At 38.5% G+C, this 141,449-nt stretch overlaps 12 protein-coding genes and 2 long non-coding RNA genes across 19 annotated transcripts; 6 read left to right on the top strand and 8 right to left on the bottom strand.

The window, feature by feature from the left end:
• Positions 1-473: 473 nt before the first annotated feature.
• On the bottom strand, positions 474-1,675 carry LOC139198197 (uncharacterized). The gene is made up of 3 exons (XR_011583470.1): positions 1,551-1,675; positions 1,223-1,360; positions 474-605 (listed from the first exon to the last, which is right to left on the bottom strand). It is a non-coding gene; the product is annotated as an uncharacterized lncRNA (long non-coding RNA).
• A 13,285-nt stretch (positions 1,676-14,960) lies between these two features.
• LOC103410743 (sulfite exporter TauE/SafE family protein 3-like) lies at positions 14,961-19,424 on the top strand. 2 transcript variants are annotated; one of them, XM_029106964.2, is made up of 12 exons: positions 14,961-15,707; positions 16,496-16,655; positions 17,082-17,282; positions 17,365-17,429; positions 17,634-17,661; positions 17,827-17,906; positions 17,988-18,074; positions 18,180-18,230; positions 18,328-18,549; positions 18,692-18,785; positions 18,926-19,066; positions 19,161-19,424. In XM_029106964.2, exons 1-12 carry the CDS (start codon positions 15,492-15,494, stop codon positions 19,244-19,246), a joined length of 1,431 nt encoding a protein of 476 aa, XP_028962797.2. In that variant the 5' UTR covers positions 14,961-15,491; the 3' UTR covers positions 19,247-19,424. The 2 variants fall into 2 exon arrangements, with proteins under 2 accessions (XP_028962797.2, XP_070682890.1); XM_070826789.1 differs by having other exon boundaries at positions 14,989-15,707; positions 18,926-19,003.
• A 2,007-nt stretch (positions 19,425-21,431) lies between these two features.
• Positions 21,432-24,417, top strand: LOC103441180 (uncharacterized). The gene is made up of 6 exons (XM_008379884.4): positions 21,432-21,829; positions 22,625-22,752; positions 22,897-23,000; positions 23,125-23,212; positions 23,632-23,693; positions 23,925-24,417. Exons 1-6 carry the CDS (start codon positions 21,717-21,719, stop codon positions 24,075-24,077), a joined length of 648 nt encoding a protein of 215 aa, XP_008378106.1. The 5' UTR covers positions 21,432-21,716; the 3' UTR covers positions 24,078-24,417.
• A 1,099-nt stretch (positions 24,418-25,516) lies between these two features.
• LOC103441181 (la protein 1) lies at positions 25,517-28,692 on the top strand. The gene is made up of 10 exons (XM_008379886.4): positions 25,517-25,928; positions 26,016-26,094; positions 26,207-26,356; positions 26,491-26,633; positions 26,771-26,919; positions 27,226-27,324; positions 27,406-27,793; positions 27,960-28,107; positions 28,227-28,308; positions 28,411-28,692. The coding sequence occupies exons 1-10, from the start codon at positions 25,878-25,880 to the stop codon at positions 28,499-28,501; spliced, it is 1,380 nt and encodes a 459-aa protein (XP_008378108.3). The 5' UTR covers positions 25,517-25,877; the 3' UTR covers positions 28,502-28,692.
• A 5,452-nt stretch (positions 28,693-34,144) lies between these two features.
• On the top strand, positions 34,145-37,051 carry LOC103430266 (transcription factor MYB3R-1-like). Of its 2 annotated transcripts, none has more exons than XM_070826791.1 (9): positions 34,145-34,363; positions 34,821-34,999; positions 35,332-35,386; positions 35,599-35,656; positions 35,790-35,884; positions 36,024-36,127; positions 36,221-36,349; positions 36,462-36,571; positions 36,695-37,051. In XM_070826791.1, exons 1-8 carry the CDS (start codon positions 34,199-34,201, stop codon positions 36,565-36,567), a joined length of 891 nt encoding a protein of 296 aa, XP_070682892.1. In that variant the 5' UTR covers positions 34,145-34,198; the 3' UTR covers positions 36,568-36,571; positions 36,695-37,051. The 2 variants fall into 2 exon arrangements, with proteins under 2 accessions (XP_070682892.1, XP_070682891.1); XM_070826790.1 differs by having other exon boundaries at positions 36,457-36,571.
• Positions 37,052-53,620: 16,569 nt separating this feature from the next.
• On the top strand, positions 53,621-59,887 carry LOC103441179 (transcription factor MYB3R-1). 2 transcript variants are annotated; one of them, XM_008379883.4, is made up of 12 exons: positions 53,621-53,837; positions 54,688-54,898; positions 55,312-55,366; positions 55,663-55,720; positions 55,933-56,027; positions 56,165-56,268; positions 56,378-56,506; positions 56,658-58,392; positions 58,565-58,890; positions 59,013-59,127; positions 59,221-59,457; positions 59,571-59,887. In XM_008379883.4, exons 2-12 carry the CDS (start codon positions 54,822-54,824, stop codon positions 59,700-59,702), a joined length of 3,063 nt encoding a protein of 1,020 aa, XP_008378105.3. In that variant the 5' UTR covers positions 53,621-53,837; positions 54,688-54,821; the 3' UTR covers positions 59,703-59,887. The 2 variants fall into 2 exon arrangements, with proteins under 2 accessions (XP_008378105.3, XP_028962795.2); XM_029106962.2 differs by having other exon boundaries at positions 53,644-53,837; positions 56,658-58,365.
• A 2,640-nt stretch (positions 59,888-62,527) lies between these two features.
• Positions 62,528-66,012, bottom strand: LOC103441178 (aspartate aminotransferase, cytoplasmic). Its single transcript, XM_008379882.4, is given in 13 exon segments — positions 62,528-62,772; positions 62,992-63,112; positions 63,319-63,413; positions 63,563-63,684; positions 63,831-63,968; positions 64,076-64,239; positions 64,432-64,552; positions 64,641-64,740; positions 64,857-64,940; positions 65,063-65,124; positions 65,377-65,448; positions 65,765-65,958; positions 65,961-66,012. Coding segments are annotated over 13 exon segments (1,395 nt in total). The 5' UTR covers positions 65,998-66,012; the 3' UTR covers positions 62,528-62,687.
• Positions 66,013-68,957: 2,945 nt separating this feature from the next.
• Positions 68,958-72,616, bottom strand: LOC103410741 (aspartate aminotransferase, cytoplasmic-like). Its single transcript, XM_008349409.4, has 12 exons — positions 72,241-72,616; positions 71,943-72,014; positions 71,570-71,631; positions 71,404-71,487; positions 71,192-71,291; positions 70,985-71,108; positions 70,598-70,761; positions 70,315-70,452; positions 69,989-70,110; positions 69,807-69,901; positions 69,535-69,655; positions 68,958-69,250 (listed from the first exon to the last, which is right to left on the bottom strand). Exons 1-12 carry the CDS (start codon positions 72,307-72,309, stop codon positions 69,166-69,168), a joined length of 1,236 nt encoding a protein of 411 aa, XP_008347631.3. The 5' UTR covers positions 72,310-72,616; the 3' UTR covers positions 68,958-69,165.
• Positions 72,617-74,446: 1,830 nt separating this feature from the next.
• LOC108173804 (tetraspanin-19-like) lies at positions 74,447-76,368 on the bottom strand. Of its 3 annotated transcripts, none has more exons than XM_029106958.2 (5): positions 75,901-76,368; positions 75,566-75,665; positions 75,180-75,260; positions 74,987-75,091; positions 74,447-74,840 (listed from the first exon to the last, which is right to left on the bottom strand). In XM_029106958.2, the coding sequence occupies exons 1-5, from the start codon at positions 76,062-76,064 to the stop codon at positions 74,577-74,579; spliced, it is 714 nt and encodes a 237-aa protein (XP_028962791.2). In that variant the 5' UTR covers positions 76,065-76,368; the 3' UTR covers positions 74,447-74,576. The 3 variants fall into 3 exon arrangements, with proteins under 3 accessions (XP_028962791.2, XP_028962793.2, XP_028962792.2); XM_029106960.2 differs by having other exon boundaries at positions 75,566-75,645; positions 75,901-76,344; XM_029106959.2 differs by having other exon boundaries at positions 75,180-75,232; positions 75,554-75,645; positions 75,901-76,292.
• A 2,116-nt stretch (positions 76,369-78,484) lies between these two features.
• LOC103441176 (uncharacterized) lies at positions 78,485-82,583 on the bottom strand. Its single transcript, XM_008379880.4, has 7 exons — positions 81,160-82,583; positions 80,736-81,067; positions 80,295-80,634; positions 79,612-79,760; positions 79,432-79,525; positions 78,844-78,915; positions 78,485-78,747 (listed from the first exon to the last, which is right to left on the bottom strand). Exons 1-7 carry the CDS (start codon positions 81,718-81,720, stop codon positions 78,703-78,705), a joined length of 1,593 nt encoding a protein of 530 aa, XP_008378102.3. The 5' UTR covers positions 81,721-82,583; the 3' UTR covers positions 78,485-78,702.
• Positions 82,584-82,746: 163 nt separating this feature from the next.
• On the bottom strand, positions 82,747-87,827 carry LOC103421157 (uncharacterized). The gene is made up of 3 exons (XM_070826728.1): positions 87,215-87,827; positions 84,195-84,275; positions 82,747-83,512 (listed from the first exon to the last, which is right to left on the bottom strand). The coding sequence occupies exons 1-3, from the start codon at positions 87,585-87,587 to the stop codon at positions 83,145-83,147; spliced, it is 822 nt and encodes a 273-aa protein (XP_070682829.1). The 5' UTR covers positions 87,588-87,827; the 3' UTR covers positions 82,747-83,144.
• Positions 87,828-89,494: 1,667 nt separating this feature from the next.
• LOC139198403 (probable metal-nicotianamine transporter YSL7) lies at positions 89,495-91,822 on the bottom strand. Its single transcript, XM_070827079.1, has 5 exons — positions 91,532-91,822; positions 90,547-91,217; positions 90,317-90,450; positions 89,888-89,939; positions 89,495-89,801 (listed from the first exon to the last, which is right to left on the bottom strand). The coding sequence occupies exons 2-5, from the start codon at positions 90,642-90,644 to the stop codon at positions 89,657-89,659; spliced, it is 429 nt and encodes a 142-aa protein (XP_070683180.1). The 5' UTR covers positions 90,645-91,217; positions 91,532-91,822; the 3' UTR covers positions 89,495-89,656.
• A 13,879-nt stretch (positions 91,823-105,701) lies between these two features.
• LOC139198255 (uncharacterized) lies at positions 105,702-107,743 on the bottom strand. The gene is made up of 3 exons (XR_011583614.1): positions 107,471-107,743; positions 106,481-106,514; positions 105,702-105,892 (listed from the first exon to the last, which is right to left on the bottom strand). It is a non-coding gene; the product is annotated as an uncharacterized lncRNA (long non-coding RNA).
• A 15,733-nt stretch (positions 107,744-123,476) lies between these two features.
• LOC103441175 (TOM1-like protein 9) lies at positions 123,477-130,081 on the top strand. The gene is made up of 10 exons (XM_070826784.1): positions 123,477-123,907; positions 124,720-124,798; positions 125,510-125,608; positions 125,709-125,822; positions 126,050-126,210; positions 126,916-126,991; positions 127,279-127,364; positions 128,166-128,357; positions 128,460-128,956; positions 129,128-130,081. The coding sequence occupies exons 1-10, from the start codon at positions 123,807-123,809 to the stop codon at positions 129,835-129,837; spliced, it is 2,115 nt and encodes a 704-aa protein (XP_070682885.1). The 5' UTR covers positions 123,477-123,806; the 3' UTR covers positions 129,838-130,081.
• Positions 130,082-141,449: the final 11,368 nt, after the last annotated feature.

The raw sequence follows: 141,449 nt of genomic DNA, 5'->3' as shown, positions 1-141,449 counted from the left end.
TTCTATAGCTCAATATCCAATCCAACCGGAGTCACCACTGTGACCTGTACGGCACTACTCTGCACATAAATCGGAACTACCTAAAGTAATCTGTACGATAAGAATGGTGTAAGAATACGCTCTAGTGCTTCTCTCATCAATCATCTGTGCACATAATCTAAGGTCACCTACTAGTCGGAACCACCTCTAGTGGTCTGTACGACTAGCATGTCGGAACCCTCTATCGGTCTGTACGACATGCACCTACTTGGATCTAAGGTGAGTGTGCGGTGCGGTAAATAATATAAGCACTAACACCAGGGGTGTAGGTTATGAGCTCTCAACGCAATTCACATTATAATAAATCGTATGAATAACATAAACCTCATCTGATACTCACTTGTGCGCCTACAACACCAATTCACACATATATATATGCATCAAATATCAATTCACATAATTCACAATATGCATGCATGGCATTTTAAAACATACTTTCATTTAAACTCAATTTCTGGGAAAAATATCAATAGTATATAGGTATAAACAAAAATACTGCCCACTCACCTGGAGTTCGCCCAACAACTCCCTAGCACCACACATCAAGGCGTCATGACGATTGGCGCCTAGAACAATAATCAAATCCAACTTCAGAAATCATATCGATACAATATATAACTTATATAAAACACGTCACTACGTAGTTCGACCCGGAAGATCTGCAACACAAATTTCAAATCCATAACTTCCAGAGGTCCACAATATACCTCTAGGACATCATCCTAAAATTTCATTACCATCCAACGGTCGGATCTCCGTCAATTTCCAAAACCAAATGACGGTTAACATTCTATTTTATGAACTTACAACTCCAATTCCAAAAGATCCGTAACTCGGATTCCCAATCCGTAACTCGGATTCCCAATCCGTAAGTTCCTATAATCCTCTAATATTACGTATTACAACGTATCAAAGTGTGGTGACGATCCAACGGTCGGATCGTCAATTCACATTTTCACCTAACCACGAATCGAAACGAACTTAGGTTCAATTACTCAATTTACGTCCATCAATTATCAAAACTGAACCTAGAACCTTAAACACATGCTTAGAATGACATTGGCGGGCCATTGGCCACACAACGCCGCACGGGCCGCCCCGGCTCGCCGGAAAATCCAACTATTTCCAAAAATTCTCAAAAAATACAGAATTGAAGACTCAATGAGTAGAGTAAACTTTATACCTGAGGCCAAGGCCAATTTGGCCTGGAAACACTTCAATTTCACCAAAATCCGTGAAGAACCCTAGAAATGGGTGTTTTCAATTCGACCTCCAAAACCACTCCGATGCTCCAACTAATGCTTGGGCTTTGTTCCAGGTCCTAAGGGAATGCTAATAGTGTTAGTAATTGAAAGAAAACGTTTCAAGATTTGAAGAATTTGTACACTAAGCCACCGCACACACCGTACGGTTTCAACCAATTTCAAGGCCAAATTCCTTGATTTTTGGGGTGTAATAGGAAGAGGGAAGATCATAGAGGGTTTTCCAAGTGATGGTTTGAAGTAACTCACCGGAAAAGTGAAGAAATTTCGACGGAAATGGGTCGAAAACCCACCGGGTCGCGCGGGTCATGGGTTAAAAACCAATTTCTGTTCTTCTTCCTCTGCTTCTCGCCCTCTCTCCTTTCCTCCTTTCCTCCTTTCCCCTTCTCTGATTGGCCAGAATCTTCTCTCTCTTCTCCTCATTCGCCCAGCTTCTCTCTTTTCTCTCCTGGAGTTATCTTCTTCTTCCTTCTGGTTAGGCAGTTTTTGCCCAATCCTCATTCTTCTTCTTTCTTCACCAGTCACGCACACACACTTACACACATAAAACCTTCTTTCTCTCATCCCAACCATCCATTTAATTCTTCATTAAATCTGGGCCGTCCATTATCATAAAAAAAATTTCCAGATTTTACTAAATTATAATTCCTAAAATGCCCAAATTTCAAACGTTAATAAATTATTCGATATAACTCCAAATCATGCATCGTCTGCGCCCACGCGTCCGTAGCAACGAGTACTATGAGGATATGTCAAGAAAACAAATCTTATATGGCACGACACAACGATTAACCTCGAATAATGCGCGTGCCTCAAGGGGCATTTTTGTAAAATCCTTTATTAAAACTTTTAAAACTCTTAAAATCAGGGACGGGCTATCACAATTGAAATGTGGTGTAAAGGTGGAAGATGAGGGTTAGGTATTTATAGAAAAAAAATAACATTTTTAAAAATTTTCTATATTTTTTTTAAAATTTTCTGTATTTTTTAATAAATTTTATGTATTTTTTTTTATAATTTTTAATAAATTTTAATATAGTTAATTAATCTGGACCGTTGGATTTGAAAAATATTCAAATCCAAGAGCCAGGGAGTTGCCATGTGGCCAACGGTCATATTTCTGACCGTTGGGCCTTTTTATTTTATTTTTTTTTTTTTTTGTGAAAAAAAACTTGGACCGTTGATCTGTAATCGAACGGTCCATTTTAAAAGTTAAATTTAAATTTTTTTTAACGTTGGAAATCCAACGGTCTACAAAAAATAGCCGTTGGAAATCCAACGGCTATGAGCATGTCGCGTCACTCATGGGGCTCCGGAGCACAAGTGGGCTGATAGCCCTCTGCAACCTTGTCGGCTACTCACCCTGGGTGCGAGTGTCGTGCATGCGCCAGCCAAATAGGCCGGCTCTTGGGTCTGTCAAAATTGGGCTGGTCTGTTGCTTGGCATGGGCTGAGTGCCAGGCAACTTTGTGGGCTGGAGCAAATTGACTGAGGACCAGTTTGTTTTTTAGACTGAGGGCTGGGACATTTTTTCTTCGGTGGACTTGCTCTAATATCTATCCAAAAACAAAACTGCATCTGCAGTTAATTTTTTTTTTTAAAGCTATTTTCTGGACCAGTTGATAATTCGTTGTAAACGTGAGGTTGCTGGGGTCTGTGTGATTCTGTGATACATGTGAATTCCGAAACCCTACGACAATTCCTGGTGTCGTTTTTCTCTTGGCAGCCTTTTAATGTCGATATACTGGAATCTGTATATTCGATGGTTACTGCTAAATTATTTTCAGGGAACAGCAAGCTACCTGCCTCTGTGTAAGACATGCAGTGCCATCCAGTCCAGTTGGAATTTTATCAAATCCAGAAGAGAGACAAAAAAAAATGAAAGCAAATCTGACTCCCAAAAGCAAATATTATAAAAAAATGGTACAGTTCGTCAGCCACAATATATGCATGGATGATCCAGATTTAGCAGTGCTTTAATTTAAAAATACAGTTAGTCGCTGGTGCGTACAATGCATTGATGATTAAGATTTGTCTGTTCGTTCATGGACGAAAGACTTTAGCATTGTTCTAACATTATAAAGAATGTTACACTTTACATACCACACCTACAATGCATGTCCATTCAACTCATGGGCGACTGACATTTACATTGATCTAACATTATAGACATCAATAAAGCAGATTCAGAATATACATGATTGTATTTGCTGGCCCAGAATCCAGATATACAGCTTAGCTTTTTAAGATGGAGATGGACCCATGAGAAAAAGGTTGAGACGATCGCATGCCAATTGGATGAGGGTCTGAAAGCACATGTAGCATAACAAAAGGGGCGCCATGGAAGTAGTCAAGTTGAAATGATTATTCCCACAGTTCCCACCTGCGTCAAATTATAAAACTCAAAATCAAAGGAGTACTTGCGGATAGGGAAGGAAACCCTAATGCATGTAGGGAGTTAAATAGGCTTTGCTAAATATAGTTATGGGAGTTATTTATGAATATGTGAACGAGTGAGAATTGTTGATCACTTCCTTGGAATTCGAAGATATACATTAACTTTCGGTTTTCGGCTCATGCTAGCGTTTCTCAAGGAATAAATATTGATGCTTGGTTTGGAGGGTTTAATGTAGACAATCTAATTATGCAGTTGAATGCGACCTGAAAATAGCATATTTCTTTTATTATAATTTAGTCACGGTTGCAAGTGAGAGTTTGCCACCTCTTTTGATATAATACTGCCACTTAGTTGAGAATACATTGAAGATGGATAAAGTTCAAGTTTAATTTCAAATATTTCTTCCATTTAGTATTATGTTTTAGTGGTATTCCTCTTTACTTGTAAGTGAAAGGTCTTAGGTTTCATCTCGCTAAAGACGAATTTAAACCATATTATTGCTAGACAATTGTGAGGCTAAACCCATAATATAGGTAATATTGATTGTTAAAAAAAAAAACTGTTGAAAAACCTTCATAAAGTTACGAATTCTTACCCCATGAATTGCCAACTTAACCTTTAGTTTCAGATATAATACTGCCCAATCTTTGCCTACATGGATGTGAAATCCGCTTCATGTAGATTGGAGGGAAGAATACGAGCATAGAAAATAATGCCAAATTAGTATTTGATGATATAGGTGGTAATTTGACATTTTGTACAAAAAATTTCTCCAATCGATATGTTAAATGAAAATGTCAGGTCTAGTTGTTAAAATAATCAATATTATAATATGGACAACCACTCAAATAATATTCAACAACATTTATAGCGTGTTTACGAACCAGTAATCGGAATCAAAATGTAAAATTGGATTCCGATTACGGGATAATACTTTCATTTACTAAACTTGGGAAAATAAACAAATAGGTGCGCCCACACAAAATTAGGAATCCAATTCCTCATTTGAAGTAATTGGACTCCTTAATTGGAAGTGGTATTCCAAGAGTATGGAGGAATCATGATCAATTTTTCTTACCCATTATGCCCTTAGATATTTACTATAATTTCTTTTTGCTAGGTTGTACTTCTTGAATTTCATGTCTTTTTTAATAAACATAAGAATTAAACAAATAAGAAATAATTAATGTTTATAGGCCAATTACTATTATGCTGTGTTTGGATGAAGAAATGTAATATTACTAAAGAATTTTAAAATGATGGAAATTGAAATGATGGAATTTTATTTTCTAGAATTTGTGAATTTTCTTGTTTGGTTAACCTATTTACATGTGTTGATGCACAAAATCAGTGAGGACTTTGGTACAACAGAAAGTGTCAAGTTTGTGACCTTCGCTAGATTGCTCAAGTCACTAGTGTGGATAAGTATGTAAATGGATAGAGACAAGGAAGTAAATACAGGATGTATGTGGTTCACCTAGATTGGCTACGTCTACGGAGTAGAGAAGTTCTCATTAATTGTGAAGGGTTAACACAAGTACATATGTTCAAGATCTCCTTTAGTGAGTACTAGTGAATGATTTAGTACAAATGACATTAGGAAATATTGTGGGAGAATTATCTCCTTTTATAGAAGAGAGTTTCTAGCTTTGTTCTGACATTGGCACGTGTCGTGTTATGATTGGCTTCTGATATTGGCACGTGTCGCGCTATGATTGGCTTTTGATGTCGACACGTGTCGCGCTGTTATTATCATCCTGGTTGGAGGGAAACTCTTCTGGGTCCTTGATGGTATAACATTGACCGGTGCTCGGTAGTTTCGGGATTTGTCAAGTATGGTACAAATAGTGCTCCCCTAAGTTCCCGAGTGAGGGAAGCTCCTCGGTTAGGGACTTGCAAGATCCAAGCCGCTGAGTAATCACGAAACTTCTAAGTACCGAAGTGTGATATCGTTTTCACTTGCCTGATCTGTCTCATAGGTAGATGTGGCATCTTCTCTGGAAGTACTTTTCCTCCATCCAGGGTAGAGATGCACAAGGTAATGTATCAATTTCACTTGAAGCTTACTTGTAGTTTCAGGCTTGGTCAAGCGTGATACAAACCATGTAGGAGGATTCCCCCCAAGTCGCCGAGCTAGGAGATCTGTCGAAAGAGGTGACAGACAAGGTAAGCAATCAGAGTTCCAAGCACTCAGTCCCATATCAGAAGTTTGATTTCGAGTTCCGGCTGATTGTTCTCATTCTCCCTATCTTGCAAGCAGTAAGAAGGATAAAGAGAAGAAAAAGGAGAAAAGATGATATGAGATACTTTTGCCTTTGAAGAAGTAACTTTCCACAAGCTTATTCTTGAACTCGGCTGGAGGGTTTTCTGGTTTCCTCTAGAGTATAAGGCCGGCTCAAGAATATGAGGGTCAAAACAAGGCCATCAAATCTAAAGTACGTTTGACCCTGATGATATGGGATACTTTTGTTGTTGACAAAGTAGTGGATGTGGCATGGCGAGGCTGTGCTCTTTGGCGACGGTGTCATCGAAAGGTTGTTGAAGCTTCTCGAGCTATTCGGATAGGGCAACGATGTCGAGCTTAGATTTGACTTAGACTCCTCCATCTGGATTATGCGGTTATGTAGAGAGGACGTCGTGCTATAGTGATATGTTTCATCTCATCGTTGAGCCTTCTGCTTCAATCTTTTGCATCGTAGAAGTGGTGGGCAACCTTTGCCTTTGAATGGTCCTTTAGAGTACTACTTCTCAGCGACTCATCCATGCTTGGCAGCTTTAGTGTAAAGAGCCAATATTGTATCAACTATTCTGAGGTATTTGCCGAAAGAACTCGCGACCTTGACAATAGTTGAAGATAAGTACTCAAGAGCAATGCTAGGTGAGCAACCGAGTAAAAGTTTCTGGCAATTAGTTCCAGATCGGAAGTTTGATTTCAGGTTCCGACTGATTGCTTTCTTTCTCCTTGTTTTGTAGGTAAGAGCAAGGGCAAAAGAAAAGATAGGGAAAATGTATGATATGGGATACTCTTGCTTTTAACCCTGATGATATGAGATACTCTTGCTCTGATGTAGCTTGTTTGCAGAGGTATTATCGGGGGAAAAAGAAGCTGAGTATTTCGAGAGACTCTGCTGAAAGTGCCCTCTTGGATGTGAAGAAAAGTTGAACATTTTTTATTTATTTGCAGGTCTGCCTGGCTGTGGAGGATGAAGGTTGACATATATAGGAATTGTCCCAACAACAAGTAGTAATGTTGTTCCTTTACCCTTCTTGGTCATAGCAATGTAGTAGGAGCTGCAAGATTCACGTGTTTTAACTTTGTTAGAGCACTTTGAAAAAATGGTCTGTGGTATCTGGAAAGCTGATGTTGCATGTGAAGATTGCAGACAAGCTTTATCCAAGGAAATCTGGCTCTCGAAGTTCGGAGAGCGGTCCCTCTTCGGTTTTCGAACAAGCAATCATGTTGGCGATCTGGTTCTCAAGATTAGGAGAACGATGCCTCTTCGATTTTTGAGAAAGCAATCATGTTGGGAGTTTGGCTTTCGAGATTTGGAGAGCGGTGCCTTTTTTATTTTTGAGAAAGTAATCTTGTTGGGAGTCTGGCTCTCGAGATTCGAAAAGCGGTGCCTCTTCGATTTTTTGAGCAAGTAATCTTGTTGGGAGTCTAGCTCTCGATATTCGGAAAGCGGTGCCTCTTCGATTTTTTGAGCAAGTAATCTTGTTGGGAGTCTAGCTCTCGATATTCGGAAAGCGGTGTCTCTTCGATTTTTGAGCAAGTAATCCTGGTGGGAGTGTTTTCTCGAATGTGAGTAAAGGTTGGGCATTTTTGCCAGTCTGCCTTGCCACAGAGCACGGAGATTGACACACATAGGGACTTTCCAGTTATCAAGCAGTGGTGTTGTTCCTTTACCCTTGTGGGTAATAGTAGGATAATTGGACCTTCAAAATTTATATGTCTAAACTTTGTCAGAGATCTTTGTCAAAGTTATCTATGGTACCTGAGGTGCTGATGTTGCGTGTGAAGATTGTCGACAGATTTTACTCATGACAATTCGTTTCTCGAAGTCCGGAGAGTGGTGCCTCTTCGATTTTTGAACCAACAGCCATGTTGCCCTTTCTTTTATAAAGGCACCAATTGTGTGCAAGAAGTACTTTCAGAGAGTTATTGCTTGTAGGAATTTTCCCCCTATTTTTATACTTCAGAGATTTATTGGACCTCATTTCTCCTTCATCATTTCTGAAAATGTCTGGCCCATTCGACCGTCGTTTTGACTTGAACTTTGGTGAAGAGGCAGCCATGCCTCTTCAAAACAACATATGGCGCCCATTCTTCTTATCCCCTACTGGTCCTCTTACTGTTAGAGACTCTGTGATGAAGAATGATATGACTGCTGCGGTGGTGGCTAGAAACCTTCTTACTCCCAAAGATAACAGACTACTTTCCAAATGGTCTGAGGAGTTGGCTATTAAGGATTCTTTGCTCTCAGTGTTCAGTGTGTAGCTTATGTGTTTAATATGGCCCAACGCCTATTTGCTCGAACCCACCAAGTTGAATCATTGGCGGCTGAAGTGATAAGTCTCAAATAGGAAATCAAAGAGCTCAAGCATGAGAATAAACAGTTGCACAGGCTCATATATAACTATGCTACAAACATAAAGATGAAGCTTGACCAGCTGCAGGAATATGATGGTCAGATTTTACTTAATCATCAGAGGTTTGTGGGTTTGTTCTAAAGGCATTTATTGCCTTCTTCTTCTAAGGTTGTACCGTGTAATAAAGCTCCAAATGATCAACCTTCGGTGCCTCCTCCTTCTGGGGTTCTGCCCAGTACCGAAGCTCCGAATGATCACCCTCTGGTGCCTCCTCGTTCTGGGGCTCTGCTGACTGCTGAGACTTCTCCTGAGCAACCTTTATGAAGGCTCTATCTTCTTTGTTTATTTTGATTCATGTATATGTACATATTTGTAACTTATCGAAGGTATCAATAAATAAGCTTTACTTTATTTCAACGTATTGTGTTAAATACACCAAGGTCTCATTCACTAAGTTCTTTGAATTTTTTTCTTTTGTTGAAGCTTGTATGTTGAAGCTTTGTGAGTGAAGCATGTGGGTTGAGGTAATGCTCCCCTAATTTCCCGAATGAGAAAAATTTCTCGGTGGGAGAATGATCTTCTTTTATAGAAGAGAGTTTCTAGCTTTGATCTGATATTGACACGTGTCGTGTTGTGATTGGCTTCTGATGTTGACACATGTGCTATGATTGGCTTCTGATGTCGACACGTGTCGCGCTGTGATTGTCCTCCTAGTTGGAGGGAAACTTTTTTAGGTCCTTGACGATATAACGTTGACTGGTGCTCGGTAGTTTCGGGATTGGTCAAGTATGGTACAAACAACATGGAATTTTAAAATGACGGAATTTGTTTTTTTTTTTAACTCTCAATCATAGAAATTGGGAAATGACATATATTTACATGGAATTTAAACTTGGGAATTAGAGGTCCCAAATTCCAAGGTTTTTTTTTCACACGGAAATTCTAAATTTCTATGCTTATGAATCCAAACAAGAGAATTGGTACATGTCAATTTATAAATTTTGACTTTTATCCAAATTCTAAGTTTATTTCCTTCATCTAAACATAGTGGGTTTTATTGTGTTCCACAAATATACTATTGATACAATTAATATGAATAAAAGATTATCCAATTGATTAGCATATAAATATGTTATTTAGAACAAGTGTATTTTGGTAATCATATTCATTTCTATTCTGATTCAGGTGAGTTCGTAAACAACTTATATGAACTCAATTCCCTTCTTACTCCTATTCCATAACATTCAAGTAAAAGTTTGAACAAGAATCTAATTCAAACTCCTATTCATTCCAACTCCCCCATGATTCAATTCCTCCTCAATTCAATTCCTCATATTTTGATTATGGGTTACGTAAACGAGCCATTAATCACTGGCGGATCCAGGAAAAAATATTCAGAGGGTCACATGTAAAAATTCACAAATATTTCTTAGACATATAACCTTAAAAATTAAACTATGTTTCCATCATTCGTAATTTATACAACAAATAATAGTACAAGTTACAATTATCCTTCATTATAAATGAAAGAAAAAACATTGCTCTCGATATAAACCAATATGCTATCACTCAACCATTGATCTTCCATTCGATAACGCAATGGACTTTTCACAATATTCATAAAGAAAATTGTTATCTCATTGAAGGCTGAAGTAGTAGCAACAAGTACAAGCAAAGCCAATGTAATTAACAAATACACATGATTATAAACTCATAAAAACCAACTCCTCACACAAAACTCAACTCATTCAATAATCTAAATAAAAACTTTCATCAATTTATCAACACAAATTGAAATGGAGCTACAAAACATAAAGTCAAGCAACTAAAAAAACACAGGGTATATTATTTGTTGAAATATAATTACAAAAAGGATATATTATTATTCTTTCTACATAAAAAAAAAAAAAAAAGAGAGAGTAATTGCACTCATTGTGCTGATAGGATTCTAGACTCAACATATTATGCCAAGTATCAAAATAATACAAGTCGACGTCGTTCACAAAATATAAAAATAGGGTTTCAGGTTGTCCTATTCGAATCGCACAAGGCCTCATACTCTGCAAGATTGCAGCCCAATAACTGACTGCGATATGTAATACAAGGGAAATCTTTTCCGAATTTCAGACTTTGGATTCTGTTTTGGCTGATAAATTGCCAATTTTGTCAAATGTGTGAAGGACAATTCCAACCTTCAAAAGGGCAACATCCAAGTTATCAATAGAGATTCACAAGATTTCATAGGGTTAGCTGACCTTCCTTGCCCCTTAATGCATCCGCCCCTGCCATTAATATGCAAGCAAACAATGAATTGAAGCCTTGAACTCGTGTTGTCACTTTTGAGAGTAGCTGCAATGTATGCTTTTTCACGTCATGCCACATTAGAATTGACGTTTTGAAAAAAAAAAAAATTATAAGTGTCTTTTCTTAAACAATTTTTATGAAATATAAATAGATTGTTTGACATTTTCTTTGAAGATGTTCTAGTCATTCACAACCTTAAAGTTGATTTTGTCAATGAACTATTACTCCAAACTAATTAGGATGCAATCCTTAAAAGGACATGACATATTAACATCAGTGAAAGAAAAAAAAAATTAATTTAATGAATAAAGCATATTATAATATAAATATTCAAAATGCTTGTTACATCCCACATCGCCCAGGAGAGTGGATCATGTAAGCCTTATATGTATATTCTCATCTCTACCTAGCGCGAGGCCTTTTAGGACCTCATTGGCTTTGGGTTCATCGGAACTCCGAAGTTAAGCAAGTTCGCGCGAGAGCAATCCCATGATGGGTGACCCACTGGGAAGTTCTCGTGTGAGTTCCCAAAAACAAAACCGTGAGGGCATGCTCGGGGCCCAAAGCGGATAGTGCTATGATGGAGTCGAGTCCGGGATGTGGTGGGGGCCCGAGCCGGGATGTGACAATTTGGTATCAGAGCCAATCCTTGGGCGGAAGTGTGCCGACGAGGGCGTCGGGGCCCTAAGGGGGGTGGATTGTTACATCCCATATCGCCCAGGGGAGTGGATTCTGTAAGCCTTATATGTATATTCTCATCTCTATCTAACACAAGGTATTTTGGAAGCTCACTGGTTTCAGGTCCATCGGAACTCCGAAGTTAAGCGAGTTTGTGCGAGAGCAATCCCATGATGGGTGACCTACTGGAAAGTTCTCGTGTGAGTTCCCATAAACAAAACCGTGAAGGCATGCTCGAGACCCAAAGCGGAAAATATCGTGCTACAGTGGAGTCGAGCCCGGTATGTGGTGGGGCCCGGGGCAAGATCTGACAATGCTACTCTTGCAACATAATTGTACTATCTCTCTAGTAGAAATGAAACACATATGTGTTGATAAACCCTATATCTTCTAAACAAATGATACAAATATGTGATAAGTATAACATAAGAGTAATATCGCATCCATCATGCATGTGGATATATTAGATTGATCTCGTGGTGAATATTAATTTGTAGGAAAAATAACTATGAAATTTTTTAAATATAAAAGAATGATAAAAAATTTATATTTAAGACTTGTCACGTGATGAATTTTGAGTGGATTATAATGCCAACATCCAGTGACAAATTAAGTTCCACACAATTTTTTCTTATGAATGTGAGTGATGTAATAATTTGACATAAAATATAACAAGGGATCTCCTCATCCGCTGATAGAGCTAGGATTACGTCATCGCTCTAAGAAGTAGGTAAATAAGCTAGCTAGCACCTTTTTTAGGAAAATGATCCTCATCGGATCTTTTTTCTAGGGATTTTAGGGATCATGTGATCGTGATCGTTCATCATACAACGTGTGGTCAGAAATCATTTCAAATTTTAAATTTTAAAATTAAATATAAATAGTACATAACGAAAACTGACAGCATAATGTACGATGAATGGTTACGAGCACGAATCTCTAAAATCCGTAGGAAAAGAATCCGACAAAGATATTTTCCCCTTTTTTATTATAGCATTTTGGACAGCAGGCTACTGTGGATGCAAATTTGTTCCTCCTTGTTCTTAGACAAAATTGCGCCTACAAAACAAATAACACATTTGGTCAAGGTCAAAAGCCTCACGTGCCACGATGAATGAGGGGGGGGGCTTTGGTCGAAGAACCTCCAATGCCAAAATTAGAATTTTGAAGGAAAAGTGTTTGGAGAATTTAGAGAATTTAGCAAGAGTGTAAAACTTAGATTTTGGTGAAAATGAGGGTGTTTATATAAGGGTGTGGCCGGCTCCTTTGGGAGGAGATGAACCGGCCACTTGAATGGTTTTTTTGGTGAGATTCATGATTTGTAACTAATTAATAAATTAATTGAATAATAAATCAATTAATTAGTTAATTAATATAATTTGAAATGAAAGATTTGAGGGTTACCTTGTAGAGAATATTTGATGAGGATTGATGAATTAGGTTTTAAATAAATAACTATTTTGGACACTTTTGACTTGATTGAGGGATGGTTGTCCACTGCTCGTGCGTAGAAGTTCCGATATTCCCCAAGAGTAATTTTATAATTTTTATCCTAGAATCCACATATCACCTTTATATTCTTCTCGATTATTTTTTACTCTACAGCTACTACTTCAAATCAATTCCCACAGCCATGTCAACAAAGCATTATAAATTTATGTGGGTCATGTGTCGTAAGAATGAAGTGGAATAATGTCACGTGCCTATAAAGTTTTGTGCAGTCTTTTTTTTTTTTGAACGAAGTTTTGTGCAGTCTTTGTAGTACTTTATTTAATTAGTTACGGTTGAGTAGTATCATCAAGCGGACAATTATAAAGCGTGGCTTGGTATTCATAAATGAAACTGGAGTCCGTTTTCTATATCACTATTCCTTTTTAATGCATTTTTACGCATCATCATTTAGCATAGTGTATGTTCATCACCATATTTATCATTGTTATATGAGTTTGAATTTTGAAATTTATTTCTATCCACTACACAAATCTCGAAATTCAAACTCATTTAACGATGATAAATAGAGTGATGAGCATACACCACACTAAATGGTGGTAAGCACAAATACTCCCATTCTTTTTAGGATTTTTATTGCAAATGATTTTGAAATTGACTCACACTATCAAAATGATTATTAAAATTGAAAATCGATAATATAATCCCTGAAAATAAGTGTTGTCTTCCACCACAATTTTGTTGGGTGGGGTTGGAGCGGTACGATACGGGATTGGAGGGGTGTTTTTGACGACTGGGGTGTGGCAATATCCAAGCGTCACTTCTATGCCGCTCCTGGAGTTGTTTGCCGTGAGACACGGACTGCAATTGGCCTAGCAGCAAGGGTTGCATCAAGTCATGGTGGAGAGTGGTTCCATGAAGGCCATTGCAACACTTTATTCGGACTCGTCGATAATAGGTTTGATTGCGGATGATATGTTGTAGAAAAGGTATAAAATATCGATGATATCGGAAATATCGGTAGTTCAAAAACACGAAAATTTCGATGGAAATATCGGGATATTATCGATATCGATAAAAATTGAATAAAAATCATGGAAATTGTAAGAAAAACTTGGAAATTTTTATTGAAACTTTGCAGGATGTTTATTTAGTTAATTATCTATTAGTTTATCACAAAAAATTGGAAGGAAATGCATTGCATGATAGATATAACTGATTTAAGTTGATTATATAGCGAGCTGACAAACATTGTGAGTGTAGAAAATATGTAGTAATTAATGAAAGAAATTTAAACACACCATAATCATTTATATATAATGAATTAGTACAATATTTTACACTTTATACATTGCATGGTAAGATACATGAGTGACTTAGCAAGGTCTAAAATATCGATGATATCGGAAATATCGGTAGTCCAAAAAAATATCGGTAGTCCAAAAACACGGAAATTTCGATGAAAATATCAGGATATTATGGATATTTTAGACCATGGTTGTAGATGGCATCCTCCTTCTATCCTCATTCAGCCTCCTCCAAGACATATGTAGCTCTTCATGAGTTGATTTTAATCAATATAACGCTTTCCTTTAAAAAAATTAATAATTAAATAAGAAACTTGTCAACCTAGAGACCCAGTCTCTCAATCAACTCTAATCCTAACCCACACTACTCTACCTCCATTATGATAGCCTTTGCCGTCTCTTATCTGAAAAGAAAAAAACACCAAGAAAAAAAAAATCTTAAAACACTCATCTTTTCACCCTTCACCAAATTGGACCAAGATCGAGACCACCTTTGTGACGGCTTGGATTGGGGACGACTTTTGTGACATCATCGTCAACATTTAGAGAGCTTGCTAGGTGCTCACCAAAATAGCAGGTTAATCAATAAAAATAGTAGGTTTATAAATTATATGACGTGTTACCAATATAAATAGCAGGTTAATCAATAAAAAAATTTCTAAGAACTTGTTTGGATATGCTTTTAAAATAAATAAAAGTGTTTTTAGTGAAAATGTTTTTGGAGCCAATATTTAGTAAAAATACAAGTAAATTCTAGAAAATCATTAAAGTGTTTCTTAGAAGAAGCATAAAGAAAGTTCTTTTAGAACCCAAAAATATTTTCTCTAAAAACGTTTTCAGTCATTTTAAAAGCACATCCAAACGAACCCTAATTCTTTAACAACATGCCAAACAATTATCCCACGTGTAGAGATCAGAGATTCATGTGCATAAAACAAGAAGAAAGTTCAAGCAAGCAAATTACATCTCTCTCGCGTTTCTATCTTCTTCTTCCTCATCACATTTTCCTTATTTGATTTTTGTTTTTCTTGTATGGAATGGAACTCTCTCGTCTCCGACTCCGTTACTGAATCCAAACAAGAAGCAAACACCTTTCACACATATCTGTCGTTCACCCACCAAACCCCATTTCGTCATCTCTCCTATATTAAGCCTTCATCCTTCACCACCCACTTCCACTGCAATCCAAAACCAGACAAAATCTAGAGAGAGAAAGCTTGAGACATAGATCGACAGTCGAGAGAGGGAGAGAGAGAGAGCGCTTTTCTTGTCCTTCCTATTTTTTTCTCTCTCTTTCCATTTCTAGCAGAAATAATCCATTGGGTTTTGACCCTTTGACCTATAAAGCTCTTCATTTCTCTCCCATTTTCCCAACCCACCTCTCTGAATCTATCATACGAAAAACCCACTTTTTCCTTTAGCTTTCTCGGCAACCAAACAGAAGAAAGGTGGTGGCTTTATTGATATGGCGGCGTTTGGAGCGAAATGGCAGGGTTTGAGATCCGTGGCAATGGTGATGTTTCACTTTGCGGCGGCTTTTGTGTTTGTTTCGGCGGAGAGAGGCCTGAGGCATGAAGGTTCGAGGTTCAACGGAACAGAGGGATCCGAATCTAATTACCTTCTCAAAGCTGTGAATTTCTTATGGCAATCCGAAAAATCGGGATATCATCATGTTTGGCCGGTAAACCCCACAAAACCTGTTTAACTCTATCTTTTGGTTGAATTTTCTGTTTAATCTTGAAGTATACTTTACTTTCCAGCTGAAAATGGTTTCTGACAATAAAACCAGCTTTTTTATAATAAAAAAACGCTTCCTGACAATCAAAAAGCACTTTTTAATAAGTTTTTCTTATTTATTTTTTTTGGACAAGCAGTTTTGAATAAGTTTGAGTAGTGAAACTTAAAACATTTTGGTCATGAAGCACTTTTTAAGAAACGCTTCGAGCAGTTTTCAAGAATCACTGGCTTGTAATAAATTTTGAAAAGGAACTTTAACGAAAAGCATCCGGTAATGTTCACTTTAACGAAAAACTATATTTTTACACTAAAAAGTCAATCATGGTACTATTCATTTTACCCTTTATTTTGTCTTTATCATTCAAAATCAAAGTTTTCAAGTCCTTTTCATTAGTTTTCCTATTTTTAAATGCGTTTAGAACTTCTAACAAAAATTCTTATGGCCAGAAGTACTTTTTAGAAAATGTCAGTTCAAATGGGCCGTAAGAATCTAAGATTACCCCTGATCCTGTTCCTTGTAAATAGATGTGGTAGATTGGTATAAGCCTGAATGCATGCATATCAACAAATACACATCATGTGGATAAATCATAAATATGTGTTAGTTGGGATTTTAAGGCAAAGCGGTGTTAAATTGGATACTTATTGCTAATTCCTCTGTTTTTATATGCTCGTAGAAAACTAACTATAAGAGGGTTGTAAATAATGGATTTTGTGAATTTTGGTTTATAGGAAATGAAATTTGGGTGGCAAATTATTGTGGGTTCTATTGTTGGATTCTGTGGAGCTGCTTTCGGGAGTGTAGGCGGTGTTGGTGGTGGTGGCATTTTCGTTCCTATGCTTAGCCTAATCATCGGGTTTGATCCGAAGTCAGCAACAGCTATATCGAAATGTAAGAAAAGCTCTTCTGGTGTTTTTGATAGGAAAGAAACTATGTATTGTTGAAATGGTAGTTATATAATACAGTGTATGTTGAACTGCTTCAGAAGCAACGCTAGCGGTATCATTGTTCAAATGTGCTGGCTGTGTGAACTGAATCAAGGTTTTTCTCATACTACTTGACTTTTTTTTTTTTTTTTTTTTTTTATCACAGATCACTGTCAACTGATTTTAGTTCCTCGGTGTGACACCTGAAGTTCTTACGCTGTGTTAATTTGTCGTGGTAGTTTTAGTGGATAGGCTTTTAAGTCCTTTTCATGGTTGAGACCTATAAAATTGTTTTCTCAAACTACATTGATTTTTACATGGTGATTTCACTGTTATATTGAATTACTGACTGGAAGTTACATCATCGTGGATTCATTTTGCTTCGTTTCAGGTATGATCATGGGTGCAGCTGGCTCAACTGTCTACTATAATCTTAAGCTAAGGCATCCGACAATAAATATGCCCATTATTGACTATGATTTGGCTGTACTCATCCAACCGATGCTCATGCTGGGCATTAGTATCGGAGTGGCTTTCAACGTGATCTTTGCTGATTGGATGGTCACAGTTTTGCTGATTGTTCTCTTTATTGGTAATGGACCAATCATTACTTAGGTTCCACTTTCTTGGCCTTACGCTTGAATACTTCAAATGCTTACTATTGTCGTTTTCAGGTACATCAACAAAGGCGTTCTTCAAGGGTGTTGAAACATGGAAAAAGGAAACCATTATGAAGAAGGTAATGCTAAATTTCTGACTGTTATTACGATAATTCAAAGATCACGATAGATCATGTCACCTTAGTACGTATTATCTACCTCCATAGTTATATATGCCAATAAACAAGACTTCAATTTAAATTTAGGGTTTTAAGTTGTTCTGAAATGCATATATTGCACTACTAAATGTTTTGCTAACCGTTGCTTTTTTTTCTGGATTTTAGGAGGCCGCTAGGCATTTGGAGTCAGCTGGTGAGTTTGTTCTACTGTTGCTCAAATGTTCTATAAAACATTAGAATTTTTTACTCGTAGTTGATTCCTACAATATTAGCCGACCCCACTTAGTGGGAAAAGGCTTTGTTGTTGTTGTTGTAGTTGATTCCTACAATTATGCCATATATTTTCTTGTTTGGTCAGCTGCTGGTGAGAATGTGGCATACAAGCCTCTCCCAAGCGGCCCAGCGAATGAGCAGCAAAAGGAAACCAAGGAGCAGGAGGTGAGTGCACGCACAGTACTTGCACAGACACTGTTATAATTTTGATGGAGTTTCGAAGCTAAATCTTGATGACCATTTCAGGTCTCGGTTATTGAGAATGTTTGCTGGAAGGAGCTTGGACTTCTGGTTTTCGTCTGGGTTGCATTTCTTGCACTGCAAATTGCCAAGGTTTCCATCTCTTTACCTAGTCTATCAGAAATTTTTTATTGCAAATTCCTTTGATTATACGACATTGTGGAGCTAACGGGTGATTACCATCTGACTTTTCCACAGCAACACACAACTACTTGTTCTCCAGCATATTGGGTAGTGAATTTGTTACAGGTACTATGGTGTGAATGTATTTGTTTCTCTGCATGTTACCTGTAAAAATTCAATACCTGAACGGTCAGGAACGAGTCACTGTTTCCATGTTCTGCAGATCCCAGTTTCCCTTGGTGTATCTATGTACGAGGCAGTGAGCCTTTACCAGGGACGGAGAGTAATAGCATCTAAGGGAGAGGAAGGGACAGATTGGAAAGTGCACCAGCTGGTTATCTACTGTCTCTTTGGTGTAATTGCAGGAATCGTAGGTGGGTTGCTTGGATTAGGTGGAGGATTTATCATGGGACCGCTGTTTTTGGAGCTTGGAATCCCCCCGCAGGTGAGTTTTGTGATTTTCCTTGACATGAACATGATCTTGAATAATGACACAGAATCTTTTTAACCGAGAGTTATTAAACAAAATAAAAGGCCATCATCAACGGTTTAGTTTGTTCTAAAACTTCTTGGTGATTACGTTGCAGGTCTCCAGTGCCACAGCCACATTTGCAATGACATTCTCGTCATCCATGTCCGTTGTAGAATACTACCTTCTAAAACGTTTTCCAGTTCCTTACGGTGAGTTTTATCAAAGCAACGCCAAGGATAGTTCGCTACAAAATTGTCATTCTTTATCCAGTTGTAGACAGATGGAGCTAGTAGTTCACAGTTCGTCTAAATTTGTATATTAACGCACATACATTCCAATCTTTCTGCAGCTGTCTACTTGACCGCGGTTGCCACTGTTGCAGCGTTGGTAGGACAGCACATTGTGAGAAGGCTGATTATACTATTCGGTAGGGCATCTCTGATCATATTCATTCTAGCCTTTACCATATTTGTCAGTGCAATCTCACTAGGTGAGTTTTTTTTCGTCGACAAACTTCACTTCAAGTTGAGTTAACACCCTGAATTCTGAGAGGTATTTGTTCTCTTTTGTTTTTGTTTTTTCAGGTGGAGTTGGGATATCGAACATGATCGGGAAGATTAACCGGAACGAATACATGGGTTTCGAAAACCTTTGCAAGTATGATGTATAAAATGTCTTCTTTTAAAGGGGAAAAAATTGCTAGGGTTCTCATAGATGAACTCTGTACTGTGTTCTGCTACTACTAGGTTCTGTTTTTTGTCAAAGTTTTTGTACTTACTAGGTCAAATTTGTGTTTTGCCCCAAAATTGTGGGTCAGTAATGTGTGAGCTAGTTACTACTTTTCTCTACTTTGTTAGATAGTTTTTTTTTTTTTAATTTTATACAACCGACATTGGGGAGGAAGAAGTTAAACCATCGAACACAGAACCTCGAATACATAGACAATTGCCTGCTGGTAGTTTATTTGAGCTACAAGGTTATTGTTTATGGTGAGAATCTTTTTATTTCTATACAACCGGTATTGCGAAGTGAGGAATCAAACCAACCTCGAGTACATACACAACTGCCTGCTCTTTGTTCACTTGAGCCACAAGATTCTTGCTTTGGATGAGAATCTTTTCATTTTTATACAACCGGTATTGCAGAGGGAGGAATCGAACCATCGAACACAAAACCTCGAACACATACACAACTGTTTGCTCTTAATTACTTAAGCTACGAGATTCTTGCTTCTGGTGGAATCTTTTGCACGTACGTAGTTGCCAATAAGATTGATTAGAAAATACGCAGCCTTTTTTGGACAGCTTGGGATAACATCATAACACTCAATCCTTGTCAGCAGCCAATCAGAGTGATAAGAACTAATATTACACTCCAAGGGTATATGATTGATTAATTAATCATATATCCTAACTCAAGAGAAACATCATATAATCATTTTAGTTGCATAAATTGAATGTTTCAACGTTATGAATTTGTAATTTGCTATCAAAGCTCTTCTACTATACATTGACGCATATTATTATACGACACTACGTTTTACGCGACTTAGATTTATCATCTAAATTTTTTTGATTTCATATCTAACTGGTTTGTTTGTTTTTTTTTTTCTTCTTCCGATTGTTGAGGTGGGGTTTGAAAAAATGAGGGGGAGAGGAGTGGTTGGCCACAATGGTGCTTGATTTTCACTAGTCATTCTCACATATCTAGTCATTAAATTCAACTATGTATGTCATACTCCTTTGGGATTTGGCTACAACACTTTTGAGTTCATTTAGAAATGCTTTTAAAATGATTGGAATCGCTTTTAGAGAATATGTTTTTGGATTTGAGTGCTCCAGGATTTACTTGCGTTTTTTACTAAGGATTTGTTTAAAAGATATTTTCACCAAAAATGATTTTAGTCATTTTAAAAACATTTCCAAACTAATTCCTTAGTACTTAGTATTACCATCATCTAACGGTTAGATGTAGTCTAGAATTTTCACAATTAGACATTGCAAAATAAGCCACTTTAATTTTGCGACTTTCTTTCAATACAACAAAACTGCCAAACTTGCAAGGTCTGCCAAATTAATTACGAAATTGCAAGTTGGGGATATATGGGAGGCAGATTGTCCGCCCTCTTGTTTGGATGCTCTTTCCATCTTTTCTTATTTGTGATGTCACGGTTAAGCCACATCAATATTTTATATTCTTATTACTTTTTGTCTTATTATATCTATAAAAAAAATATAAAATGTTGATGTAGCTTAACCTGACCGCACAAAATAGGACGGGATAAGAAGGGCACCCAAACAAGAGGGCAAACAATCTGCCTCCGAATGTATGACTCGCGAGGGATTCTTGAATTGAACCTCGAAAGTTATGTCAATTACACCTTGTAGTTCAGGGAGCTTACCTTGTAGCTCAGGGAGCTTGTAACCTAAATTCCATCTTATTTTTGTGAATGACGATTTCGATACCAATATTTTATGCTGATATATAATGTGGTTCAATTAATCCGCACCTTTTTAGCATAAAATATCATTGCATATATAAAAAAAAAAATATCTCTACACTAGAGATCCGATCTGAGATCCCCCAAAATTGCTTGATGCTTGTACATAATGTGGTTCAATTAATCCTCACCTTTAGCGTAAAATATCATTGCATATATAAAAAATATATATAAATATATTTATCTCTACAGAAGAGATTTGATCCGAGATTCCCCAAAGTTGCTTGAGGAAGACTTTTCAGTGTGCCTAGAATACGAGCACATATGTCATATATCATAATACAAATGGAGGAGCGTTTAAAATTAAAAATTCTCTATTTATATGTTAACATAAGATGCACCGTCTTAGATTTTGGACACACTAATAATCTCTCAGTACGTTGAAGTCAAAAAGGATTTGGTTCGATTCCCTAGTCCAAGCGACACGTCGTCAAACGTTCGTGGAAATTGCCACGTTTTGCCAAATTTTCAAACCCAGGCCCAAACCTGAAAAACAAAAATTAAAACAAAAAAAAATAAAAAGACGTTCCAGTGGCCAAAATTTCCAATTGGAAAGGTGGAAGGTGGAACTCGGAAGCCCTAGCTCGTCCTCAAAGTTTGTCACTTTCTTCTGCGGCGATCGAATTCCAAAGGGCGAAACATGGTGTTCTACTTCAAAGCTCGATCGGACGTCGGCGATTTCACCATTTTCATGGGCCTCGACAAGTTCGAGAACGAGGAGCTCATCAAATATGGCTTCCCCGAAGACATTTGGTAACTCCCTCCCCCAATTCTCTGTCACCAATTTTTCGGATTATCAATCCAATTCGCAATTTGTCCCAACTTTTCATTAGAAAGATAAAAAATTTGCAATTACATTTCTTGTCAAGTTTTGGAATTTTCTGGTCAAGAATCAAGAATTAACTCGAATTTGGGGATTAGATTGGGGGGGGGGGTGGGATTACAATTTCCTCACAAATGAAGAAGCAGATTATGTAGCTTGAATGTTTGGAGCTTGCTTAATGTAATCAGTGACAGAATCAAGATGATCGTTCTTTCCGGTATAAATAGTATATCTGTTCCTTCTACCAGGAGGGGGGAGGGGTGGCGATGATTGAGATTGTTTGTGCAGTTCACGTAACCGTTGACCGATCACGTAATCGTTGACCGTTCACGTAATCTTTGATCGCTTGCCAATTGATACTGAGCAGCTTAACGACTGAATTGATCCTCTTTCACATTGTTTCAGCTTTGTGATTCCGTGTTTCCTTAACTGCATAAGCACTTTGAATGCGGCTGCTTATTATGTTGTTGAGGCACTTATATATAAGGATGAATTTTTTTTTTTTTCGTACTGCCATGTAATTGTTAATGTTTAAGAAATGCATGTTTAGCGGTTTTCGAGTAATTGCTTGTTTAGTTTGGACCATGCTTGCACATTATTCTGCTTTTGATTGTCTGGACTTGTTATTAGTAACTCAACAACAATGAAAGAAAAGACTTGTTATTAGTAGGAAATTTGTGCTATGCAAGCTTAAAGATTTTCCTGATGGGATTTTCACGTTACAGGTTCCACGTGGATAAAATGTCGTCTGCCCATGTTTATGTTAGATTGCACAAAGGACAGACCATTGACAATATAAGTGAAGGATTACTGGAGGATTGCGCTCAACTTGTCAAAGCAAATTCCATCCAAGGCATTATCTAAACAGATTCTTATGTTTAGAGTAATTTGGTTCCACTTTTTAATTTCATCTACGTCTCTTAAAAGGGTTTCATATTTCTGGTCTTATTTAGGATACTGCAGTGGTGCCGTGTTCTAATGATGTATTATTTTGCAGGCAACAAGGTGAACAATGTTGATGTTGTTTACACTCCCTGGTCCAATTTGAAGAAAACTGCCTCCATGGATGTTGGTCAAGTTGGTTTCTACAATTCAAAGATGGTGAGGTTCTACAATATATACATATTATTTTGCGGAATCAAGCCATGCCATGTAGTTTGTATTTTCATTGGGTTCAACATGTACGGAGATACTGATCATTGTCTAACTTTGACACTTTGTTAAGGTTCGAACTGTGAGAGTGGAGAAACGGATCAACGAGGTAGTTAATAGATTGAACAGGACAAAAGTGGAAAGGAAGCCTGATTTGAAAGGTAAAGTTTTAGTCTCAGCTTCATTTTAGTTTGTCTACAATAAAAATGTCGTACCCAGTGCACAAGGCTCCCGCTTTACGTAAGGTCTGGGAGAGGTGAATGTCGGCTAGCCTTACCCCCATTTATGGAGAGGCTGCTCCCAAGTCTCGAACCCGAGACCTACCGCTCATGAGCGAAGGCACTTGCCATCGCACCAAGTACGACCTCTTTAGTTTGTCTACAATATGGCTCTAAAAATCTAATCTTGAAAAGCAGTACTCATATTGCTCTTTATGGAGGAAAGTTGACACTTGGTCTACTATTTCTTATGTATCTTTTGTATTTATGGATATAGTAAGTGATAGTGGACTTCAAATGCTATCCTTATCTATTTCTGGTGCAATGGAGTGATAGCTAACGTGCAAAAAATGTAACTGCAGCTGAGCGAGAAGCGGTTAATGCAGCAGAAAGAGCTGAGAGAAAGCAGTTCCTGAGGGACAAGGTAAGTTCCACCTCCTGTCTTGGCCAATATTTTTGCTCTTGACTTGCACTTAGCTGAACGGGTTTTGGATTTTGTAATGGTTAACTGAATCTTGAACTTAGTAAGAGTACTAGAACTTGTTTTTGATCAACTCATATTGCATCTAGGCTGTATCTTGCATTGTTGTAATGTAATATATCATATTCTTGTGTTGAACAAAACAATTTAATTTTTAATGAAACTATTTTGCAGAAACGACGCGAGGAGATGGAAAGACTTGAGAAGGAGAGACAGTTAGAACTAAGGAGCTACAAAGGTTTGATGAATTCTGAAAATATGACATCTAACAAACAAATTGCATCAGCAAACAAGTCATTGCAGGAACTGGAAGAGGACTTCATGTAATGATATCATTGTCTACAGGTTGGGCAAGATGGCTGCTATGTGCTGCCCAGGAAGAAAAGAGTTTTTCATTCAGTTTGTGAGTTAGTCCTAAAATTTGCATCCGTTCATGAAATATAAAATGTCCTAAACCTTTTATTTCGTTGACGACGATAAGAAAAAGAGAAAAAGCAAAAAACGGAGGGAGAAAACAAATTGGGTTTATGGGTGAGGGTTGGGTCGGGGAGTATCTCTTTCTTGTTACTGCATGTTGTCTGTGTATCATAATGGTGATACACAAAAATTAAACTTCATTCAAGATGATGAATGATTTACTTGCAAAAGGATTTACATCATTTTAAAACCCTTATTTAGTTATTTATATTTGCAGTTTGTGAATGATTTACTACCAAGCACACACACGCACGCGCACACGCACGCGCACACAGAGGAAAAAGAGAGAGGGGAAGGGAGTTAACAAAATAATATTGCTAGCTTAAGAGAGTAAAATGAATGACAGGGAACCCTAATATTTGTATGCTTGTGTTTGTATCTGTACATGCAAGTTATTTAGTGCAAATGTATGTCGTGTTTGTGTGCAGCTGGATTTATGCGAATCTTATTCGGATGTTCTTAATTGATTCCCCGTTTCTGGGATTATCTGTAAACATGTGGTCCATACCGCTCCATCCCGAATTTAGTACCAATTGATTCAATGTTTGAGGAGCATTTATATTCAAATTGTTAGACCTCCTTGGATTGATTTGGAATTTACGATGGTGATGATAAACTCTTGATTTCGTTTGTAGAAATGTTTCAAGGCATAAGCTTTAGCGGAACTAACTGTGGAGCTAAACCAAGACTTTTAACACCATTGACAAACAAGAGATTCAATTTTAGGGGTAGAGATGAATTCTTGTGTTGGAAGATGAATTCGTTTTCGACTCGGTTTTGGTCTGATTAGGTGAGTAAGAAAAAGACCAAGTGCTTATAATGTTGAAGCAAATTTCCCAACAGATTCGGGTTGAATGCGTTTAGGGTTCAAATCCAATGAAACTTAGTCCTGCATAGCATAGAAATGTAGTCGACATCGACTTACAAGTTACAACCATATACAAATGTGGACGATGGGAGAGGGAAGGTTGCTTTGTTCTTGCTGCGTGAACTCAAACGTATTTATAGAGATGAATTTTGTCACAACTATCGGGCGGTCCAGCATTCAAAATTCAAATACATGCATCATTTAAACTTTAAACTAATTTTTATCGATTTTCATTGTCAAGGATCAAAGCAAAAGATTATACCAATTTCGAAATTATTTTAAGATAAAAGCCCAAAAAAAAAAGGAAGATTTTAACGTGTGAGAGATTAATACGCCAGAAAAAAGGAAGATTTTAACGTGGGAGAGGTTAATGCGAGGACGTGCTGAACATTTAGCACGGTGTTCGTCACCTCACGTACTCACGTGTGATCTTCAAGCATTTGATCGGAGCAGAATCTAAAGCTTAACTGCAGTACAGCAGGGGATTAGATGCCCATCTCTCTCTCCAGCCTTTGACCCTGGTGGGTCCCAACTCTCCTATATGCTTACGTGGCAGAAAACTGGAGCATCTCGGAGCAGAGAACTGGGCGACAAACAAGCCATAAGTAAAGCCCACTTAAAAACTACTTAAACCGAAAAACAAACTGAAGAAGCCCAAACGACGCTGAAAGTATCCCCCTCCAAAACCCTAGAATCCCTCTCTGTCTCCTCTTTTCCCTCTCGCTGTTCGGGAGCGAAACCACAGTTTCACAGTCATTCTCTCTTTCTCTCTCCTCTTAACAATGGCGACGCCTTCTTTGGACGAAGAAACCTCGAAGAAAGTGATCCGCCAGGTTCGGTGTTCAAACGCTCCCAAATTTTGATCGATTTTATTCGAGTTTATCAAATTTCAGAATGTTATTTTTTTTTGTAATTTTCAGGTCGAGTTTTACTTCAGCGACAGCAATCTTCCGAGGGACGATTTTCTCAGTAAAACGATTGGCGAAAGCGAAGATGGACGTATCCTTTATCAAATTTATGTTTTTCAAGTCTTAAGTAAATTAATTTTTTGTAATTTTTGTTTAAGGTTTGGATTTCTGGGTTTTGAATTGACCTTGAATTTGACCGTTAGTGGTTAGCTTGGCTCTGATATGCTCGTTTAGTCGGATGAGAAATCATCTCAGTTTGGGGGATGTGAAGCCGGACAGTGTCCCCGAAGCTACCATAAAGGCCGTTGCCGAAACGCTTCGACTATCTGCCACTCTAAAACTTTCGGAAGACGGTGAGCTCCCTGTTCGTAATCACTAGAATGCAAGTAGGAGAGTAAATTTTTAACTGAAATGCTGCTTTTTGTTAACAAAATTTGTTTCTGTTCGATGACGAATAAATCGTATTATGTGTTTTTATGTGTTTTAGGGACAAAGGTTGGTAGGGCTAATGAAATGCTGAAGCCGGAGGAGGTGATAGAGCAGGTTGACATAAGAACAGTAGCTGCTTCGCCTTTTGCGTTTGATGTGAAGCTTGAAGATGTCGAAACTTTTTTTAGACAATTTGCCAAGGTATTGGTTGCTGCACCATCATTAAGTGGCATTGAATTACTGTTGCTTACTATCTTTTCGTATTTCAGTATTTTGTAAAAAGATTTGCGCTTTCTATTAATGTTGCATTTGTAAGAATTTGTTCTCAATTGCTTCAGGTTAACAGCGTGAGGCTGCCTCGCCATGTTGCTGACAAAAAGCTACTCTGTGGCACTGCTTTGGTTGAGTTTTCAACTGAGGAAGAAGCCAATAAGATTTTGGAGCAACCTTTGGAATGTGCAGGTGTTAAGTTAGAACTGAAGCCGAAGTAAGTTTCACTTCTTGCATACCTTTGTCATACAGAAAATCTGTTTTTTTTTTTTTTTTTTTTTTTTTTTTGTCAATTTTGTTTAATTAGGTTTTGACAATACAAAAAGGCATTGGCAGGTAATTGAAATAAAACAAATCTGGTTCTTTTATAATGTAATTTTCTCCTCTGTCAACTTGTTTTCGTTTGATACGAAATGCAGCTTAACAAATAATTTTTTTTGTATTTGTTATGATTCTGTATTTTTTGTTCTTACGAGTCCTTGTTTGTATATCTGCATGTTCTAATAGAGTATGTGTGATTCAGGAGGGATTTTGATGCCGATAGAGAAAGAGAGGTAAAGGAATATGAGGCCCGACCTGGTACAAGTACAAAGGGCAAGAATAACCCAAAAGCTGAAGCTGAGTAAGTGGATACACTTATTTGATTTCCATATTTTTCTTCTTTGGGTGTTTAACCTGATTAACTTCTCTTATGATGTTACAGCTACCCTAAAGGCTTGATTGTTGCATTCACTTTAAAGAGCTTGTCCGGCAAAGGTCCTGCAGTGGTTAGTGGTACACCTGACAATGCTAATGGTAGTTCAAATGGTACTAGTGAAGAAACAGAAAATAAGGCGTCAGAAGATGTTAAAGTAGCTAATGAAGATGTAGAAGTTTCTGGGGAGGATGCTAAGGATAAGGAAAATTCTGATGAGAAAAATAGTTTGGATGACGTGAAGGAAACTGGAGATGGGGAAAAGTCTTCAGAAGGTTCCGTTCCAAAGGGTGGAGAGAAGGAAGAAAGATTGAATGCTGCCGCATACAAAGATAACATGGATGTTGTTTTGCGTGAGGATTTGAAGGCTGTCTTTGAAAAGTTTGGCACCGTAAAGGTATCACAATTATTCTCATACTTTATGGCTTGGATTTCTCTATGCAGTGCGTTATTAATTACAGTACTCTTTAACAATTTGTAGGTAGATTCTTTGCCTTCATCATGGTTGAGTGTATTCTGGTGATTTGTTCTGACATTTTCACACCCGTTTCTGTCATGTGAAGTACATTGATTTCAAGATCGGAGAAGAATCAGGATACATTCGGTTTGAAGAACCTGAAGCAGCTCAGAAAGCACGTGCAGCTGCAGTCTTTACCGAGCAAGGAGGTCTGGCTGTGAAGAATTTCATCGCTACTTTGGAACCAGTCAGTGGTAAGCAGCAACTTTCACCTTTATTTCATTTGTAGTGGTTATATCCTGGAGCTTGATGCGTCATGAATACTAGTTTCCTCCTCTTGTATTGAATGTTGTTCTGCTTGCCAATCTTTCAGGTGAGGCGGAAAAGGAGTACTGGAGCCTCTTCCGTGGCAACCAAGAAAAATTCCGCGATAGTAAGAACCACCGTGGAGGAAGGTTAGTTTTAAATTCTACACACCCCTATCAGCGCCATAGTTTTCTCCCCGGATCATGAGTTCCCATTTCTTATGTTTTGCGATTTATGTTTGTGCTTACCAGGGGAGGCAAGCACCATCGAGGTGGGTGGAAAGGCCGCTCAAGAGACAATGATAAATCCGGTGGTCGCCCCAGTAAAGTCCGCAAATTTTGATCTACACGAGAGCCATCCCCTCGATCATGTTTTCGGATCAATATTCTGCAATACGTTTTCGACAGAGGCTGGTCTCTCTTAGCTATAAAAAAGCTTGGTAATTTTTGCTTCGTTTCAAACAGTAATATTGTTGTTCTAGTACTTGTCCGTGTAACACGAATAATATAATTTTATAGTTTATTTTCCTCTAACCTTTCTTGATTTCTCAATAAACTAATAATTACCCATATTTGAAGGTCTGGCTAGTTTTATGGATGGCCTTGAAATTCTCAGAAAATCTTATTAGTGAATCTGGTGAATTATTAAAAAAAAATTAGGGCCTGTTGGGTATCACGTAGAGTACCAAATTGGTCCTAAAGGATTTTTGAGTTTTGTTTTCGACCTTCCCCATGTTATAATTTAGGGAGTTTTAACGAAAAGTCCGCGGTACTGTTTATTTTAACGAAAAATCACATTTTTACACACAAAAAATCAAACCTAGTACTATTCACTTTACCCTTTATTTTGTCTTTATCGTTAAAACTTAAAGTTTTCAAGCATTTTTCATTAGTTTTCCTTATAATTTATATGCATTCATATCAAATTTTGGGTTCATAAGAAATATTCAAGCCAAATTAAAAATTATTCGAGGATTATAAGGGTATTAAGGGCTAGTTTGGTATTGTGATGTTTTTTAAAAAAAATTGATTCTACTATGAGAATAAAAAGTTGTAAAATAAAGTTGTTAAGTGTTTGGTAAACATATTTTTTGTAAAAGTACTTTTAATTAAAAAAAAAAAACAATGTCGGAGTGTTTGATGAACTTTTAAATAAATTGCTTCGAATATGTTAAATAACTAAAAATGATATAGTATTTAATATAATATAATAATTGTCAAAGTTAATAATGTAGTGGTAAAGATTGTAATTTTGTATGTGGGAGCATACTTGTCATTTAAAAAGTTCAATAAATAAGCATTGACTACTATGCTTTGAAAAAAAAAAAAAAAAAAACCATGGTAGGTTCTGCTTCTATTTTTCTATGCTTTTCTATTTTCATTGATAGTGGTTAAATTTTTATTTTTTATTATTTTTTGGTTTTGTTTTACCAAATACATTTAATGTTCTAGATTATATAATAAGTTTTTTTTTTCTTTAAAGCACCACAATCTCAAACCAACCCTAAGTTAATGAGTCATACAATGAAGTTTTGAAAGAGAGTAATTGAGCATAGACTCAACGGCGGAGCCACTAACAAGGCTAGGGTGGGCTCTAGCATAGGGCGAGTTTTAGTTGTTTAAAGTTAAAAATACTGATAATTTAGATTATTTTACTATTTTTAATTGTTAAAGCCCACCCAATAAGTAAAAGTTCTGAACAAAAAGACTGATTTTAAAAAAAAGTAAGAGTTAATAAATATTAAATAAATTATTTACTTTAATCAATATCAAAATTTATTATTATTAAATTTCAAATTGCACACGCACACTGACACACGTCCCATTAAGTCATTTTATTTGATTAGTTTCTAGGGTCCTAGGGAGTAGTATAGTGATTAGATTAGGTTTTCTAGGATAGCCATCCGGTTTTAAAAAAGTACATTTATTATTTTATTATTTTAGGTTTCTTAGGAGTTGTACTAATTTATTATTATATTTCGACTTTTAGGGTTTCTGTCACTTTCAGAAAAGCTTTCGTCCCATCTGTGTCGTCTCTACACGAACCAGGATCCTCTCCTGAGCAATTCCCTAGGGATCCCGCAATCTTGTCCATTCATTTTATATCGTGCGGTCAGTTTTCGTTAGGTACTATTCATATTTGAATTTTAAAATTTAAATTTTAAATGATTTCTAACCGCACGATATACGATGAACGGACAAGATTGCAGGATCCCTAGGATCCCTAGGGAATTGCTCAGGAGAGGATCTTGGTTCGTCTCTACACTGCAATTCACAGAAACCAAGCATACATTACAAGTGAGAAAACTGATTGATTTTTCTTATCAGGTAAGTTTTTAACCACTTTATTCTTATGTCTTGATGATTTTATTTGTTTATTTCTTTAATTTTAAGAATTCGTACTTTAAAATTTCGATTTCAAGTTTAATTTTTTTTTTCTGATAGTCTAATAGATTTCTTAGAAATATAATTTATTATATAAACTTGCATTATTGTTGTTCAATTTGTTAGGTTAACCTTCAATGAAGAGATTAAGAACTATTGATTCATTTTTCAAAAAAAGAGATGATGGTGATAAATTAGAGAGTGATATACCTTCTGCATCTAATGATAACGCACCAATATCAACTAAGCAGCCTCATGATTCTCACCAGACATCTAATATAATTGAACCTCAAGAAAAAGTTTTTGATGATGCTTCTTTGGAATTGGAACGAGACCCGGGGAAACGGATTCAAATACATGAGCATCATATTAATCAACAAGATGAAGTTCGACGTGCTTATATCAAAGTTGGGCCTTACCAACCGAAATTTCTTGAGTATCCTAGGTCTCGGTTTGGATCACAATATTGTCGATTTCAGTATTCTTGGTTTTCACAATTTCCATGGTTAGAATATTCTCTGACAACAGATAGAGTATATTGTTTCCCATGCTTTCTTTTTGGGATTGGTCCAGCAAGTCGTCCGACACTAACTGTTGATGGGTTTAACAATTGGAAAAGAGTTAACGACGGAAAGAATTGTATATTTCTTTCTCATATTGGAGGTCCATCTTCATTACATAATACTTGTGTTTCACGTGTGGAGGAATTGATGAATCCATCTCAGCATGTTGACAAGGTTATTAATCGACAATCAAAAGAAGAAATTTTGAAGAATCGGTTGCGACTCAAGGCTACAATTGAGTGTATTCGATGACTTACATTTCAAGCATGTCCTTTTAAAGGACATGATGAATCAATGGGTTCGAAAAATCGTGGGAATTTTATTGAATTGGTAAAGCATACAGCCAAGTTTAATGATAAGGTGGCTGCAGTTGTTTTAGAAAATGCACCAAAAAATGCCAAATATTCCTCACCCATGATCCAAAAGGAGGTTTTGAACATTCTCGCCAACATAGTACGAAGAAAAATTCATGAAGAAGTCGGGGATGGTGTTTTTTGTATTCTTGTTGATGAAGCACATGATATTGCTCATAGAGAGCAAATGGCCATTATTTTAAGATTTGTTGATAATGATGGTTTTCTACGAGAACGGTTTTTAGATATTGTGTGGGTTGAAGACACTACTGCAACAACAGTTCACAGGGAGATAAAAAAAAAGTCTTTGCTTTCCATGAGTTGCCTATAAACAAGTTACGAGGTCAAGGCTACGATGGTGCGAGTAATATGCGAGGTCAGTGAAAAGGGCTACAATCTTTATTTATTAAAGAGTGTTCATCTGCTTATTACGTGCATTGTTTTGCTCATCAACTGCAATTGGCATTAGTTGCAGCATCAAAAGAAGTAGATGTTATCTGGTTATTCTTTTCAACATTAGGTTCAATTGTAAATGTTATTACTACTTATCCAAAGCGTCATACTCAGCTGCAGGTTGCACACAGTGAACATTGAAGGGTTGGTGGGTGCTGGTGAACTCTAGACGGGAAGAGGAGCTAATCAAATCGGTACTATACATCGACCTGGAGCTACTCGTTGGGGTTCTCATTATGATTCAGTGTGTGACTTGATACATATGTACGACGCGTCTTGTACAGTACTTGAGAACATAAAGAATGATAGATCTGCTACAAACTCTTTGCATGGGGAAGCTACTGGTGCTTATAATGCAATCAGATCTTTTGAATTTATTTTCATCTTGCATCTATTGCAGGAGATCATGGGAATCACTGATATCCTTTGTCGTGAACTGCAAAATAAGTCACAAGACATTCTGAATGCTATGAATCTAGTCACTACTACAAAAGATGTCCTCTAGAAGTTGCGATTGGATGGTTGGGCTACCTTTATTGATAAAGTGAGTTTATTCTGCAAAAAACATGACGTTGATATGCTCGATATGAATGCTCAATACAAAGTAGGAACTGGCCATTCTTGTCAGCAAACATATCATATTACATTTGAGCATCATTATCACATTGATATCTTCAATAATGCAATAGATTTTCAGTTGGCAGAGCTAAATAGCAGGTTTAGTGAGGAGGCAACGGAACTTCTTATTCTCAGTTCAGCTTTAGAACCAAGAGAAGCTTTTAAGGCGTTCAACATTGATCACATTTGCAAGCTTGCAGAGAAATTTTATTCTATGGATTTCACATAAAAAGAGCTACATACGTTGAGATGTGAGTTGAAAATCTATGAATCAGACGTATCGCCTCATCCTGTCTTTCAAAAAATGTCTACTACTTCGGAATTATGTCGGGGATTTGTTGAAACAAAGAGGTCCAAAAGGTACTATTTGATTGATAGGTAAATTCGACTTCTATTAACTCTTCCCGTTTCTACAGCAACTACTGAACGAGCTTTTTCAGCAATGAATCTTATTAAAACAAGACGTCGCAACAAGATGGAAAGTGAATTTCTAGCAGATTCAATGGTTGTGTACATTGAAAAAGAGCTTGCCGAAAAGATTGATTCAGAAGAAATAACCAAGGATTTCAATTCCATTAAGGATCGAAGGGCACAACTTGAATAAGTACTTTTTCTTTTATCTGTTAAGTTGTTATGACAAGATTGATGATGTATGTTTCTTTCTACTATAAGTTGCAACTTCAAATGTTTTCTTTGTTAAATCTAGTTGAAACTTGTTTTATTCTAAATTTCTTACTTTAAATTATTGCTTTCAAGTTTGTCATTGTGTAACTTTATGTAAGTAACAAAAAAATTTAACTATTTGACCTCCTAGTAATAATTTTAGTTTAGCCCACCCACCAAATAATTCCTGGCTCCGCTATTGCATAGACTAAGACAAAAGATATGAGTCTCAGACAATCAATTCAGATTCATGTTAGGGCATTTGAATATGGAGGAAATCTTATCTCTTTTTGTAATTAAATGAATTTAATGCAGATTATTAAAAGGAAAATTAATGAAAATAATTTGAAAAGTTTTAGTTTTAATAAAAACCCATGTTATAAGTTTTGTTTAATGATTAGTACAAGACTCATATTAAAGTAGTCCAACTAAAAATGGCCTAACTATAATAAATTATGATTTATCGATTTTACCCCTAACTTTTTTAGGTTGAGTTCCAGATTTTCGTCGTTAATGGAGTTCATTGTTGTTTTGCAGACCTTCTTTTTCTTTGAAACAAAAATATAGATCCTCATGCTATTTAATTTATATTTTGTATTATTTCGTTGAAACGTGATCATCGTTATTATTTATAAAGTATTCGAGGTACTTTTTTCAATTTTTCTTTGTTAGTGGAGTTCATTGTTTGTTTTTTCAAAAAATAAATTTGAGATCTACATGTTATTCAATAATAACGACAGATCACTGTTTTTGGACTGTAAAAATAAATTTGAAAACTTTGAGTTTTAACGATAACGACAAAATAAAAGATAAAATAAATAGTACCAAGATTAACTTTTTAATGTAAACCTGCTCGACATTTAAATCTGCACCGTTGGTTTTTCGTTATTACAAAGTCCGGCATCCATTCATACATTTAAACTTGCTCGACCTTTAAATCTGCACCGCTGGTTCTATCAAACCTGCTCGACCTTTAAACCCCACCGTTCGATCTATCCCCACTTCATGTTTGAATACGGACCTGTCTCTCTCTCTCTGCACTGTTCTGCAGATCTCTTTTCAAATCTTCCATTTCTTCGTTTCGATCTTCAAATTTGCTCTGTTGCAATCGCTTCGTCGATTCTTCGTCTCCGTGAAATCTCTGTTCTTCGCTCTTCCAAGCTCAGTTGGGTCAGTGCTTTAGGGTTTTCATTTCACTAAATTTGAAATTTTCTTATTTTGATTGAATTGCTTAATTGAGGCTTTCCCGGTTCAGAAATTGAACCTTTGTGTGTGTATTGGGTTTGTTTGAATTTAATTGCTTGATAATTTCTAAGTATGTGAGGACTTAATCTCCTGGGTTTTGACCAAAAAATTTCATTGATTTTCAGCTAAATTTGAGTTTGATACAATCAATTTACAAATTTCATCAATCCCCTTTTTCAGTTTGAAATCGAGGACTCATTTTTTGAAGTTGTAGTGGATAGAATTTGGTGAATGTTTTGTTTTTGTATGCCAGCTTTGATTAATTTTGGAATTAACTTGCCTGAAACCACAATTGAGTTTGGATTAACAATTATTCATTTCTTAATATGTTTTCGTCGTTGATTTAGTGCTTAATGTATCGTAATTTCTTGTGTTTTTGCAGGTTGCAGGTCTTGTGTTCAACAAGGTTGGTCCTACCATTGCTTTGGGTGATTATAATGCTTACGAGTCCAAATACTGGAGGGTGTCGTTGTGTAGGAATCCGGTTATGCAGCTTGACTTGAATTCTACTCCTTCAGAAGAGCTCTGTGACAGTATTCAGAATGTTCAAGTTCTTCATGGGTAATTCAATTCTATTGAAAATTTGCTTCATTGAACAGCTTAATAATAATAATTAAGATCGTGGTTATTGCTGTCAACTTACTGGATCATCTTCAATTAAATCGAAGAAGGATAATGAACAACAAGGATCTGTTCAGTGCGTTCTCGAAACTGTTAACTGAAGTGCATATGTTCATTGGTTCTTAGCGGTTGGCCCTTGTTAATTCAATATCTTCCATGTTTAGGAATCTCTCTCTCATTTTCCTTTTGTTTTATTATGGTAAAATTTTCATTAACCGAGAATTAGTTTTACCACTCAATTTTTGTCTAATATTTAAGCAACTCTTTTGTAGGAGGACTAGCGGGCCTATAAGGCGTTCTACGAAAGGACAGTGGACACCTGAAGAGGTAAATTCTCTTTAATACAACACACTATCAAACAAGGTGCTTAAGTTTATGGTTTGGTGCATATAAACACCTGATGTGAAAAGTTGCTGTTGAATTCACTGCATTTTTGTTTTAATACATTTTCTTAGTTATATAAATATTTCTCATTCGTTCGTTATCCCTCTTTCTTTATGGAATATGTGGCGTGCATCATTTATTCTTTGTGAATTCAGGATGAGATCTTGCGGAGGGCAGTTGAGCGTTTTAAAGGAAAGAATTGGAAAAAAATAGGTATAATTCTGTTACTGATGTGTCCATCTTTATTGCCATGTCATGAGACTGTTCATTTTTATCTCAGTTGATGCTACATTTTAATCTTTATACTTTCAGCGCATTGTTTAATTGCATACTTGGCCATTTGTAGCGGAGTGTTTCAATGGTCGGACTGATACGCAATGCCTACATAGATGGCAGAAAGTCTTGAATCCAAGAATGGTCAAAGGTCCATGGTCTAAAGAGGTATTGCACTACTTGCATCTGATTTTTGTGTTCATTCCCTTGCCTAATTTTGTTTCTTGAGATTTTTTTTGTCGGTTCAACACATTTTTCTTTTTATATGAAATGTTTCCTTTCTATTTGTTTCTCCACAATTGATTAGGAGGATGATATTATTATTGAGTGGGTGGAAAAATATGGCCCAAAAGATTGGTGCAGTATTGCACAGCATTTACCTGGACGTATTGGTAAGCAGTGTCGGGAAAGGTATGATAACAGGATCTTTTGTGGATGACTATATTAGTACAATCCTGATCTAGTATTTCTTTCTTTTTCTTACCGTGTTTGAACTACTTTTAGGTGGCATAATCATCTTAATCCTGCCATAAAGAAAGACGCATGGACACAGGCCGAGGAGTTTGCTCTGATTCGTGCTCATCAAATTTACGGGAACCAATGGGCAGAGATAACGAGATTCTTGCCTGGAAGGTATGCCGATATTTTGCATTGCTACTACTGGTGTGCCAGGGCTTTCTTCCTTTTACTCTCGTGCACCTGCAACAGTTTTGATATATCTATGCTTGCATGGTGAACAGGACAGACAATGCCATAAAAAATCACTGGAACAATTCTCTGAAGAAGAAGTTGGATTCTGTGAAGATGAAGTACTATCCATACTTGAAGTTGGGGCAAGGAATTCCTCGTGAATTGGTATGCTCCGTTTTTTTTTTTCGTAATTTTTTTGGTGTAGGGTTTTCAATCAGTTCATTGAGCAGTTTGTTTTCTTATCATTGTAACGGAATCAGCTGATCATCGTGGGAGTTTTTTTTGAAGGTGGAGAGTCACGCTCTCGACTTTTGTGTCCTGCCGGAGAAGAAGGATACAGAAAATGTAAAATCTTCCTCTAGTGCCAAAAAGCTTCTCAAGTCCGACATCTTAATTGTTGAAGGGGTGCAGATAAACAGGCTTTGAGAAGGTTGTCCTAGTTCTTGTTTTTGAGCCTCACGAGACCGATGATAATTCCGGTGGTCGCCGGAATTTGGAGCTTCACAAGAGTCATCGAGTCATCGGCACGAACCTGTTTTGGGATCAAAAATTTGTGCAATACTCTAGAGATTATATTAGGGATTATTAGCACAATTGCTTGTTGATTGTCTCTCTTAGCTACAAAATAAGCTTGTTATTTGTTTATTTATTTATTTTTGCTTCGTTTTAAATAGTAATATAACATCTAAATTACATATTAATAGAATTTCATGTGTCAAGCAAAAACTATGAAATTACTATTACACCTTTTCATACATAACAGAAAGAAAATATTAGAGAACAAAATTATGGGCATAAAAGTAATTTTACATATAGTTTTTGCATTTTTTAAAACTTTCTCACCCACACATAACCGTAGTTTTATTCTTCCACTTCTCACTTTTCCTTTTTTAATTTTAATTCCAATTTCTTTTCTTAAATTGTCATATATTACAGTAATTCATTAATATAATTCAAGTTTTATTATCCTTTCCTTTTTTTTTTACCAATATTTGAAGATGTGTCTAGTTTTATGGATGGAGTTAAACTATCAAAAAATCATGAAAGTGAGTGGTAAATTATTCAAACTATGCTTTGTCTAACTTCTCTCTAGTGAGAGCCTTTCTCACTGACTTTGTAAGTGACTCCGTGTTCGATTTTCTGCGTCGTCGCTGACTCTTGCCATGGCAAGACCGGTGGCAGTCCCTTGATTTCCCTTTATCTTGTTCTTTTTCTTTCTCCGGTGGTATTTTGTAATAACCCCAGCCCCGTTTCCTTCTAGATCTTCCCACAATCTCATCTTCATGGTACTTTGTTTGACTCTGTTTTCATCATCCTGAGCCTCAAATCTGGTTCACCCGTTTCATCCATCTCATTCGGTCATTTCCCCTATACCAACATCATCACTTGGCTCCATTTTCTTTCCACCAATCCTAATTTCGATTCCACCAGTTTTCACCATGATTTATCGCTGTTCCATGGGAAGGTGTGTAGAGTTTTGGCTTGGGTGTTCGCACCACCACCTTTGTTGACCCCTGTTGGTTCTTCCCATTGTTCGCCCTTGTTGGCGCTGTCGCTTGTGGGATCTCTTTTCTCGCGAGCTTCCTTTGTTCTATGGTGGCCATCGTTTTGGTGGTTTGTGTAGGATGGAGCGACTGTTTTCTTCCTCAACTCTGGGACTCGAGATGGTGTGATGGCAGGTCCTTGTGGCAGAGATGGCTTCGAATTATTGGGAAGTGTCGACGGCAGGAGGAGCAGCTACAATAGCTGTGATTTAGGGTTTCTTTTGTTGTGTGATGTCTTTGTGCTGGGTCCCAAGGCTTTCTTTGGGCTTTGTTTGTGTGTTTTAGGGTCCATTTTTTTATTTTGTTCTTTGTGTGTATTTGGACCCTTCTTGTGTTTTGTTTCTTTGTGGGTAATATATTTCCCTTTCTCCCAAAAATAAAAAATAAAAAATTCAAACTATTAGGAATTTGGTAATTTTGATGCCTTGTTACTCAATCTGGTGATTGCCGACACCAATTTGGTATGTGATGACTTTTTAAAATGATCATTTAATAATGTATGTAACACGTCTTGCATTTTTGAATCAATCAAACGTACATTTGCAATATCATTTCCTCCTAATAATATCTTCACCAAAATAACCACTCCTACTTTAAACGAACGATCTGTTTTTTATTGGCAGGATTTGGACTCCCAAAATTCCCTCCCAAACATAGATTCTTCCTCTTGCTCATTGGTCAAGGTAAATTATTTACTAATGAGCAAAGAATCAAAAGAAACTTAACTGTAGATTCCTCTTGCAACGCTTGCTCTTGGCCTTTGGAGACCATCATGCATATTATAAGGGAATGTTGTAGAGTTGAATGCATTTGAGATATTCTTAAGATATTTTATGGATTCCTTCTCAAATGCGCAATACTTTTAATTTGGACTTGAAAGCCTGGTTGATGGCTAATGTGACATCCAAGGTAATGTGGTCTAACAAGATAGCATGGTATTATTTATTTGTCTTTGCTTGCTGGTATATCTGGAAATGGAGGACCCACCAAATTTTTTATGTGGATTTCCTTCTAAAAATTGATAAACCACCTTCTCGGATGCATGTTATGTTGAAGTGGGTGCCTCCTATTTTTGGTTGGCACAAGTTGAATGTGGATGGCTCTAGAAAAATGGTTTCAAGCAACATCGATGTTGGAGGAATTCTCCGTGACCACAATGGTGTTTGCTTGAGAGGTTTTTCTATTAATCTAGGGTAAGGGCAGATTATAGAAGCTGAAGTTTGGGGTTTGTATTTCGAACTTCAACTTCCTATTGAAAAAAGGCATATCAAGGTTATTCATCGAGATGGAAACTTCCTCTGCTGTATTACTATTGAACCAGGCGGTGCAAGATACCTTTCACCCCCTTACGACCCTTTTGAAGAGTTGTAAGGATTTGATAAGAAGAATTGAGTATTTTGAGCTAAAACATATTTTCAGGGAAGTGAACAATGTTGCAGATCAACTAGCCAAATGGAGCTACAATTTGGACCTTGGGTTGTATTCTTTTCATTTTCCTCCCCAATGGCTTATGCAACATCTAACAGATGATCTGGTAGGCGCCCCTATGGGCTGCTCTATTGTTATTAATGTTATGTATTAGTTCATCTCGGGTGTCTTCACCCCTCTATTCACCAAAAAAAAAAAAAACAATCATTTTAAGGTTATAATTGATTTATTCCCTCACATATATTGTTGTCCACTAAGAATTGTTGCCAAAAACACTCTAAAAATAATACCGTGTACTCTTTCAAATGCAAATTTCAAAAATGTTTATCTAGTCAATCTTTTTATATGCAATTTATGAGTTCCAGCCAGTGTTTAAAATATTGATATTGTTTGAAATATAGATATGCAAATTTGTGGAAATATTAATTAGCATATCGATATTGGTTGCCTTCGATAGAAATTTTTGAGGTTTACTAAAAAATGTTAAAATTAAAATGAAACTATAGGGAACAGCAGATGGCAATTTGCCGATGTTCAACCGATATGTCTGAATCAACAAAACTTGTCGATTTTAGAAATTTAAGAGTTCCTTTGATACGGGCTTCATCCTCCATTTCCATATATTTCTCTGATTTTTCCGATGTTTTTATGGAAATTTCAAACACTGATTTCAGCTAGGGTTGGACATTTAAAAAAAGAGTAAATTGTAGCAATGGTCGCTTAACTTTAACTCAATTGGAGTAATGGTCCCTCAACTAAAAATCCATTACTACTGGCCCTTCAACTCATCAAAATGTGCAACTAAAGTCCCTCAATTAAAAATCTATTACCATTGGCCCCTCAACTTTAATCCAACTGGAGAAATAGTCCATCAACTTTGACCCAATTGGAGCAATGATTCCTCAACTTTAACCCAATTGTAGCAATAGTCATTCCAACATAACTCATTTTGACAAAATTTTGATGAAGTTGATGAAAAAGACCATAGCTACACATTTTGATGAGTTGAGGGACCCCAGTTGTAGCAATGGTCCTTCTAACATAACTCATTTTGACAAAATTCTGACGAAGTTGACGAAAATGACCATAGTTACACGTTTTGATGAGTTGAGGGACCCCAATTGTAACAATAGTCCTTCCAACATAACTTATTTTGACAAAATTCTAATGAAGTTGACGAAAATGACCATAGATACACATTTTAATGAGTTAAGGGACCGATGGAATTGATTTTTAGTTTAGGGACCATTGCTCCAATTTGATTAAAGTTGATGGACCATTACTACAATTTATTCTTTAAAAAAAAACCAATTAAACCGCTTGAACTGCACTAGCAGCTTGGTTTTTGGTTTTTATTTATTTTTAATTCTTATTTTTTAATTTTCAGTGGTTAAACTGAACTGCACCGACCTTAATTGGTTTGGTAATCGGTTCCCAAAATTTTTATGGTGCGGTTAACCGAACCAACCCACGTATATTAAATTTTATTTTTTAATCATAATTAATACGTGTAAGAATATATATGGTTAGTTATTTACAAGTTACCATGTTTCCACCACATGAAAACTAAACCTGATTAATTTGAGTCCCTTTGGAGAAGAACAGGGGGACCATTTGGAGAAAGTAGCTTTGTTGCTTTGGTGCTTTCCTTGGGCTGCTTTGTTTGTGCTTTCATTTGAGCAATCACTCATATTGGTGCTACATTATGTAGCTTTTGGGAGATAAATTTTTTATGTATTTATGTCTTCACACAAACCGAGAACCGATCCAAACCAACCCATCACTATCGGTTAACTGACTTGATCTGTTTTTAGACCCAACTTGATCGGTTTTGGTTTACAATTTTGGCCCAACTGAGTCGATTGGTTTGGTTTTGATTTTGGCCTAAAATCGACCTAAACCAACCCACGCCTACTGTGACGACCCGTCCCTAATTCTATGTTTTTACAAATTTTAAAAGCGTGATTTTACGAAAATGGCCTTAGAGGCGAGGGTATTGACTTTCGTGGACCAACGTTTAGTGAGACGTACGAAATATTTATATAGCGATCCAAGGTGGGTATATTACTATTTTATATCTTTCTTTATATCTTTGCATTCAAACTATATTATTATATTAAGGTTATTTGAGAGTAATGAAAGAAAAGAAGAGGGATTCAGGGAAAAGGAAAAATGGAAGAGAAGGAAGGGGCTGCTGCCCAATCGAATGAGAGGGTTGCTGGCCAATCAGAAAAAAGAGAGAAGTGAGGGATGAATCAGATAGGGGAACGAGGGGAAATGAGGAAGTAGAGAAGGAGAGGAACTGGCCGGGTTCCCCTTCAACCCATGCGATCTGTTTCAAAACCCGGCCTCCCTGTGTGATTTTCTGATTGTTTTACACCATTCCTCCGGTGAATTAGGAAACCCCACACACTGCAACCATCATCTCTTCTTCTTCATGGTACTTTCACGAAACAATGCAAATTGTCCTAATTTCATGGTGAACATCGACGGTAGCCCGTGAGTCCCGTGGCAAGATCCACCATTTTTGAAATGAATCTCGTCGATCTCCACCACCTTTAGACCTCTTTTGAGCCCTAGAAAAAAACCCAATTAGCTATAGGGGTAGCGGAGCGCCGTCGACGGTGAATTTCAGTGCACCCATTTTAGGATTCCGACGGGTTTTAGCAAAATTGGGGCTTTTCCCGACCAAATTGGCCTTGGTCACAGGCGACGATGGTTCGTGACATCTCGATATTCGTGCTAGGGAGTCATAGCGCGGACCTCAGATAAGTGGGTCTTTTGCTTTCTATTGTGTGTGTGTGTATGATTGATGATTCCACAAACGGTTATAAATTGATTATTGCACATAATTATTGTGAATGCTTTGAAGTACTACTGCGAACTACGAATGGCTTGATCCCTGTTTAGGGTACGTAGGCAGTCTAACGAGACGTTAGATGCAACCATACCATAAATGAGACTAAATAATTGAGACAATAGCCTTGTTTGGGAAATTGTGCAATGTGAGGGACATTGGCTGAAAATGTGAGATTTAACCTTATGTTTTGATGGTTAAATGCTGGTCATAAATCAATGTGTGAAGAATCAAGAAATTGAAGTAAGGAAATGTAAGTAGTGATAGTTAATTAAACTAGTGTCTAGTTGGGCTTATCACCGATAATTATTTCCAAAAATAAATAGTTCGGGAGTAGGGCGTTACAACTTATGTATTTTAAATATATGTATGTATATAATTGAAAATGCTATGACACGGTTGAGTATTATATTGCATCATGGTATATCCATATGTATATTACCTGCTTATAATTATTGTGAACGCTTTGAAGTACAAAGGTGAGCACAAGACACCTAGGTAAGTTCAGGTGAGTTTATGGTATTAGTTGAAATGATGGAGTTATGGCATGACTACATGTATGTTTTAGGCAACTCCAACCTTGTCGTACAGGTTGCAATGATAGGCAACTCCGACACTGTCGTACAGGTTGCCCATGAGTCGTACATGTTATAATAGATGCAATTAGAGCTCATAAACCTGCACCCTGGTGTTAGTGCTCCTGCCCGTGGCTAAGGCACAATCCTTCATGTGATGTTCACCTCTCGCACCTTACGCTCATCTTGGATCCAAGGTAGGTGCACAATCATGTCGTACAGACCACTATAGGTGGTTCCGACTTGTAGGTGACCCGTGATTATTCGCACAGTCTTCACGTGATCGTAGCACTTGAGCATACTTATTTACACCCAGTCCTGTCGTACAGACCACTAGAGGTGGTTCTGACTCGTATGCAAGGATATGTGATGAGCTATGAGTTCAGCCGTACAAGCCACAAGAGGTGGATCCGGCTGACATATTACTTTATATGGATGAGTCGTACATGTCACTATAGCTGACTCCAACTTATGTGCTAGCATTGATTGATGAGATATGGATGAGTCGTACAAGTCACTATAGGTGACTTCGACTTATGTGCTAGCATTGATTGATGAGATATGGATGAGTCGTACAGGTCACTATAGGTGACTTCGACTTATGTGCTAGTATTGATTGATGAGATATGGATGAGACGTACAGGTCACTATAGGTGACTCCGACTTATGTACTAGCATTGATTGATGAGATATGGGTGAGTCGTACATGTCACTATAGGTGACTCCGACTTATGTGCTAGCATTGATTGATGAGATATGGGTGAGTCGTATAGGTCACTATAGGTGACTCCGACTTATATGCTAATATTGATTGATGAGATATGAGTGAGTCGTACAGGTCATCATAGGTGACTCCGACTTGCGTGCTAGTATGGGTTATTAAGCACATGATTATTTATATTGCTAATGAGATGATGGGTAGTGATATACTTTTGGATTTACTGTTAGTATACATTTGATTTCATACTTCTACGTAGTATGATTTTTTGGAAACTGTACAGGTTTTATGACGAGAGGTTACTACCTTTGATAATTGAAATGATTTTGAAAATCTTTGTTTTACCCACTCACACTTTCTATTTTGCACCCCTTCAGGTCCTAATAGCAAAGTTTCGTATCAACGAGGACTTGTGGCACTCCTAGTTTAGGTGGCTCCTTATGATGGTATAATTATTATCTTACCTCACTGTACTTTACTTATACCCTATATCACGTATGAAATGGGTTCATACCCGCTCACCGCGCACTTGTGTATATATGCATTTTTAGGTTTAAATTTATTCTTAGTTTACGCATTATCACACTTTATGGCTTCGTCACCTTCTAGGTGTCCACCAGCATAACTCGATTCGAAGTCCTAGTGGACATTCCGAGTCGGGGTGTGTCACCTACCCCTAGTTTCAGCTCATAAATATTAAGTTTGTTATTATTTATATAAATTAAACTTTTGATAATATTTTTATTTATCTATACAATATGAACAAAAAGTTTCAAATCTCATAAAAGTTGGTGAACGGAAGGACAATAGTTAGGGCTAGTTTGGTATTGCTGTGTTTTAAAAAAAAAATATTTTTGTTGTGCTGTGAGAATAAATAGTTATAAAATAAATATGTTGAGTGTTTGGTAAAGTTTTTTTTTTTTTTTGTAAAAGTGCTTTTAATAAAAGAAGTAGTGTCTGAGTATTTGATAAACTTTTATATAAATTGTTTTGAATATTTTAAATGACAAAAAAATATATGGTATTTAATGTCATATAATAATTGTCAAAGACAATAATGTAGGGATCAAGATTGTAATTTTATAAAACATATGAGGGTATATTTGCCATTTAAAAATTTCATTAAATGAGCATTGATTATATGCTTTGAAATAAATTTTTTTTTAAGAGCAACTCCACCCTTGGAGCCCTCCCCCTAGGCAATCCACTATTCAATCCACCATGTGAATAGTAACTGTCATAATGAACAGTAACTGCCTTTTGCATCTCCACCCTTGCACTTGAATAGCCCTGGCAATAGGCAATAAAATATTTATTAATGATTTTTTTTTTACAAAATAATACTAAATAAATTTATTTGTAATTTCGGACAAGATATTTTAAATCGTTCTCGTTGCGCCATGTGTCATTTACTCAAAACGACTATTATTGGTCATAGATTTCGATAAGATTTTTATCGAATGTCATCGTGCCACGTGTCGTTATCTTTTCAGAATCTTTGAGGATAGATTTCGATCAGATTTTAAATCGTTCTCGTTGCGCCACGTGTTATTATCCGAAAAGATAATTATTGGTGATGGATTTCGATAAGATTTTTATCCAATGCCGTCGTGCCACGTGTTGTTATCTTTTCATAATTTTTTAGGATAGATTTCGATCAAATTTTAACGAATGACGGCATGCCACGTGGCACTATCTACAACCTAATCATTTCAGAATCCTTCATATAATCCATCATCCATCCTTTTAAATCTCACACCAATTTTCTCAATATCTCTATCATTATTCATAGTTTCTTCTTCCTTCTTCACCAAATCAAAATATGTATCATTATTCATAGTTTCTAATTACAATGTCTTCTTCTTCAAGCATGATGTGGGAAATCGATCAAGAAGAGGAAGAATTGTTTAACCAATCTGAAGGAATGTTCAATCTCCATATAGCCCAAAATGAGAAGGAAGAGGATAAGGAGCGGAGAAGGAGAGATGACGAAGCAAGAATGGCCAAAGGCTCACATTTCCGTTGAGTCATCCAAGCTGTGGCTCAGATATGCAGGCCCACCCGTTCCAGAAACCTTGATAGAAGCAGGCAACAACGAGGTGATGAGCTGTTGGACGATTATTTTGTCCATAATAGTGCATTTCCTGATACGTACTTCAGACGTCGTTTTAGAATGGAACGACATTTGTTCAACAAAATCATGATTGCTGTTTGCAACCATGATTTTTACTTTGTGCAAAAGAAGGATGCTTGTGGTGCTATGGGTCTCATTCCCGAGAAAAAAATTATTGTTGCGCTACGGATGCTTGCGTATGGATCATCTGCAGACCAAGTGGATGAGACAGCGAGGATGGGGAAATCAACCATTCATAAGTCCTTCATGAGGTTTTGCGGAGCAATCGAATCTATCTACACCACAAAGTACCTCTGGAAACCTACTCATATGGACTTGGAAAGGCTTCTAAAGAAGGTTGAGATGTGAGGTTTTCCTGGGATGATTGGGAGCATTGATTGTATGCATTGGACGTGAAAAACTGTCCAAGTACATGGCAATGTGCTTATGAAGACAGAAAATGAGCAAAAAGTATCATTTTGGAGGCGGTGGCATCTTTTGATACATGGATTTGGCACGCCTTTTTCGGGGTTCCGGGAGTTCAAAATGACCTCAACGTCCTTGCCCAATCCCCAGTGTTCAATGATGTCCTGCAAGGAAAGGCACCAAAAGTCATGTATGAGGTTAACAGACATATGTACGACGGGCCATACTACCTAGCTGACGACATTTACCCAAGGTGGTTAACATTTGTCAAAACAGTGCCACGTCCGCGAAGTGCAAAGGAAAAACACTTTGCAAGATGTCAAGAGGGGTGCAGGAAGGATGTTGAGCATTTTTTCGGTATCCTCCAAGCTCGCTGGGCGATCATCAGGGGTGCTACCAGATTGTTTGATGTAGAGTCGCTTCGATCCATCATGATGATGTGCATCATTCTTCACAACATGATTGTGGAAGATGAGTACGATTATGAAGCCGTTGATGAATATGAGCCAGATACAATGAACAATTCAAGAACACGCATATATTGTGCTCATGATGCCACCGATGAGCCCGTACAACATGAGCCATTAGAAAGGGATGAATATTACAATGAAAGGATCATTCAACAATATACTGTATTTCAAAGGCCAGACATGCACAATGCACGGCAAAATGACTTGATAGAGCACTAGTGGGCATTGAAACAAGTTAATGATAATTGTTGATGCATAAAACCGGAGGTCTTGGTACAACGTAAATCCGACCGTGAATCTGTAAGAAATGTAAATAACACAAGATGTATCGTGGTTCACCCCAAGGTTTGGGCTACGTCCACACTGATTGTATTGTATTGTTCTGAGAAGTGAGGGAGAGAGCCTCTGTAATATGAGAGGGGATGTGAGAGGGATGAGAAGCTTAGGAATGGCCTCCAAGGGTGAGAATTAGCCTCCTCTAATTATGAGGGTGAATGGTCCTTTTATAGAATAAGGACTCCTCACTTATTACATGTTTACCCCTGCCTTTATCACATAATTACATTTAAGTCTCCCGAGTATTTGTACGAGGCTCTAAATATGGTATAAACAGTAGTCCCCCAAGTCTTCAGTCAAGATAGTCTTTTGGCTGGAGACTTGAAATTCAGTCCATGTGTGGGCCGAAGTAACTAGATGCTGTCTTGAACTGATGCTCGATATGAGGCAGTGCTCAATCTGAAATGACACTCAACTAGAAGTAGCACACGCTGCGAGGCTGCTCGGCTCGTGGCTTATGTTGCCTTGGTTGGCTCGGCGTGCGGCGTTTGAAGGTGAATGAGTCCCTTTTATAGAATAAGGGCTCGCTCCTCAATACATGAATGATGGGCTAGAGTTAATGCTCTCTAATGATGGTGAGGGAGTCCCTTTTATAGAATAAGGGCTCGTTCCTCAATACATAAATGATGGGCTAGAGTTGATGCTCGCGGCGAGACGATTGCTCAGTAGGCGGCGATGCTCTCTAATGGTGGTGAGGGAGTCCCTTTTATAGAATAAGGGCTTGCTCCTCAATACATAAGTGATGGGTTAAGAGTGATGCTCACGGCGAGACGGTTGCTCAGCTGGCGGCGTTGCTCTCTAATGATGGTGAGGGAGTCCATTTTATAGAATAAGGGCTTGCTGCTCAATACATAACTGATGGGCTAGAGTCCCCCAAGTATTTTTCATGGGTGCTCTCTAATGAAAGTGAGGGAGTCCCTTTTATAGAATAATGGCTCGTTCCTCAGTACATAGATAATGGGCTAAGTCCCCCAAGTATTTTTTATGAGGCCCAGTTGAGACCCAATATATGATACATAATGTAGTCCCCCAAGTCTTCGGTCAATAGAGTCTGTTGGATGGAGACTTCAAATTGAATCCATGTATGGGCCAAAGTGGTGGTTGTTCGGAGGCGGTATATGTATACCATGCACTGAAGCTTTGTAGGAAGCTTTGCAAGTGAAGCTTTGAAGCTAGAGCTCTGTAAATGACGTTTTTGAAGCTAGAGCTCTGTAAATGAAGCTTTTGAAGCTAATTGACATGAGTGATGCTCATGAATGTTTATGTTGATTGACATGAGTGATGCTCATGGATGTTGTCATGAGTGATGCTCATGGATGTTTATTTATGAATGACATGAGTAATGCTCATGTATAATTTTGGAGTACTGGGCGTACTTTTGATCACCTGGTTGGTGGCATGAAGGAGAGTACGGATTGTACATTTCATCACCTGCTTGGTGGTAATATCGGTAGGTTGCTGAATAATTTTGGAGTACTGGGCGTACTTTTGATCACCTGGTTGATGGTATTTTTGGGCTTATGGGCATTCGCCCTTTACACAATATTCCAGCCCATTTTCTTTGGGCTTTGCCTTTTTTTTTTTAATCCCTCTAATGGGGTTTATACAGATGTCTACAAAAGATAAGAAAAATAAATTACACCATACAAAAACCAGAAAAGTAAATCACATCATTCTAGTAGGGTGTTTATTCCTTGCTTTTGCTTTCTGCTTTCTAAAATATTCTCCCACCGACACGATTTTTTTCTTTTTCTTTTCTATTCCTTTTTTTCTGATCTCTCCACCTCCAGACACACTTACTTGCTTTTGCTTTTACTTTCCCTGTTTTGCTTTTGCTTTTACTGGAGTGATAGGCCTTTCTTTTTCTTTGCTTGGTGGTTGAGCTAGTAGGGATTGCGTCCGAGTATAGTGAGGGGTCAAAGTTGGAGAGCATGATGTGACCGTCCTATCTGACCAGCACGTTCTCGGGTTTTAAGTCCCTGTAGATGATTCCCAGCATGTGGAGGTATTCCAACACCACCAAGACCTCCACAGCGTAGAACCTTGCAGAGTTGAGGGATAAGCGTTTGTGAGGCTGAATGTGGTGGAGGGAGTGGAGGTCGTCGGCGGAGCATTACTCCATGACGATGCAGGAGAAATGCGAGGCTTCAAACTCGGCATAGAAAGTGGGAAAGAACAGGTGGTCAAGCATTTTGAGGATCTTCCTCTCTATCTCGGTTCTCTGCACCTTCTTCTTCATCGCCAGAGCCTCATTGTCGACAACTTTCATGGCGTAAAGCCACGAGAAGGACGAAGACTCAGTATCTTGATCGGCTGAACTTGAAGAGTCGCTGATTCTGAGTGTGCAGAGGTAGACGGTGCTGATGTCGCCGGCGCCGATGCTTTGGTGAAGATGAAAGTCACGGAAAGTGAGGCCGTGTTTCTGGCCTTGTCTGGGTCGGCGGTTCAGGTCAGGGCGGTTCAGATCGAGGCTGTGATCACCTCCCAAGAAAAAACCCAGTTGCGTTTTCACGAAAGGGGTGACGACAGGCGGCGACGGGAAGGATGCGTGGGTGTTCGACATCGATGAGACTCTGCTTTCGAGTTTGCCCTCCTATCATGCACATGGATTCGGATCAGAGACGTTCGATGAAGCATCTTTCGATAGGTAGGTGGAGTTGGCTCAGGCTCCTACTCTCCCAGTAAGTTTAAATCTATACAATCAGCTTGAGTGGTTGGGTTTCAAGATTTTCTTGTTAACTAGGCGGAGCAAATATCAGAGAAATGCCACCGCGAAAAACCTTATATTTGCAGGTTACAACCATTGGGAGAGGTTGCTGCTGAGAGGACTTTCTGATCAAGGAACACTTGCCACGGACTTCAAATCCCAGAAGAGATCAGACTTGATAAATGAAGGTTATCGAATTCATGGGAGCTCGAGAGACCAATGGTCCCATTCCCATCAACATCAACCTCATTGATCATATCCTGAAGCTTAGCTTCAGTGGGGTTCCGCCCAAGTGAATGTTGCTATTCCAGTGACTGTTGAGAAGTCGCCCATGAAAGAAGAGTACTCATTTGGGCTTGGAAACTGCACAAGTAGAGTAGCAAGAGAGAGGGAGACCAGGCACGTGGTCTGTGCAATTGCAGAGAGAGATTGAGTCAGAGAGGAGGTGGCTCTGTGGGTTTTCTGGGAAATTTTTGGGTTTTTGGGTTTTTGCAGATTCAAGGTGGAGATAAAAAAAATGAAAGAATCGACATATCTTTTCGTGTCGATTCCCACAGATGGCGTCAAATGTTGGTGCACAAAACCGGAGGTCTTGGTACAACGTAAATCCGACCGTGAATCTGCAAGAAATGTAAATAACACAAGATATATCGTGGTTCACCCCAAGGTTTGGGCTACGTCAACACTGATTGTATTGTATTGTTCTAAGAAGTGAGGGAGAGAGCCTCTGTAATATGAGAGGGGATGTGAGAGGGATGAGAAGGCTTAGGAATGGCCTCCGAGGGTGAGAATGAGCATCCTCTAATTGTGAGGGTGAGGGGTCCTTTTATAGAATAAAGACTCCTCACTTATTACATATTTGCCCCTGCCTTTATCACATAATTACATTTAAGTCCCCCGAGTATTTGTACGAGATCTAAATACGAAGCTCTAAATATGGTATAAACAATAATTAAGTTCATTTAGTGTGTTTTTTATTATTTGGTATGTTTATGTAATTTTATTTGGTGTGTTTTATTTTAGTTCATTTAGTGAGGTTTTTATTATTTGGTGTGTTTATGTAATTTTTTTTGGTGTGTTTTATTTTAGTTCATTTAGTGAGGTTTTTATTATTTGGTGTGTTTATGTAATTTTATTTGGTGTGTTTATGTCATTTGAATAAAGATTCTCTTATAGTATAAATATATTTACTCTCACTTTAAATAAAGTATTAAATTCAATAAATTCGAAACACATAAAATACTCAATTCAATAAATAATAAATTACAACCCAAGGTGATTGGAAAACTATGGGCTCCGATTACAAAAAGTACTCTAATCATCATCACTTAACCAATTTGTGGTGCTAGGATGATCTTCTGTTGTCGTGCTAGGACTATCTCCTCTTACTCTCGCTTCTCTTGCACGCCTCCTACGCACCACATCCTCTTTCTCTGACTTCCAAAAATATTTAGAATTTGGAGACTTCCCTTCTAAGGGCGTGTTTATAATCTCACGATCTCGTTGAGCCATTCTTTCTTCTCTAACCAGTTCCCTTTCTTGCCTAAGTAGTTGTCTTTCTCTCTGATTAGCTTCAAATTCTCTCTCAACAGCTGCAGCTTTTGCCTCCTATCTAGCTTTATCAGCCTCAAATTTCGCCATTTCCCGCGCCAAAGTCAATTCACTATGGTGAGTAAGTTCTTCCATGTACTTTGCATAATCATGCTTGGAAGCACTTCCTTTTCTCTTTGAAGCCTTCTTACCTTGAGGCCTAATTGGATAACGGGTCGAACCCGACGCTTGTTCAGGGATTGGCATTTCGGGCACTTCTTCTGCATCATCTTCTTGCGAGCCATTATCAGGTGTAGAGTATAGCATGGTGCTGTTCATAACAACTTTTGGACCGACAGGCACAACTTTGAATTTAGGACAATCTTTGACAATATTTCAACATTCCCACCGGTTGAACGATTTATTTTTGGTTTTGGTTTTGGCACCATACCAAGCTTGTGCTTGAATTAGCTATACAATGGGGGAGAAGAAATAATTATAATCAAAGTAGGTAACAAATAAATAATACAAACAAATAATTATAATTAAAGTAGGTAACAAATAAATAATACAAACAAATAATTACAATGTAAATTTGGGTATAGTACAAACAAATAAATAATATAGTGTTACCTGATCTGTGTAATTTTCCCCACTTCGAATATTACTACTAGCTTGTGCCAATGCGTTTCTCCAAATAGTAAACGATTGGCTAAGTAATTTCCAACGACTAGACATCAATTCTTTGGTTCTACTCCCACCCATTTTCTCCAGATAATTAGTATGAATAAGACTCCACATTTCTCGCAACTGCATCTCATTACCCGTAAGCGAACTATGAGTAACTTCAACCCAACTAGTACACAACGCAACATCTTCAAGAAGCGACCAATTCGTACCTGCAACAGTAGTCATTTTGTTGAAAAAAATTGGATTGAAACTTTGAGAGAAAGACAGGAATTTGATTGAAAGTAGTTGAGAAAATATGAAATTGTGGTGTAAGGTAGATGATAATGAGAAGGTATTTATAGAAAAGTAGAAACATTTTTTTTTTTAAATTTCAGATATTTTTTTCGGATTTTTTACAATTTTAAAATTTTTTTATTCAAATAATTAATCTCTGCCGTTGGATTTAAAAAATTTTGAATTCCAACATTCCAGATTGTGCCACGTGTCATAACGATAACTTTTCTTAATTTTAAAACTATTTTTTCTTTTTTTTAAAAAAAAAATTTATAAAGCAGATTAACATCAACCGTTGATCTCAGATCGAACGGTTGTTATTAAATCACTTTTTTTTTATTACCGTTAGAAATCGGACGGCTCGTATTAAAGAGCCGTTGGGATCGAAAGGATCGTGGGAAGCCACGTGGCTTCCAACGGTCACCTGCATTTCCTACGCGTGCGAGCCTTGTGCCCTGTGAACTTGTCGGCTGACGCGCCCTCACTCGAGTGAGGGGCACGCGCCTGACACAAAAAAAATTAAAAAAGCAAACACAACTCGAGCTGCAGGCCTGTCAATTCTTCACGGGCCTGGCCCTTGGGCTTCCACCTTCACTCGGGCTGTCCAAGGCTGAGGGCCTATCCACCGGCCCTCGGGCCCTTTCCCTTCGCCTATCCCCCGAGCAACAACCAAGGGTGGACTTACTCTAAAGCATGGTAAATCCTGCCTTTGCTTTTATATGCTTTTCTATTTTCATTAACAGCAGTTTTTTAAAAAAGTTTTTTTTTTAATTTACCAAATATATTTAATGTTCTAAATTTTTTTAATAAACTGCATTTTTTGAAACAACCACAATTCCGAATCAACCCTTAGACCATCTCCAACCCTGGGCTAAAAGCCAAATTACCCCCCCCCCCCCAAACACTCTCCAACCCATGCTAAAATTTTAGGCTAAATGCCAAATGCTATTTCTGGGCCAAATACCCCCCACCCTAGCTTTCCCCCCGGGCTAAATGCGAAATGTTTATCAGAATTTAAATTTTTTTAGATTAAAATGTTCATAAAATTAATTTACAATAATCTACATATTTATTTTTTTTTTAAATTGATTTAAGAAAAAAATTTAGGCTAATTTCATTCTTTAATAATTCCGGGCTAAAATTTTAAGGTAGAAGAGTTGGAGTAGAAAAAATGTTTCTGGGCTAAAAAATTTAGCTTTTAGCCCAAGGGTTGGAGATGGTTTTAGTGGATTGAGATATGCTATTACTTTTCCATTAGTGAAAAAACGGCACCATAATTACAAAATCATTTCGTTTTTATTGAAATTAAAATTTCAAAAATCCAAATATTAAAAGAAAAAGAAAAATTTTAAAGTAAAAAGAGAGGAGAAAATTGGTAATGCACAGCAGTCACCACCCTACTTAATAAGCAAAAATATGGCCGTTGAAATTTAAAAAAAAAAAAGAGAGGGTAAAGCCGGTCTTGGAAGGGGTCGGCATCAAGTTCTACGTGGCAAAATCTGTACCGTTCGCCGCCTCAAACCTGTACCGTTCGTCCCTTCAAACTCGAGGTTTGAAACTTCAAGAGTCCGCCCCTTTATGTTTGAATAGAGCTCCGGACCATTTCACTCTCTCAGCCTCTCTCTACTCCGCACTGTGTGTGAGCAGATCGTTTTTCAAATTCTCCCTTTCTTCGATTCGATCGTCAAATGTGCTCTGTTGCGATCGTCGTCGACCTTCTCTCTCAGTGGAATCTCTGCTCTTCGCTCTTCCAAGCTCAGTTCGGTAAGTGATTTAGGGTTTTCCTTTGACTAGAGTTGAATGTTCTGTTTTGTATTGATCCCAATATTTTTTTTATTGAATCTAGTGATTGAAGCTTTTCTGTCTCAGATTTGAAGTTCTCTGCGAGTTGGGATTGATTGAATTTTGAATCTTTTCGATAATTTGTTAGTGTGTGAAGGATTATCTGCTGGGTTTTGATAGAAATTTTCGTTGATTTTTAGTTAATTTGATTTAGATACAATCGATTTACAAATTTACTCTACCCCATTATTCAGTTTGAAATCGAGGACTCGTTGAAGTTGTAGTGGATAAAATTTGGTGAATTTTGTGTTTTTGTGTGCCAACTTTGATTTTATCTTCGAATTACTAAGCTTTTGCTGAATCAAATCACAATTGAGGTTAGATTATCAATTCTTAATTTGTAGTTTGTTAGTTCTCCATATGCGGTTTCATTTCTTGATGAGTTTCTATCATCGATTTTGAGCTGAATGTCTCTTAATTTGTAGTTTGTTAGTTCTCCCCAATGTTACCATGCTTTTTTATTTTTGTATATATACATATAAGTGATACGTTTAAATGCTTGTTGCTGGATTTATGCGAGTCTTATTCTGATGCGGTAATTGCCATATCAAATTATTCTCATTTGTTTCCCCGTTTCTGATGGGATCATCTGTATACATTTGGTCTGTACCGATCTATCCCGAATTTAATACAAATTGATTCATTGAGTAAGAGCGAATATTTATATTCCAATTTTCAGACCTCTTCAAATTGATTTGGGAATTTGAATTTGTTAGGTTATACTCTTGATCTCATTTGTGGAATGTCTCATAACTTTCTTGTGTTTTTGCAGTTTGTGGGTCTTCTGTGCAACAAGGTCGGCCCCACCATTGCTTAGGGTGATTATCATGATTTGGAGTCCAAATACTAGAGAGAGTCGTCGAGTAGGAGTCGGATTATGCAGCTTGACTTGTGTGTTGTTTAACTATGGAAGGTGAAAGAACAAATTCTACTCCTTCAGAAGTGCTCGGTGACAACAATCAGAAAGCTCGAGCTCTCCATGGGTAATTCTGTTGAAGACTATTCATTGTTCTGTTGATGTCATTTCCAGTTCTCCATTTTCCTTTGACAATCTCCTTCATTTAAAATTAATTTCCTTCATGTTTATTCCTGTCAACCTACTCGATTGTCTTCAGTGAAATGAAAGAAGGATAATGCACACAAGGATGTGTTCAGTGTTTTCTGAAAACTTTTAAACTAAAGTGCTTATGTTCACTGATCATTAAGACATTATCTTACCAATTACAGGGGTGTCGTGTGTGAGTGCGTGCGTGTGTGCATTGTTTGATCTTATATGTTATAGGACTCTCTCTCTTTCTCGTTTTTTTCTTTTGGTTTAGTATGGTAAAATTCTCCTTGACTGGGAGTAAGTTATGCAACTCAATTTTTTTCTGATATCTAAGCAACTCTTTTGTAGGAGGACTAGTGGGCCTACGAGGCGTTCTACGAAGGGACAATGGACACCTGAAGAGGTAGATTTTCATTTTAAATTAGATGCCTTAAAAAAAGATGCATAAGGTTATGGCTTGGTGCATATTAACACCTGATGTAAAAAGTAGCTGTTGTACCTTGGAAGTCGAAATTTTTACAAAGAAAATTTCAAAATTATTTAAGCTACTTTATTTGATACATCATTGATATTTCAAATCTCAAATTACTGTGTATTGTTTAATGCATTGTCCTAGCTATATGCATATTTGTCATTCATTCTTTATCCCTCTTCCTGTATGAAATATGTGGCGGACAATAATTTATTCTGTCCATGCAGGATGAGATCTTGCGGAGGGCTGTTCAGCGTTTTAAAGGAAAGAATTGGAAAAAAATAGGTATTATTGTGATACCAATGTGTCCATCTCTGTTAGCATGTCATGAGACTAAAGATAGTTTTTACTAAACTTTAGCCTTGTTATATCTCTCTCTCTTGCTCTCTTTCTCCCCCAGTATTTGAATTGATCAAACATTTTTATCTCAGTTGATGCTACTTTTTAATTTATCTATTTTCAATACATTTTAAAATTGGAATCTTGGCTATTATTAGCGGAGTGTTTCAAGGATCGGACTGATGTGCAATGCCTACATAGATGGCAGAAAGTCTTGAATCCCGAACTGGTCAAAGGTCCGTGGTCTAAAGAGGTATCGCATCTCACTACTTGCATCTTATTTTTGTGTTCGTTCGTCGCCTCATTTGTTTTTTGAGATTTTTGTCTGATCAACTCATATTTCTCTTTTTTACATGCAATGTTTCCTTACTATTCTGCAAAATTGATTAGGAGGATGATGTTATTATTGAGTTGGTGAAAAAATATGGTCCAAAAAAGTGGTCCACTATTGCACAGCATTTACCTGGACGTATTGGTAAGCAGTGTCGGGAAAGGTATGATAACCGAATTTCCTGTGGATGATTTCATTGATACAATCCTGTTACTCTTCAATCCTGATCTAGTATTTGTTTCTTTGTCTTACCACGTTGGAACTACTTTTAGGTGGCATAATCATCTTAATCCTGGCATAAACAAAGAGGCATGGACACAGGAAGAGGAGTTGGCTCTGATTCGTGCTCATCAAATGTATGGGAACAAATGGGCAGAGCTAACGAAGTTCTTGCCTGGAAGGTATGCCCATATGTTATCTAGAGGCAAAGAGTCTCTGTTATTTCTGTATACATTTAAAAAAATGAATGTCTTCCATTGCTACTACTGTATGTCCTTTTAGTCTGGTGCACTGGCAATAATTGTGATATATCTATACTTGCATGGTCAACAGGACAGACAATGCTATAAAAAATCACTGGAACAGTTCTGTGAAGAAGAAGTTGGATTCTTACTTGAAATCAGGTTTACTTACACAGTTTCAAGGAATGCCTCATGTTGGAAATCAAAGCCAACACATGATGTCATCTTCTTCAAGGATGCAGAGCAGTGGAGATGATAGTGGTGCCAAAGGTGCAGAAGCCGAAGAAATTTCAGAATGCAGTCAAGATTCAACCGTTGCTGGTCGCTCTGCACAAATGGCCAATGTGGTACCACATCCTATAGAGGAATTTCAGAATAATGAAGTATCCCATTTAGCAAATGATCCAAGCTTCAGTCCAGTATCTTGTTCAGAACCATATTACCCATCTATAGGAGAAGCCAATGTTTCCATCCCAGAAATACCTCCTGAATTGGTTTGCTCCAAATACCTGGAACAAAATTTCTCACATGATGCTGGAGCTTCGATGAGTGGGGATTTCCAGTTAAATTTGCATGAGTTACCTAACATTTCTTCACTAGAATGCGGCCAGGAATCATTAAGGATGCATGGAGGGGTGGAGGCTCCGTTTCAAACTTCTACTTCCATGGGGAACATGGCCGTGGGTTCAGTTAAATCAGAGCACATGTTGATATCTGACGATGAATGCTGCAGGGTATTATTTTCAATGAATGATGGGTGTTTTCCCTCTAGAAATTTTACAGATGATTCAAATATGGTTGATTTGGGTGCTTGCACAGATTCAGTACTTCTACAACCATCAAACCTCCAAATATCTGACCCTGGCAGAACTTCAGCTTCACAATTATATCATCCTCTGAATTCTGGTGTAATTGGAACTTCTTGCTCTCAGGTAGTTTCTGCTCATGAAACTCCACTGATATATGCTGGAGAACCTACTCATTTATTCATAGTTCAAGATCAAGAGTTTGTGACAAGTTCAAATGATGGATTTATCTATACTAACGAGTCTGCCAGTTCTCCCTGCAAATCCGATCTGGTTAGTGATTCTTCAAAACTAGTCCCTGTAAATACATTTGCTTTGGGATTGGACGCGCAAACTTGTCCTGTGGATGTGAGTTCAAATGAGCAGACAGAACAGCAGGATGCTGGCTCTCTATGTTATGAACCTCCTCGCTTTCCAAGCTTGGATATTCCATTTTTTAGTTGTGATCTTATACAATCTGGTAATGACATGCAGCAAGAATATAGCCCCCTCGGCATTCGTCAGCTGATGATGTCTTCTATGAATTGCCTCACTCCATATAGGTTATGGGATTCACCCTCGCATGAGGGTAGCCCTGATGCCTTGCTAAAAAGTGCTGCTAAAACTTTTACAGGCACGCCATCTATTTTGAAGAAACGACACCGAGATTTGTTGTCTCCATTGTCGCCATTGTCCGATAGAAGATTTGATAAAAGGGTTGGGACTGACGTGACCTCCTGCTTGGCCAGAGATTTTTCACGTCTAGATGTTATGTTTGAAGATACAGAGAACAAAGAAGATTCACTTTCTCCATCATCTGATCAGAAAAGGAATTCTGATGCCTCTGTTGAAGATAAAGAGAACAAGGGTACCTGTGAAAACAAAGTAGAAAAAGGGATTGACAGCACCGCAATGTCAGATGATGGAACTGCACAGAAAGATGTTGATGACGGTCAATCCCAGGAAAAGAGAAAGCAGTTCCAACAAACTTCTGATGTTGATGCTGAGAGTAAGGTTGATCTCGTCCCAACTACACAAAGTGTGAGTTTCTCGTGCATTTATTTTGCTGGCTTTATATCCTGTGCATCTTCTGAAGGATAAATATTGTACTGGCCAATCACCTAATATGGGTTTTACTGGCCAATCACTTATAATTGGTGGAATTTATATTGCATTTGTTTGTAGTATTAAATTCTCTTATTGCACTTTTCAGGCACAACCTTCTGGAGTTCTTGTTGAACGTAACACAAATGATCTGCTACTGAATTCTCCTGATGTAGTTGGTTGTAAAGCTGAAAAACCCTTCGGCTCAACTGCTAGAACTCCTAAATGTCTCTTACGTAAAAGCTTTGAAGCCACCAACCCAGGAGTTCCTTCTAAATCTTTCTCTGCAAGACAATGCTCATCTGTTAAAACCCCCACTATATGCATAAAGAAGCATGAAAGTCTTGCAGATAAATGCTTACAATCTGGTTCTTCGTCAGTTCCCCCAGAGACATCTGGTGATAATGCCGGCAATGATGTCAGTATTGAAAGCATGTAAGATTTTGTCATTGTCATTGTTTCCGGCATATTCGGCATGTAAGATTTCTTGTAGTTCTAGAATACTCTCAATACCTGATCCTGACGGGTTTCATTGGTGACGGTGTTTGTTTTTCTAGGTTCGGTGGTACTCCTTTTAAGAGAAGTATCGAATCTCCTTCTGCATGGAAATCTCCTTGGTTCATCAACTCCTTCGTCCCCGGCCCTAGTGTTGATACTGAAATTACAATTGAGGTAACCACAATTTCTGGCAGATGATTATCTTCTCAAATTACGTGGTCATGGGTCAGTTATTAATATAATGCAATGCGATTTTCCTCTCTCCAGGATATAGGGTTTTTCATGAGCCCAGGGGATAGAAGCTATGATGCCATTGGGCTGATGAAACAGATAAGTGAGCAGAGTGCTGCTGCCTATGCCAATGCCCAGGAGGTTTTGGGAAATGAAACTCCTGAAAGTTTATTCCAGGAAAGACAGAAAGACCGAGATAGTGCGGGCCTCGAGAACAAGCAGGGGCTACCTAATCAGCCGGGGAGTGCTTCTCTTTCGGGTTCCGATGTTCTGGTAGGATCCGTTTTATTTTTCGTGTAGGCTTTTCGATTATTTTCGGCTCCCAATGGTTTGTTTTGGTATCATTGTAACGAAATGAGCTGATCATGTTGGGAACATTTTCGTAGGTGGAGCGTCGCACCCTCGACTTCAGCGAATGTGGGACGCCGGGGAAGAAGGGAACAGAAAATGTAAAGTCTGCGTCTAATGCCAAAAGCTTCTCAAGTCCGACTTCTTATTTGTTGAAGGGTTGCAGATAAGTAGCCTCCTGTAAGAAGGTTGCCCTAGTTCTTTTGTTTGGGTCCTTAGATTTTGTTATCCATATATGTATGTAGTTCTGTCTCTCCTTTTTTATTTATTTATTTTTCTTTTTAATTTTTTGTTACAACGTCTGGATCAAGTTAACTAATTGGTTGAAAAAAAAAAAAAATTTGTTCATGAGCTATTCAATGTGTCTTTGTATTCGTGTTTTTTTATTACCCTATTGGGAATTTAACTGTTCCACTTAGGATTACATTCCACTTAATGACAAATAAAAATTACTTTCTACCATTGGTGAAATTTGAAGACTGTTTGGAAGGACTTGCATGGAACGTGTTTACTGTCACAAGATGTTCTGTATCCAATAATACATTGCCTGTTGCAAGTTTTTTCCACATGATAGTATATTATTGAATTAAGACGACACGTGACGGTAAACCCATTTCACGTAAGTTGCTTTGGTTTGAGAGTGATTTAAATATAAGGGCGTTGAAACTTTTAATGGAAAACCAAGTACTTTTTTATGAAACATCTGAGATTTGTTCTTGAGAAAACCATTCTATAAGCCAGAAGCAGCTAAAAGTGCGTTTATTCGCCAGAAATCGCTTTAGCCTTCCAAAAGCAATTATAAATACAGTTGGTTTTCAGTAGACTAATAAGCAGCCCCGCTTTACAAACAATTTTCACCGTTTAATTTCTGAAAGTCAATATTAGAATCAATCGTCACCGTTCATTTTTCAAAACTACTCAATCTTCACATTTCATTTTTCAAACTACGTTGTCCCATACTATTGAAACTGATAGGAGCATATTTATACGACTTAGTTAGCTTGTTTTCTTGCATTTTCATAGTTTGTTTGTGTTTATTATAGTGTTTTAAGCTATTTTCGTGTGTTTGTAGGTCCATATGACAAAGTTGGCAAGAAAGTGCAATTTGGAGCATTTTGAGGCAGTTTTGGGCACCAAATGGATAACTTATGAATGGAGCAAGATGGATGGACGAATTTGAAGTTCAAGAGGCTATGAATGTGCTGAAAAGAGTGAAGAAATAAATCCAAGTCAAGGAAGATAAGAAATTAGCTCAAAAGAAGGAACATTATCCAAAATCTTATCCAACCTTATCTTATCTTATCCTATCCTAACTTAATTCCAGTTGCAAAGGGGATTTATTTTCAGATTAAAACACATTAAAATAGGTTTCTAGAAGCCCTTATCCACTCCTACAAAGGTGTTGCACCTTATCCCTTGTTTTTCTAGAAATCAGCCACAAAACAACCTTTCTAGAAGGCATTATCCCTTGTCCTACAAAAGTGACGCCCCAAACCTTTCTAGAACTTCTAGAAACCTGATTATTCCTTTCCCCCTTGGTTTCTAAAAGCCTTAGCCTTTTTCTTCAAGGATTGTGTGTTATTATCCTATACAAATTAGGCCTTTAAATCATTTTCCTTTGCTACATAGGGGCTGCGAATTTCAGCCTATAAATACCATCCTTTGCTGCACCATTTAGTCACCACCCTCTACCAGATTTTCACTACATCATTCACCCAATCATCCCTCTTGTGCCGTGAGTTTGCAAAGGAGGAGGAAGGAGACTCTTGGAGCCGTGCATGCCATTCAAGGAGCTTGGATTGTTGGAGCGTTTCTAGGTGTTTTCTATCTTTATGTCAATGTTTAGATTTATTTATCTTTGTTTATTTGCGAACATGAGAAACTAATTTCTTTATAGTTAGAGGGGAATTCAAAGTCATGATCATATGTTTTATATGACTTGATTTCCTCCAGTTATGATTTCATAAATCGTGAATGTGGTTTACTTATCTATTTGATTGATAACTTGTTCTTGTGTGTTAATTAAGGATGCATACTTAGTTCGCATGCATGAATTTGACGCTAGAGTATAAGGGAATTTCACCTAATCGTTATTAACTTATATTTATAAGTAGTAAAAGTCGCTAGTCACGATTGTGTTAAGTAAATCCTTGGCAAGAGTAACATGCGTATTCCATAGTTATGAATACCTTGTCAATGTTTATGATTTCCATTGAACTTAATGATCTTTGATATGTGTCTCTATCATGCGTATTCCATAGTTAGGGTCCTTGATAAAAATAATTTGGTTGTAATGCGTATTCCATTCAATTCAATGAATCTAGGGAAATCTGAGAATTAATTGGTGCAATCTAGTTAATTTGGGGCATTGTCATTCATGGTTTGTTGAAAGAGTAACTGGAAATCGAGTCGTATGTATATGTTTCATGTGTGGAGAAGGAACCCTCTAACTAGCCTTTCACCATTTTTTTTCATCCAAAAGCGTTTTTGTTAAGTTTGTTTTTAAAGTTTATGTTTTAAAGTCCAATTTCGTCAAAACCCAACCCCTTACTTTTAAGTCTTGTTTTTAGAGTCAAAACTTGTTTCCTTTAAGTCTTTTGAGTCTTTGAAGTTCTATTTTCGTCCAAATCACTTGTTAGGTCTAGAATTGAGTCTTTTTTTATTGTTATTTGCTGTTTTGAGTGTTTTGAGTGTTTTGAGTCTATAGAGTCTAGTTTAGTGTTTTTGAGTCTTATTTGTGTTGATTAGCATCCCTAGTTAATTCTCGGTCTAGAACGATCCCTACTTGCATCATTACTACAATTGTCATCAATAGGGTTTAATTTGTGTGTCAAGTTAATTTTCACATCAGAAACCCAAAAGTTTCCAAAAATTACGAAACAATGGTATACGAAAGAGATATATTTGAAGACCCAAAAACTTTTAATTTGGCATGAATATTTCGCAAAATTTGACATGAATGCATATAATTGTAACATGGGGAAGGTCGAAAACAAAACTCAAAAATCCTTAGATTTTCTTCATTTTATCTTTAGTCGGAGAAATCTTTAACCTCATCTAATAAGGTAAAACAATTATTACAACAAAACTGTAGAACGGGAAGAGTCCAATATTGGAGTCGGCTCACAAGAAAATGTTGCCTTCCAAACATATGACTAGGCAGCGCGAGTAACAGCGGCATGTATTGCCTCCGTAAGATGAGGGACGGTCCTCGAGCTCAGACCCGCCATGCTAATCCTCCTGCAAAAACGAAGAACAAAATTAAATCGATGCCTCATTCTGCAAATGCTCACTCTATTTGCGTCAAGACGTGTGTTTAGATATTAATATTCGCTAAGGAGTCTGCTACGAAATTTCTATCCTAGATGTAATTAATGATAACAGACGGGCAAATCCTTAACGTAGAGAAGATTAGGCTTCGTTAAATAAAAGAACTCATGATTAATGCTGATTGATTACCCGTCAGATGTCATGTAAATATGGTACTCTTTAGTCATGAAAGCAACTTGCTCGGAGTTCAATCCGGTGAAGGTAAACATTCCGATTTGCTTGATGATGTGGCTCCAGTCACCCGGTGTGCCTGTGGAATATAAAACTCAGCAAGGTGAAATAACTACGCAAACGGCCATGGGAATTCATAAAAGTTATGTTTGTATTTCTTCACCCTATAACTTTTCCATCCGCACGTTGATTAAAAAACTATATGTCCGACGCAGATCAAATGAGTTTGACATTGGTACTTTTAGTTAGCCCAAGACTGTCATATACCCATATGGAAATACTCACCCTTGGCACGCAAGGATTCAAAAAGTTGATGACGCATGCTGATGATACGATCAGCCATTTCCTTCAACTCAATTGTCCACTCATTGAACAAATCCCTGACCATAGAAGAATTAAGTGATAAGGTAACTAGAAATCAAATAGGGAAGGAAAAACTATTTCTGGGTCGGAGTTCAATAACTAGCTGATGATACATCAAGTCAATTATTGTCATTTTGCACGTATATGAACAAGAATCAAAGAGTACCTATCCTTGAGGATGGTCGCTACAATTGATGCACCATGAATGGGTGGGTTCGAGTACATGGGCCTGATCACAAGCTTGAGTTGGCTCTCAACCTTGCTTGCAACATCAGCATTCTTGCATACCTATGTTCAAGTAGAATTTTCAACAACCAATGTAATCAAGAACAATTTAAGATGTATGGCAAGTATGGAGTTTTTTCATATTAAATTTTAGTGGGATGCATCAAAATAAGGGAACTCACAACTGAAAGTTATGGGATGAGTCTTACAATGCTTAGGGCTCCAACACGTTCGCCATACAGACCCATGTTTTTTGCATAACTTTGAGCAATAAGGCACTCTCCACCATCAGCAGCAAACCTACGAACAGATTGTGCATCGCCATCCAAACTTCCACTAGCAAAACCCTACAAATAAAAGAAAACAGTTCACCATGAGAAGTTGGAATAGCATGATGTTAAACAGAAAGAAGAAACTAGAGTGTAGAGAAATTGGAACTCTACACGCGGTCTACCTGATAAGCACTGTCGAAGAAAGGTAATAATTCTCTTGATCTCACGAGCTGTCTGATCTGCTCCCACTGCTCAAGAGTTGGATCAACACCGGTGGGGTTATGAGCACATGCATGGAGAAGTACAATTGCTCCAGCTGGGGCAGAACTGAGGTCTTCTAAGAGGCCTGTTAACGAAATGAAAAGAGTATTAAACCAGAAAGAAGAATAGACACGTTATAAGGCCTGCTGCAATTTACCCCACGAGGGAAGAACTATTAGTAAATTAAAAAATAATGTCAGAAGATGAAATAGTTGGGGGAAAGAAATTCAACTGTGATAGAGATAAGAAGAAACTATGAACAATTCTAGTTCTAAACCTTGGAAGTTGAGACCACGAGTTGCTGGATCATAATACCGGTAACTTTTCACAATCAACCCTGCCAGAGTGAAAACTTTTGTGTGGTTTCCCCATGTCGGCTGGGGTATGTATATTGTGCGCTGCGGTAAAATAGATGAGGTTAAGTTCGCTGAACTATTATCAACACAATAGTAGAAACAAGAGACGATGCAACAAGTAAGCACTTACTTCATGATAATGCTTTGCCAAAAATTCACCTCCAACTCTCAATGAGCCAGTTCCCGACAGACATTGAACAGTAGTAATCCGGTTCTCTTGAATAGCAGGGCTGTGACAAGCAAGTAAATTCTATGCTTGAAACCCGGTAAAACAACTAAATCCACCTCCGAACAAAACATGATAAAGCAAAAAGGATAGGATAAGGCATCAATTAGTCTTTTATACCTGTCAGCACCAAGAATCAGCCTAGCGCTCAGCTTATTGAAATCTGCCAGTCCAACGATAGGAAGGTATTCCTTAACGCGTGACCTGGATGTAATGAGGAATCGAACCATAAGTCGATGATTAACGTCACAAACCAATTTAACGTCAATAATGTTAGCTTCTTAAATTAATAGCGAAATCAATTTACTGACAACAGTATAGCTTACATGTCATTAACGAGCAGCTGTTCGGCTTTTCTCACCACATTCAGAACAAGTGGTTTTCCCTCCTGTCATTCCACGAACACAAAGGCGGTTAAGAAATTAACAAATTCGCAAAGGACGATAACAAAACTAGTGCCACTGCCTTTGAAATGAAAATCATTCAGTCACAAAGACGTGCATAATTTTGACAATGAAACAAACATCAGCTCTGTGTGTGAGCCGGCACGCTCGAGTCCCATACATTAGAGAACATACATTTCGCTAACAATACATAGTAAAGCTTTGTAATCATGTTATTCAGTCCAAAACAGACTCACCTCGGTTCGATAAGCACCAACACCCAAATTCAGCTTAAGAGGGCTTTGATCCTTGTTATAAGCAACAGTCACCTGTTCATATTTTCAAAAGATTTGTCAGGGATTAATACGATCGATCTTCAGCTAAACATAAACACGCGCGATCAAACTAATTTATGTATCACGATCAACAACAGGGCTAAAATTACTCCGAAATCGAAAACCGAAAAGGATTTTAGGCACGAACGATCAAAATACAGATAGACATTCAAATCAATCACCAAAATATGAATACTGTTCAGCTTAATCGCAACCGAAATCAAAGCTCCCGCACTACAAATGACATGAAAATATGAAATCTCGTAAACTGATTTACGCAAAGATCAAACGCTTGAGTGAGAGAGAGTACCCCAAGGATTGGATCCTCGGGAGCGCGAACGACGTGAGCGAAGACGGAATTGACGTGGGCGGAAGTTGGCGAGGCGGAGATGGAGTTTTTGTGAGCATCCATGGCGGAGGACGATTGATCTTCTTCGGCAGTGAGGTGTCCCACCAGAGCGTTTTGCCTCCGATCACTACTGGTAAAGGAAGTAGAAGAACTGTGGGCGCGGGCTGATGTACTGATGTGAACTGTGGGCGCATGTTAGGCAGTTTTATTCGTTCAGGGGCTTAAAATACGCCTTTTTCGTATCGCGCTGTGTAAAGCGTCTTGACTGTCGGGCAATCGGGCAATTAAGCTTTTAATATTCTTATAATTTTTTATCTTTAACGGATAAGAACAACAAATTAGAAAAAAATATATTTTAATTTGACATCCCAGTTGGAATAGAGTATTTTACACAATGTTATTACGCCAGATTAACTATAAAAAAGAAATTTAACATTTTAATTTGACATTTTTATTAAGGATGGTTCAAATAATTAAGGACCAACCAACGCACATATTCTATTACATTCTTTTCCTTTTCATTTTTTCCTTTTTGGGTGAACCTGAACCATTATCCATTATTGAGGCAAAAAAATGTCACATGCAAACCCAATCAAGTTTCGAGATCCAATTGTCATACGAGCCTCAAGTCAAACCCAAATACCTGTAAAGGTGTCGGATGGTGAAAAGAATATATTCACAATCATGCCACGCTACGGTAATTAAGTCAAATGTTTATATAAATCACGCCTTACCCATGCATATTAGTCATGCCAAGAGCTCTATCACGCTAACCACTATTTACGCTAAAATAAGCTCAAATCACATGCTCAGGGCTTGTCACGTGAATTGTGGTGTGGATTGTTACGAAAGTTTATCGGGCCTATGTGGAGTCAAGATTATGGAAGACTTTGGTTGCTTGGGTGCCCAAAGATCCAAGCCCAAAACCTTTGAGGTTCATGTAGGTAAGCTTGGGAGAGAACCAAAACTTAGTTTCCCTTTTTCCAAGGAGTTAACCAACTTAGTTAGGGAGAAACCAAATCCTCTAGCCTTGTAATCACGTGAATGTCCAACCAAACATGCATTAATGGCTGACTTTCGCTTTCCAACTCATGCAGAAGTTCAACACACGAAAGCCATGGGGCACACTACCAGATGTAGCGCATGTGGAAGGCTGACTCGGGAAGGCGCCGCCTTGGGAAGAAGGCATGGTGCAGGTTTTAGAAGGTGGCAATGCCTAGTCATCTTGCACCTAAACGAGAGTGGCAGAAGAACTAGGGAGAAAGGAAAAAAAGAACTACGCCACAATTAGAGATTCCTTGAAAAAGAATCATTCAATTACAAATATACGTCAGCAACCTTAGAGAAGGGGATCTATCATAACATAGAGAGCCTCAAAGCTTGGAAGGAGGAGATACCTGCAACCTTGGTGTTTTCCGTCGCTTTTCCTCTGAAGATCCCAACCATCAGAAGCCTTGTTACCACCCTAGGAAACCCAGATTATCCAACCTAGAATACCATACAACGATGCAAACTTTTCCTCTCATACCAAACTGATAAACTTATAGCGTCCACACCATGTCTCTCTTTATCAAGTCATTATTTTTGCCTAATCATGTCATCTTCGAGTCTTTAATCTAACCGGAATATTTTCTAAGACAAGCTAACTCTTTCGAGATACCGGGACATGCACAAAACCGAACCAAGAGAGACAAGAGAACATTCTCAAAGTCTAGGTCCACCTTGACCTAAAAGTCCCCCAGCACCCATCCAAGAATGGTGATGTGACATGGCTTACCTAATAATCTAGGAACTAAACTGTAATTTACATGTGTGTGACTTTAGCCGAACTCTCCATCTCCTTAGTATAAAATATATCATTGTACTAAAAGAAAATTTGTAATTTAAATGTTTAAATGAATCTTTAAGCACACAACGTTCTTCCTTTGTTTTTGAATTTTTTTTATTAAAAACAAGTAATTAGATCTATAAATATAAAAAAAACAAATTATATAGTTTTAAATTTTAATAGAGTATTGTCACTATTAGCCTGCATATCTTATCCTGCATAATCTTATCGATCTTCTGACAGAAATAATCAATAAGATTAAGTCCACAGAAAACACAATCTACAATATAAGGGCGGGATGCAGGGTAATGGTATACAAAAGAAGGAAAATACAAGTAGCATTTATACACAGAAAATCACCTAGAAAATCTAGTCTGTGTGTTCGTCACAGCAGCGGGTCGCTCCAATCCTCAGCGACCTGCTGCCGGACAAGCAGTGGACAGTAGTCACTCTACTCTCCTTGATAGCAGGGCTTTTTTTTTCAAGAAAATTGAAACATTCAATCAGCAAAAGAAATCCACATTGTATCATATCGTGCACTATTCGTCAACGTAATAAAACGCGGATTAGACCTAGACTCCAACATACCTGTCAGCACCCAAAACGAGTGCAGCACTCAATCTGTTTGAATCCGCCATTCCGGTAATAAGAAGGTACTTCCTTATAACTAGACCTGGAAATTAATCATCCAAATCGGAGTGTAATCGCAAGTTCTCTAAGCAGCGATTCAGGTGTCCAGGTGGACATTTCGGGTTGGGATGTGTCACTACATCCAACATCCAACGGAAGAGGTTTCCATCCTGTTTTTGGTTAAGAATTAATTAAAGAAGAATAAGGATGTATTAAGTGTTTTGTGTTAAGGTCATGGCTATCCAACAGAAAACAGTTTGGCTCCTTGTCTGCAAATCATAGTTTGACATGTGTACAAATACTTCGTCAAAAAACACAAAAAGTACAACTTTTAGGTACGTGTCATAACGTCAAATTGTGATTGGCACATAAGTTACTTCCGATTCCAAATTAATTAACAAGAACATTTAAATTTTTTCTACAATGCACCACAAAGAAGGATCCATGTTGATTGTTGATGTGGAAATTGGGTTGAAAAATATAATATTCGGAAAAATTGAAGTGAAAATATGAAAACCTACCTCAGTTCTATAAACACCAATCCTCAGATTCAGCTTTTGGGGACATCTGTTTTTTTTTCCAAACGAAAAAGAAAAAAGTACATCTGTTTTATAATTTCTTTTTTAACAAGTCGATATTTTATTTCAAACTACTCTAATTTATCAGATCGTGGCCTACAATGATGTGCCCAATCAATTGAGAAATGAATGTCTATTCAATTGAGGAATCATTGGCTCAAGGGTTACACCAATTAGTGGATGGACATAACATAAATGTCATTGACAATAATTCATTCCTTCACATTTTCTATTTTTAATACCAATGGAAAATAATTCATTTCTAGTGTGGCCCTTGGATTACAAAGGAATTTCAATTTGGCCCTCTTTTGCACTTCAACATTGGCTTAGACAGCAGTGGTTACAGCTGCATGTATTGCATCTGCAAGATGAGGAACTGTCTTAGGACCAAGACCTGCCATGTTAATCCTCCTGCACAGTAACAACAAGAGTGAGTAAATTATGTTGTATCGTCATGCCGTAAAACTGTGCCCCAATGTAAAATTATGTGTTCGATCTATGAAAATTCCGGTGGAAGAACTGTGCACTGACAGATCATGCCCCGGACCCTAGAATTGCATATTGAAACTGGATTGCATAAGAGAGTACATTTCTTGTCTGCGCAATCTATACCCGAAACAAAAAATAATACTACGTATGCGGAAATACACATGCATTGGGGGAAAAAGCTAAGTTTGTAGTGTGTGGGGTGTTACCCATCAGATGGCAAGTAGATGTGGTACTCTTTTGTAATGAAGGCAACTTGTTCAGGGCTCAATCCTGAGAAAGTAAACATCCCCACTTGCCTGATTATGTGACTCCAGTCACCAGGAGTACCTGCCATTTCATAAGAGAGCTTGAAAAAACATGACTCGAACCAACGGAAGCAAAAGGGTCTCTATAGGCGACTAATCATGCTTTTAGTTGTGTTAATCCTTCTGCCAGTACAATAAATTTCAGAGAGAGAGGGAGAGAGAGATTGCAGTGCCTTTGTCACGCAGCGCATTGAATAGGTGTTGGCGCATGCTCATAAGGCGGTCAGCCATTGCCTTCACTTCATTACTCCATTCATTGTACATATCCCTGCAGACAGAGGCAGACACATGTTCCTGATTGCAGTGCCCTCAAGTTAAACTGCACAAAGGCAGACACATTCATATAACCAAATACCTGTCCTTTAGGATAGCAGCCACTATGGCTGCCCCATGAATGGGTGGGTTAGAATACATGGGCCTGATCACGAGTTTCAGCTGGCTTTCGACATTACTAGCCACTTCTGCTGTCTTGCAAACCTATCAAACAAAAAGCTTTATGATTTCTAATTTCAGGAAAATCCGTTGAAGCCGGTATGTGCAGAAAGTAGTAGAAGGAGTGAGTATAAATACATGAACTACTATAAAAACAAGGTTTTTAAGATGTCTATACAAGCAAGCATCGGTAGGTTCTTTTTATGTTAAGTTTTCGGGCTTTCAATGTAGGAAAAAATGGTGTCTTACAATGCTGAGTGCCCCAACACGTTCTCCGTAAAGTCCCATATTCTTTGAATATGACTGGGCTATAAGGCTTTCACCACCATCAGCAACAAAAAGGCGAATAGATTGCGCATCCTCTTCCAGATTTCCACTGACAAAACCCTACATAGAGACCCTAGATGAAGGTATATAAAGAAACTTGCACCTATTTCTCAGGTGCAAGTACCCTCAGGCTTCAACGCTTGGGGGATCCTAGCAAACTGAAAAATGCAAGGTGTTCTGGACCTTTAATGAAACAGTACCTTACCTGATAAGCACAGTCAAAAAACGGTAACAACCCTTTTGATCTGATCAACTGTCTTATCTGCTCCCACTGTGACATAGTTGGATCAACACCAGTGGGGTTTTGCGCACATGCTTGGAGAAGCACGATAGCTCCTGTTGGGGAAGAACGAAGATCTTCCAGCATGCCTGTCATTCACCAAAATTGAAAAATGAAAGAACTTTCAAGCATTGTAACGATTGGAAAACTGTGGATAGAATATTAGGCGCAAACAAATTATAGATTTTAAACAAATATTTTCACAATAGCTCTTATTGATCTTCTGACAGAAATAATAGATGAATCTACAGAATACACAATCTACGGTAGAAGGGAGGAATGCGAAGGTTGCATTTATACTCAGAAAATTACCTTGAAAGTCCAGTCCACGCATTCCTGGGTCATAGTAACGGTAAGTCTTAATAGCTATCCCTGCCGCGGAGAAAAAATTTGGGTGGTTTCCATATGTTTGCTGGGACATGTACACTATATGATGCTGAGAAAGGTACATAATCAGTCCATGTCACACGAATCCATCAGCACACGTAAAAGCTAAAGACAAAAGGATAAGTGCTTTACTTGACCGTAATGCTTTGCTAAAAAATCGGCTCCAATCCTTATTGAACCGCTACCAGACAAGCACTGGGCAGTAGTCACTCTATTCTCCCTTATAGCAGGGCTGATTCCAAAAAAATTGAAATGCGCAATCAGCAAAAGAAACCCGTATTGTATCCATATGGTGCGAAGTTCGTTAACATAGTATAATGTGGATTAGGCCGAGACTCCAATACCTGTCAGCACCCAAAACGAGTGCAGCACTCAATCTGTTGAAATCTGGCATTCCAGTAATAGGAAGATACTCCTTAAAACTGGACCTGAAAATCATCCAAACCGGAGTATAATCGCTACTCGAAGCAAATTACAATTGCAAGAACAACGAGACACCTTACAACTTACAAGTCATTGACTAGTAACCGCTCCGCTCGACTAACCACATCTAAAAGGACAGGTCTCCCATCCTGTCGTTGCATAAAAATTAAGTAAGAACAAGGATGTATTAACTGTTAACAACTTTGTCAAGGTCCTCAAGGACATTGTTTCACAATATAATCCAAGTCAGCTTGATGGGTCCAGTCAGCAAGAAATTCAACAAGCTAAGTGTAGTTGTAATATTGTAAGTTCTGTAAAGCTAAGATTAGTTAGTCACTAATCACAATTAAATGGATCACAAGTATTTTCACAAACAGTAATCTATTGTTTGAAGTGGTAAAATTGCGCCGAAAAAATTGAAAATCGTAAGAATTTTGAAGTGCAAAATACGGAAACACACCTCAGTTCTGTAAACACCAATGCCCAAATTCAGCTTCTGAGGACTTGGGTCTTTGCCATAAGCAGCCTGCATCTGTTTTTCTCAAACCAAAAAGAAACAAAAGATTCTTTAAAACTCTCTACTTCTTGACTGGACGATATTCGATTTTAAACTACTCTAACTTAAGAGGATGGCGGGTGAAGAAAGCGGCCATGCTGTCCTGATCAACTGGTCTAACCCGCGCATTCATGTTTTCATACAAACTAAACGCAAAAGAATAAAAGTTTAAAGCAAAAATGTGGTAATCAATTTATTTTACCGCGTAAAGTGGGACTTCAGGGACCTGAGGGACGTGGGAGAATACGGAACCGCCGGCTTGGGACTCCATGAACGCCGCTGAGAGAGTGGCGGAGCAGGCTGGTTGTGGTGGAGCTGAGCTTATGAGTTTCGGACAGGTGTTTGTTGGGTTCCTACGGTGAAGGTTTTTGTTATTTCGGGGACTCACCAACACCTGCACTAAACGGCATTGGCAAGTTTAGATAACCGACAATGCGCTTTATCAGATAGTGGCCTAACACTAAAGGGAAACGACAGCAGACTTGAAGGTGGCCTTCCTTTTGATTGTGATTTTCTCAATGGCCATAATATCTATACCAAGGTGGCACAATAAATGAGTATGAAACTCTGAACTCATCATTTAGGTCGGAATTTACGACTTCTCATTTATTATTACAAGTAAAGAAGAATATAATACTAACTGGCAGCGTGATTGAAAATTTAAAAATTTTCACAGTGATTGAAATTTTGAAAATCTACTTATCTTGTTTTAACTAGCTGTATTTGTAATCTCACTTGATTGTCACTAATGTCGTATGCAATGAAAGTGAGAAAATTTATACAAAAAATTCTTACGGCAACACACAAACATTTGGATTTGGAGGCAAAAAAGTTAATGGGTTCTTACCCGCCACAATCTTTTGACCCAAACATTTGATTTGAGTCGAGGATTTTGAGTTTTGGATTGGAGACAGCCTTGGTCTTGGGCATTTTGATTTGCAAATCCCCGAAGGTTTCATGATTGCTTTGAGTGACTGCTTGCTCATGCAGTCTTCAAATTTCACTTGTGTAAGGACTGACTAGGAAGCTTTTGGAATTTGGAATTAATACAAAGATATTGATACAAGCGACTCTTATCTCAAGTAATTAAATGTGTTTACTCATGCACGTCAGTTTTATATGTTTAAATTTCTTTTTCAATACAAGTAGTGGATTGTCATGATGGTTAGGACATTTTTCTTCAACCCACTGCGTTTGGAGTTTAAACCCTCTACCTTTTCCATAATGTAAATTTAGTATAGAATGTCGCTTGTCATAAAAAATAAATGTAACATAAGGGGGTAGAACAACCCAAAACTAACTCAATAAATTCTTACAAACACTTCGAATCGTAGAGACTCCGATCATGTCATCAAATAAATGAGTTCCAATCCATTCAGGTGAATTCTCAAAATGATGGTACACAAGATTCATATTATAACTTCAATTAGCAAGGCTGTTCGCCACAATGTTCTTCTCCCAGTAGACAGGAACCAACTCGCAATCTGCTATCCATACCATAAATTGTTTGCGTTGATCAATAATGTTAGTAAGAAGATAAAAGCTGGTGTTAGTTATAGTTTTAATTGAATTAACCACTATAGCTGAGTCCATCTCCACACAAAGAGTTGAAATACTTTTGTTTACTGTTATAGACTAAAATAAAACCCCCAAATTTCAGCACCAACCACTTGCCCTTTGCCCAAGCTGATCGAAAACCCAAGCCAATCACCACTGTTTTATCTCGTAATACTCCCCCAACACCTATATTTCCAGTTGAGCCGAGAGCCATCCACATTAAGCTTCGCCTTCCTGCAGGTCCCAAGCTAGAGACAATTGCCCTATAGGACCACTAGTGCATATAGTATGGGAGGCGTCAACCCACTCGTTCACAGCCTTAACAATAGTATTTTTTAGGGGCTTTTTAGCCAAAATAGTCTATGAGATTTGTTTAACTTTTCACTTTGATCTCTGAGATTTGAAATCAATAAAAGTGTCGCATGAGTTTGTCCACCACCAATCATTTTGGTCATTCCTTGAAAAATTATGTTAAATAAGGACCAAATGACAAAAATAGCCTCAATGTAATAAACAATAAGCCAAAAAGATTTAACAAAAACTGAGGCTATTTTTGTTATTTTATCTTTATTTAATGGAAAATTTTCTAGGAATGACCAAAATGATTGATGGTAGACAAACTCAGGAATCATTTTTATTGATTTCAAATTTAAGAGACCAAAGTGAAAAGTTATGCAAATTTTAAAAGACCATTTTGACTAAAAAAAAACATTTTTTAGAAGATGTGTCATATATACCAACACGTGAAAATAAATATGCTACTTCACCCAATTTGTTCAGACCATACTGCCTTGGATTTCAAATCAACCCTAAAACACAGTTCCTCTCTCAACAAGACAAAGACATCAACAGAAAGTAAACAAATGCTTTTCAAGTAATTAATTTTGGAGAGAATAAGTAGTTTCTGTACAATTACTTCCCCTTTCACCAAAATACAAAAATGCAGGGGAACCCTAAACCCAAAACTTATATACTTCTTCCCTAACTAAGAGTGACTCTTCTGTGAAAATGCATTCTGAAAAATCTCTTTACATTTGAAACAAAACTCGGGCGTGGCGGGTTTTCGAATTCTCTTGACGAAACTTCATAGTTTCGGAATCCGTGTCGCGATATATCTAGTAAAGATTGTGTAGGCGCTGCCAGAAACGAATATGTGAAGTTTGTGACATCAGAATAGTTGCATTGATCCGCCCTCGGCTCGGAACCAATGGCCCAAAGAATGATCGCTAGCACAATAGCTTTGATCTGCAATATGGACTTGCGTTTAGCTCAGAGTCATGGGAAATTCTGTCGTACCAACATTGTCTGAACCATTAGGTCAATAATTATGCTGATCTAACGGTTCAGACAATCTCCGAAGTTGAGTAAGAAGAGAGGGTTTTTTATTTTACCTGTGGTATCAAGATGAGAACTACAATGAGGCGGCACATGTTTAGATGAAACGTCAAGAAGTTTTTGAACAGGGTGTGATGCTCATCAATGTACTTTGCAAATTGCTGTACAAAAAAGCAGCTTCTTTAAAAAGTGATTTTAAGTTAATGACTGAATGCACCACATAAAAATCACAAGTGCAGGAAGGCATACCACTTCCCAGTCCATCCTATAGAAAATATTGACGATCACTCCAACCTCAATGCCTAGAAGACAGAAGATGGAGATTATGTACTAATTAGAACTGGTTAAGGACAAACCAGATTGATGAAATTTGTGTAAACATTCATAAACTAGATTCAAATTGCAAAGAACATAGGCTCCTAAAAAATTACTGGGAATTCCTAAACCCGGTAAAAAGTTAAAGAAAAAAGGACGGAAACTTTTGGATTGCGATTCTGACACTCGCTGCACTCGAAGGGAGGAGCGCAGGAGGTTAAAACGAGTGCGAAAATCACCGGCCAAGCTTTTTTTAGACATTATAACAAAGATTTGAAGCCGAAAATTAATAGAAAAGTTGTAATCACCAGAAAGGATACAATGAAGAGAATGAAACTGCTGATGGAATTGGCAACCATATGACCGCAAAGGGTGCTCAGGCAGACAGCAATTCCCATACCTAAACATGCATATATAAACCTGTCAAACAAAATTGCAACCGATGATTTTCTAACAAATGCAAAATATAACAGAATTAAAGAAAAAACTGCAGATTGCCTCTGCCTATCAGTCTATCGCATAATATAACAAAAACCCTTTTCGTTTTCTTCGATAGAAGCGATATTCAAGAACGAGATTTGCACACGGAACCTCGGATGCGAGGATAAACGCAGTACCATAGAAAGATAAAGAGCAGAAATATGAGCTTTTTTACCATGGCTTGGGGACATGCGCGACGGGAGGGAGCTCAGAGACTCCAACTTGCCATTTCTTGATGAGCCAAAGGGAGTAGATGATGACTCCAACTCCACAAACGTTGACAAATAAATTCACAGCTCTCATGGAGTTGTGCAAGCAAAGCCTTGCACTGCCCACCATTTTTCTCTCAGTCAGCGGCACTATTTACCAAAACCCGCATTTATTTCTAGCTACTTAGCAAGTACATACATACATATATATATATACATATATATATATATATATATATATATATATATATATATATATCTCAGGACAAACAACAATTATATAATATTCAACCTTTCATCCTTCTTGAGAAAAAGCCATGGGGTTTGAAACCCTTGAAGGAGAGTTGCTGGGATGGGGTTTGGTGACTGCCTGGAGGTTGTGCAAGTGGGAACTGGTTATCTTGTTAGGGGCTTGGGCAACATGCCCAACTTACGTGTCATAAAATGGAGAGAAACTTACAAATTGTGGTGGTCCTCAAATTAGTTAACATTTTGACATGACAATCGTGATTGGCTTGTGATTTCATCATAGGTGTCAAACATTTTAAGATCAGCATGTTCATCACCAACATCACTGATATCTCATAAGGCATTGGTTATATTAGGTGTGAAATTCCCAATTATTTTGTTGTATTTCTATGTAAGGCTCTATTCTCCAACAATAAAAACTGAATCCGACTCACAATGTGTTCGAGTTTATCTTAATAAAACATGACAATGTCCAATTGACTGAAATACCGCCACACTAGAATTCCTCTGGTATGTAAGTCTTCGATGAAATGATTGACCCGCAAGTAGAATTAAAATAAAAATATATATATTATTAGTCATTCCAAATAGTTATCTAGCACTCCTATCAATGCCAGTTGTTAATTAAGACAATTTTTAGGATAAAAACATATCCAAGTTGAATGTTAGATGAAGAGCATGTGTGCATATCCAAGTTGAAACCGCACACCTAACATTCAACCAAGTACGAGGAAACACTAAAGACGCAGCCTTCGTGTCCGTAAAATGTCAACCAAATCTGTCCCAAGGATTTATAATTGTTTAATTAAAAGTAAATTAAGTACACAATATAAAATTTGACTAAATCTTGATAGGTTAATTCTTCTATTTTGGCCACTTGGATACTTCGGTTCAAAAAAATAGTCAATATTAATTTGATTCATGCGAAATGTTAAGAACACTCTTTTAAAAATGAAACTTTCTATGGACTCTCTATCCTCTTATAGTTTAACGTTAATCACCATGCCAACATTATACCAAAAACATGAAGTGACAAAAAGTCTATAAAAATTCTCTTTAAAAAAATCTCCATTTCTCTTTATCCATTTTAAACTAGATGATTTTCAAAAGGTGACTAAATTTTTTTATATTTTTTATTGATCCATAAATTCTCTCTCAACGACTAGAAATTTTGAAAACGACACCTTGCAATTGCACATGCAACGACACCACATTTGACTTTTTTTCAAATTCTATTTGCTTAGTGAAACAATAGATGTTCAATACGAAACCAATATTTTTTTTAGAATTATTATTGACACTCTAAAAATACAATCATGCATTTTATGAAGTAAAAAATTATTGCTCTATACATTATTCTCTTTTTAAAATAAATGATATAGGATAAGAGTGGAGTCACACAGAAAAATGCAGGTGCAAATGTTAATAACAGCTCTCTATCACAATGGTAGAAATGAGTGTTGCCCTCTCACCACAACCTGGGATTCAAACTTCGTTGGCTCTCTAATCTAACGAATCTATCATTTCACAAAAAAAAAAAAAAAAAAAAAAAAAAAAACTGATTGAGTTATAAATCCGTTGCTGAAAATAAAATATCAAATCAATTAGAAGGACAAACAATAAATAAGTGGGGCAAAAAGTTTTATACTTGTCGAATGAAAAATGGTACCAGGAAAAAGACAACGGAAGAACGACAGGGAAATCAACGTAATTGGCGCTGTCGTAAATTGTTGCGTTCCCCTCAAGTCAATTAGCGTGAGTGACCACATGTGGGGGCCTTATCGCATTAGTGCACGAAGATTAGGTTTATCTCTCCAACCTCAAACATATGTATAATTCATGCCTAAACCTGATTGGCGCTTCGAAGATGAGTCCGACTCCAAAACTGACCGTTGCGGAGCTGAACCCACTCCTCATTCATTTAATGTGAATAATATTGTTTGTTAAAAAAAAAAAAAATACATGACCATTACAAACAATGTGAAGTGAATCCAAGTTCATACATGGAAGAATGACACAACCACACGAGGCGTCGTACAAACAAAGGAACATAAGCGAAAAACAACACGCGATGAGGGCGAAAATAGAGTAGGACTTGGTTCTTTTGACGAGTTTCATAAAATAAGTAACACAAGTAAATAATCCACGCCATATTCAAAGCGACCCCGACTCTCTATACTAACACTATTAATATCTCATTCATCACGTGACACGTAAAAATTACATTTTCGATAGCTATATACCACACACCCAATTATTGTTTGGATTCAAGGAAAAAAATAAACACTTGCGAAATTTCCATGCTAGCAATTTTGAGTAGATAGGCACAACAGGTGAAAATTACATTTTCGATCATTTGAAGAGTTAAAAACCACATCCGCCAATTCAAAGGAGCGGAAACATGAGACATATAGGTATTTGAAAGATGAAGAAAAAACATCTCAAGACATCATTGTCGAAAAATCTAAACAAGCGAAAATTGCGGGAGAGGAAGGTAAACTAAAAAAGTGATGGATGAATCAATCAAGCTTTACCCTGTCCATATCATTGATCACACCTTCAAGCTGCGACGGAAAAAGTTCAAGATATTAAAAAAAGAGATAACTAAGCATTTCCCTAATGTTGCTAAATAAGATGGGAAAACAATGAGTTCTGCATACCTTCACGATCTGCCGCAAGAAGTAATCACCGTATCGTTTTGCTGGTTTTGATTCGACGACAGAAATCAAGTCCTGCAGTAGATTAGAACTATTAAATGAATAAAATGTTCCAAAACAGTGATTGAACCATATAACTTTAAAGTTCTTGCATGTTAAGCTTATTAGATTAACTCTAGTCCAATTTACACTAGATAAGGCTAACAATTTCCCAGTAAATAAATCGTCATTGATGAGACGAAGGCATAGGCAGGTCACCAAGTGTAAGAGAAGGGCATATCAAAAGATTCAGAACAACTGAACCCATTTTCAATGACAAGCACCCACTCTTTTTGCTTTTCCTTTCGGGGCACTGAATTACATAGTTATGTCAAACTAATTACAGAAATTACGTGTTTACTTGAGCTAAGATTGTTTTAGATCTTTTGAGGCAGGTTTATAATCACCTCGAAGAAAGTCCCATGAACCAAGTGCTGAAGGAGTTCTAGTTTCTTACAAAAGGTCAAATCACAAAGATGCCCTTGGAACTTTGAATTGGCCTTAGATCAGTTTTCCACTAACAAAAATAGAAGGTAATAGAAGAAAACATACATCGTCAATATAGAAGTCCACATCAGCATTGGAAATAACTTTTCCCTCAGTATCAACGGAATGTGTCTTGTGCTTGTACGTCAACAAGATAGTCCTATAAGACAGAATGACACAACATTAGCATAGAATCAAAAGAAGAATTTTAGGCAACATAATTAATAGACTATCCTCATTAAGTACCTCAACTTGGCTTCATCCACTTCCATGTAGCTTGCAAGCTTTCCAATGGAGATGGATGAATAGACTTTTAAGAAGGTCCTGACGCCTGATAATAACTGTTGCTGCTTCACTTCATAAAGAAACAGTTTCAATTGAAGCCTATAAGCATCCTGCAATAGTTAAAATGGAATTTGATTAATCAAGCACACGTGCCAGAAAATTCATTCACATAATATAATTCCCCAAATAGAGAATCTAACACTACGACATTTTGCCAATACAAAAGTAAGATTTCCATTAGCTTTCCTTCCACAACTGTTTTTACGTTATAACCCACAGACTGACTAGAGACGGTGTTCAATTTTCCTATAGTATGGTGCAAAGAAAGTCTACGAAATTTTCTTATTGCTGAAGTGTTTGTTTCAAATATCTCATGAACTGATACTATGGATGTATCAAGCCAATCATCAAATCATGTAAAATGCATGAAACACTCAACAACAGATAATTACAACTCTATGTCCTCGAATATTCATCGTATCATATATGGAAGGTACTAAATTAGTACAATTTATGTGGGAACTATATATATTTTGTCCTGGAAGCTGGCTTCTGCTATACCATTGCAGAAAGTTATACCACTGCTTTCTGAATTGAAATTCTTTTAAACCATTTATTTCAGTTTACCTAGTTGGGGTTCATACCTGGTTGTAATTAACAAGGGGCTCCTCAAAACTTGGAGGAGATGGGGTAATGAACTTAGGGCATGCATAGGAGAAGAGCTCATCATAAATAGCAAATGCTTCATCATCATATCTTTGCATTCTGTTCATCTTCTCACCATACTTCTCGCGCAACTGAGAGTTCACAGTTTCCTCAACAAGCTTCACTTGGGGACAAAGTGAAAGAGCAATTGCCAACAGGGCATACATCTGCTCATTCTTCTTTAGTATCTGCTCATACTGCGGAGATTTCTGATGGAACTGCTTGGTCTTGTAGATGTACAACAGAATCTTATTGAATTCACGAATCGCCTCCACGTACCTGCAACAAAGCCAACAATACTCGTAAGGCTCCCTAAACAACGTTTGATACACGTCCACATCTAAAGCGAAAACAAGATCAAAACACAACAAACAATGTACCTCCGCAACATAAGATTGGCGAAACCATAATGATAAATGGTGGTAATGTGGCTTCCAATAACAGTGGTGAAAACACCTTGTTGGGTAATGTCGATGGGCTGCAAGCATTTCAGACCGGTATGATAATCGCCCAAAAGACAATGAACTCGAAGCAAACCCACCATGCTGAAATACCCCAACACCTTCAACACATTACTGCCACCATTATAATCATACCCATCATTGGCAGTAAACTGCTCGAGCCCTTCCTTCTCTTGCTCGAGAATCTGAATGATCATCGACTTCTCAACCAGAGCTTGCAAGAAATTGAGCACACCATACACATTCCAAGCCTGCAACAAAATCAACAATGAGAAGTTGAGAACACAAATGAGGGTTTAGGGTTTCAAAATTTCTGAAATTGAAATTTGGAAGCGATGCTTACTTGATCAAATTGCCTGAGAAGAGCAATCTCCTGCTCGTTCTTGTTCTTCATCTTAGCCCTGTACTGACAGAAGCTCTGGAACTGGTAGACGAACTCATCGACCATGTCCCAAAGCCACTGGTTCGGCAGCTGCATATTAACGACGCCGTGGAGGACAACCTGGAAGAGGCTGCAGTAATTGTCCCAGGAGTCGATTCGCTGCTTCAGCGTCGGGGACAGGCGGGCGTAGAGGTGGCGGAACCACATCTCGCGGTAAAGGAGGCAGAATACGTGGTCGTTGTCGACGTAGTCGGCGACGGCATCGACGGATGGCCAGGGGGTGTCCTTGAAGAGGCGATCGGAGAGGGTCTGGAAGGAGGTCTCGTACATCTGGTGGATCTCGTAGACATTCTTCTCGCGGATGTAGCGGTAGAGGTGGACGACAAAGGATTTGACGGAGTCGGGGACGAAGTTGGGGTCGTAACCGAGGTCGGAAGACGGCGGGGCTCCGGACGACGGTTGGCGCTGCGTCGCCGATGTCTCGTCGTAGGTGCCGGCGTCGTCGTAGTCGTATGCGGCCATGGTTGATTGGCGGTGGTTGCTGTTGGGAATTCGAATGTCGAGAGAGCCGAGAAGGGGAATGTGCCGCTCAGCCACAGCTCGGTGAGAGAGAAGGAGAGAGAGATTAGGGTTTTACGCTCTTCAGTTCAACTGCCATACTAACTGACGAACGAATTTCATTGGGTTTGGGTTGGGTTTGTTTGGGCTTATGAGTTGGCTGGGCCTTTGATTACGCTTTACTTGGGCTAAACATGTAACGTACAACAGTATCTATATGCACGTCCTGCATATAAAAATTTAAAAATTTTCTTAAGAACATTTTTTATCATTTCTCAAAACATTTCTTAAAAACTTTTTTTTTTAAAACAATTTTGTTTAAAACTCAAAAACTTGATTGGTTTGCGATTTAAAATTTGTAAATCTTACGACTTAAATTAAACAAAGAGATTTAAAAAGAAGGGGTCGCAGGAGAAGGAGAAAGAGGAGGATGAAAGAAAGTAACAGATGATTGAAGGAAAGATAAAGAAGAGAGATGATCGGACGAGATAGAGATGAAGAGGAGTGAGAAAGAACCGAGATAACGAAGAGAGCAGATTGGAAGAGAGACGAAGAAGGTAAAAAAAAAAAAAAAAAAGAGGAGAGAGAAAGAAGAAAAGAGAGCGAGAGAGAGATTTGGAGTGAAATGGGAGGAAAGAGAGAAAAGAAATGAGTAAGTTTAAGTTTAAAAACATTAAAAACTCTTTTTTTTATGTTTTTAGATAATAGACTATATTTTTTAGTTAGTCTTGAATTCAGTTTTTGAAAATATTTCTACCAAACAAGTTTTTAAGGCTTAAAACTTGAAAATTGTTTTTGAGTTTAAAAAGTTAATTCAAGTAAAGTACCAAATATGCCCTTAATAATCAAGAGACGTTATGCACAAAAAATTATGTAAAATAAATTCCAATTCCGTTGCATCACTTGAAGCTACAAGTCCTTACTTTTTGGCTGTATCACTTGTTGCATGATACGAGTGCACTGTGCACCAGGTCATCACATCCAAAAACATAGGTTGAAAAGAAAAATTGATAAAAAGACCCGGAATGTGTTTACTTAGAATAAGAGAAGTCATGAATCAGAGTGATACTTGGTTGTTAGAGAGAGATAGAGAGATAGAGAGAGAAATCTGGTTAGATATTCATAGGCTACCAAATAGGGAATGTGCAACAAAGGTTACAAAATCAACATGATCCTAAGTCCGAAAATTAGCTTTCACTTTGTGTTACATCATCACTAGAACCGTTTCAAGGCTGGCATCTTCAACAAGCCAAGGTTGAATTTCAAACTACTCTATCCTCTCCTGAATTTGTCAAAAAATCCGTCGAAAGCTGTTTAGTTCTGAAAGGCTTCACATAATTACCACACCATATGCATGTTAGAGTTGACGGAGGTATGTAAGAAAGTTCTTAATCACTGCCATGTTCATCTTCTTCATCAGACGATAGGAGTGATGACCCCATCCATGCTTTGAACCCTTCGTTAACCCACCTTTCCACCTCTGGTGAAACTTCTATGGGATTCTCCAACATTTCTAGCCCTAGGTTTCGATCACCAAAGTCTCCCTCATCAAGGATTGACGTTGCTCTCCTTCTTAGAAAGAAAGCGGTTCCTCCATATAAAATAACCATTCCCCAAGAACCAACCTCATAGCACCAGAAAAGGGGCACAAAGTAGGAGCTTCCTTGTGTGAGGAGGCTTGAACCAAGAAACAATGCAAGTAGACCAAATATGACAGCAAAGACGGCATTCAGAATTGATAGACATCGAACCCTACCTGCAGATTACAAATAAGAGTTCAAACCTCACTAGAGGTTGTCGCGCAACTAAGCTTTTGACCAAAAATGCCAAGATATGAAAGACAGGTTAAAAGGACATGCTGCATTTTGTGTTACTACAGAAAAATGACGTGATAAAATAGATAAACTTTCAAGGCCACAATTTTTGTATGCCTGTTCTGGCAAGGCCCACCCCAAGAAGAAGTGCGCAAAATCTTAAGGAATGCAATCAATCACTTGGATCTACCTTTAAACAACAAAAGAAAGCATTACCTGGCCTGATAAATACATGTAAGATCCTCATGTATTTTCTTTACTCATTGGCAACTAAACAAAGTATGAAAAAAAAATCTGCCACACTAAACTCGCATCGAAAACTTCATTGCTTAGGAGTAATTAGCTCCATATAACTAGTACCAGGTGTAAAACTCAAAACAGCCAAACAAGATTTGGAGATGTGATAAACAATAGATAGCTGTGACCGACGTAAAGTGGATACAGTAGTTCATTTGATTCTTTGAAACATTGCAATAATTAAAACAAGAACAATTGAGGCAAACTATCGTGTGTGAAAGATGAAAAAACAAATTGTAAATGAGTTTGACCCACTAAATATCATTAAAGAAAAGGAAAATAAGAGTTTGACAGAGAGAGAAAGTGAGAGAAAGAAAGGAAGGATACCTCTTTTTGAAGCACAATAGTTATTTTCAACAACCTTTAAGCATCCATGTCGTGTTGGAGCAGAATAAGCAATAATGATTCCTGCAACCAGACTGAAACTATGAGAACCATTTAGCATATCGAAATCAAACTATTGCACTGAAAAATGTTAGATATCATCCATGTAGAATAATGAGACAATATCCAATGAAAGAATGTACTTTCAACGACAAATTCTATACCATGCTATATGCACAGCCAATTAATACCCATTTCTACATTTCATAAGCAGATTATGCCTTATACATGAAGCTGGCCACAAAGTGTGAATCAACCTTTTTTGAACCATATAAATCCCCATTTTGGGTTTGATGCCTTTTCCTTTTGATTGGGTTTATTGATACTAGAAAATACTAAAATGCACCCATGCTTACATCTTTGAACCATAATCATCTTGCATCATATATAAAGCTATCAACTTGTGGTAGTTGATGAGAAATATATAAGCACACAAATTAAACCCTCTTTTTATCAATTGTAGCAAAGTAAGTAAGTAGGGATCGGTCTAGGCTGGGGATTATGAGGGATTGCTAAATCACTTGAAAACTGACTCAAAAACGTAAAACAAAGTTTAAAACACTAAATTAGACTCAAAGAATGCAAAACTAAACTCTAAAACACTAAAACAAACCAAAAGACTCAAAACAGCACAGAAACACTCAAAACTGCCTTAAAAACACAATCTGGGCAGTTTTGAACACCAAGCACAAATTTGGATGAAAATAGGTTATAACTTGACTTAAGACACTTAAAAACACAAACTAAATTGATTTCTAACTAATCTAACACTTCAAAATAAAGGGGGATTTGGTTTTGACGAAATTGAAAACAAAACAGAAACTTTGTAAACTAAGCATATTTTAAAACGAAATTGATTAAAGTGAATGGATTGAGATTTAGCTAAGGGGTTCTTCTCCACACATGTCACACTTGCATACAAAACGATTTCCAATTGCTTTTCAATAGATTATGAATTCTCAACGCCCCAGATTAACAGTGAATTGCACTAATTAACCCTCAGATTTTCCTAAAGTTATTGAATTGGATGATTGCATACCACAACCCAAAGCATTCCCCACACGTTCCCTACATGAATTGCATAATAGAGATACAAGCAAGAATCATTAAGTTCTACGAAAACCATAAGCATTGACGAGGCACTTGTTACTATGAATTGCATGAAACATATGCCAAGAATTTACTTAACACGATTGTGATCAACAACCTTTACTACTTGCGAATATAAGTTCATAACGATTAGGTGAAACTCCCTTATATCATAGCATTAGATTTATGCATGAAAATTAAGCGTGCACTCTCAACCAACATACACTAATCAGTTTAATTCATCTCGATAGGCAAATTGAATTCATAACTTATGAAACGCAATTGGAAGTAATCAAATCATATAGCAAGCATAAAACATGGTTTCGAATCCCCCCTAGTCAATGGGGGTTTAGTTCCTCATATGCACAAAGCAAAGATAAATAAGTTTAGACATTGAAATCCAAAGAAAGAGAACACATAGACACTCCAACTTGGGCAGCAGGTGCATCCACGAAGTTCCTCCTTCCTCCTTGCTGCGGCACAGAGATTATGGACAGGTTCTTGGAGTTATGAATGGTGTAGAATGGATGGGGGTAGTATGGTGGTGTTTAGGATGGATTGGTGGAACGGCAAGGCGTGGTTTTTGGCAAGAATTATGAAGATGGTGGGGGAAAGCTGCGGCAGAGAAGAGGGTCAGGTTTCTGGTGTGAATTTATGTGTATGATGGGTGGTATTTCGGCCAAGGGGTAAGTATGGGTATATATAGGCACATAAAACCCTAGGGGAATCAGATATGGACTTGTAAAATCCAAATCCACAAAGAAAATGGCTTAGAAATTAGAATTAAAATGGGAAAAGTCCAATAGGGTGCGGCAGGTTTGGATAAGGCAAGATAAGGCTTCTAGAAAGCCTTGCAAGGCAAGGAAATAGGTTCCTTTGCTGAATTAGGTGCGGCAAGGATAGGGGGAAAAGGATAGGACTTCTAGAAGCCCAAAACCAAGGGGAAATAGGACCCAACCCACGACAAGGATAAGGAAATGTTCTAGAACCTTTCTTTGTGTCCAAAAAATGCTTAGGAAACCTTCAATGTTGCTGAAACTTAAGGCCATTTAGGTTTAGGAAAGATCAACCCAAAATAGGAAACTTTAGGCTTAACTTTCCTACTTCAAGTAGGAAACCTTGTTTGAGTAGGAATCCTCATTCTTCTAGGAATCCATCTTTGACTAGGAATCCATCCTTAACTTGGACTCCTCCGATGATTAGGAATCCGTCTTCAATTAGGACTCCTTCGTTGATTAGGAATCATTCTTCAATTAGGACTCCTTCGTTCTCGTCCATTCCTTTCGTTCCAAGCGCGTGATATCCATCCCAAGCTCAATCTTGCTCCAAAAGGCTCCAAAATGCATCGTTTTGCATACTTTGCCCTTAAAACCTGAAAATACATGAAACTAGCTTAAAAGACTAATTTAACTAAGAAAACACAAGGTAAATGCACAAGAACAAGCTCACTAAGTCGCATAAATATGCTCCTATCAGTAGTATAAGCATGAATCTATTCCACCAAGCCAACACTGACCTACGATTTAGACATACTTGATTTATCTGAGCTAGCAAATCCCTGATTAGAAATGACATTTCCTTATAGTACTTCTAATAATTTTTCTAAGCAAGTATAGCAAGACTTCACAACTATCCAACATATAACCTATAGATTCCCTAAGTCTTTCAGCTTGTTATCACTAATCATAATCATTTTTTACTAGATTTTCGATCTTAATGCACTCTTAGTTGACCAAGTTTCCACCTTTCCACAACCCAAATCAATGAAAAACACAAAAATCAAAATTTTAACTACCATCCTCTTAGATTTATTAGCATTCAAGCAACAACTTCAAATTGGAAACAACTAAAGTAGAGCTTAACAGCTTCCTTACCCGTGACGAGGTACACGAAAGTAGCCAAGAAAATGATCAAGGAGGGAATGAACACAACCATCCAATAGTACTCCGCAATCTCCTGATCCGTAAGATAAAAAGCTCCGGAAAACGGATCGGAATCCCCACATCTCACATTCATCAACGAATTAAGCCTCCGGTCGTCGCAAAACGGTCGCTTAGCTGGGTTGGCCGGAAACACAATATTCAAGCTGATAACCGTGCACACAACAACGACGAGGCAGACCAAAGCCACGGACGCCATTAACAGCGGTCTCTGGAGCTTCTCCCACGCCCTGTCTTCCTTTCGGAGGCTCTCGTACTCGCGCTTCGGCATGAACGCCTGGAAAAGTGCGTCGCCGAATATCGCCATTTTTGAACCAAGGTCGAGAAACCCTAGCTCAATTGAATCAGAAACGAACTGCGTTTTTGCTTCTTGGACTGATTAGCAAACCCTAGGTTCTTCAATTACCTCAAATTTTGGGGCTCTTGATCCAAAACCCTAGAAAATTTGCGTGTGAAATGTATAAGAGAAGTCGGTGGTATTGCTTCCAGATATGATTAGTAAGTCAGCACCATTTTTCACACAAGCTTTCGGGATTTGGCGGGTTTTAATGTGCGGTGGCGCGTACACTTCACAATAGCTGAAAATTTTATTACTTGGGTAGGGCCACCGCCGTTAAGTAATGATTGGCCTAATTATAGAAAAATGATTGTAATTTGTCTAATTAAGTGCATGACACATCCCCTAATGCAAATGGTGAGTCCATTAACCACACTTCAAAAACAAAAGGTTAAACCACATAGGGGTGATTCAGTAATTGAGAACGAATTTCAGACCTGTATTCTATACGGTAAGTTTTGAGATCGATTCCTGGCATTGTGTGAACCACACAATAGTGGTTACGAGAGGCTGAAATGCCTATGTAAGTCTTTCTAACTCTTAAAAAAATAGACTATTGTGGCAAAGCCACCAGCTAGTTCATTTTTTGAAGAAAAAAAATACAAAGGTTACAAGTAAACAAACAAAAGTTAGAATGACATCAATCCATAAAAAATGGCATTAATCCATTAGACAAAGCAAGAAGTTTCAGTTGGTTTCTTGACATATTTTGATTGTCGATACATATTTTTAAGTATACAATTGCACATTGAAAACTCAAGACAATCGTTGTGATTTTTCATTCTATAAATAAAAAGGAACAATCATCAAAGAAATATAAATTATTTAACGGCAAGGTTCAAGCGAGAAAAGACTTACAGTAAATACTAGGCAACCAAAGGTGACAAAGGATGTAATAAACGATGAAATGAATCAAGGAGTTGAAAATAAACGTAGATCTAGAAATTCCCAAGTAGTTTAACTTTTTGAACTATTGTTTAATCCATGGACAATATTTACTTCTAATGATTATTCCAAACTCCAGTTAATTCATTGCCTAGGTTATAATTTTTTAATAGCCTCTTTCCACGCGCTTTGCATCATGGGCGCTATGCGCCTCAAAGATGTGTTGTTTTATATTCTTATATTTTAAGTGATTATTTTATAAATTGTGCATGTGCACACATCATAACATACTTACGAACATGTGATTAGAGCATGTAATTGGCAACCTAGGATATTCAAATTTTCAATATAACTTTCTAGTTTTTTATGATGCATTTGGAAGGAGATTTTGAATTATGTGAAATTTTCTTTTTATGCTTAGACTAGCATCTCCGCACGCCCTCACGCGCATGCGAGAGGCATTTTTGCATCACGGGCGCTATGCGCCCCAAAGATGTGTTGTTTTAGATATTCTTATATATTTCATACGTGATTACTAAAAATAAATACCAAAGGAGATGGCCTCGTCCAACTATTTAGGCAAAAACTTAAACTGTAATTGAAATACTTTTATATTTCTTAAGTGATTATTTTATAAATTGTGCGTGTGTGTACATCACAACAATTTCTTTTCTTTCTTTTTTTCAATCATCTCCTTATGATATTTTTTTTCTGTACAATTGTGCTACAACGATTACTATAACAATGTTTTATAATTAACACACATAGTCGAACATGAGCACATCATAATAATTTCTTATTATTACTTTTTCAATCAATCATCAATCATCCCTCTATGACATTTTTCTTTACAATTGTGTTACAAACTATTATTATAAGCTTTCAAAGTATGAGAAGATCACGTGGCATTGTAAAAAGATTTGAAATAGTTCTACGTACATATACAAAAACAGTAATTGTAGACAATCTCTTAGTACTAACATGTACATGCATTTAGACAAATTACTAACGTGTACTTTTTAATTATTTATCTTCCTTGATTAGACAAATTACAAACACAAAACGAAAGTGGTCGTCCTGTCACACTAATCGCTAAAAGTGCAAAAAGTTACATTCATTAGTATCCTGAACTAATTAGTTACATTTCATCCATACTAAAAACATTTACAAAAAAAATGAGAGGGAATTATTTGTGGCCTCGTTAAAGCCTCAGATAAAGTGGCGAGCTTTGATGTGTTCCTCTTATCATTCCCCTCCATACTTGACATGCTAAAGTCCTCTTGAAGGTGTTCCGTATTCCTACACAAAGAAAAATAAAACATAATCATTCTAGCATAAAGAAAAATGGAGGGAAAATTATGACCTTCGATTTTTTTTTCAATTACCAATTGTTGTTTCCCTTGCATGTTTGGTATGACTTTTTGCTTTCTTTTTTACCTAAAAATAAAAATAGAGTAAGGTTCGAGTTTTTCTACACGGGCATGAAAATATAAACTCAATATCTAGGTTGTAGATTAGACACCAAATTAATTTGTCTCACCATCAAAGATACTCAAAAAAGAAAATGTGTATTGATGATGCACTTCTTATTCAAAGACACTTAAAAATGTATATTCTAGCATTAAGAAAATGTGGAATACTCGCTTGCTACATGCACTTAAATGTGTGTTGATGTGCTTATGAGTGACTTTTTTATTTTCATGGGCACTACATGCCCCTAAACCATATGTATCATTAAAGATTCCGTACTTGACGAAAGAATTTTTTATTATCAAGGAAACTAATATATTGTTAAGATATAATTGTTCACATACTTGTGTCGTGTGCATAGGTTTTGAGACCAAATGTAGCAATGCTAGAAAATCCGCAGCCATCAGCGGCATAAAAAAACCACTGGTAAAAGGCAAACACAAAGCTGAAGCTTTTGAGGAGCACATCAACTTCTTTCCTACATTCAGTGATCAGAAGAATATATACAATTAGCAGACAGATTAGGTTTAATTAGAAAACGAACATCTACAAATTAAGACAATACGGTTCTTACTTTGCCAACTTAGCTTCTTTGGGTGTGTGAAAGCTGTTGATGAGGTATGCAGTTGCAGTTCCACTCGGGTACGTTAGCTTGTACTTCATGATCATCATGTATTGGATTTTAAAAAGTTAGACCAAAACCGAATTAAATAAATAAATCTTCATGTGTATATGTGTGTGGGGATTCAGTAGTAATTTCCAATTACCTTTTTGAGGGATTTGGATCCTTACCGAATCCCCTCCTTAGGGATCCTAAGAATCAATGCACGTGAACCGTTGATAAAAAATTGTGCGGTTACAATTAAATGTTTTTTGTATTTTTAAAAGTAAAGCAGCCTCGTTTTATATGAAAAATATAAAAAAGAAAAAATTGGTGGCCACATAATTTTTAATTAACGGTCCACGTACGTTGATCCTTAGGATCCCAGGAAGGGGATCCAGCGAGGATCCAAATCCCTTTTTGAGGGGCATAACCGAAGACAACCCGACAAAGCTGACAGCTAAAAGAAACCCAATCATATGTAGATTGGGGTGTTGCCTTCATGTCCTTCCACATCAATCCTTGCACTTATTCGTAGATAATTGAATAAAGTAGTTCAATCTCTTATAAGCCCATGCAAAATTTCTCCTTCCATCAATGTGAGACTCATTCTCAATAATAACTTGGAGTTCTACCCAATTAATCTAACACAAATTAAAATTATTAGATAATTAAGCAAACCAGAAATCAAAGCATACAAATATGTGACATTAATCCCAATTAATAAATTTGTTTTTCACAAACACTTTGTAAACTAATACAGTGATAGGCAAATATGATATTATTTTCTTGCATGGAAACCAAATTAGAGATACAAAGCACAACTGTATACTATACATCGTATTTGGCAGATCTATAAGTAATCAAATAGCATCAATATGATCAGAAATGAATGATTGATGAGAAACAGTTAATTAATGGTAGTGAATTTGATTTGAAAAGAGACTAATAAACTTACTGCTAAAGAAGCCGCACTTGTCGTTTATGCCGAGTGAAAGGCTGCTTCAAGAAGCTGCAGTTGTTGATCACAGCGAGTGAAATGGGTCTTTCTGTAAAAGAAAACTAACATGAAGGCTTTCATGTCTTCCTTCTTTCTTTGTTCCTGCGTTCTAAATTATCTGACAATTCACTTTGTGGATATAATAAGAGAGAATATTGGAGAAAAAAAAGTGTAAACATAATACGTAAACGAATGGCTTCGATTTTCTGCAAAAGGAGAGAAAACTGCAGAAAAATGATCAAACAAACTTTACCCTGAAGAAAAATATAAATTAAGCAATAGATTCTGGGGCGTTACCTTTAAAAATGGCCATATGATGATCCGCCTTCTTGCAATGCACTTTGTATAGGAATAAACAGGAAAAAGATTGGGGAAAATAATGGATAAATAGAAACTATCCCATAATCTGAAATTAAAACGCAAGATAAAAAGGGAGATAGAAATCAAATGCCAAAGAAGACAAAAGAGAAGAAAATGGTGGAAGCAAATACCTGAGAGACTGGCGATCAATTAAATGTGGAATCAAATGGCAACTGCCCATAGCAGTTTGAAATCTGATGCCACGTTCATCTTCTCCTCGTGTCAAGTTGCACGATGGCGTCGATTTAATATATGTTTCAGATACAGTTTGAAATCTGGGAGACTTAAACTGCATATAACAGTTTCTCCTTCTTCACGTTCTAATTTGTTTCCTCATTTTTTCTGCTTCCCACATTTTTACCATTCCTCACAATGTCTCGCTCATACATACACCATATCACATTTATCTCGACCGCCTACACCGAAAGCAAATGATTTGAAAACCTAATGGAAAAAGCCCGATAAATAATCGGAAAATGGATTAATATAAACAAAAACTCCCCATAGCCAAGAGTTTCCTTGTAAGCATAAGAAACTCACCAACGGGCACTTACATGGAGAAGAAACAAATCCAGTTTTTCACTCAAAAGCAAATAATCAACAATCATGCATGAAAACGGAAGAAAATTAAAAAGAATTTGGTGAATAGTGGACAAACGCTGGAAGGAATACATAGAAAATGGAGAATCAAGATTGAAAGTTACTTGCGATAAGAAACAGTCAATGCAGAGGAAGAGTCTTTGTCAATCTGTATCTTTGTTTCTCTCTCCCCTCGTTCTCTTCTCCTTGATTTATGCACGGTTACAAATAAACTACCGAAATGAATATGAAACTGAACTTACCCAATGAAATTTTAACACAATGAATTACTTCTCCAATAGAGTTCACTTCTAAATCCTACTACTTCGAGAGGATTTTAAATGCCCATTTTCTAAAAATTTGAATCTTTAATAACTAAAGAATCACACTATATAGTAAATAAATGCAAAAACTAAGTCATTTATTAGGACGAAGAATTGCAACTCACATGGCCGTCTGGATTTCCACTGCTCCCAATAGATTGTGTGGATATCCGAAACCTTCAGAAACCCGAAACTGTAGGACTCGCTCTCAAAGCCCACACTTTGCCCGTGCAAAACTAAATTCCTAGAATTCCTCTTCCCTGCATTCACAAACATGTCGTCAGTTTCTTGTCAACTTTGGATTTTAGAGAGAGCGAGAGAGAGTGAAGAGAGAGACCAGTCAGGTTGTTGGAAGAGAAGGAGAGGATGGAAGGTGAGGGAGTGGACGCTTTTGATCTAGTTGGTAGCTTGCAAAATGTGGAGAGTGGTTGAATCCCACGTTGCGGTTCTAATTCTTCATTCGGCAAAACTTTACTGTTATGATGCTTTATCTTTTTTCAGTGATGGTTTTTTTACCGGTTTGTCCTCCTTTTTAGGTTTTTTTGGATTTTGATTGTGAAGGAAACATAGGGATATTCTTGGCATTTCTGAATACTTCACCAAATTGGGGCTCTCCCTTTATATATATAAATGATTTATCTTTTGAAGGTAACTAATCTCCCTTTAGTTTGAAGGGAATTAAAGTAGTAACTTCTTCGATCCCAATAAAACCTCAATTTGCAACCATGAATAGTGTGGATTATCTTCCAAATGTGTTTTCAAAGATGTAGCCGAAGAAAATGGTGCTTTCGCAGCCATTTGGCTGGATGGTGATGGATTCATCGCGGAAGGGTCTAACGTGAATGTGGCTTTTGTTACAAAGTATAAGGAACTTGTGATGCCTCAGTTTGACAAAATTATAAGATCATCTCCAACATTTAGGTTAAAATTTAGAATTTTTGACTTAGAAAATTAAGGTGTTAATCCAGAAACAGTTTTTCTGCTTCAATCATTTTTTGTTAAATTTCTAGCCTGACATTATTAAATAATGAATTTAAGCTAATATTTGTCTTGTACTATAAAAAAAAAAGCTAATATTTGTCTTTAAAGTAACTTAAAAAAAAACATTATGTAGATTATTCTAATTTGTTTTATGAACATTTTAACCTAAAAATATTTAGATTTCAATAAATATTAAACAAAATCACTAAACCAACACCATGAAACGCATAGAGAACTTTTTTTTTAAAATTATTTTACCCATTGGATTTAATTTTGGGCCATTAGATTTGATCGTATTAGATCTCAATCATTGGATTCAATGCATTTATAAATATAAAACTAAATATTGAATACATATGAATCTATACCATATACCATTGGATCAACCAACGGTCCAGTGGTCAGAGCGGTTGGATTAAATTAGAGAGCCATTGGGCTCATAAACTACTGCCGACATGCGGTGGACCCAGGCCTGTTTGTGCCTACTTAACCTGTGACATATTTTGGGGGGAATTAGCACTATTTTGAGTTATAACACATAACCCAATTTTAGCCCAAAGGTTGGAGTGATTTTGGAGGGAAATATAAGGCAAATTTTGAGACTTACTTTAAAGGTTGGAGATGGTCTAAGCGGGTGCACATCAAGGAGAGTTTTGGCTCTTCCAGAAGGGCTGGTGCGGAGGGTAACCTTCAGGAGTTAGAGTAGACAATGTGGCTATTGAGGAAGGGAAGAAGGCATATGAGATAATGCTTATTGGCAGTGCAATTCTAGTCCGGCATGTAATGCAATGGGATGAGGAGATTGAGTTTATTTAAATTTGAATTATTTTTATATTATAACGATATTCTAATTGCAAAAGAAACAAAAAAGTTAATGAAACTCTCTTGACACACTCCGACCCAGATTGTCCACTAAGGTTCCGAATCGAGCTGTATTGGCCGACACTTGGAAGGTGACGAAGCCATAAAGTGTAGTGATGTGGAAAATGTGAATAAATTTAAACCTGAAAGTACCTAAATACGAGAATGTACTGTGAGCGGGAATGAACCAATTTCACTCGTGACATCAGAGCATAAGAAAAGTACAGTAGAGTGGATTGAAAATCATACCATCGAAGGTAATCTTCAATACCAAGACTTGCCACGAATCCTCGTCAATACGAAAACTCTGCTTCTAGAACCTAGAGGGATATAAACAAGAGTGAGTGGGCCTGAAAATAAAGCTTTAATAAAGACATTCTAAAAGATATAACCCCTCCTTGTAATACCTGTATATGGTCCAGGAAATCATACTATATATAAGTATGAAATCAAATGTAAATCAACAGTAAATCCAAGAATATTCCAAATCACTACATATCGGCAACAGTATAATAAATCAAGTGCTCATCAATCTATGGTAACTCATGAGTCGGAGTTGCCTAACGCAACCTGTATGACTCATAAATCAATCTATGGTAACCCATGAGACCCATTGACCAAAAGTCAACCATCGATCAAAGATCAACGGCAGGGTCCACAACCGTACGTAACTCAATCCGAAAGATCTGCATCTTGGATTTCTGATCCGTAACCTCCAAAGATCCACATTTTGCTTCTAAAATATCATACTAAAGTTTCATTACGATCCAACGGTTGGATCTCCGCCAATTGCCAATTCAAGTGGCGGTCAACGTTTTATTTTACGAACTTATAAATCCAATTCGGGAAAATCTGTACATCAGATTCCCAATCCGTAAGTTTCTAATATCCTTAAATATTACATACTATAATTTATTAAAGTTTGGTGACGATCCAACGGTCGGATAGTCGATTCACATAACGTTCAAGTAGCGGTCTTTATCAAAACTATGTTCAAATGATGAGATTTTATCAATCAGACTTCACATATGGAATTGGGGTGTCAAACTTAACTTAGAAAGGTTAGGGGGTGACTTGGCTCACGCGCCGCCGCACACGGCGGTTTGCTGCCCCGATTGGCCGGAAAATTCAACTATCTCCAAAAATTCTCAATTTTTACAGAAATGAAGATCTCAAATAGTAGAGCAAGTTTTATACCTGTGGCCAAGTCCAATTTGGCCGGGAAAGGCTCCCATTTCACTCAAACCCGTTGGAACCCTAAAATGGGTGAACTTCGATTCTCCTTCCTTGGTGTTCCAACATCTCTACCACTGGTTGGGTCTTGTTCTTGGGTCCAAGGGAAGTTGATTAAGGGTAGTTTTAGGTGGTGGAACTCGCCGGATCGGAGGAATCACCGTTGAGCACCTCCGGTGCTTCGGTGGGGTTCCTCACGGTTTTGGACCTAAAAACCCTCAAATATGGGTGGAGATGGTAGAGGGAAGGTCACTGAGTGTTTTGCAAGTGTTGGATGGTAATGGTTCAACGAAAAAAATGGCGAAAATCGCCGGAGTTTGATCGGTTTGGGTGTGGGGGTGCATTGCCCGACGGGAAGGTTTTTGTTTTTTTTTTTCCCTTTTTCCTTCTCCCTTCCCGATTGGTTCTCCTTTATCTATCCTTGAAGCTGATTGGCTTCTTTCCCACAAGGTGGGAGTTCAAATAATTTATAAACTAAAATATAAATAACCACTTTCAAACGTCCGTAACTATACCATTACAATCCGGACTCACGAACGGCTTTAGCATATGCATTCGTACCAATGAGTACTACACAAATACGCCAAAAGAATAAGTCATACGTTCCTCTAGACGATGGTCAACAGGAGTCAAAATCCTTGCCTCTAGGGCATTTTCGTCAATTCCCTAGATTAAAATAAATAAAAACGTAATTTTAAGGATGGGTTGTCACACTCTTTGTCAACCAAAAGATGGTGAAAAGACATTTTTGTCTTCCACCACAATAAAAAAAAATTAAGGACAGTAATGTAATTTCATATAATAAAATTTTGTTTTTTGTTTTTGTTTAAAGTGATTTTAACATCTCTAGTTTAAAGAAAATAAATAAACCTCTCTCTCCCTCTTACCCAATTCTCTCCCACTCTCTTCATTTCTCCTTTAATTTTACAAATTTTCACACGCACTTTAATTATGGGATATACTAGTTTAATTTAAGTTTTAAACAATCATATTTATTTATCGTACTTACATAATTTAAAAAAAAATTATCAATAAACTTATACCTAATCTTAATTTTTGAGCCAAATAATTTGAAGTCGAAAATGTTAAAGAGACTCTTTCAAAATAGAGCTTTTCATAAACTCTCTGCCATCTTATAGTATTGGTTTTGTACTAAAGTACTTTTATAAAAAGTGAGTATAAAAAAAACTAAGCTAAAAAACATGTTTGGTAAACACTTAAAAACAACTTTGTTTGTACCATACTTGACCAATCCAGAAACTACTAAGCACCAGTCAACGTTATACCGTCAAGGACCTAGAAGAGTTTCCCTCCAACCAGGAGGCCAATCACAACGCGACACGTGTCGACATCAGAAGCCAATCATAGCGCGACACGTGTCAACATCAGAAACCAATCACAACACGACACATGTCAATGTCAGAATGAAACTAGAAACTCTCTTCTATAAATAGAGATCATTCTCTCACAATATTTCTTAATGTCATTTGTACTAAATCATTCACTAGTACTCACTAAAAGAGAGCTTGAACCTATGTACTTGTGTAAACCCTTCACAATTAATGAGAACTTCTCTACTCCATGGACGTAACCAATCTGGGTGAACCACGTACATCTTATGTTTGCTTCCCTATCCTTATCCATTTACATACTTATCCACACTAGTGACAGAAGCAATCTAGCGAATGTCACAAACTTAACACTTTCTGTTGTACCAAAGTCCCCATTGATTTTGTGCATCAATATTTGGCGCCGTCTATGGGAACGACACTTATTCCCACTCTTTTCAGCTTTGTCAAGTTGGTTTCCACCATTTGTACACTCTCTTTTGACCATGCATCCCTCTTCAACATGGGGAGCGAAGGAAGTCACAACACACAGAATAACACACCTCTTACACCTAGTACGAAGCAACGAAAGAATGAAGGAAAGATGGTTGCTCTTCAAGCTAAAGTCGATGAGCTATAAGCTCAAAACAACAAGATAGCAATGAAGAATGAGGTCCTCCAGGAGCAGTATGAGAAGCTCTTTGAGACGTTCCATGAAACTATGTGTACTCAAACACGCGAGCTTGTTGCCCCTGTGGACATCAACCATCATCTGGGTGCCCTCTAACATGGAGGGTCACCTTCCTTCGACATGGGTATCCCTGATGAAGATCGAGTTAATCATCAAAACATTGATCAACATGAGACATCTCACAACCCAGCTGCTTCGACCCGAAGCAGGAGAAGTGGAGGAAGACACCTCTTTGCAGAAGGGTTGGAAGGATCGAAAGTCGTTTATCGTGACTGCCGAGACTTCCTAAAACAACGTCGAGAGAATCCTCTCCACATATGCTCGAAGATCAATGACCCAAGGGTTCCTGAATGACTCGGTCCCCTCTCACGACCCAGGCTAGCTGCCAATCTAGGGAAGGAACGACAGGTCCCAAAGCAACATGAAGGTACATGAGACTCTGAGGTATTCCGATAGACTCGTCCTAGAAGTCAGTACGGCGAGTCCAAGGAAAAATCACACGCATTTGCTCAAACTTTACTACTTCCAAGAGGCGATGGAGACTTACGAAAGAAAATACCAGTGGTACATGACACCACTCAGGACCCTCTTGTCCTACAGCTCATCGAGGAAGTAAACAAGTTGAAGGTCGAACGTCAGGCCGAGATACCTGACTGGAACCAACCCAGGCCTGACCCTCTCACAAAGAGGATCCTCGACACCCCTCTTCAAGCAAAGACAAAACAAAAGCTTGGTTTACAACTCTATACTGGAAGGGAAGACCAATTGAACACCTTAACCTCTTTGAGTCTACCATGGCATATCGGATGCACACCGACGAAGAACGATGTCTTCTCTTCCCCTCCACCCTCTCTAGCGGAGCTCTAAACTGGTATTGCCGTCTTCCACCTGAGATAGTAGACTCATTTGAGGAACTGAGGAAACTGTTTGTCTCTTAACACATCTTCCAGACCGATCGCTTGCATTCTATAGATGACTTGTACACTATTCACCAGAAGCCGGACGAGTCACTACGAGAGTATGTTGGTGGTTTCAGCCATGAGTATTCTCGCTGTGCTAAGGCAGATGACAAGACTACCCTCAAGGCCTTCACGGTAGGCCTACGTGATTATTTCTTCAAGTACATGATCAATGCCAACACTTGGAAGACTTACTCTGAGGTGATGGCACATGCGTATAACTATGCTTTCGCCGAAGTAAGGACATATCAAGGGAAACCTCCCACAACCACCCCTTATCAGCAAGTAGGAAGTGGAAGCCAGATCCAACCAAATGAGAAGACCTCGACCTTCCAAACTGCAGCGGTGCCTCCCCATGCCTTACTTAATACTTTGCCAAGTCAACAGACATATCAATCTCAGGGCAAAATGAAAGATTTCCATCCTCACCAGTCTCATTTTAGTAAAAAGAGTAAAGGACACTACCGTGATAACCAAGGGTATCGCCATGATAATCCTCGACCCCAGGCAGCCAACGCAGTGGGTCAAACACATGTCAGGACAGCCCCTACCCCGAGGTATGAGGCATACACACCTTTGAACGCCACATGCGTGGCCATTTACCCCAGCATAGCACACCTGATATCGAAGTCAAAACCGAGGCACCTGGATTACAAGCCCACGAAGAACACAGGCACGTTTTGCTGCTACCACGAGCATAACGACCATGACGGCGAGAAGTGTATCACCCTTCGTGATCATGTTGAAGCTTTGGCACGTGAAAGAAAAATTGATCAATTCCTCATTCACCCTCAAAGGGGTAACCGTAACCAACACCAGGTGAATGTAATATATTCCATAAGTGGTGGCACACCTATATCTAAATCTTCCAACAGGGCCATGAAAAATAGTGAACGAGCTTTAAGGTCTGGCCACCAAGTGTTTCACGTGGAAGACATCAGGGGAGGTAAGTATCAAAAGCCTAACTAGGATCCAATATGTTTCTACCCTAATGAAGAAATAAGTATCATCTACCCTCACAACGACCCACTGATCGTGGAAGCTCACATAGCCAACTTTAAAGTACGACGAATCCTGGTAGACACGGGGGCTTCGGTCAATATCATGTTTGCTAAAGCTTTCAGAACACTTAATGTAGCTGAACACTTGCTCGACCGCTCGATTTCCCCTTTGATAAGCTTCTCCGGTGATATCGTGCAACCTTTGGGGAGCATACACTTACCTTTCACCATTGGTACAAGCCCTTACACAGCTACCATTACCACTAACTTCCTGGTAGTTGATTGCCCAACGGTATACAATGTCATCTTCGGACGCACATGCATTAATGATCTCAAGGCCATGGTATCCATACATATGTTGTTGATGAAATTTCCAACCCCCTATGGCAATGGTTACATTAGAGGAGATCAACTTAGTGCACGATCATGTTACAACACTTCGGTCAAGCAACAACACCTGCTTGTGCCCAAGGAAACCCTTTCTATACATGACCAAGTCACAAAGACCAACCCAGACGAAGCCAACTTGGATCTTCATGGTGGCAACAGTCAACCCGACGATCCTCGAGATGACTCTTTCACCCAGTAAGCACAACCTGCTGAAGAGTTGGAGAAGGTCTCTATCTCAAAAGATTATCCGGATCGCATGGTGAAGATTGGTACCACCTTGTCACCACCCATTCGGTTAGCATTGATCTCTTTTTTGCAAAAGAACACTGAGGTCTTCGCCTGGTCATACGAGGACATGCTAGGCATCTCTCCCGATATAATCTGTCATCGCTTAAGTATTGACCCCAAGACCAAGCCAGTGAGACAGAAGCGAAGATCTTATGACGCTAAACGGTACAAGGCAATGAAGGCAGAAGTTGAAAAACTCAAAAGCATAAGCTTCGTCCGCGAAGTCAATTATCCAACATGGGTAGCAAATGTTGTCCTTGTTAAAAAGAATCCGACTAAGGAAAGTTTCCTGCTCCAAAAGGTCTTATGGAGAATATGTGTCGATTACACTGACCTAAACAAAGGATGCCCGAAGGATAACTTTCCTCTTCCTCTTATAGACAGACTTATAAACTCTACGACAGGGTGTGAATTCCTGAGCTTCATGGATGCTTACTCAGGATACAACCAAATCCTCATGAACCCTCCGGACCAAGAACACACAGCTTCACTACTGACAGGGGACTATATTGTTATAAAGTCATGCCATTCGGCCTAAAGAATGCATGAGCGACTTATCATAGACTGGTCAATTCAATGTTCGCCGAACAGATTGGGAAGAGCATGGAAGTTTACGTTGATGATATGCTAGTCAAGAGCAAACATGCTGACCAACATATCACCAACCTATCTGAAACTTTCACCATTCTGAAGAGGTATCGAATGAGGTTGAACCCCAACAAATGTGCCTTCGGCGTAAGCTCTGGCAAATTCTTAGGCTTCATGATAAGCCAACGAGGCATTGAGGCTAATCCTGAGAAAATCAAAGCAATCATCGATATGAAGGAACCAGTAACTTCAAAAGACATCCAGAGCCTTACTGGCAAGGTGGCAGCCTTAACTAGGTTCATCTCTAAGGCCACTGACATATGTGCTCATTTCTTCAAAGCACTTAAGGGAAGTAAGAAGTACATTACCTGGATTGATGAATGTGCTGAGGCATTCAAGAACCTCAAAGACTACATGAGTAAAGCCCATTTGCTCTCCAAACTTGAGGTTGGTGACACTCTCATTATCTATCTGTCGGTATCGGCTTCAGCAGTAAGTTCCGTTCTCATTCGAAAGGATGGTAATGTCGAACGGCCTGTCTACTACGCTAGCAAGGCCTTACAAGATGCGGAGACACGATACTCCAACATTGAGAAATTGGCTCTAGCATTGGTCATGTCTGCTCGAAAACTTCGCCCTTACTTCCAAGCACACTCCATCATCGTGCTTACCAATCATCATATTCGACAAATACTCCAAAATCCTGACACTTCCGGGCGAATGATCAAATGGGCGATAGCATTGGGTTAGTTTGACATCTCCTACCAACCAAAGCCAGCTAAGAAGGGCCAAGCAGTGGCAGACTTCATCGCCGACTTCACATATCCTGTTGACATTGTTTCTACGCCTAAAGAAGTGGTTTCATTACCCTCGGAAGCTTAGAAAATAGAACCAACAGCCCCAACATGAAGTCTATATGTTGATGGCTCGTCCAACCAACAGGGTTGTGGAGCAGGACTAGTCCTTACAACCATTGACAAAGTGGCAATAGAGTATGTTCTTAGTTTCAAATTCAAGGCGTCGAACAATGAGGCCGAATATGAAGCCCTCATAGCAGGCTTACGTTTGGCCAAACACCTTGGAGTTGAACGAATTGATATCTTCAGTGACTCCCAATTGGTGGTTAACCAGGTCACCAACAACTTTGACACTAAGGATAGCTTCATGGTTGCATATCTGGCATAAACACAATTGTTACTTAAGCACTTCCACTACCAGATCACCCAAATTCCTCGAGCGGCAAACAGTCATGCAGATGCTTTGGCTCGCCTCGCCTCAACGGTGGAAGACAAGATTGGGAGAAAAATTCAGGTCGAATTGTTGGTAGCACCAAGAACCATGGTTGCGGAAGTGTGTAACTTACAACAGGGGGATAGTTGGATTACCCCGATTTATAGATTCCTTGCTCATGGCACCCTTCCAAATGACAAAGTCCAAGCTAAGCAGATTCGATACAAGGCTACCCGTTACTTGATCATTAATGACCAACTTTACAAGCAGGTTTTAACCTACCATACCTAAGATGCCTTACACCCGCAGAGGCGGAAACTGTCCTTCGGGAAATACAAGAAGAAGTCTGCGGAGATCATGCTGGATCTCGATCCCTAGCACACAAGGCTTTTCGCCAATGATATTACTGACCAACACTCCACCAAGATGCCATCAGAATATCCCGCTCATGTGATAAGTGTCAACGCTACGTAACTATTCCTCACTCCCCTCCCGAGCCGCTCACTCCTATGATCAGCCCTTGGCCCTTAGCCCAATGAGGACTTGATTTGATCGGCCTAATGTCTGCAGGGAAGGGCAAGGTTCGCTATGCAATCGTTGTAATTAACTACTTCACAAAGTGGGCCGAAGTAGAACCCTTGGCAACCATTAGTGAGGCAAAAATAGAAGACTTCGTATGGAAGAACATCCTTTGCAGATTCGGCATTCCCAATGCGATAGTCACTGACAACGGGCGACAGTTCAACAACAATAAGTTTATGATGTTCTGCTCTAAGTTCAACATCAACTTATGTTTTGCCTCCCTAACTCATCCCCAGTCTAATGGACAAGTTGAAGCCATCAACAAAATAATCAAGCGAACTTTGAAAACCAGCTTGGACAAGGCTAAAGGTTGTTGGCCAGAATTTGTACTTTAAGTTCTTTGGTCATACCGCACTTCGTATCGAACATCAACAAGAGAAACCCCATTCTCACTTGCCTTTGGTACAGAGGCAGTTGTCCCAGTTGAGAGTTTGAGCAAGCAACGTTCGGAGTCCAGAACTACGTGCAAAGCGAAAATGACAAGTAACTTACCCTCAACTTAGATCTAGTCGAGGAACACAGAAACCAGGCTCACTTGAGGAATGTCGCCTACAAGCAGCGCATCTCCAACTACTATGACTTCAGGATCAAACCTCGTTCTTTCAAAGCAGGAGACTGGGTATTGAAGAAAAGATTACTCTGTGACAAAGTCCCGAGTGAAGGAACACTTAGTCCAAATTGGGATGGACCATTTGAAGTTGTTGGCATCAGTCGCGTTGGCTCCTACAAGCTTAGAAGCTCTGATGGCAAGACCCTTGGCCATCCATGGAACGCTGATCACTTGAAGTACTATTACAAGTAAACTCACATTGTACAAGTGTTAAGTTTCAGCCGTTCGGCATCCTATGTAACGAAAACTATTTGGCATGAATTCAATAAAGAGGTGATTTAGACAACTCGGTCCTAATCCTCTTACATTCCTAGCATGAAACACTCGGGTTCAAAGCTTCAACATGAATGCTTCCAACAGGAAATCAAGTCTAAGTATATGTTAACAAGACTATACAAATAAACAAACAGTACTGGACAGAACTAGTACATCCAAGTTATGGCTTATATCTAAACAAAGGATTTGCTCAAACATAGCCAGACATTCATCAATGATAGTGCAAATACTTGGTAATTAGCAACAAACTAGTACATCAAGAGTACATGGCACAAGCCACACAAACAACAAACTAGTACATCCAGAGTACATGACACATGCCACACAAACAACAAATTAGTACATCCAGAGTACGTGGCACATACCACACAAACAACAAACTCGTACATCCAGAGTACATGCAGAAAAAGAGGGCACTACAAGTCATCCTCATCTGAGGCCGAACCCCTGACAATATCACTATGCGTTTCAACCCCATCACCATCACCACCTTCCTCAGCATCTCCAGGACCATCCTCACTCTCCTGAGACTGCTCATTGATACTAGCCTCATTATCAGAGTCATCATCACTACTAGGATCAACTGTGAGGACGAAGACTTCACCCTTTTGTCGGTACTCATCCATCTCATCACGGTACTTTCGGATAATGCTTTCATTGTCGTAACGCTCAAAGACGGCCATCCATTTCCTTTTCTCAAAATTAGCCGCTCGGATGCAGTGAGGTCTAAAAGCATCGTGAAAGGCTTGGGAACCTAAGAACTCCTGCACAGCAGCATCCCTCTCAGTTGGGATACTCCTCTTCAACCCAGAAACCTCAACCAAGGCACTATCCAACTCCCCTTTAACCTTGGAAACCTCAAGGATGATTGTCTCTAACTGTTCCTTAGTCGCTTCCAATTGTTTCTTGAGCCTCACGTTCTCTCCATTCCGCCTCTTCAAACTCTCAAAGTTTTCATCCTTAAGGAGGATGACATCAGCCAAAGCTTTGCTCGTTTTTCTGGCGTCATTCACAAACTGCTTATTCTCTTTAAACTTTGCCTTGTACCGCTCAACTTCTTGCAATCTATCATCGTACTCGGTCATGACCTACATGACAAGATAATCGTCACTACCAGGAAAAAGAGGGGAGAAAGCAGAGAAATGACAAAGTAACATTTACATAAAAAGATAGCCTCATTATCCGGTCACGATCTGATTCGTTCTCATCTAGAAGTTCGCCAAGGTCATCAACAATGGATCGACGTCCTGCCAGGCAATTATTGACATACCTAAAACTACTTGGCTATATAGCAACCTTCAAGTCCTTCCAATGAATACTATCAACCTCTCATTGCACTTTCTCTTACGGCTACAGCTAGGGTCACCTTCTTGGTCAGCAAACTCCATGGTTGGAGGAAATATGGGATTGATGGTAAGAAGAGGAGGCAACAGTCGTCTCTCCTCCCCTGCAACTATGGCAGCAGCACACTCGATGGCCTCAACTTCAGCCTTTTTTGAGGTAGCAATCTTGAGGACCTCATTTTGCGACTTAGGTTTAGGGGTTGGCCTCACTCAGTGTTTACGAGCTCCCTTGTGAAACAAAATGTCATCTACAGGAACTAACATGGGTGTTTTCCCTTTCTTGGCGTTAGTCTCCCCTTTCTTGCCCACTTTCTCCACTGAATAAGAAAAATCAAAGTAAGGAATGCAACTTTGTAAAAGAAAGAGGGGGCGAAATTGTCACGCCCCAACCCAAGGATTAACGTAAACCTTGGTTCAGAACGTGAATCACACCTTAATTATAAGTTTAACTAATATAATTAAGAATGTGACATGAAATAAAAGCATGTATAACTCACTTGGAATAAAATTAACTGAATAACAGATTCATTATTGAAAGTTTCAGCCAAAATTACAACTTATGAACTACTGAAAGTTCACACAAAAGTAGTTCCTTATTCAAACAAGAGAGCAAAAGCCAACAAGCTCATCTTTTCATTTCTTCTACATAATTACACAACAGACAGCAAGTAGACTTTTAGGTTTCTGGTTCTGTACCTGCAAAATTTCGTTAGGGTGAGCTTAAAACGCTCAGTAGGGACATATACCTTCATTACTAAATAATAAAGTATAATTAAGATAGCATAATTAAAACCAAAATCAGAATGGTGCATAAGTATGCAATGCAAATGCCTTAATTATACCCGTTAATCCACATAACTAAACACCCAGACCTTGTACGTCCCATTCCGTACTTATACCACTTGATCCCGAGTGTTTAAATATATGAACTAACCCCCATCCCTAAACATCCCCGAACTCCCTTTTTTGTTAGTCATCTTGCCTAAACTCTTCGTCTCCAGTCCCGAATTACCCTTAAAGAATCTGTGCACTGTGGGCTCGCCTGAGACCTGGTACCTACTAAGAGTTTGGCTCAACTACACAAAACTAATAGTCACCACCTTAGATTCCCGAAATTCTTTCCGACAATCCCACTTTACTCCCACATCATGGACCCAAATTTCATTTCGAACATTCATTATACTCAATTACCCAATAGAAACATGCATATCAAACTTGTATATGTACTTAAGTAAGAAATAATTAAATTCATATATATATAGAAGGTTTCCCAGAACCCCCTACCTTGAATTCGATTAATTTTGCTTCTCTGAAGAACCTAATCGGAACACAAAAATACAACCAAAAACATAAACACAAGTAACACATATTAGAAACCAAACTAAGTGTTCAACCACAAAATTGATATTATCTAAAGAAAGTACATAAATTCTGGAATCTTAAGACTCAAATACTATCACTCAAATCAAGTAAAAAGGACTAGAAAGGAATCTGGGAAAGAAATTAGGTGTGCTAAAAACAGAACTATGTATCTTCACAGAATCTGCAGAAAAACAGCACTATTGAACCAAGTTTAGACTCATTTTCGAACCTTCAAAACTAAACCAAATCGTGTAATATCACATGGGTTTTGAAGTTCGTGTTATGTACTTTAAAAGCATATAAAGTTTGTAGAAAACGGAGCTCTAAATTGGAAGTTATGCTAAAAGAAAAATGGAGTCTTGAAACTGGAAACCCAGTTTTCTGCTGCTGTTTGGCAGCTCGCGACCCAAGTTTAAATAAGGTTTTGATTAACCAAAACTCAATGGAACTGAGTGAAAACAATTGGGTTACAATCATGGACATATATATTTTCAACACAATAAAAGTTTTCTCCAAAGGAGCACATAAAGACCTATGAATTAAAAGCAAAATAAGACCACTAGAAACTTGAGTTTTCTTAGAAATTTTCTGCAACTTACATAACAGTACACTTCCAATTCATAAAACTCAAAATATTTCCAAGTAATCCAGAAATCATGTATACAACACCCAAATATAACATGACTCAACATTAACAAGAAATTGACTTTTTGAACCAAACCCTTGATCAAAAAATTTGATCTACACACCCAATCCGAATTACCCAACTCTAATTCAAGTTCAGATTAGTTCATTGTACAGTAGAAAACCCTAATTAAAACTAAGAATTCCAAATATATCTCATGGCAGTTTCAATTCAACTAAGGAAATTAAATTCGAAAAATCTAAATAATCAAGGAACAAGAAGTTTACCCTTCAAATCTCTGAATCCTTCCTTCACAATCACGTTCTCTAACTCTCAATTTCTCTACCCCTTTTTCGATTTTTGATGCTTTCCCACTTCTCTGCAACCCCTTTTATAGTTTCTCTAATCCTACTCACTCCTATTAGAGTCCTGATAAAAAAACTAGCTTCCTAGGTCATCCACCTCCTGCTTATAGACCTCTGTGTCTCTTCTCAGTTCATCCTCTGCTGAACACACTCCTTGGTGCAATAGGAGATGAACAACTCTCTATGACACACTCCTTGGTGCAATAGAAGATTTTTTTCCTAAAGATATGGAAGCCACCTCCTCCCAGCTTCCTTGTTTCCATCGCTCTGAAAGGAAGAGTATGGAAGGATGGTCTTTTCCTTTCTTTTGTAGAATATTATTTTATTATTATTATAATTTTTTTTTTTAACAATAATAGGAAATCTCATAAATAAAAAAGTATATTATTAAAAGCTATTAAACAAATAAACACTAAGTAGACTAAAATTTTGTATAAAAACAATTATAATCACACTGCACTCTTAATTAAACGAGGGATATTACAGAAATGAAAGACACAACTTACTTGCTCGTCTCTGGCACTCCGACACTAGGGGCTGGAAACCGTACTTTCGAAATAAGGGTCATAGCTTGCCCAAATGTCTATCCTCTTTGGGCACCCTCAACACCTTTTCTACGTTAGCTAGCTCTCGTCCAGACAGCTTGATGGTCCCTCGCGTCACTGCACGAAGAAAAAAATGTTAAAAGCAAGAGAAAATCACAACAAATAGCAAATAATGCAAACAATGGATACATTACAACCTACAGTCTGGAAATGAGTAGAAACACGTCGCTCAGGCGTGACACCTTTAGCATACTCCCAATCATTATAAAGAAAGAACCAATGGTTTTTCCAAGTGCAGTACACCTTTTTCTTACCAAAGACAATACGCTCTGTCTCACTACGACATGCACACTCGGCATACCCAGTGCATGCTTTAACCGGGCGCATCTTATAGCAGTAGCGCCATTGATGAAAAGAAGGCTCACCTAACCCACATTCCATCCAAATAATATAAAACCCGATCAAGGTATCCCAAAAACCAGGGTAAAGTTGTCCAGGCACATATCCAATAAAAGACAGCATCCGTTGCAACCAAGGGTGCAAAGGCAGCTTCACCCCTAAAATCAATAGTATCTGAGAATAGAACATAACATGACCCTTGGGTGGTTCAGAGGACAATTCTTCATGATGCACCAAACACATTCCTACACTATGGGGGATACTGCATGATTGCCTTAGGGCCTCAAACTGCTTTTCACTATCTAACAAGTTTTGCACTAAATGGTCTGCTGTGAACTCAGAGCGAAATATAGGTATGGCGTCACAAACAACCCCCTCACCCACTGACATGAAGGAGGAAGAACCAATATTGGCTAAGGCTTGGCAATTGCAAAGATCACCCAATCGTGAATTTTTGTACAAGACTCCAACATTGCAAGCTCAAACTTAGAGTTAGAGTTAGGGGAGCCCCCCCATCACTAGGACTTCCAAACTCTGACATCTACAACAAACAAAAACAAACTCTATCACCACATGAAAGATCGAAACATAAGGAAGTTCCTAGGGCGTGGAGAAAAGCTCAATCAGTTCATTATGTTCTCAACCAAATACATGAACACTCAAACAATTCAACAAGAATGAAAGCATGTGATCTAGTGGAGAAGACTACCAACCTGAAGATGGTGCAAAGCAATTCCGGAATCCCTTTCAACTATAAGAGCACTCTATCTCCAAAAATCACTACAAAATGAGCAAATGAAGACAATGAAAAGAGTGGAAACTTCTCATTCTTATAGGGTTCAACATGGCCAAAGAAATTTAAAATTCAAACCATGAGAAAACCCCACATTGAAAGTCTTCAAACTTCCACACAAGCTAAGGAGTTTTCAAATTTCAAACTTGCAGCACCCCCTCTCCTCTTAAAAAAAAAATCTGAAAAAAAAAGAGGGGGGAAGAGGTGAACACATTAGCTTCATCAATTTATGGTGCCAACAAGAGCTTCAAAAATGGAGGGTAACCATAATTCTTAAAAGCTTACACACTCTTGATCAAGACAGTGTGAAGCAAAACCAATTTATGGTGCCAACAAGATCTTCATCAATAGAGGGCAACCACAATTCTCAAAAGCTTCACACACTCTTGATCAAGACAATGTAAAGCAAAACCAATTTATGGTGCCAACAAGAGTTTCATCATTGGAGGGCAACCACAATTCTCAAAAGCTTCACATGCTCTTGATCAAGACAGTGTGAAGCAAAATCAATTTATTGTGCTAACAAGAGCTTCATCAATGAAGGGCAACCATAATTCTTAAAAGCTTCACACACTCTTGATCAAGACAGTGTGAAGCAAAACCAATTTATGGTGCCAACAAGAGCTTCATCAAAGGAGAGTAACCACAATTCTCAAAAGCTTCACACACTCTTGATCAAGACAGTGTGAAGCAAAACCAATTTATGGTGCCAACAAGAGCTTCATCAATGGAGGGCAACCACAATTCTCAAAAGCTTCACACACTTTTGATCAAGACAGTGCAAAACCAATTTATGGTGCCAACAAGAGCTTCATCAATGGAGGGCAACCACAATTCTCAAAAGCTTCACACACTCTTGATCAAGACAGTGTGAAGCAAAACCAATTTATGGTGCCAACAAGAGCTTCATCATTGGAGGGCAACCACAATTCTCAAAAGCTTCATACACTCTTGATCAAGACAGTGTGAAGCAAAACCAATTTATGGTGCTAACAAAAGCTTCATCAATGGAGGGCAACTACAATTCTCAAACCTTCAAAGCAAATTCAAAACTGTTCGAAGCAAATTCAATTTATATGGTTCATCCAAACTTTCGACTACTACAAGGTGTGGCTTGCATCACAATCTCTTGCTCAACAGTGTAGAAGCAAAATTTGTATATGTTTTCTCTCCCACATTTTCAAATTTCTAGTTTCCCAAAAAAAAAAAGGAAAACAAAAGCTTCAACTCCAAAGCTTCACCAACAAAAGCTTCATTAATGGAGGACAACTACAAATTCTCAAAAGCTTCACACTATCTTGATCAAGATAGTGTGAAGCAAAATCAATTCATGGTACCAAACAAAAGCTTCAACTCCAAAGCTTGACCCATAAAAGCTTGACCCATAAAAGCTTTACCTACAAAGCTTCAACTCCAAAGCTTCACCTACAAAAGCTTCACACTATCTTGATCAAGATAGTGTGAAGCAAAATCAATTCATGGTGCCCAACAAAGCTTGACCTACAAAAGCTTAACCCACAAAAGCTTCACCCATAAAAGATTGACCCACAAAAGCTTCACCTACAAAAGCTTGACCCATAAAAGCTTGACCCACAAAAGCTTCACCTACAAAACTTCAACACAAAAGCTTCACCTACAAAAGCTTCACACTATCTTGATCAAGATAGTGTGAAGCAAAATCAATTCATGGTGCCCAACAAAGCTTGACCTACAAAAGCTTCACCCACAAAAGCTTGACCCATAAAAGCTTGACCCACAAAAGCTTCACCTACAAAAGTTTGGCGCACAAAAGCTTGACCCACAAAAGCTTGACCCACAAAACTTCAACACAAAAACTTCACCTACTTTTGCTTCACACTATCTTGATCAAGATAGTGTGAAGCAAAATCAATTCATGGTGCCCAACAAAGCTTGACCTACAAAAGCTTGACCCACAAAAGTTTCATCACAAAAGCTTGACCCATAAAAATTTGACCCACAAAAGCTTCACCTACAAAAGCTTGGCCCATAAAAGCTTCACCTACAAAAGCTTGGCTCACAAAAGCTTCACCTACAAAAGCTTGACCCACAAAAGTTTCACCTACAAAACTTCAACACAAAAGCTTCACCTACAAAAGCTTGACCCACAAAAGTTTGACCTACAAAAACTTCACCCACAAAAAGCTTCATCTACAAAAGCTTGACCCACAAAAACTTGACCCACAAAAGCTTGACCCACAAAAGCTTGACTTACAAAACCTTGACCCACAAAAGCTTCACCTACAAAAACTTCACCCACAAAAGCTTCACCTACAAAGCTTCAACACAAAAGCTTCACCTACAAAAACTTCACACTATCTTGATCAAGATAGTGTGAAGCAAAATCAATTCATGGTACCCAACAAAGCTTCAACCTCAAAGCTTTAACACCAAAGCTTCACCTACAAAGCTTTAAAAAAAAATATATATATATATACACATTTTTTTCTTTCGGAAATTCAAAAATTCAAAAATTCGAAAGAAAAAAAAAATTTTGCCTAGGCCTCTACTTCTTTGGGCCTAACAACTTTCATAACAAATATATATGAAGAAGGAGTTTTGGGCTACCACTTAGAAAGGAAATGCCTCATTCGTCAACTCCCTCGACCGGAGACTTGGGGGACTCATACTATATGCTACTGCATCTTGATACTCGGAAGTCTCACGACTACTCAGTGACTTGGATTTTTCAAGTCTCCAAACGAGAAGTTTTCCTCACTCGAGAAATTAAGGGAGCACTATCTCAACCTACATGCTTCACTCACAAAGCTTCAACAACAACAACAACAACAACAACAAAGCCTTTTCCCACTAAGTGGGGTCGGCTATATGAATCCTAGAACGCCATTGCGCTCGGTTTTGTGTCATGTCCTCCGTTAGATCCAAGTACTCTAAGTCTTTTCTTAGAGTCTCTTCCAAAGTTTTCCTAGGTCTTCCTCTACCCCTTCGGCCCTGAACCTCTGTCCCGTAGTCACATCTTCGAACCGGAGCGTCAGTCGGCCTTCTTTGCACATGTCCAAATCACCAGAGCCGATTTTCTCTCATCTTTCCTACAATTTCGGCTACTCCTACTGTACCTCGGATATCCTCATTCCCAATCTTATCCTTTCTCGTGTGCCCACACATCCCACGAAGCATCCTCATCTCCGCTACACCCATTTTGTGTACGTGTTGATGCTTCACCACCCAACATTCTCTGCCATACAACATCGCTGGCCTTATTGCCGTCCTATAAAATTTTCCCTTGAGCTTCAGTGGCCTACGACGGTCACACAACACGCCGGATGCACTATTTCCATCCAGCTCGTATTCTATGGTTGAGATCTCCATCTAATTCTCCGTTCTCTTGCAAGATAGATCATAGGTAACGAAAACGGTCGCTTTTTGTGATCTTCGCTAGATTGCTCCGGTCATTAGTGTGGATAAGTATATAAATGGATAGAGATAGGAAAGCAAACACAAGATGTACGTGGTTCACCCAGATTGGCTACGTCCACGGAATAGAAGAGTTCTCATTAATTGTGAAGGGTTTACACAAGTACATAGGTTCAAGCTCTCCTTTAGTGAGTACGAGTGAATGATTTAGTACAAATGACATTAGGAAATATTGTGGGAGAATGATCTCGTAATCACGAAACTTCTAAGTATCGGAGTGTGGTGTCGTCTTGACTTGCCTTATCTGTCTCATAGGTAGATGTGGCATCTTCTCTGGAAGTACTCTTCCTCCATCCAGGGGTGGTATCTTTAACTGGTGGAGATGCACAAGGTAATGTATCAATTTCACTTGAAGCTTACTTGTAGTTTCAGGCTTGGTCAAGCGCGATACAAACCATGTAGTAGGAGTCCCCCAAGTCGCCGAGCTAGGGGGTCTGCTGAAAGAGGTGACAGACAAGGTAAGCAATCAGAGCTCCGACTGATTGTTCACCTTCTCCCCATCTTGCAGCAGCATGAAGGATAAAGAGAAGAAAAATGAGAAGAGATGATATGAGATACTTTTGCTTTTGAAGAAGTAACTTTCCACAGGCTTATTCTTGAACTGAGCTGGAGGGTTTTCTGGTTTCCTCCAGAGTATAAGGCCGACTGAAGAATTTGAGGGTCAAAACAAGTCCATCAAATCTAGAGTACGTTCCACCCTGCTGATATGGGATACTTTTGCTTTTGACAGAGTAATGGATGTATCGGCACGTGTGCTGTTACGCTTGTCTCCACATGCTTCCTTGTATCCTTCGCACTTGCCCTATCTGTTCCTCAAGCAGATGCGGAATCTTCCCTGGAAACATAAGATGTTGAAGATGAGTACTCGAGAGCAATGCCAGGTAAGTAATCAGGTAAGGGGTTCCAGACAGTCAGTTCCTGGCTGGAAGCTTGATTCCAAGTGCTGACTGATTGCTCTCTTTCTCCTTGTCTTGCAGGTAAAAACAAGGCCAAAAGAAAAAACAGGGAAAAAGCATGATATGGGATACTCTTGCTTTTAACCCTGATGATATGAGATATTCTTGCTCTAGTATAGCTTGTTTGCAGAGGTATTATCGGGGGGAAAGAAAGCTGAATATTTCGAAAGGCTTTGTTGGGAGTGCCCTCTCAGATATGATGAAGGGTTGAGCATTTTTGCAGGTCTGCCTGTCCGTTGGGGATGGAGGTCGACATATATAGGAGTCTCCCTAACAACAAGTAGTAATGTTATTCCTTTACCCTGCTTGGTCATAGCACGGTAGTGGGAGCTGCCAGTTTCACATGTTTTAACTCTGTCAGAGCACTTTGAAAAAGTGGTCTGTGGTATCTGGCTCTCGAGATTTGGAGAACGATGCCTCTTCGATTTTTGAGAAAGCAATCATGTTGGGGGTCTGACTCTCGAGATTCGGCGAGCAGTGTCTCTTCGATTTTTGAGGAAGTAATCATGTTGGGAGTCTGGCTCTCGAGATTCGGAGGGCGGTGCCTCTTCGATTTTGGAGCAAGCAATCTTGTTGGGAGTGTTTTCTCGAATGTGAGTAAAGGTTGGGCATGTTTGCTAGTCTACCTTGCCACGAAGCACAGAGGTTGACACACAGGGACTTTCCAATTATCCAGCAATGATACTGTTCCTTTACCCTCTCTTCGATTTTTAAGAAAGTAGTCATGTTGGGAGTCTGGCTCTTTAGATTCGGAGGACGGTGCCTCTTCGATTTTGGAGCAAGCAATCTTATTGGGAGTGTTTTCTCGAATGTGAGTAAAGGTTGGGCATGTTTGCTAGTCTACCTTGCCACGAAGCACAGAGGTTGACATACATGGACTTTCCAATTATCCAGCAGTGGTACTGTTCCTTTACCTTTGTGGGTAATAATATGGTAGCTAGACCTTCAAAATTTATGGGTCTAAACTTTGTTAGTGCTGTTTCTTTGCTATTCTTTTACCCTTCTTGGTCAGAGCGATGTAGTGGGAGCTGCAAGCTTCACGTGCTCAACTTTGGCAGAGAACTTTGGCAAAGTTATCTGTGGTACCCATGAGCTATTGTTGCGTGTGGGAAGTGGGTGATTGAACAGTAAGATTCATGTGTTTTCTACTTCCCCAGAAGTCTTTGACAGAATGCCCATAATTTCCGCAAAGCTGAGTGTGCGTGTGACAGGTGCTGACAAGGCTGGAAAAGTAGGTGCCTCTTCGATTTCTGAGATCGGCCCTCGTGGTCTCTAGGGAACCCAGCTTTTGAGAAAGCGAGCGCCTCTTCGATTTCTGAGATCGGCCTTCGTGGTCTTTGAGCAGCCCAACTTTTGAGAAAGCAAACGGCTCTTCGATTTCTGAGATCAACCCTCGTGATCTCTAAGCAGCCCAGCTTTTGAGAAAGCAAACGCCTCTTCGATTTCTGAGCAGGCGCCTCTTTGATTTCTGAAGCTCCGTCCAGTGCAGATTTTTATAGGGGCTGGCATTAAGTTCCAAAGCACACTTGAATCTCCACCAGTAGAAGCTTCATTCTTGCACTTCTAAGATCTTGATTTGTCCGACCTCTTCTCTCTTCAACACCTTTGAAAATGTCTGGCCCCTCCGACTGTCGTTTTGACTTGAACCTTGTTGAAGAGGCAGCCCCGCCTTCTCCAGACAACATATGGCGCCCATCCTTCGTCTCCCCAACTGGTCCTCTTACCGTTGGGGATTCCGTGATGAAGAATGATATGACCGCTGCGGTGGTGGCCATGAACCTTCTCACTCCCAAAGATAACAGACTACTTTCCAAACGGTCTGATGAGTTAGCTGTTAAGGATTCGCTGGCTCTCAGTGTTCAGTGTGCAGGTTCTGTGTCTAATATGGCACAACGCCTATTTGCTCGAACCCGCCAAGTTGAATCATTGGCGGCTGAAGTGATGAGTCTCAAACAGGAGATTAGAGGGCTCAAGCATGAGAATAAACAGTTGCACCGGCTCGCACATGACTATGCTACAAACATGAAGAGGAAGCTTGACCAGATGAAGGAAACTGATGGTCAGGTTTTACTTGATCATCAGAGATTTGTGGGTTTGTTCCAAAGGCATTTATTGCCTTCGTCTTCTGGGGCTGTACCGCGTAATGAAGCTCCAAATGATCAACCTCTGATGCCTCCTCCTTCTAGGGTTCTGTCCAGTACTGAGGCTCCAAATGATCCCCCTCCGGTGCCTTCTCTTTCTGAGGCTCTACCGACTGCTGAGACTTCTCCTAAGCAACCTTTGTGAAGGCTCCCTCTTGTGTGTTTATTTTGACTCATGTATATGTACATATTTGTAGCTTATCGGGGATATCAATAAATAAGCTTTCCTTCATTTCAACGTATTGTGTTAAAGACACCAAAGCCTTCTTCGCTAAGTTCTTTGAATTTTCTTTTGTTGAAGCTTGTATGTTGAAGCTTTCTGAGTGGAGCATGTAGGTTGGGGTAGTGTTCCCTTAATTTCCCGAGTGAGGAAAACTTCTTGGTTTGAGACTTGGAAAATCCAAGTCACTGAGTGGGATCGGCTATATGAATCTTAGAACGCCATTGTGCTCGATCCTGTGTCATGTCCTTCGTTAGATCCAAGTACTCTAAGTCTTTTCTTAGAGTCTCTTCCAAAGTTTTCCTAGGTCTTCCTCTACCCCTTCGGCCCTGAACCTCTGTCCCATAGTCGCATCTTCTAATCGGAGCGTCAGTAGGCCTTCTTTGCACATGTCCAAACCACCGTAACCGATTTTCTCTCATCTTTCCTTCAATTTCGGCTACTCCTACTTTACCCCGGATATCCTCATTCCTAATCTTATCCTTTCTCGTGTGCCCACACATCCAACGAAGCATCCTCATCTCCGCTACACCCATTTTGTGTACGTGTTGATGTTTCACCGCCCAACATTCTGTGCCATACAGCATTGCCGGCCTTATTGCCGTCCTATAAAATTTTCCCTTGAGCTTCAGTGGCATACGGCGGTCACACAACACGCCGGATGCACTCTTCCACTTCATCCATCCAGCTTGTATTCTATGGTTGAGATCTCCATCTAATTCTCCGTTCTTTTGCAAGATAGATCCTAGGTAACGAAAACGGTCGCTCTTTGGTATTTCTTGATCTCCGATCCTCACCCCTAACTCGTTTTGGCCTCCATTTGCACTGAACTTGCACTCCATATATTCTGTCTTTGATCGGCTGAGGCGAAGACCTTTAGATTCCAACACTTCTCTCCAAAGGTTAAGCTTTGCATTTACCCCTTCCTGAGTTTCATCTATCAACACTATATCGTCTGCGAAAAGCATACACCAAGGAATATCATCTTGAATATGTCCTGTTAACTCATCCATTACCAACGCAAAAAGGTAAGGACTTAAGGATGAGCCTTGATGTAATCCTACAGTTATGGGAAAGCTTTCGGTTTGTCCTTCATGAGTTCTTACGGCGGTCTTTGCTCCTTCATACATATCCTTTATAGCTTGGATATATGCTACTCGTACTCCTTTCTTCTCTAAAATCCTCCAAAGAATGTCTCTTGGGACCCTATCATACGCTTTTTCCAAATCTATAAAGACCATGTGTAAATCCTTTTTCCCATCTCTATATCTTTCCATCAATCTTCGTAAGAGATAGATTGCCTCCATGGTTGAGCGCCCTGGCATGAACCCGAATTGGTTGTCCGAAACCCGTGTCTCTTGCCTCAATCTATGCTCAATGACTCTCTCCCAGAGCTTCATTGTATGACTCATTAGCTTAATACCCCTATAGTTCATGCAATTTTGTACGTCGCCCTTATTCTTGTAGATAGGCACCAAAGTGCTCGTTCGCCACTCATTTGGCATCTTCTTCGTTTTCAAAATCCTATTGAAAAGGTCAGTGAGCCATGTTATACCTGTCTCTCCCAAAACTTTCCACACTTCGATTGGTATATCGTCTAGGCCTATTGCTTTTCTATGCTTCATCTTCTTCAAAGCTACAACCACTTCTTCCTTCCGGATTCGACGATAAAAGGAGTAGTTTCTACACTATTCTGAGTTACTCAACTCCCCTAAAGAAGCACTCCTTTCATGTCCTTCATTGAAAAGATTATGAAAATAACCTCTCCATCTGTCTTTAAGTGCGTTCTCTGTAGCAAGAACCTTTCCATCCTCATCCTTGATGCACCTCACTTGGTTTAGGTCCCTTGTCTTCTTTTCCCTTGCTCTAGCTAGTTTATAGATATCCAACTCTCCTTCTTTGGTATCTAGTCGTTTATACATATCGTCGTAAGCCGCTAACTTAGCTTCTCTGACAGCTTTCTTCGCCTCTTGCTTCGCTTTTCTATACCTTTCACCATTTTCATCGGTCCTCTCCTTGTATAAGGCTTTACAACATTCCTTCTTAGCCTTCACCTTTGTTTGTACCTCCTCATTCCACCACCAAGATTCCTTTTGGTGTGGGGCAAAGCCCTTGGACTCTCCTAATACCTCTTTTGCTACTTTTCGGATACAACTAGCCATGGAATCCCACATTTGGCTAGCTTCCCCCTCTCTATCCCACACACATTGGGTGATTACCTTCTCTTTGAAAATGGCTTGTTTTTCTTCTTTTAGATTCCACCATCTAGTTCTTGGGCACTTCCAAGTCTTGTTCTTTTGTCTTACTCTTTTGATATGTACATCCATCACCAACAAGCGATGTTGATTAGCCACGCTCTCTCCTGGTATAACTTTGCAATCCTTACAAGTTATACGATCCCCTTTCCTCATTAGAAGAAAATCTATTTGTGTTTTTGACGACCCACTCTTGTAGGTGATCACATGTTCTTATCTCTTCTTAAAGAAGGTGTTGGCTAAGAAGAGATCATATGCCATTGCAAAATCCAAGATAACTTCCCCATCCTCGTTTCTCTCCCCAAAACCATGGCCACCATGAAAACCTCCATAGTTGCCTGTCTCCCTGCCCACGTGTCCATTTAAATCTCCTCCTATAAATAACTTCTCCGTCTGAGCAATTCCTTGCACCAAGTCTCCAAGATCTTCCCAAAATTTCTCCTTCGAACTCGTATCCAACCCTACTTGAGGTGCGTACGCACTAATCACATTGATAAGTTCTTGTCCTATTACAATCTTGATTGCCATGATTCTATCTCCTACCCTCTTGACATCTACAACATCTTGTACCAAGGTCTTGTCCACGATGATGCCAACACCGTTTCTCGTTCTATTTGTGCCCGAATACCAAAGTTTAAACCCTGAGTTTTCTAGATCCTTTGCCTTACTACCAACCCACTTAGTTTCTTGTAGGCACATAATATTTATCCGTCTCCTCACCATAACTTCCACTACTTCCATAGATTTTCCCGTTAAGGTTCCTATATTCCACGTTCCTAAACGCATTTTGCTCTCTTGAACTCTACCCTTCTGTCCTAGCTTCTTCACCCTCCCCCGTCTAATAGGATCAAAGTACTTCTTTTGTGTGTCCCGGGTAAAGTTGATAGGAGCATATGCTCCCAAACAACTTTGAGTGGAGTCGTTCGAAAAGAAGTTTCTATGGCCCCCTTGCTCATTTAACACTGCATCCGGGTGCCGATGGAGATACAGCGACCCTTGCTCACTTATCACTGTGCTCGGGCCACACAGCGCGCCACTTACGGGTGACGCCCTAGCTTTAGCGCGATTTTGTTCTGGATTCATTTTCATAAGGATTCGACGTGATCATGGAGTGCCGGCTGTCGACTACCTGACGCCCTCCCCCTCCTCCTTTATCCGGGCTTGGGACCGGCCATGTAAGACATAGGCGGAGTTACTCACAAAGCTTCAACAAAAGGAAAAATTCAAAGAACTTAGTGAAGAAGGCCTTGGTGTATTTAACACAATACGTTGAAATGAAGCAAAGCTTGTTTATTGATATCTCCAATAAGTTGCAAATATGTACATATACATGAATCAAAATAAACAAACAAGAGGGAGCCTTCACAAAAGTTGCTCAGGAGAAGTCTCAGTAGTCGGCAGGGCCCCAGAAAGAGGAGGCACCAGATGGTGATTATTCGAAGCCTCAGTACTAGGCAGAACCCCGAAGAATGAGGCACCGAAGGTTGATCATTTGGAGCTTCATTAAGTGGTACAGCCCCAGAAGACGAAGGCAATAAATGCCTTTGGAACAAACCCGCAAACCTCTGATGATCAAGTAAAATCTGACCACAGATTCCTGCAGCTGGTCGAGCTTCCTCTTCATGTTTGTAGCATAGTCATGTGCGAGCCTGTGCAACTGTTTATTCTCATGATTAAGCCCTTTGATCTCCTGTTTGAGACTTATCACTTCAGTCGCCAATGATTCAACTTGGCGGGTTTGAGCAAATAGGTGTTGGGCCATATTAGACACAGAACCTGCACACTGAACACTGAAAGCCAGAAAATCCTTAACAGCCAACTCATCAGACCGTTTGAAAAGTAGTCTGTTATATTTGGGAGTAAGAACGTTCCTGGCCACCACCGCAGCGATCATATCATTCTTCATCACAGAGTCCCCAACGGTAAGATGACCAATAGGGCATAAGAAGGATGGGCGCCATATGTTGTCTTGAGAAGGCATGGCTGCCTCTTCACCAAAGTTCAAGTCAAAATGACGGTCGGATGGGCCAGACATTCTCAGAAATGATGAAGGAGAAATGAGGTGCAATAAATCTCTGAAGTAAGGGGAAAATTCCTTCAAGAAATAACTTTCTGAATGAACCCCTTACACATAATTGGTGCCCTTATAAAAGATAGGGCAACAGGGTGTTGGTTCAAAAATCTAATAAACACCACTCTCCGGATTCCGAAGAGGCACCACTCTCCCGATTTCGAAGAGGCACCACTTTCCACATGCAACATCAGCTCATCGGGTACCACATATAACTTTGCCAAAGATCTCTAACAAAGTTTAGACACATAAATTTTGAAGGTCCAGCTACCTTACTATTACCCACAAGGGTAAAGGAACAACACCACTTCTTGATAACTAGAAAGTCCCAATGTGTGTCAACCTCCGTGCTTCGTGGCAAGGTAGACTAGCAAAAATGCCCAACCTTTACTCACATTCGAGAAAACACTCCCAACAAGATTGTTTGCTCAAAAATCGAAGAGGAACCTCTCCGAATCTCGAGAGCCAGACTCCCAACAGGATTACTTTCTCAAAAATCAAAGAGGCACCGATATCCGATATCCGAATCTTAAAAGCCAGACTCTCAACAGAATTACTTTCTCAAAAATCGAAGAGGCACTGTTCTCTGAATCTCGAGAGCCAGATCCCCGACAAGATTGCTTGTTTGAAAACCGAAGAAGCATCGCTCTCCGAACTTCGAGAGCCAGATTTCCTTAGATAAAGCTTGTCTGCAATCTTCACACGCAACATCAGCTTTCTAGATACCACATACCACTTTTTCAAAGCGCTCTGACAAAGTTAAAACATATGAAGCTTGCAGCTCCCACTACATTGCTATAACCAAGAAGGGTAAAGGAATAACATTATTACTTGCTCAAAAATTGAAGAGGCACTGCCCTCCGAATCTCAAGAGCCAGACTTCCAACATGATTACTTTCTCAAAAATCGAAGATGCACTGCTCTCTGAATCTCAAGAGCCAAACTCCCAACAGGATTGCTTTCTCAAAAATCGAAGAGGCACTGCTCTCCGAATCTCGAGAGCCAGATCCCCGACAGGATTGCTTGTTCGAAAACCAAAGAGGCATCGCTCTTCGAACTTCGAGAGCCAGATTTCCTTGGATAAAGCTTGTCTGCAATCTTCACACGCAACATCAGCTTTCTAGATACCACATACCACTTTTTCAAAGTGCTCTGACAAAGTTAAAACACGTGAAGCTTGCAGCTCCCATTACATTGCAACGACCAAAAAGGGTAAATGAATATCATTACTACTTGTTGTTAGGGAGACTCCTATATATGTCGACCTCCATCCTCCACGGACAGGCAGACCTGCAAAAATGCTCAACCCTTCCTCATATCTGAGAGGGCACTCACAACGAAGCCTTTCGAAATACTCAGCTTTCTTCCCCCCAATAATACTTATGTAAACCAGCCACACCAGAGCAAGAGTATCTCATATCATCAGGGTCAAAAGCAAGAGTATCCTATATCATGCTTTTTCCCTGTCTTTGCCTTTGCCCTTGTTCTTACCTGCAAGACAAGGAGAAAAATGGCAATCAGTCAGCACTTGGAATCAAGCTTCCAGTCAGGAACTGACTGCCTGGAACCTCTTGCCTAATTACTTACCCGGTATTGCTCTCGAGTACTCATCTTCAACATCTTATGCTTCCAGAAAAGACACCACATCTGCCTGAGGAACGGATAGGGCAAGTGAGAAGGATACAGGGAAGCATGTGGAGACAAGCGCAATAGAACACATGCCAATTCATCTATTACTTCGTCAACAGCAAAAGTATCCCATATCATTAAGGTCAAACACATTCTTGATTTGATGGACTTGTTTTGACCCTTAAATTCTTGAGTCGGCCTTATACTCTGGAGGAAACTAGAAAACCTTCCAGCCCAATTCAAGAATAAGCCTGTGGAAAGTTACTTCTTCAAAAGCAAAAGTATCTCATATCATCTCTTCTCCATTTGCTTCTCCTTATCCTTATTGCTGTTTACGACACAAGGAGAAGGAGAACAATCAACTGGAAGCCAAAGTCGAACCTCTGATCCAGGTTGCTTACTTGGAAGTCTGATTGCTTACCTTGTCTGTTACCTCTTTCGGCAAATCTCCTAACTCGGTGACTTGGGGGACTCCTACTATAGGATTTTGTATCGCACTTGACCAAGCCCGAAACTATAAGTAAGCTTCAAGTGAAATTGATACATTACCTTGTGCATCTTCATCGGTTAAAGATACCACATTTGGATGAAGGAAAAGTACTTCTAGAGAAGATGTCACATCTACGTATGAGACACATAAGGCAAGTGAAAATGATACCACACTTTGGTACTTATAAGTTTCGTGATTACTCAATGGCTTGGATCTTGCAAGTCCCCAACCGAAGAGCTTCCCTCACTTGGGAACTTAGGGGAGCACTGTTTGTACCATACTTGACCAATCCCGAAACTACTGAGCACTAGTCAACGTTATACCGTCAAGGACCCATAAAAGTTTCCCTCCAACCAGGAGGCCAATCACAACGCGACACGTGTTGACATCAGAAGCCAATCATAGTGCGACACGTGTCAACATCAGAAGCCAATCACAATATGACACGTGTCAACGTCATAATGAAACTAGAAATAAATAAAGATCATTCTCTCACAATATTTCCTAATGTCATTTGTACTAAATCATTCACTAGTACTCCCTAAAGGAGAGCTTGAACCTATGTACTTGTGTAAACCCTTCACAATTAATGAAAACTCCTTTACTCCGTGGACGTAACCAATCTGGGTGAACCACGTACATCTTGTGTTTGCTTCCCTGTCCTTATCCACTTACATACTTATCCACACTAGTGACCGAAGCAATCTAGCGAACGTCACAAACTTAACACTTTCTGTTGTACCAAAGTCCCCACTGATTTTGTGCATCAACAAACTTATTTTCACAATTTTTGGTGAAAAAAACTGAAAACGTGAAGCAGCAAAAATGAACATATTCTCCAAACACAACAAGTAGTTTTTTTTTAAAGAACAACAATACAAAACCAGTCCAGTATCTTTGACATTTCTCTTTGAAATCATTTGTCAAATTCCAACAACAACAACAAAAAACAAAAAAAAGAACCAAACGTAAAGTCGGTGACACAGAGAGAACAGAACCGCGGCACGCGAGTCTCCGAAATTCCAAAACGTGTCCTCACCTGATTCGCCCGTCAAATCTAGTCCCACCCCCAAAAACAACTCAGATAAAGGAAAAAAATTCGGTTCCTGAACAGAAAAGCAGCAGCAGCCAGCGATCTCTCACAGAGGAACGCTTCTAGAGAGAGAAAGAGGGAGAGAGAGAGTCGCCGGAAGAAAGACTGCGTCTTATTTTTGGAGTCTTCTGCGATCTTGCCGGCAATCGGAGGCGGGTGGGTGTGGTATTCGGATCGCGGCGGCGACTTTCGGTCGGAGGAAGAGCAGGAGGGATGGTGAATTATCTGGTGGAACGCGCCACGAGCGACATGCTCATCGGTCCTGATTGGGCCATGAACATCGAAATCTGTGATATATGCAACCACGACCCTGTGTACGCGTCGCACTCGATTAGAACTCTCTTTCTTGTTTAATTTGATCACTGTTGCATTTTATAGTGTAATTATGTTTTTGATTGAGTCTAATATATATATGTATGATTTGAATCAATGAGGGAGTGATGATGGTGGTTGAATTTGATCGAACTGTTAACTTTGTGTTTGGTTACTGGGAAAATTCGAGGATAGAAATGCAAAAAGATGAAATGATAGAAGAGAAAAGAACAAAGCCTGAATTTTAAGGTTTATTACGATTTAGTTTTGTAAATAATTGGATCTGGTTTCGAGCTATGCGATTTAGTGGGTTCGATTGTGAGCTTGGCTTTGTATGATGGAAAAAGCTGGTTCTTTCTGCATTTGGTCAGCGGAAATGTTAATCAGTTTTATACATTTTAATGGTTATTTTACTGATTATTGGTCAGTGTATATAATTGAGCTCAATGTTTACAATTGGAGGAGGGTTAGTAACGCTCGTCGTATATTTTCGTATGCTTAAGTTCTTAGTAATAAGTATGTGATGTGGTTTATGTAAACAAACCAAAGAGGTTGCTGCGATTGTTCGGAAGGCCAAAGCTGCTAAAGATGGAATTGAATGATAATGCTTTTTCATTATTTAGGATGTACAAAACATGTGAGACGTGATAGACATGATAATGCCTGTCTCCCTCTCGTGTGCATAGCAAGCGTTGGTATTTCTGATTTTAATTCTTGTCTCGAGCTAGCTAGATATATGCCTACTTCTCTAGATTGAATCTTTTTGTTGAAGATTACCTAGACTTAAACTCTCTGTTTGGTTTTCATATATTAGGCAAGCAAAGGATGTTGTTAAAGGTATAAAGAAGCGCCTTGGAAGTAAGAATTCAAAAGTTCAACTTCTTGCCCTTACAGTAAGCTCCACTGAACTGGTTTCATTTTAATTAAGTGAAGTGGCCATTTTGTTTACCAGTCCATGTTGTTGTTGACAGTACATTCATTTTCATTTACTGGTTGAGTTGTGTTAGTGTTTCGTTCAGCTTACAGGAGAACTTGTCATTTTTATTTTATTTTTATATTTACGAGCAATGCCTTTGCTTGTAGCATGGTGTACCTTATTTATGTATTGTCATTTTTTTTATCAGCGCTTTATGTTATTCACTATGTGGGGTATATTAATTAATTAGTTCCGATGTATTACGTTAGATCTTTACTTCATTTCTTGTTGTATGCATAGTGGATCCTTAAGACCAATGCTACTCCCATATGGAAAAAATAATGGTAAAATTTTCTCAAAATGTGAAAACAGAGAATTTATTTTAACAAGATGGACATGTTCCCAGTGTGGATTACTTTCATGTGTTTATACTTCATACTCAGTTCATAGAAGTGGAAAGAAATGAATGGCTAAGATCCAGCATTCTAGAGAGTTGGCAGATTTAAAGTTTATATGCATGAAAAAAAACTAGTTGATGATGGTCTACTGGAAATCTCACTGAAATTTGATGTTCAAGTCCCTTCTGCTGTAGAGGCCATTTATATATTTACATTGTTTGTCATTGTTAACAAATTGTTATTACAGTGGTCTAAATTGGTTTTCTTTTGGTCTGTTCGCTACATTCTAGCTGTTGGAAACAATAATAAAGAATTGTGGAGACATTGTTCATATGCATGTTGCAGAGAAAGACCTCCTCCATGATATGGTTAGAATAGTAAAAAAGAAGGTAATATATCCCCATCCAACCATCTGATAGCTTGTTCTACAATATCACTTGTTCCACTTCTATTTAAGTTTTCTCATAGTATTTATGATGCAAATTGTAGCCGGACTATCATGTCAAAGATAAGATATTGATCCTGATAGATACCTGGCAAGAAGCTTTTGGGGGGCCGAGAGCAAGATATCCACAATACTATGCTGCATACCAGGATTTGTTGGTATGTACATTAAGAGAAATTGTCAATTAATAATCCAGCTTCATTGTTAAAATTCAACATGAGAAGCATTCATATAACATAATCAGTATGAAATTGTTATTTCATTGCTTATATTCTGTTTTAGTGCTTGATTCTTCAACATTCTAGTATGAAATTGTTATTCATGGCTTATATTCTGTTTTAGTGCTTGATTCTTCAACATTCTCTGAGTCAAAATGTTTCTTCAGCGTTCTGGAGCAGTATTCCCTCAAAGATCCGAGTCATCTGCGCCTGTATTCACACCACCCCAGACACAGCCATTGACAGCATATCCTCAGAATTTGCAAGATCCAGATCGTCCAAAAGATGTAGCTGAGCCTTCTGCAGAGGCTGAGTTCCCAACCTTAAGGTGCACATGTAACTCCTCTTTGCTCCCAATGAACCTAAGCTTTAAATATTTTTAGTAGTGCAGTTTCTCTGACTTTAAGATGATACTTATTTCACTGGACTGATTAAAGTTCAGAACTCTTATTGCATGTTTTAACTCTTTAATTTCTTTCTTCTGATTGAAAGATGTCAAAACTTCAATGAGAATTCTTTTTTTGCATGTGTTGGTGATCCAATCACATAGGAAGTTTGCTGCCTATGGCAGGCTCTGTTGACATCATTAGACAGATGCAATTGAGAGTAAATGCTATGATGGTAGCATGAATATACAATGGTATGGTGGAAGTATGAATATACTAGGTATTTATGGTGAAAGGGGATTTGCTGTATTGTTTTGGTCTTGCTGTTCTGTGGTTCAATGCATCTGATATTTCATCCTTGATGAGACATTAATGCAAGTGAGGAATTTGGTTTTGGATGGAAAAAACAAGATGTTGCTTCTGCTTGCTTCTTTGATGGGTAAGATGTATCAAGTTTCAACTTGCAGACTGGGAGTATCCCATTTTAATGCTCTGAATGATTTATTCTAAGAAATTTAGCAGTGAGAAATTCCAAGGACAAAAGTAGTCTAAATGAAAGCAGGAAACTGTTAATTCTTTATAATGTGCAGACAGTTGAACTATTGCAGAGTATATTATTTCATATTTTAACTGATTTATTTTGTTAGTTTGACGGAACTTCAGAATGCAAAGGGTATCATGGATGTCCTGGCAGAAATGCTAAGTGCCATAGATAACAAAGAGGTAAATCTATCGATTTATGATATGAAGAAAAAAAAATGATATGCAGAAAATAATATACAATGTGATATCAATTAATGATGACAGCTGAAGTAATTTTACTTACCTTTGTTGGATAATACAACATGTTAATAAAGAAAAAAAAAATTAAATCCCTTTACTGAATCTACTTGGATCTTTATCGCACTGGATGTTTCATCTATAAGGAAATGTGACATTGAGGAAGATGCTTCAATATCATAACTTCAATCTCCATTTGCTTTTTGCTGAAGTTTCCTTTCAATTTGCAGGGGCTTAGGCAGGAGGTGATTATTGATTTGGTTGACCAGTGCCGTACATATAAGCAGAGAGTGGTACACCTTGTAAACTCGACTTCGTAAGTCCATAACTTCATTACCCGCTACCTTTCTTCTTTTTTCATGAAAAAGGCAGTTGCCAATTCTGTATTGTCCGTTTTTGTTACACCATGTATGTATGTGTATTATCCATTCATATTGGTTAAGTAAGAGAAAAAGAAGTTAGGTATTTGTAGACATTTTTCGAAAGACTATTAAACAAAAAGGAACTTGAATTTTATGGCAAGATAGAGGTTGCTATCTTTGAACTAATGTGCCACAAAATTCCAGATTAATATTCTTTTTATTTGTAGGAAATATAGGGTATTGTGTCTTGCAAAACAGTCTGGTATGTTATATTGTGAATTTGTAATATCATAAGCTCATAAGTATCATGTCCATGTGGTCCAATATCCTAGTGGATAGGGTGTTGGGTTCCACCCATACGTCTGGGGTTCGAAACTCCCCCCTCCCCTAAATTATTGTAATAGTTTTGAATTCACCCCCTCCCCTTAATAATAATAATATTATTGTTTTTTAAAAAGCCCATAAATAACTTGAAATTATGTCTGAGTATTAGATGCATGGGTCTGTAAACAGTCTAAACGAACAACTGAGAAACAAGCCCTCTAGGCATGATGTAGATGTATACCTTGGAAATTTTCTTTTAAAAGTGAAGTTTGGATATGATGTATATGTTTATCTGGGAACTTTAATATCATCCTTATAAGATTTGCTCAAATGATAAATGATAGGTTCTTATTGATATGTTTTATGTTCTTTATATGTAACTGCCATGGCATTTTTTGTCTATTTCTTTACTCATCAAAGGTTTTTGTTAGGGATGAATCACTTCTATGTCAAGGACTAGCGCTGAATGATGACTTGCAACGTCTTCTAGCCAAGCATGAAGCCATTGCTTCGGGAAATCCAGTTCAGCCAGATAAACCTAAGCCTGCAGCTAATGGAGCGCTTGTAGATGTTGGTGGTCCTCTAGTGGACACTGGAAATGACAACAAACAGCCTGATGGGAGGTAATTAGGATCTTAACGCACTCAGTCACCGCAACAAATTGTGACTAATCCATTGGTGTTTGTGTATCCATTGAAAATAGTAATGCCAGAATTTTTTTGCAGATCCGTCTCAAGTTCTGGTTCCGGTGCTAATCCACTTAATCAGTTATTGCTTACTGCCCCTCCAGCTACTAATGGTTCAACTTCTACTGCAAAGGTTGATCCCAGGATGGATCTTCTTAGCGGGGATGACTTTGGCTTACCAAAGGCAGATGCTTCACTGGCTCTTGTTCCCGTGGGAGAACAACAGCCAACTACTCCTGTTTCTCAGCAGAATGCCCTTGCTCTTATGGACATGTTTGGCACCGAGAGTGTCCCAAACCCTGTGAATACCCATCCTGCTAATGCAGCCAGCCAACCCAATCCTTCACCCCCACAATTCCCACAGCAGCAGAATTTTCAATCTCCACAAGGAGGATTTCTCCCAAATGGAAATGCCCCAATCATGGGGGTCCCTCAGTATGAGCAGTCTCCGTTTGCACAAGGTGCTGCTCCTGCATGGAATGGTCAGATGGTTCAGTCGCAACCACTGCAGCAGCAGCCGCTTTCGCCAGGCTATGGTGGGCTTTTCATTACATTTTTGGTGTTTCAGTCTCCATATTGTTTGTTTTCTTTAATATTCTTTTGCATATATGTGCCTGCTATTAGTGATCGCAAGAACCAGGAAGAATGTTATGTGGTTTATACTTTTTAGAATACGGTAATCTCTAACATTTCACATGGTTGGACAGGTTCACCAACCAGTGGATCATTGCCACCACCTCCCTGGGAAGCTCAGTCAATAGATGATGGCAGTCCAGTAGCAGGTTCTCGATTCTCCCCGCCCCCGCTGCAAGTTACTACCAAGGTGGTGGTCAGTGCACCGGGTGGTTTCCATCCCCAGGGTCCTCAAAGCGACCAGCTTGTAGGTATGTATATTCAGCCAATTACAACCACCCATTTGTCAACAATCAATAACCAAGTTGGTCCGAGCAGTCATTTGGGTTTGCCCTCTCAACCGGCCCAAGGGCCATATACGGGTATGACTCCACAAGCTATTCAAGCAGGTCAGATGACATCCATGCATCCTCAACAAATGTATGGTGGTAATCAATTTGTCCCCTACGGCTACGATCAGCAACAGCACCCGCATCAAGCGTATGCCCTTCAGCAACAGCAGCAACAGCAATATCAACATCAGCAAGCATACGCCCTTCAGCAACAGCAACATCAAGCGTACGCCCTTCAGCAACAGCAACAACAGCAATATGCCCTTCAGCAGCAAATGTACGGTCTTTCTGTTAACGATAATGGTCTGAAAAACCCCTACCAGGTTTCCGCGCCATCTTATGTTCCTCCAAGCAGGCCATCTAGGCCAGAGGATAAACTTTTCGGAGACCTCGTTGACTTTGCAAAACTCAAGCCAACAAAACCGACGTCTGGTGCAGCTGGTAGCGTCTGAAGTTATTATTGGTTTCACCCTTTTCCCCTTTGTTTTTGTTTCATTTCGTTTTCTTTTTCATTTTTTGGTCTTTTTTCTCAATATAATATATATATTTTTTTTTCTGGGCATTTTGGCTCCGTAATCTGGGTTTGTGATTGGGAACATGTACATTCTTTGTAGAAAAAAAAGCCCGATAAAATTGGGAGACCTCCTCCATGTGATTTAGAGTTTGAATTTTATGAGATTCGTATTTTTAGTTTTAGTCTCCAACTCTAACCTCTCTGTTTTGTGTATCCTTAAGGTGGCTCCGTAACTGATTCTGGTCATTCTATGTGACTCGTTATTTTTCTTTTCCTCAAATGTGATTTTGTAACAAGCGGAAAATTGATGAAAGAAAGTACTACTGCTGCTCCGAGGACGTAGGCACACTTGCCGAACTTTGTAAATATTGTGTCTTATTTACTTTATGTTCAACTGCGCACATACCGTCGATTTTACAACACGTTATCAGCACGAGAAGTTCTCGTGTTGGTGGAAAGCATAACGCTATAAATTTGGTGAAGCACTACCTACCTTTCATCATATCTCTTTATATCCAATTTTCTTAAAGTAAATATACATTTGGTTATATAACTACTATCATTATTATGGACAGAAAATTTGAGAGCCATGTAAACAGCCTCTGAACTCCAACTTCCTGACCTTGGATTGAGATACTTCATTCTTGAAAGTTGTTCGTCCGCCCAGTAACTATAACATATCAAAATTTCAGAAAATTCCAACAGTGCGATCGTCACAGATGTTTGAAACATCAACCCAGTTTCCAATTCCGCAGAAAACTGAACAGCCATCTTATGAGTACCAAAACTCCATTTTTGGTGGCTCAGATTGAAACTATTTCTTCAAGAAAGTGGTTCGGTATACTTTAATCCATATCATACTAAAATTTGAGTTAAATCTAACGGTTTGATCTTCTCGTAAGTTGCAGACACTACTCTTAACTCCAAAACTTATGGGAACAGTTTCGACTTCTTTCGAAACTCATTGCAAGAGGAACACCAATTGGGACTTATTGTTACTATTACTTCCTTGGTAACTAAAAGAACTTAGAACTGTGAAATGAAAATAAAATAAAAAGGATGAAACAAAAGAAAGTGGCAGACAAAGAAAAAGAAAAAAAGGAGATGGAGTTTTGGCATATTTATGTGTATGGTGCTGATTTAAAACCTTGTCACAGGTTCTATTTATTAAAGCAATTTATTTACAATGGATGGAGTTATTACTCTTTGCTTTAAGTTTTGATATTTATGTGAATTGTGCTGAATCAAAACCCTTGTCACAAACTTTATTTACTTAAAAGCAATTTATTTACCATGACTGGAATTACCGCCTATTGTTTTAATTTATTTAGTATACTACATTTTATGATGAGTATATAAAAGGACCCGAAGTTCCTTGATCAGATTAGAACCTGAAGTTTCTTGATCCTCATCATATAAAATGATTGGACCTGAAGTTTCACCAATAAAAAAAAGATCGGACCCAAAGTTCCTCGATCAAATCAAAGCCTAAAGTTTTTGAATCAACTGAGAGACTAGCAGTTCCTCAATTAAATTAAAATGACAGCTATAAGTGCCTCAATCCGCAAACTATTAAATGAGGGCCATATGTGAAATCTCATTCCTGGATTTCACTGTTTTTTTTTTTTTTTTTTGAACAAGTGATATTATCTACACTAAAGGGAGGGGGTGAGATTAGCCTCATAATGGGCTAGCAATAATGTAGTTCAAACTCGCCTTTGGCAAGAATCAAACCTAAGACCTCTCACTTACAAGTGAAAAGGAATACCACTAGACCATAGTACTAAGTGGATTTCACTGTTATAATCTACATATTTGTATTATTGAGATTTTATATTATTTTTCGAGAAATTATATTAATTTATTTAAATTTAGATTTTAATTAAACTAGTTACGAAGTTTGAAGTTTGGAAATTAATTATCTAAAATCCGTAGACCTCTCAAGGTCACGATTTATATCTCAATCACACGAACGTGTAGGTGCAAACTGTCCGTGAAACGGATTTAGAACGAAAGAGTTATTAACGTTTAAAGTTAGGGACATTTTTGTAATTTTAGCCTTATCTAGAAGACTCTAGAAAATTTGGAGTCTGAGATGTGCCACGTGTGTGGCTGGGATGAAAGGAAAAGAAGATAAAGGACGAAAAGGAGAGGAGATTGACCAATCAGAAAAGAAAGAAAAGAGGGGAAATGAGAGAAATGGGAAGCGGGGGATCCTCGACCTGCACCCTTTGCGACCCGACACGACGATAGCATGAGTTTTCTGACACCATACACGGCGAATCACCACCATCCATCATTTGGAAACAACCCCCCTAGCTTTCCCTCTACCAATTCCACCCTATAATTCATACAAATTGGCCTTGAAATTGTGGAAACCGCACCGGTGGGTGCACGGGTTCTTAGTTATTGATCCACGAAATCTGAAACAAATTCCTTCGATCACCACCACCTATAGCATCCTCTTGATCAAAATATGAATTGACGATCTGACCATTGGATTGTCACCAAACATTAATATGTTATAATACGTAATATTTGAGGACCATAGAAACTTATGGATCTTCCCGAATTTAATTTCTAAGTTTGTAAAATCAAACGTTGGCCGCCACTTGAATTTGTAATTGGCAGAGATCCGACCATCGTATCACGATGAAATTTTAGCAAGTTATTTTAGAAGAAAAATGTGGACCTTAGGAAGTTACAGATCAGAAATCCAACGTACGGATCTTCCGGATCAAATTATGTAGGATTGTGGATCCTACTGTTGACCGAGAGTTAACTTTTGGTCAACATGTCTCGAAACATTCTAAATACTAAAATTATTACTACAGAAGACTTAAGTGAAGTCTAGTGGGCCTACATTGGTTAGAGAGTGACTTGAACATATGTGATATGATTATTACCATGATTTCTTATATTGGTATCATCTGTGAATATGACTTGGTTTTATAATGTGATTTCTATTGAAATGTGATTTTATATATTTAGCCATAGACCTATGTTTATTAAACATGATTTAGCTTGTGTATTGATGATGATTGTGATATGTGATTTGACGTGCATATTTGAAATGTGGTTGATTTGCATAGATGGTATGATATGATGAAATGTGAGGGCTAGTAGTGGGCCGTTAACCCATTGCCATGGAGTTTAGTTCTTCGAAACTTGTTTCATATCCCATTTCATTATTTCATTTCTCGCTTCGTTGACCGTTCTAATTTAATACTTGTGCTTTGTTTCATTTCGTTGAGCCACTGTAAATTGAGCACTTGATTCATGATTTGTTTCTTTGAATTGTTGATATGTTCCTTTGCCTTTCGCTTGGTTCCGTTAAGTGATCCAGAACTGAGTATCCGCTGGAGTTCCATTGAGTGGTCCGGTTCCCTGCATTGTTTGGATTCCGTTGAGTAATGGTCTGGAATCATTTCTACTCCGCAATTTCGTTGAGTGATGGTCCGGAATCCCTTCCACTTCTCGATTCTGTTGAGTGATGGTCCGGAATCGTATCCACTTGGATTCCGTTGAGTGATGGTCCGAAATCCCTTATAATCCGTGATTCCGTTGAGTGGTCTAGACTCCCTTTTGGTGTCTTGATTCTGTTAAGTGGTCCAGAATCCTCTTTGGTGTCTTGGTTCTGTTGAATGGTCTGAAACTCGATGTTGATGGATTTCGTTGAGTGGTTCGAAATCGCATCATTTGACTTATTGGTTCCTTGGATTTGATTTCAGTTTCAGAGATATAGGCTTTGACCGAAATGTGTCACTCTAGCCCTGCATTTGGGTGTATTGTTTGTGTTATCGATTGATGTGATTATTGGATGATGTTGGTTATAGTTATTATTATTATAATTAGACTCGTTGACCAAGATGACTAGAGAATATTATTGTGCTTCGTAGAATATTTCTTGAGATGTTGTATGCATGTTGTGTGGTATTATGTTGAGACATAGTGATTCATGTGATGATTGTTCGAGTGTAGTGAAGGACGAACTACGAATGGCTTGATCTCTGTTTAGGGTACGTAGGTGTCTAACGAGGAGGTTAGATGCAGCCATAAAGTGTACGAAAATTTTACGACGTAGTTGGATCATGAGTTGTGCTTTGCACATATCCCGGAGGCGGGGTATGTTAGATATACATGTAATTGGTGACGTCACGTGTCCATCCTAGATGTATGTCGGGATCGGGGCGTGACACCAGAAGTTCCTTGATTCATGTAAATGAGGATCATAAGTTCCTTAATCCATGTACATATTAAGTATGGGTATGAATTCCAAAAATATGAACCTAAGGGTTCTAATGATGTCAATTTTGAGAATAAATTTCGAGTACATATGAATAATGTTTTGACCTGAAGTTCAAAATATGTAATCTTAAGAGCTTGAAGTTCTAACATTTTGAATAGACATATGTTATATGTGGTATAAGTTAATTATTGCATTTTCCGTCATACCTAAATTTCTTACTCTTGAGAATAAGAAAATGGTGAACTTAACAAAACTCGATTCTGTGACCATCAACATCTTACACAAGAGATACTTTCATGAATTCGTAATGCTCGAGAACTCATGTGGAAGCATATGATATTAGAACATATCTATACTTAAAGGCTCATTGAATCATATTCATGGAACCAGAAGTTTCCATGGGTTCCCATATATAACAAGCTAAAGTAGAAGCTTTCTGACATGTATAAAATCAAATGGGAGAAATTTTTTTTATACATACACTTAAGTTACAACTACAAAAACAAACAAATAAGGAGGGCCTTCACAAAGGTTGCTCATGTGAAGCCTCAGTACTTGATAGTACCCCAGAAGAATGAGGCACTGTAGATTGATCATGTGACTCCTTAACACTTGGCAAAACACCAAAAAGGGAAGGCATCAATTGCCTTTGGAATCTAGCCACGAATCTCTGGTGATCATTTTGAATCTGACTTTTAGATTCTAGCTGCTGGTCGAGCTTTCTTTTCATGCCCGTTGAGTAAATATTTGCAAGTTTGTGCAACTCTTTATTTTTGTGCTTGAGCCTTTTAATTTCTTGTCTAAGACTTGTCACCTCAACCATTAATGTTTCGACTTGGCGAGTTCGGGCAAGTAGACGTTGGCCTATGTTGGATACAGAACCTGCACATTGAACATTGAAAGCCAAAAGTCTTGAACAACCAATTCATCATACCTCTTTGAAAGTATTATATTATCTCTGGGAGTGAGAAGGTTTCTAGCTACGACTGTAGCCATTATATCATCCCTCATCACAGAGTTTCCAACTATAAAAAGGTCATTAGAAGATAAAAAGGATGGGCGCCATATATTATCTTGACGCAGCTCATATGCATCTCCCCCGAGACTCAAATCTAAACAACTGTTAGATAGGCAAGCCATTTTCAGAAATGATGAAAGAAAAGGATTGGATAGAGTGAAATCTCATATATACAACAGAGAAAATTTTCATAGGCGGGCATCTTCAAAGCATGCATTTTGGATACAATTGATACCTCTATAAAAAGAGAGGCAACACAGCCACTTGTTCAAAAAATCAAGACACTGCTCTCCGAATTTCAAAAGCCAGATTTTCCTGAATAAAGTTCGTCAACATTTCTCAAGTCTTAGCTTTCTGGATATCAAGGACAACTCTGTCAAAATATATCTAGAAAAGTTAAAACACGTAAAGTTCACTATTCCAACTACACCACTGTTGCCGATAAGTGTGGGTGACAAGGCAATCCGCACCACTACCTGCTATTGGGATATCCCTATATATGTCGACCTTCGTCCTTCATGGCAAGACACATCTAAAACGCCTAGTTCATCTTCCTTGCCGAGAATGCATCTGCAACCAAACCTCTCAACATATTCAGTCTTCATTCTCTTTGAAAATACCTTTTCAACCAAGTCCCTCAAAATGCCAAACTTATTTTCTCAGCAAGAAATATTTTTGATCGAGAAGCTTTATATCAGCATGAAATCCTTCTACTGTTTTTCTTTAAGAGAAAATGTATCTCATATCATCAGGGTCGAGAGCAAGAGTATCTCACATCATGCATTTTCCCTGTCTTTTCCTTTGCCCTTACTCTTACCTGCAAGGCAAAGAGAAAGAAACTAATCAGGTGGAACCTGAAATCAAACTTCCGGTCAGGAACCGACTGTCTGGAACTTTTCCTAATTGCTTACCTTGCATTGCTCTCGAATAGTCATCTTCAACTGTTGTTGGAGCTGGATCTTAAGTCACCAACACCGTAGAATAATTGGTACACTGTTGGCTCTTTACACTAAAGTTGCCAAGCATGGACGATTCACCAAGAAGTGATGGACCATCTAAGGGCAAAGGTTGCACACCACTTCTATTGGGCAAGAGACTAAAGCAAAATGATCAACGATGAGCCCATAGAAGTCCAAAGGTAGAAAATTGGTAGCTGACTGACTGAATGGAAGACGAAAAGTTCAATGATTAGAATCCTACTCATAGCCCCAACAAACATTACCAGTTTATATAATTCACATGATGTACGAAAAGGTAATGAAAATTACTAATATTACAAGTTACAAAGATGCCGCACGGATTGAAGTCTCAATCAGACTATCCACAGACTTGGCACTACTGAACTGTTGCATGCCCGAAGCATGACAATCACCGGATGGATTCAAGTTCCAAAAGGGATAACCATAGACACGGTAATTTTAATATATTTTATGCTTGAAGCATGATCGATGTATAGGTTCCAATGATTCAACTCCCCAGAAGTGGAGATTAAAAATCCAAGCTCTATAATGCTCTAGAGGATGTTATGATCCAAAGTAATAAAATACTTATAAATAAGCATGTTGTTGATGCACAAAATCATTGGGGACTTTGGTACAACAGAAAGTGTTAAGTTTGTGACCTTCGCTAGATTGTTCCGGTCACTAGTGTGGATAAGTATGTAAATGGATAGAGACAGGGAAGCAAACACAAGATCTACGTGGTTCACCCAGATTGGCTACGTCCACGAAGTAGAGGAGTTCTCATTAATTGTGAAAGGTTTACACAAGTACATAGGTTCAAGCTTTCATTTTGTGAATACTAGTGAATGATTTAGTACAAATGACATTAGGAAATATTGTGGGAGAATGATCTTCTTTTATAGAAGAGAGTTTCTAGCTTTGTTTTGACATTGACACGTGTCGTGTTGTGATTGAATTCTGATGTTGACACGCATCGTGCTATGATTGGCTTCTTATGTCAACACGTGTCGCGCTATGATTGGCTTCTGATGTTAACACGTGTCGTGCTGTGATTGGCCTCCTGGTTGGAGGGAAACTCTTCTGGGTCCTTGACGGTATAACATTGACCGGTGCTCAATAGTTTCGGGATTGGTCAAGTATGGTACAAACATTGCTCCCCTAAGTTCCTGAGTGAGGGAAGCTCCTCGGTTGGGGACTTGCAAGATCTAAGCTGCAGAGTAATCACGAAACTTCTAAGTACCGAAGTGTGGTCTCATCTTCACTTGCTTTATCTGTCTCATAAGTATATGTGGCATCTTCTCTGGAAGTACTTTTCCTCTATCCAGGGGTGGTATCTTTAACTGGTGGTGATGCACAAGGTAATGTATCAATTTGACTTGAAGCTTACTTGTAGTTTCAGGCTTGGTCAATCGCAATACAAACCATGTAGTAGGAGTCCCCCAAGTCGCCGAGCTAGGAGATCTGCCGAAAGAGGTGACAGACAAGGTAAGCAATCAGAGCTCCCAGCAATCAATTCCAGATCAGAAGTTTGATTTCGAGTTCCGGCTGATTGTTCTCATTCTCCCTATCTTGCAGACAGCATGAAGGATAAAGAGAAGAAAAAGGAGAAGAGATGATATGACATACTTTTACTTTTGAAGAAGTAACTTCCCACATGCTTATTCTTGAACTGGGCTAGAGGGTTTTCTGGTTTCCTCTAGAGTATAAGGCCAACTCAAGAATTTGAGGATCAAAACAAGTCCATCAAATCTAGAGTACGTTTGAACTTGATGATATGGGATACTTTTATTGTTGATAAACTAGTGGATGTAATGGCACATGTTCTGTTATGCTTGTCTCCACATACTTCATTGTATCCTTCTCATTTGCCCTATCTGTTCCTCAGGCAGATGTGGTATCTTCTCTGGAAGCATAAGATGTTGAAGATGAGCACTCGATAGCAATGCCAGGTAAGTAATCAGGTAAGGGGTTCGAGGCAGTCAGTTCCTGACTGGAAGCTTAATTCCAAGTGCTGACTGATTGCTCTCTTTCTCCTTGTCTTGCAAGAAAGAATAAGGCCAAAGGAAGAGACAAGGAAAAACCATGATATGGGATACTCTTGCTTTCAACCCTGATGATATGGGATACTCTTACTCTGGTGTGGCTTGTTTGCAGAGGTATTATCGGGGGTAAAAGAAGCTGAGTATTTCGAGAGACTTTGCTGAGAGTGCCCTCTCGAATGTGAAGAAAAGTTGAGCATATTTTTTTATTTGCAAGTCTACCTGGCTATGGAGGATGAAGGTCAACATATATAGGAATTGTCCCAAAAGCAAGTGGTAACGCTTTTCCTTTACCCTTATCGGTCATAGCAATGTAGTGGGAGCTGCAAGATACATGTGTTTTAACTTTGTCACAGCACTTTGAAAAAGTGGTCTATGGTATCTAGAAAGTTGATGTTGCGTGTGAAGATTGCAGACAAGTTTTATCCAAGGAAATCTGGCTTTCGAAGTTCGAAGAGCGAAGAGCGGTGCCTCTTCAGTTTTCGAACAAGCAATCGTGTCGGGGATCTAGCTCTCGAGAATCGAAGAACGGTGCCTCTTCGATTTTTAAGAAATCAATCCTGTTGGGAGTCTGGCTCTCGAGATTCAGAGAACGGTGCCTCTTGGATTTTTGAGCAAGTAATCCTTTTGGGAGTCTGGCTCTCGAGATTCAGATAGCGATGCCTCTTCGATTTTTGAGCAAGTAATCATGTTGGGAGTCTGGCTCTCAAAATTCGGAGGGCGGTGCCTTTTCGATTTTTTAGCAAGTAATCCTGTTGGGAGTCTGGCTCTCGAGATTCAGAGAGCGGTGCCTCTTTGATATTTGAGCAAGCAATCTTGTTGGGAATGTTTTCTCCAATGTGAGTAAAGGTTGGGCATTTTTGCCAGTCTGCCTTGCAACGGAGCACGGAGGTTGACACACATAGGGACTTTCCAGTTATTAAGCAGTGATGCTGTTCCTTTACCCTTGTGGGTAATAGTAAGGTAGCTGGACCTTCAAAATTCACGTGTCTAAACTTTGTCAGAGATTTTTGGCAAAATTATCTATGGTACCCGAGGAGCTGATGTTGCGTGTGGGGATTGTCGACATATTTTACTCAAGAAAATCTGCTTCTCGAAATCCGGAGAATGGTGCCTCTTCGATTTTTGAACCAACGGCCCTGTTGCCCTTTCTTTTATAGGGACACCAATTGTGTGCAAGAAGTACGTTCAAAGAGTTATTTCTTGCAGGAATTTTCCCCTTATTTTTGTACTTAAGAGATTTATTGAACCTCATTTCTCCTTTATCATTTCTGAGAATGTCTGACCCATCCGACCGTCGTTTTGACTTTAACTTTGGTGAAGAGGCAGTCATGCATTCTCAAGACAATATATGGCGTTTATCCTTCTTATCCCTTATTGGTCCTCTTACCGTTGGGGACTCTGTGATGAAGAATGATATGACCGCTGCGGTGGTGGCCAGGAACATTCTCACTTTCAAAGATAACAGACTACTTTCCAAACGGTCTGATGAGTTGGATGTTAAGGATTCTTTGGCTCTCAGTGTTCAGTGTGCAGGTTCTGTGTCTAATATGGCCCAACGCCTATTTGCTCGAACCCGTTAAGTTGAATCATTGGCGGCTGAAGTGATAATTCTTAAACAGAAGATCAGAGGGCTCAAGCATGAGAATAAACAGTTGCACAGGCTCGCACATGACTATACTACAAACATGAAGAGGAAGCTCGACCAGCTACATGAATATAATGGTCAGATTTTACTTGATCATCAGAGGTTTGTGGGTTTGTTCCAAAGGCATTTATTGCCTTCGTCTTCTGGGGTTGTACCGCGTAATGAAGCTCCAAATGATCAACCTTCGGTGCCTCTTCCTTCTGGGGTTCTGCCTAGTACTGAGGCTCCGAATAATCACCCTCTGTTGCCTTATCTTTCTGGGGCTCTGCCGACTGCTGAGACTTCTCCTAAGCAACCTTTGTGAAGGCTCCCTCTTGTTTGTTTATTTTGATTCATGTATATGTACATATTTGTATCTTATCGGAGATATCAATAAACAAGCTTTGCTTCGTTTCAACGTATTGTGTTAAATACACCAAGGCCTTCTTCATTAAGTTCTTTGAATTTTTTCTTTTGTTGAAGCTTGTATGTTGAAGCTTTATTAGTGAAGCATGTATGTTGAGGTAGTGCTCCCTTAATTTCCCGAGAGATGAAAACTTCTCGGTTGGAGACTTGAAAAATCCAAGTCACTGAGTGGTCGTGAGACTTCCGAGTATCACGGTGCAGTAGCATATGGTAGGAGTCCCCCAAGATTCCAGTCGAGGGAGTTGACGAATGAGACATTTCCTTTCTAAGTGGTAGCCCAAAACTCCTCCTTCATATATATTTGTTATGAAAGTTGTTAAGCCCAAAGAAGAGCAGGCCTAGGCAATTTCTTTTCTTTTTTTTTTTTTTTTTGAATTTTTGAATTTTTGAATTTTTGAATTTCTGAATTTTTGAATTTTTGAATTTCTAAATATATATATATATATATATATATATTTAAGCTTTGTGGGTAAAGCTTTGGTGTTGAAGCTTTGTAGGTGAAGCTTTGAGGTTGAAGCTTTGTTGGGTACCATGAATTGATTTTTCTTTACACTATCTTGATCAAGATAGTGTGAAGCTTTTGTGGTGGGTGAAGCTTTTGTTGGTGAAGCTTTTGTGGGTGAATCTTTTGTTGTGGGTAAAACTTTTGTAGGTGAAGCTTTTATGAGTGAAGCTTTTGTGGTGGGTGAAGCTTTTGTTGGTGAAGCTTTTGTAGGTGAATCTTTTGTGGTGGGTGAAGCTTTTGTTGGTGAAGCTTTTATGGGTGAAGCTTTTGTAAGTGAAGCTTTTGTGGTGGGTGAAGCTTTTGTCCGTAAAGCTTTTATGGTGGGTGAAGTTTTTGTGGGTGAAGCTTTTGTTAGTGAAGCTTTTATGGGTGAAGCTTTTATAGGTGAAGCTTTTGTGGTGGGTGAAACTTTTGTGGTGGGTGAAGCTTTTATGGGTGAAGCTTTTGTGGTGGGTGAAACTTTTGTGGGTGAAGCTTTTATGGGTGAAGCTTTTGTAGGTGAAGCTTTTGTGGGTGAAGCTTTTGTTTTGAAGCTTTGGAGTTGAAGCTTTGTAGGTGAAGCTTTTGTGTTGAAGCTTTTGTAGGTGAAGCTTTGGAGTTAAAGCTTTGTAGGTGAAGCTTTGGAGTTGAAGCTTTTGTTGGGTACCATAAATTGATTTTGCTTCACACTATTTTGATCAAGATAGTGTGAAGCTTTTGAGAATTTGTAGTTGTTCTCCATTGA

This window comes from Malus domestica, chromosome 08 (assembly GCF_042453785.1).
Source record: "Malus domestica chromosome 08, GDT2T_hap1".
Lineage (NCBI taxonomy): Eukaryota > Viridiplantae > Streptophyta > Magnoliopsida > Rosales > Rosaceae > Malus > Malus domestica.
The sequence above is the reverse complement of the archived record's forward strand: the minus strand, read 5'-3'. Positions and strand labels throughout refer to the sequence as shown.

Coding starts and splice junctions, on each gene's coding strand:
- LOC103410743 (XM_029106964.2), top strand. CDS start 15,492: ATGGCGGCGTTTGGAGCGAAATGGCAGGGTTTGAGATCCGTGGCAATG. Junction 16,656..17,081: donor AGCAACAGCTATATCGAAAT/GTAAGAAAAGCT, acceptor GCTTCGTTTCAG/GTATGATCATGGGTGCAGCT. Junction 19,067..19,160: donor TGTCAGTGCAATCTCACTAG/GTGAGTTTTTTT, acceptor TTGTTTTTTCAG/GTGGAGTTGGGATATCGAAC.
- LOC103441180 (XM_008379884.4), top strand. CDS start 21,717: ATGGTGTTCTACTTCAAAGCTCGATCGGACGTCGGCGATTTCACCATT. Junction 22,753..22,896: donor CAAAGCAAATTCCATCCAAG/GCATTATCTAAA, acceptor ATTATTTTGCAG/GCAACAAGGTGAACAATGTT. Junction 23,213..23,631: donor AAGGAAGCCTGATTTGAAAG/GTAAAGTTTTAG, acceptor ATGTAACTGCAG/CTGAGCGAGAAGCGGTTAAT.
- LOC103441181 (XM_008379886.4), top strand. CDS start 25,878: ATGGCGACGCCTTCTTTGGACGAAGAAACCTCGAAGAAAGTGATCCGC. Junction 25,929..26,015: donor CGAAGAAAGTGATCCGCCAG/GTTCGGTGTTCA, acceptor TGTAATTTTCAG/GTCGAGTTTTACTTCAGCGA. Junction 28,108..28,226: donor TACTTTGGAACCAGTCAGTG/GTAAGCAGCAAC, acceptor CCAATCTTTCAG/GTGAGGCGGAAAAGGAGTAC.
- LOC103430266 (XM_070826790.1), top strand. CDS start 34,199: ATGTTTGAATACGGACCTGTCTCTCTCTCTCTGCACTGTTCTGCAGAT. Junction 36,128..36,220: donor GGTAAGCAGTGTCGGGAAAG/GTATGATAACAG, acceptor AACTACTTTTAG/GTGGCATAATCATCTTAATC. Junction 36,572..36,694: donor AAGGAATTCCTCGTGAATTG/GTATGCTCCGTT, acceptor TTTTTTTTGAAG/GTGGAGAGTCACGCTCTCGA.
- LOC103441179 (XM_008379883.4), top strand. CDS start 54,822: ATGGAAGGTGAAAGAACAAATTCTACTCCTTCAGAAGTGCTCGGTGAC. Junction 55,367..55,662: donor GACAATGGACACCTGAAGAG/GTAGATTTTCAT, acceptor CTGTCCATGCAG/GATGAGATCTTGCGGAGGGC. Junction 58,393..58,564: donor TCGTCCCAACTACACAAAGT/GTGAGTTTCTCG, acceptor TGCACTTTTCAG/GCACAACCTTCTGGAGTTCT.
- LOC103410741 (XM_008349409.4), bottom strand. CDS start 72,309: ATGGAGTCCCAAGCCGGCGGTTCCGTATTCTCCCACGTCCCTCAGGTC. Junction 72,015..72,240: donor CTGAAGTCCCACTTTACGCG/GTAAAATAAATT, acceptor TGAGAAAAACAG/ATGCAGGCTGCTTATGGCAA. Junction 71,109..71,191: donor TAGCAAAGCATTACGGTCAA/GTAAAGCACTTA, acceptor TACCTTTCTCAG/CATCATATAGTGTACATGTC.
- LOC108173804 (XM_029106958.2), bottom strand. CDS start 76,064: ATGGTGGGCAGTGCAAGGCTTTGCTTGCACAACTCCATGAGAGCTGTG. Junction 75,261..75,565: donor GCAGTTTCATTCTCTTCATT/GTATCCTTTCTG, acceptor AGTTCTAATTAG/TACATAATCTCCATCTTCTG. Junction 75,092..75,179: donor ATAGGATGGACTGGGAAGTG/GTATGCCTTCCT, acceptor TTTTTTGTACAG/CAATTTGCAAAGTACATTGA.
- LOC103441176 (XM_008379880.4), bottom strand. CDS start 81,720: ATGGCCGCATACGACTACGACGACGCCGGCACCTACGACGAGACATCG. Junction 79,761..80,294: donor CCCTTGTTAATTACAACCAG/GTATGAACCCCA, acceptor TAACTATTGCAG/GATGCTTATAGGCTTCAATT. Junction 79,526..79,611: donor GTGGATGAAGCCAAGTTGAG/GTACTTAATGAG, acceptor TCTGTCTTATAG/GACTATCTTGTTGACGTACA.
- LOC103421157 (XM_070826728.1), bottom strand. CDS start 87,587: ATGGCGATATTCGGCGACGCACTTTTCCAGGCGTTCATGCCGAAGCGC. Junction 84,276..87,214: donor TTTCGTGTACCTCGTCACGG/GTAAGGAAGCTG, acceptor GTCTGGTTGCAG/GAATCATTATTGCTTATTCT. Junction 83,513..84,194: donor CTATTGTGCTTCAAAAAGAG/GTATCCTTCCTT, acceptor TGTAATCTGCAG/GTAGGGTTCGATGTCTATCA.
- LOC139198403 (XM_070827079.1), bottom strand. CDS start 90,644: ATGATGATCATGAAGTACAAGCTAACGTACCCGAGTGGAACTGCAACT. Junction 89,940..90,316: donor AACCTATGCACACGACACAA/GTATGTGAACAA, acceptor TTTTATTTTTAG/GTAAAAAAGAAAGCAAAAAG. Junction 89,802..89,887: donor TGCAAGGGAAACAACAATTG/GTAATTGAAAAA, acceptor TTCTTTGTGTAG/GAATACGGAACACCTTCAAG.
- LOC103441175 (XM_070826784.1), top strand. CDS start 123,807: ATGGTGAATTATCTGGTGGAACGCGCCACGAGCGACATGCTCATCGGT. Junction 125,609..125,708: donor TTAGAATAGTAAAAAAGAAG/GTAATATATCCC, acceptor TGCAAATTGTAG/CCGGACTATCATGTCAAAGA. Junction 128,358..128,459: donor AACAAACAGCCTGATGGGAG/GTAATTAGGATC, acceptor ATTTTTTTGCAG/ATCCGTCTCAAGTTCTGGTT.